General features: G+C 40.3%; 9 protein-coding genes, 2 long non-coding RNA genes and 2 pseudogenes across 11 annotated transcripts in view; 6 read left to right on the top strand and 7 right to left on the bottom strand.

Moving 5' to 3' along the window:
• Positions 1-8,352: 8,352 nt before the first annotated feature.
• On the bottom strand, positions 8,353-17,966 carry LOC124284497 (tyramine beta-hydroxylase-like). Its single transcript, XM_046720569.1, has 10 exons — positions 17,868-17,966; positions 16,684-16,870; positions 15,337-15,466; positions 14,229-14,327; positions 13,471-13,662; positions 13,078-13,232; positions 12,674-12,917; positions 11,632-11,728; positions 9,848-10,133; positions 8,353-8,756 (listed from the first exon to the last, which is right to left on the bottom strand). Exons 1-10 carry the CDS (start codon positions 17,882-17,884, stop codon positions 8,472-8,474), a joined length of 1,692 nt encoding a protein of 563 aa, XP_046576525.1. The 5' UTR covers positions 17,885-17,966; the 3' UTR covers positions 8,353-8,471.
• Positions 17,967-23,742: 5,776 nt separating this feature from the next.
• Positions 23,743-27,333, top strand: LOC124284526 (annotated as a pseudogene).
• A 5,273-nt stretch (positions 27,334-32,606) lies between these two features.
• LOC124284525 (tubulin beta chain-like) lies at positions 32,607-36,353 on the top strand. Its single transcript, XM_046720607.1, has 4 exons — positions 32,607-32,663; positions 34,449-34,557; positions 34,828-35,183; positions 35,535-36,353. Exons 1-4 carry the CDS (start codon positions 32,607-32,609, stop codon positions 36,351-36,353), a joined length of 1,341 nt encoding a protein of 446 aa, XP_046576563.1.
• A 10,140-nt stretch (positions 36,354-46,493) lies between these two features.
• LOC124284524 lies at positions 46,494-48,964 on the top strand (annotated as a pseudogene).
• A 4,028-nt stretch (positions 48,965-52,992) lies between these two features.
• Positions 52,993-55,776, bottom strand: LOC124284521 (tubulin beta chain-like). The gene is made up of 4 exons (XM_046720606.1): positions 55,720-55,776; positions 55,077-55,185; positions 54,039-54,394; positions 52,993-53,811 (listed from the first exon to the last, which is right to left on the bottom strand). The coding sequence occupies exons 1-4, from the start codon at positions 55,774-55,776 to the stop codon at positions 52,993-52,995; spliced, it is 1,341 nt and encodes a 446-aa protein (XP_046576562.1).
• A 3,752-nt stretch (positions 55,777-59,528) lies between these two features.
• LOC124284520 (tubulin beta chain-like) lies at positions 59,529-63,808 on the top strand. Its single transcript, XM_046720605.1, has 4 exons — positions 59,529-59,661; positions 61,693-61,801; positions 62,092-62,447; positions 62,990-63,808. The coding sequence occupies exons 1-4, from the start codon at positions 59,605-59,607 to the stop codon at positions 63,806-63,808; spliced, it is 1,341 nt and encodes a 446-aa protein (XP_046576561.1). The 5' UTR covers positions 59,529-59,604.
• On the bottom strand, positions 60,365-73,652 carry LOC124284523. Its single transcript, XR_006900574.1, has 3 exons — positions 73,608-73,652; positions 68,158-68,163; positions 60,365-60,620 (listed from the first exon to the last, which is right to left on the bottom strand). It is a non-coding gene; the product is annotated as an uncharacterized LOC124284523 (long non-coding RNA).
• LOC124284518 (tubulin beta chain) lies at positions 70,939-72,319 on the top strand. Its single transcript, XM_046720602.1, has 2 exons — positions 70,939-71,356; positions 71,501-72,319. Exons 1-2 carry the CDS (start codon positions 71,051-71,053, stop codon positions 72,317-72,319), a joined length of 1,125 nt encoding a protein of 374 aa, XP_046576558.1. The 5' UTR covers positions 70,939-71,050.
• Positions 73,653-75,439: 1,787 nt separating the features above from the next.
• LOC124284519 (alpha-(1,3)-fucosyltransferase C-like) lies at positions 75,440-76,963 on the bottom strand. The gene has a single exon (XM_046720604.1). It carries the CDS (start codon positions 76,868-76,870, stop codon positions 75,806-75,808), a length of 1,065 nt encoding a protein of 354 aa, XP_046576560.1. The 5' UTR covers positions 76,871-76,963; the 3' UTR covers positions 75,440-75,805.
• Positions 76,964-76,974: 11 nt separating this feature from the next.
• LOC124284522 lies at positions 76,975-103,714 on the bottom strand. The gene is made up of 3 exons (XR_006900573.1): positions 103,646-103,714; positions 78,065-78,137; positions 76,975-77,349 (listed from the first exon to the last, which is right to left on the bottom strand). It is a non-coding gene; the product is annotated as an uncharacterized LOC124284522 (long non-coding RNA).
• Positions 103,715-113,616: 9,902 nt separating this feature from the next.
• On the top strand, positions 113,617-115,817 carry LOC124284516 (tubulin beta chain-like). Its single transcript, XM_046720600.1, has 4 exons — positions 113,617-113,673; positions 114,151-114,259; positions 114,401-114,756; positions 114,999-115,817. Exons 1-4 carry the CDS (start codon positions 113,617-113,619, stop codon positions 115,815-115,817), a joined length of 1,341 nt encoding a protein of 446 aa, XP_046576556.1.
• Positions 115,818-123,146: 7,329 nt separating this feature from the next.
• LOC124284517 (tubulin beta chain-like) lies at positions 123,147-125,928 on the bottom strand. Its single transcript, XM_046720601.1, has 4 exons — positions 125,872-125,928; positions 124,664-124,772; positions 124,167-124,522; positions 123,147-123,965 (listed from the first exon to the last, which is right to left on the bottom strand). The coding sequence occupies exons 1-4, from the start codon at positions 125,926-125,928 to the stop codon at positions 123,147-123,149; spliced, it is 1,341 nt and encodes a 446-aa protein (XP_046576557.1).
• A 4,693-nt stretch (positions 125,929-130,621) lies between these two features.
• The window catches only part of LOC124284487 (tubulin beta-4B chain-like), a 4,173-nt gene continuing 1,576 nt past the window's right edge, over positions 130,622-133,218 (bottom strand). The window contains exons 3-4 of the mRNA XM_046720561.1: positions 132,128-132,483; positions 130,622-131,476 (exon numbers count right to left, since the gene is read on the bottom strand). Of these exons, the coding sequence (XP_046576517.1) occupies positions 130,622-131,476; positions 132,128-132,483 (1,211 nt within the window). The remainder of the gene's footprint in view (positions 131,477-132,127; positions 132,484-133,218) is intronic.

The raw sequence follows: 133,218 nt of genomic DNA, 5'->3' as shown, positions 1-133,218 counted from the left end.
CCCAACTACACAAGTCAATGCTGATAATGTTGATCACTGGATTGTCTGGTCGGAACAGGCTTAAAATACAATGTATCTATCAATGTAAAGACATTTCAATCTCTGAAGATCCGGGTTAGAATATATTTTCTGCAACCCATGTTTGTTGAAAGAGGCAACAAACGGGGTCAATTGTTTTGGTTTGTATGCATGTCAGGACAGTGGAACAGCCTCATGGTGAAAGTGTTCGCTCGTTAGCCAAAGGACTGGGTTCGATTCGCATGATGGATGAAACCGAATGCTTGAGTCCAATGTGGTGATTTTGCTTAAAAATTGCTAAAATCGGCGTAAAATCTAACTCATTCACCAACTGCATTCAACTACAAGACATCAGTACATTGAAACTTCACTGCATGTCACGCCATATTTCCAGCTGACGTAATGGCGGTACGTCCGTGTATACAAATACACACGGATCTTCATGGGCCTGAACTCATTCCTTTTCGTTTGTTGATAACATTTAGCACCAATGTATAGAAACCATACCGACTTATGATACAGAATGTGTTCATACAGATGTAGAGAGGCGTTGGGGTAGCCTACTGGTTAAAGCGTTCGTTTGTCACGCTGATGACCTGGGTTCGATTCTCAACATGGGTACTATGTTTGAAGTCCATCTCTGGTTTCACCCGCCGTGATATTGCTGGAATATTGCCGTGATATTGCTGGAATATTGCCGTGATATTGCTGGAATATTGCCGTGATGTTGCTGGAATATTGCTGTGATATTGTTGGAATATTGCTGTGATATTGCTGGAATATTGCTGTGATATTGCTGGAATATTGCCGTGATATTGCTGGAATATTGCTGTGATATTGCTCACTATAGAGGTAGATTTAACCATAGCCCTCGATTGTTTCTGGTCATACCACGGTGAAGAGGAATACCTAGCTTGTGACCCATGTTTCGCAATATGCCACGAGAGGGGAGTGTTAACTCAGCTTAAGTGAACGGACTGACATGGACTGTGAGATGTTTACATGGGTACAGTCCGACCTAGTTACAGTAAGTAAAACCATAATATAGGCCTAGGTATATCGATATATCTTGAAGTGATAGCTCTCTTAAAATATATAGAGAATAATACACTCGGTCTCATAGCATACGAATTATACGAAACAAGTGTCCTTCCTATGGTATCTGACCGAGGGAAAGCGAGGTCAGAAACCATAGGAAGGTCACGAGTTTCGTATAATTCGTATGTTATGAGACCGAGTGTGGTATTTTATTTATTACCCACGTCTTACATGCTTTAAATTGACAAAATAGCGTATTTTTGTTATTTTTATGGTTTCAAACCGAAACCGGTTTCATAAAGAGGTTGCGGAAGAATGTTGTTTTGGAGTACACATTTTGCATGACGTCACACTGTAATGACGTCACTACGCCTTGCTCGTCTGGCCCCCTTGGTAACCGACGTCAAGATGCATGTCAGTTGTCATCGCCTCGTACAGCCACCTACGTTAAGATAAGATAATTCTTTATTGTCCCAAGGGAAATTTGTTTTGCGTCATACATAATCATGAAATATCAGATATAAATTTTCATTCATAAAGCAGCCATACATAGCATTGCAATTGGTAATCATGAAATAACCTGTTTGTTCTAAAAGTCGGCATACACAGCCTGCGTCCATAAGGTAATGATGAATATTCAGAAAAGAGTATGTGAGTGGGATCACTTAAAATCTTGTTTGCCTATTTTGAAATTTGCTGCTCATAACAACTGCCGATACTTTCGATAGGAAGCCCAATAATTTTAGACGCAGTGTTTACGAGTTTTGAAAGTTTGTTTTTATTCTGAACAGACAGGTTCCCGAACCAACTCAAGAAATTAAAGTTTATGACACTTTGAATACAGGTTTTGTAAAATAACATCATGATAGTTTGGTCGATTTTAAAATGTTTCAACTTCCACAAAAAATGCAAGCGTTGCTGTCCTTTTTTTATATTTACTCAGTGTTTTCGTTCCAGGAGAGTTTCGAATCTAAGACAGTACCCAAATATTTGTATTCAGTTACTTATTCGATTTCGATCTTCAATAGTTACAGCATTTATTGTTGACTTAGCTTTTCTAAAATCTATGATCATTTCTTTGTTTTTTTGCACATTCAAAAATTAAAAAATTGATTTACACCATTCTACAAATTTAGAAATTTCAGCTCTGTAACTAAGTTCTGATTCCCTAATAAGGCCTACCAATGCAGCAGCATCCGCGAATTTGACTGTAAAACATGTTTCTGTGTTGGATACACAGTCATTGGTGTAAAATATAAACACATTTGGTGAATTAAACTACTCCGTAGCACCCCGTTTCTTAGTGTGCAGTTGCTTCACTCGGCTAACATCACTGGTGGAAACTTCGCGTTTATGTTTTTCGACGCATATATTGTCGACTCCCAATTAAACAGCGATACGGCAACGTTAGCAATGTTTACATTCCCACAATGCATTTAAGTTGTAGAATGAATGAATTCACGTGTTTGTTATGAATGAAAAAGTAGTTCCGTCACAACGTGACCTCATTCAGAGGTCATCGGTTATCCAATCAAATCGTTAGAATCTCAGGTAAAGTCGTTACGACACAGCTCAACGCGATACGACACTCGTGTGACGTACGAGATTAGTATGCAAATCCCCATACGTTGACCACGTGGGTAATAAACATCGATATGAACCCGTTTCGTTTGGTTGTTTTGTTTTTGCGTTTCTTTTTGTTGTTTTGAGTCAGTGAACATAGATTTCTCCATGCGGGTATATATTTGATAACCCGTTTCGTTCAGTTGTTTTTTTTTAGTTTTTTGTTGTTTAGAGTCAGTGAATATAGTTTTCTCCATGTGGGTATATATTTGATAACCCGTTTCGTTCAGTTGTTTTGTTTTAGCTTTTTGTTGTTTAGAGTCAGTGAATATGGTTATCTCCATGTGGGTATATATTTGATAACCCGTTTCGTTCAGTTGTTTTGTTTTTGCTTTTTGTTGTTTAGAGTCAGTGAATATGGTTATCTCCATGTGGGTATATATTTGATAACCCGTTTCGTTCAGTTGTTTTGTTTTTGCTTTTTGTTGTTTAGAGTCAGTGAATATGGTTATCTCCATGTGGGTATATATTTGATAACCCGTTTCGTTCAGTTGTTTTGTTTTTGCTTTTTGTTGTTAAGAGTCAGTGAATATGGTTATCTCCATGTGGGTATATATTTGATAACTCGTTTCGTTTGCTTGTTTTGTCTTCTTTCTTTTTGTTGCGTTGTGTCAGTGAATATAGTTTTCTCCACGTGGGTATATATTTGAGAAACATCGCGACGTCGCCACCAGAAAACGTCTTAAAAAGTTGTACCAAGGTGAGTGAGTGAGTCGGGTTTTACGCCGCTTTTAGCAATATTCCAGCAATATCACAGCCGGGGACACCAGAAATGGGCTTCACATATTGTACCCATGTTGGGAATCGAACCCGGGTCTCGAGCGTGGCGAGCGAACGCTTTAACCACTAGGCTACCCGTTTAAGACCTGGCAGTCAACAGACGTCATACTTGCCGACCGTCTAGGCGCGCGACGCGTTAACGCCTCAAAACCACGCCCTGTGATCGCCAAGCTGCAGGTCTCGGATGACAAGGTCAGAGCGCTAAAAGCTCGTAACGATCTCAAAGAAGCTGGTTATGGGATCTCGAGCGACCTAACTACGTGGCAACGCCGACAACTGCAGGATCTGAAAGGAACCGGAAAGTACGGATTCTTCAAGAACGGCCAACTGGCAACCGAGTAACGCACGGAGAATGACGCACCTGTGCAACGTGGAACAGCAAGAAAGCGAACCGTGGCAAGCATTAGACGCGAGAGACGTGAACGTGAAACGTCCAGTTAGGACACTGGCCGAAGCCCGGATACTTTACTACGGGGAACAGCCGAAGTTAGCACCGCCGAAACTAAAGTACATGTGAACAGTGTGGAGGAACAATCTTTTTCTTTCTTATGCGTGAATGTCAACGGACTGTTGAGTAAAATCAGTGACTTAACTTCACTCAATACCTTCGTCTATATAAGGTAATATATGTCTTGTTGAAACATTTGTCGTGTGTATCGTGTGTATTGGTTAGTAAACTATGACAATTTTTACAGTCCTGCCATTAAAGTATCCGACTACGGTCGTCTATGTGGTGGTGTGTGTGTGTGTTTTCACCAGTCTCACAGTAAATTCTGTAAACTGATTTCATCCACACACGATAACTTATTATGCTACAACTGTCAAGACAATTTTGTTTAAGTTGGATAGTCATGTGAATTTGTTATGTACCTATATTCCACCATTTGGCTCTTCTTTCTACGGTGGTTCCAGTACTAAGTGTATCTTAGACAATTCAGACAATTCATCAATTATTCTGGACTCTCACACTATAATTTGTGGCGACATGAATTCTAGAACGGGAGAAATGAATAACCCAAATTTAAAGTTCAAGAAAATGATGATGAAAATGATAATAATCATTTACCTTGGCCAGAGGAAGACGATACCATAGATAATGATCGTAAAAAAATTTCTTCAGGATAAAGTTATAAATAAGTTTGGACAGTACCTGATTGATTTTTGCTGCGCGTTTGGCCTGTTTATTGTAAATGGGAGAGTCAATTGGGATAGCGAAGGGTAATTTACCTACTGTGGTCATCAAGGCACAAGTGTAAATGATTACTTCATTTGTTCACCAAATTTCTTCAAGCACATTGATAAGTTCAATGTAGGAGACATGTCCACAAATAGACTTTAGTGCATAAATGTTTACATCAGTTGAGAAGAAGGTCATGTATATACAACCAAGTGGAAAATTTCGGTTAACGGAGACCTTGAGCGCCATGGCGACGACGTAGCACGGTCCCGACGTCGGGTCTCCTGGCTCTCAGTCCAATCTCTCTCAACCTGTTCCGTACAGTTTGACCGGATATCCTCCGAAGTCTAGGCACACTTGCTATTGTGCTCTCACCTGTGGCGGTATGATCACGTAAATGTAGTACCCGAATGTACCGAACTTTGGCGACAGTGGTGAATGGGGGTCTGCCTGTACAGGGACGGTCATTTGTTATTATAATACCTGTTTGGTTGTAACGAGCTGCAAGCCGTAATATCGTGCTAAGACTAACATTCAGACGCCTGGCAACAACAGATTGATAATTTCTGCGTGCATTCTTTCACTGGCGATGTTCCGTGTCACATCACCAAGACGTGGCGTAGTGATTTGACCTTGAAACTTCTTCAAAACGAATGTCGATTTCCGAAAGTAATCTGGAATTTTATAGCCAGACAGTGTATGCTCTTTGCTGCACAATTTCAACTTCAAGGTGATTTCTGTTGCGTTGTGGCGATGCCTTTTTAATTCTTGTAAGAAATGTCATCAAAATCAACATTTTCAGGTAAAATCGATTTTTGACTTGCACAATTGTGTAAAATCATGTTATGAACACTTTTGCTACATATTTTGACGATTGTTTGAACACAAAAGGTAAATAATAGATTTGTATAAATACAAAATGCCAATGCGTTTCTTTTTTTGGATAGTATATTATAATAGACTCCGCGGATTGTATGAAAATAGATTTTAATTAAATAGAACTAACTAATCCAGCATGCACAAATGCAAAACGAGCAGCGCGCAGAGCCTTAAAGGAGAATACGAGTGAATTGCAATAATTTACTGGGTGAAAGACAAAGTCATCAGAAACATATTCCCAAATTTTCAATTAAATATTATGTATAATTATGTTTTAATCGCGAAAACAGTTTCTGTAAATCTCAGCTTCGGCCATTATGCATATTTCGCTGGAACCCACGTGACCTTTCCTCTCGTGACGTCAAATGTGCCTGGAGTCCGCCATATTGCCAAAGACCAAGCGCTACAGTAGTACAAATCGTGCAGTTTAGAACTAAGAACACTGATTATCACCGCGCAATTTATTGTACACAGAGGACTTGTTGTAGAAAATAAAAATCTGATCTCGCTAAAGTACGACTAGATAATCTTTGTAAATCTTCAAAATCTCCTTCAAACTTTTGGAAACAACTACGATCGCTACGATTACTTGCACATTTTAATGCTTCTCTTCGCAGATGATGTGATTTTACTCTCAGACACAGTGGTGGGATTACACTCAATGAAACGCTGATCATAATCAAAACATCAGACCAACTCTGTGATTTGTGTGCAGAATTTATGTCCTAAAAGTAAAAAAAGTTGTTCAACAAACTATCATTAAAATATTGACACAGTTCACTACTTTGCACGAGGGAGGAGTGCAGAGTGAGGGACAGACAGATGTTAGAGAAGCACGTGCACAAGTGCCGACAAAGTTAAAGATTCATTAACCTATGCTGTGCCATCTCCATCCTTTCTCGCACACCCGGCTGTCCCTAAATCACAGAGTTGGTCTGATGTTTTGATTATGATCAGCGTTTCTTTGAGTATTATATGTTTAGTAGTTTTCGAGTAAGATTGCAATTCATAGGTCCGCTTTTGAGCTAAACGCACTATAAATGCAACGACTTAAGGTATAATTTAAAAAAAATTTAGACTAGGTTTGCTTTAAATTTGATGGTAAATGAAGGAAGAAAAATGTCCATGGAGAAGGAATCAAAGAATCTGTCCATTATGCAAAGAAGCTGTAGAAATCGAAATTCACTTCACTTTAATCTCTAAATCGTATGCTGAGATTAGACAGAAATATATACCAGAGTATTATCTGTCACACACACACACACACACACACGCACGCACGCACGCACGCACGCACGCACACACACACACACACACACACACACACACACACCACCCCCGATGTAGCTTTTAAATCACTATTATGTTCTTGCAATGAACAAATATCAGAGATGAAAAAAATTAGTTACAATTGACTTGTGTATAACTCTGTAAACTGTATGTGGGCCGGAGGCCTTGAATACAATACAATTCTTGTCTTGTCTTGTCTACCCCACCGCCCTTGTACTAATGTAAAGAACTGAATCCGATTATTCTGTGTAAAGAGAGAAAGCGTTGTCATAACCAACCTAACCCTACAGCGTAACTATGGTATATAAATAAACCTTGAAGACCGGGTAGAAACGGTCTTCAGCAGTTCAGAGGCGACTAACGGGATAGGGGAATCGTGTCAGACAGCGGTTTATTACTTTTAGCAATGAATTTACCGCCATTATGAATGATGTTTATATGTGTGAATTGTACTGTCTTATCATAACATGATTTGTTTGTTTGCTAGTTTGTTTTTTATCGCCGCATTCATCAATAGTCCCACTATATGAGTCTGTAAACAATCGAGTCTGGATAAGACAATCCTGTGATTAACATCATGCCATCAATCTTGGCAAATGGGATGTTATGAGATGTTTGAACAAAGTCAGCGAGCCTGACCACTCGATCCCGTTAGTCGCCTCTTACGACAAGCATACGTTACTGAAGGCCAATTCTAACCCGGATCTGTACGTGTTAATTGACCATGTGAACACAATGCGTTAATGTGCCGCACTCAGAAATATTCCAGCTATATGGCGGCGGTCTGTAAATAATCGAGTCTGGAACTAACAATCCAGTGATCAACAGCATGAGCATCGATCTACGCCATTGGGATACGATGACATGTGTCAGCCTAGCCAGCGAGTTATGACCACCCGATCCCGTTAGTCGCGTCTTTCGACAAGCATGGGTTACTGAAGACCAATTCTCTTCACGGGTTTTATCATACCAGAACGGCCGATTGGTTATCCCGAATCATGATTCCTGGTTTTCCAGTACCTTGGGTAAACGTTCACAGGTGTTCGTTTCGTTTGTGTCTTGTTTTACGCCGCACTCACCACAGTGCTAACTGATGGACAGTTCATTTACATGTTACAATGAACTAGGGCTGGCTATCGATAAAGATCATAGAGATCGATAATCGTTAACTAAATATAGTTCCATTATCGATACATATTGGAAACGTAACTTTGAGCAAAAATGCCTAAAATGTCTGAAAGAAATGAATATATTTCATATCATTGGTGAGTGGTGACATGTTTTAGCATGGATTATTAACAAAACAGCGTCCTGAACATCATTTGTATATTGTGTGAGCAAATTGATTTTTCTTTTCTAAGAAAAGTTATTGTACGATATTATCGATAACACAATGTTCATATCCATAATCATTACTATGTTTTTCTATCGACGGTATTTCCGATTATCGATCATTTTAGCCAGCCCCCAAAACTGGTCAACTTGCAGTTCATGTTCCAGTCAGTGTTTTAAAGATTTTACTGTACACACTTCCGAATTGTGCCAAGTATTTAAAAAATCAGCCTTTATTCAATATGCAATGTAAATAATTCATCACTACGAGTAACAGAAATATGTCAAAGTTAGGAGGCATTTAATCAAATTCCTATCTTTCCGCCCGGCGGACCTATAGACCTAAAGCAGTTATGACTGCTACGACTATGCCAGAGACGACGGAAGACGCTGCAGAGGCAGCTGATATAGGAAAATAGCCATACACTGGTTCTTCCGCCTTGTCACATGACCTCAGCGCATGCGCAAACTTAATCTTCTCGGAATCGTGTCCTCCAGCGAAGCCGTAAAGGAGGAGCTCCCCGAGTTCACCTTGCAGACAAGGATGTTTGTTGAGTCGGTCAAGAACAGCTGGACATTCCGGTCTGCAGGAGCCGTAGTGGTTGCAACTGTCCATCACCTGAAACCAAACACATGTGTAGAAAAAACTGTAACACGTAACAGTTTAATTCAAAAGTCCAGAATCTTTCCGCACTGTGGCCTGTCTCTGTCGGCCCATTTTAATCGCACTTATTAACATATTATTACTGCAGATTGGTTGAATGAAGTTAAGGTAAGTTGAATTATGTGTCATGATACTTGTATTTGTTCATTACATATTTTAAATATAAAGAAACATCATCTTTGAGCAAATGAAAATATGCTCGCCCACGGACGAACTATTTGAATAACGCCCTAATTTAGCCGAATTCAGATTTTGTGCCATGATACTTACAAACATACTTTCATTTATAGAACCTATAAAACATGAGTTTTGAGCTAAAGTAAACATTCTCGCCCATGGGCCAAATTTGTTCGTCCACAACTTAGCAATATCCCATCTATATGGCGGCGGTCTGCAAATAATCGAGTCTGGACCAGACAATCCAGTGAGTTGAGGTGAAATTGGGTTTTACGTCGTGCTTGAGAATATTTCGCTCATATGACGACGTGCATGCGTGTGTGTGTGTATGTGCGGCTGCTGGTACTAGCCCAGACTTAAGCTGGTTTTATAGTGCTAGCCCACTGAGATACCATGCCGCAGTGAAACATGAATACCCCACTCAGACACATTATACTGACTCCGAGCCGACCAGTCCTTGTACCTATTAATGCCGAGCGCCAGGCAGGGACCAACAAGTACCATATTTTAACGTCTTTTGGTATGACGCGGTCGGGGATCGAACCCGCGACCTTCCGCTCTCCGGGAGGACGCTCTAACCACTACACCACGGAGGCGGTCTAGACAATCCAGTGATCAAGGACATGAGCAACTGGCATACGATGGCATGTGTCAACCAAGCCAGACCACCAGATCATCGCCTCTTACGACAGACATGGGTTGCTGAAAACCAATTCTAACCCAGATCTTCACGGTTCACAACTACAGAGTGGCCACAATGAGTGTTTAGTGTGATATCTGTGTACATATACTGAAGACCAGTATACAGCAGGTATCATTGTAGATGCATTTTAAATGGTTAGGTTCATCTCATCATTTTGGTTGCTAACCTCATTCACGATGGCACGCATTTCAGGACTTGTCAGGTTCTCGAACATGGGAATGTCACAGCCGTTGATTATGTGGTCCTCGTTTTCGAATTGACAGAGGTCGAAGTTCTTCCATGTTGTGCAACTTCCGCTCATGTTTTGTTTGGGGAAGTAGGAGAAGAGGCCGTAACACATCTCATCGTAGGATCCTTCTCCGTACATGGTTGTGCGGGTTTTGGACACAGATCTGTACACGCACGTGGTCTTCAAACTGTCACCCTGCCTCATCTCAATGGGGTTGGAGTACCTGGAACGTGACATTGTAATGCTTTAGCTGAGGATGAGTTCATGGATGCTGTCCCTTAAAGGATTGCCTTTTTTGAACCCACAGATTAAATATTTTAATGGACCGTCCCAAACTTCTGAAAAGCAATGAAGTAACCGACTGAACTAATGTTTGGTTCATCATTTGAAGAGAACATTGTTTTCTTTAAGCGCAGATTGGAATTATAAACGGTCTCAAAGTAATGCACCTATATCCGTTACCCCACAGCCTGACAAGAAGACCCTCTCAGACTCGGGGTAAAGCAAGGTTAATCACCCCACTCGTAGACGTTCACATCCACAAACTCGGACTTGGCTATAATTCGTAAATACTCATTCCGTTTGAATGGAATTTAAAGAGAACATAGATGTCTGTTGTCTTCAAGCACTGATTAGAAATATAAACTTGGAAATACGAAGGACTCAGGGTTGTCCGGGTTGTGATTTTTATAAAGCTTCGTCTCACATTTTAACATCATGAATGTTTCCTTTCATAATAGGCAGTAAAATGTATTTTATTACAATTTACCGCAGTGGTTATTACAATTTACCGCAGTTTTTATTACAATTTACTGCGGTGCAGTTATTACAATTTACCCCGTTTTGTATTAAAATTTACCGCTGTATTAAAATTTACCGCAGAGGTATTACAATTTGCCGCAGTTTATTACATTTTACCGCGTTATTACAATTTACGTCGTAACTAATGGACCCGTATCCCTAACCCCAACTCCCCACAGCCTGACGAGAATTACCTGTGAGATCATGTTATACCATCCTCGTTTATCAAGCGTGTTTTTATGCGTCCATTCTGTAATGGTACACAAATCAAAAACCCATATTAGGGCTGGCTATCGATATACATCATACAGATCGATAACCGTTAACTAAATATCGATCGATTGTCGATAAATATCGGAAACGTAACTTTGAGCAAAAATGCCAAATGTATCTGAAAGACATGAATATGATATTTCACATCACTCGTGAGTGGTGAACTCAACGAAACAGAACCCTGAACATTAGTTAGTCCTAAATGTGTATATTGTGTGTCTTCAACAACCAATGCTTGTCGTAAGAGCCAACTATCGGAATCAGGTAGTCAGGCTCGCTGACACATGTCATGGTATCCCAATTGCGCAGGTCGATGCTCATGCTGTTGATCACTGGATTGTCTCGATTGTTTACAGACCGCCACCATATAGCTGGAATATTGCTGAGAGCGGCGTAAAACTCACTCACTTAAATTCGCGATACGAGGTTTTCTTTACGTACCATGGGACACAACTCTGCACGAATTGAGTCACCTCAGATCTACAGACTGTTCAAGAACGAATTATACTCCGTACCAATCGGGTTTCGAACCCCAGGTCAACGGATCTTTATACGGATAAATAAGATACCTCACTGTTACCTAGACGTCTTAGTATGTCGTGCCTCCTACATATGAAAAGCGTGATTTTCTCAACCTTAATACGTACACTTTCAGCTGAGGGTTGTCATAGGAGTAAGTGGGATCATCGATAACTTTCCTCATGCTCTGGCCATTACGGAACAACTCAACCTGCTCGTTGAACCCTGGAAGAAATATGTTTAAGGGAAAATGAATCCATTTTAGGCATGATCCATTATACCTATTTCCTAAATCGATTCACATTAGTAATGACCCGTGAGAATCAAGAATTCGTCTTCAGGATAGCATGTCCTAGGTGGCAACTAACGGGATCGTTCGGTCAGGATTGCTGACGAGTCATCGTATTCAATTGACCAATGGTCATGTTGCCAATCACTGGGTTTTCTGGTCCAGATTAATAACTGGCCGTCGTCACATTCCTCGAGCATTGCAGTAATCCTACATGTACCTTGAAAATGAATATGACTGGGAGCAGACATGCGTCTCAAGTAATCTTATCCAGAAAATGCATAAGACTGAGATGACACAGACCACTCAAGTAGTTTTACAAAGATGGTATATATATGACTGAGTGGAAAGAGATGTCTCACGTTACCTTACCTAGATAATGCATATGACTGGTCGGAGACAGATGTCCCAAGTTACCTTACCTAGGTCATGTATATGACTCAGTGGAGATAAATGTCTCACGTCACCTTACCCAGATAATGGATATGACTGGAGCGGTTACCTTTACCCAGATAATGCATATGACTGGACAGAGAGATGTCTCACGTACAGATACGGAGACAGATGTCTCACGTTACCTTACCCAGATAATGCATATGACTGAGTGGAGAGATGTCTCACGTTACCTTACCCAGATAATGCATATGACTGGACGGAGACAGATGTCTCACGTTACCTTACCCAGATAATGCATATGACTGGACGGAGACAGATGTCTCACGTTACCTTACCCAGATAATGCATATGACTGGACGGAGACAGATGTCTCACGTTACCTTACCCAGATAATGCATATGACTGGACGGAGACAGATGTCTCACGTTACCTTACCAAGATAATGCATATGACTGGACGGAGACAGATGTCTCACGTTACCTTACCTAGATAATGCATATGACTGAGACCCGATGTAATGTAGATATTCCCCGTCATCAGTTTGTTGGTGCACTCTTCTGTGCAGGTGGACTCAAAGGTCGACCGCTTGACACCTGGGGGAATCTCCAGATATACTTGGCCAGTAAACAGGAACCCGGCATCGTACTTTCTTAGTTTCGGAGTGTAATATAAGGTGAGACCAGAACTGTCAACATAGTCACTCCTCAACTCGGGGTTGGTCCAATGGAACTGGAACAAAATGTTTTATAGCTACAATTTGAAGGTCTTCACCTGGATCATCTGAACTGTTATTTTTGGGAAAGTCCACGATTCGCATTGTGAAGATTACGAAACAGTATTAAGCTCAAATCTATTGTGTTTGTGTACAGTTTTGACAAGGACTATTTACCTGCATGACCATCTTCTTTGAGCCAGTGCGACCTATGCGATATCCAGCATCTTTATATTCGCATGTTCCATCAAGACCAAGGGTCCACAGACCAAGAACCTCGGAGCATCCTTTCTGGGACATATAACACGGCGTGGCGTGGTCAGACATCGGAGCTGTCAAGATAAAAAAATATAAGCAACTGTCCGTGCTGTTTCTGGTTATCGTTGGTTTAAGAAATCGATGAATGTATGTTTGCTAGATTTCGAACAGCGAGACCATGTGATTGCGGTTCCATTTAATAGACGCACAATTTTACTTGCGTTTGCTTCTGTCTGTATGCTACGATTTGGAGGGACTAAGATAATGTGAACAGACATATACGCTAAGATGTGAACGGAAACCGAAATTTACCGTCGTCGCTGCATCCGTAGAGGACGATGTGGTGCATGACGTTGGAGTTGTTGATTTCTGGCTTAGTTGCAATCATGTGGTAGTCCTTTGACATGTCGATGTAGTCGCTGACGTCGAAGGGCATGCAGTAGTAGTTGGTCTCCGTCGGAGGCACCCTCGTGGGAGGATATCTCAGAGTGAAGCTCTTCACATCTGGAAAACAGACGTACTGTTACATCACTTTGGAACTCGCGTACATTTTTCAAGGACTACAACGTTTGTGGACACTTCCTCTAGTCCATTTCCTTTCCGTTCCAAAAATCCGTGAAGATCCGGGTTAGAATTGATCTTCAGTAATCTGTGCTTGTCGCAAGAAACGAGATCGGGTGGTCAAGCTCGATGACTTGGTTGATACATGTCATCATATCCCAATTGCATAGATCAATGTTCATGCTGTTGATCACTGGATTGTCTGGTCCAGACTCTATCATTTACAGACCGCCGCCATGCAGCTGGAATATTGCTGAGTGCGGCGTAAAAACTAAACTCACTCACTCCTTTAAAAAACACCCATCTATTTTCACTCTTTTTACTTATGACCTATAAATTTATCATGCCGTCGCATGATTAAGACAGAAGGATGGTCAGTGGTCATCCATTAGACGATTCCTGAAAATGTCTGCAGCAATTCAGTGACATGGGGCCAAAAGGGCCACCGGTCCTTCTTCATCAATGGTCAAGGTGAGGGTCAATATATATCTGATTTAGATTAAACTTACCAGGTTCTTTTGTGGCGTTGCATATAAACTCGCCGGCTGTACAAGACACCCAGTCGTTCTTGGCCGTGCACTGAGGACTTCCCCAGGGGTCACAAATACCTGAAGTGATAGGTAAAGCCGGATGCTGATAATTAGGTACAAAGTCATAAGCATGTAATTACTATTTCACTAAATGAGAAGGGGTGATGACAGCACCTTGAACGATACTTCACCCTAGCTTGATATGAGTGGAAAGCACCAATAGTAATTACTGTGGTGATAGAGCACGAGTCCAATACAACCCGATCATGGATTATTCTGGTTGCAGACACAAGGTCATAGAACGTTATGTACCATTGGAAGGATGGTTATACATGTAGAATTGGCTTAATTGAAGAGGCATTGCTGCTTACTCTTAACAAAACATCGGTAAGGTGCATCATTATCTGCCTGTAATGTACTTGTATTTGACAAGCACGTGTCGGTGTTTTTTGGAAAGCTGCGGTCAACTATCGCAGGAGGTAAGTTAGTGCCACTGAAGTATTTATTTGGTGCAGTTGAAGTAGTTCGCTGTAGGATGTCAGCAGTTACAAATGTGCATTCACTGCGGCTTAAAATGTTGTGGAGTATATTGGAAGTACTAGTAGTTGAGGCCCGTGCAGATCCGGGATAGAATAGGTCTTCAGCAACCCATGTGCTTGCCATAAAAGGCGACTATGCTTGTCGTAAGAGGCGACTAACGGGATCGGGTGGTCAGTTTCGCTGACTTGGTTGACACATGTCATCAATTCCCAATTGCGCAGATCGTTGCTCATGCTGTTGATCACTGGATTGTCTGGTCCAGACTTGATTATTTACAGACCGCCGCCAGATAGCTGGGATATTGCGGAGTGCGGCGTAAAACTAAACTCACTCCCTCACTCACTAGTAGTTGAACGACACATGCTAGGATAAACTACCATACAGCTGAGAAGTAAGGATGAATCAAATCGTCAGATATATAACGAAGCACGTCCAACAAATCCCTTCTCTAATGGCTGAAGTGACTGGAAGTAGAACAACAATGCACTCAAACAATGGCATGGTTGTTACGAAACACGACAGAGTGAGACGTAGTAGGTGACTATACCTGGGTGGGTGATGTTCTTGATCCTCGAGGGGAAATTGCCTGGATGCCACACACAGTCTGGATCTCCTAACTCCTGACCATTGGTCATCCCATCCCCATCAGAGTCTTTCTGGCACAGCTCCTTTGTCCACTTTAATACAATACAGATAGTTTTTAAAATAAATAAATAAATAAATAAATAAATAAATAAATAAATAAATAAATAAATAAATAAATAAATAAATAAATAAATAAATAAATAAATAAATAAATAAATAAATAAATAAATAAATAAATAAATAAATATTACACGTGAAGATCCGGGTTAAAGTAGGTCTTCCGTAGCACATGCTTGTCGTAAGAGGCGACTAAGCTGATCGGTGGTCAGTTTTGCTGACCTGGTTGACACATGTCATTGTATCCCAATTGCGTAGTTCCATGCTCATGATATCAATCACTGGACTGTCTCAGCCAGGACTTGACTGGCCATTCACATGCATTACAAACAGGTAAACCTAACGACACTACATGTCATCGTGCAATTATAGCAATATTATACTTCAATTATCGCATCCGGAAGCTGATGACTCGTGAATTGGTCTTCAGCGCCCAAGATTGATGTTCATGCTGTTAATCACTGGATTGTCTGGTCCAGACTCGATTATTTACAGACCGCTGCCATATCGCTGGAATATTGCTGATTGCGGCGTAAAAGTAAATTCACTCACTCAAGTACTTTGCGGCTGCATTTGCACCAAACACACAAGTCAGAATCAATGGCCATACAGTATCTCCGAACCACGCGTTGACGCCAATACTCTCATAAGGTTTCGTGCCATTTTAAGATGTAAAGTAAGTTATGTATTCTGACTGCACACTTCCCTGCCTATTTTAACTGACAAGTATATTGAGATTTGTTCATCAATCTCTCATGTTTATTTTTTGTAGCAAATATGAATCAAATAACAAAAATACATTCTAACTATCACAATCTCACAAATACACACACCCATACTTTCACTCACGCGGTTACATATTTACTCAATTTTCTCATTTACCCAGCCACCCAGTTTTAAAACACCCACCCACTGGCAAACCTTAGCAACTAAACATCAAACAAATATTTCCTTTTCCCCTGTGTGAACGTTGACCCAGACAGAGTGATTACTAGCATTGAAGTCTCCGTTTGTAGGGATAATAATAATAATAATAATAATAATAATAATAATAATGGAAATTTAAATCCAACCACTAAGTGGGTGCTCACAGCGCTATATATATATATATATATATATATATATCGACATATCAATGGTTCACATGACTTCGAGTTATCGGGATGTTACACACAACGAAAAATCACTTTACCTGTTTCACCTGCTGGAAATCGAGACCAAATGGATTTCTGTCTCCCCCACCCTGGGGATTCTTGTGTCCCACCCCCCGCCATAAGAAGTTGGTCTTGCAGGGATGAGGCACAGCGTCGCCGTTGGGTAGGTCGTCTTGGTAATGTCGGTATCCGTGTGAAACACCGATGATGAAACAGGCAAGTAATCTGAAACAGATACCCAGATAAATCTCTCCAGGTCATGAACAGTACATTATTCAAGGACGACAACATTGTCGACACTTCCTCTGGGCTTGATCATAAGTCCATTTCCTTTCCTTTCCGAAAAGTCCTCGACGATCCGCTTTAGAATTCATCTTCAGCAACCCATGCTTGTCGTAAGAGGCGACTAACGGGATCGGGTGGTTAGGCTCGCTGACTTGGTTGACACATGTCATCGTATCTTAATTGCGTAGATCGATGCCCTTGCTGTTGATCACTGGATTGTCGTGTCCTAACTCGATTACTTACAGACGGCCACCATATAGTACTGCGTTAGACAACAACCAAACCAAAAAGAAATCACAGCATTGACATCTTTATCAGAATGCCCGTCAGCTTCAACCACCATCCAGCATGAGTGTTGAACAACGGGGAATGTTCTACGAATATACAACTTCTTTATTATCAATGTGTCGGTGTAGAAGCAAACACCTTTATCAAGCAAATGATGTACAATACTGCAGAAAACGCACACCGACATCGTATCCCAACTACCTAGATCTATGTTCATGCTGTTGATCACTGGATTGTCTGGTCCAGACTCTATTATTTACATACCGCCGCCATTTAGCTGGAATATTGCTGAGTGCGGCGTAAAGCTAAACTCTCTCACTTTCACCAAAACGTCGCATACATCAATGACAAAGAAGTTGTATATCCATAGAACTGTCCCCGTCGTTCATCACAACAACTTCTAAATGCCACTGTGACTCAAAGAAGTCAAGGGCAATGTGTATGGATACACATATTCTATCACAATATATGAGACGTTTCGGTGTAAGGGCAAACACTTGATAACGGTGTTATTAATGGCAATGTAGTCAGACTGATGTCAGAAAGACACAACAATTAAAACGTTCCATGTTTTGCAATAATACAAATGAATTGTCAGGTAAATATAAGAAATGGCATCATGACACGCAGACAAATGTAAAATACTTACATCGTTGAACGTTCCATGTTTATGTCAGCGATACGTCTCAGAAATGAGCGAGAATTCGTAATGCCCCGCTTTTATCTGACCACAAGCCCCTCCCAAACGTGAAACAGAACTGATAAACAACCACGTGAGGATGACTGTAGAGATAAGAGTGTATGACTGACGACAAAATGATCCTCATGCCCATGTTTTTAACCCCATGATGCCAACAAGCTTACCAGGGTGGTTCCAGTATTTTCAAGTTCAGCATCTTTGGGAGGCATCAAAACCAAATTCCTTAATAATGAAAGGTAAATGCATAAGTTCAAATAAGCCTTTTGACCATCATTTGAAAAGGGCGAGATGTATGTGTTGTTGCTAATGACTCAATGGATTCCTCAAACGTCAACAGCAACTTGGTGAAGCCAGAATGTCGTTGAGCGGGAACCTCGACCGGCAACACGTTTTCTATATTTCGCAATATCTACACTAGTGACCCGCTCACCTGAGAGTTTTAGGGCAAGGAGTACAATGGATTGTCAACAATGTTAAGATATTGTTGTGTGTAAAAGGACCATGGAACAAGAATAGACTATTCACTATGCACAGGTACAAGGAATCATTATTAATTGTATTTCGTTAGTACTTGTACTGTTTCGTTTGGTTGCTGTTTATCGCTGACCCAGCACATTTGCAGCACTTTGTATGTTGGTCAACACCACACTCAGGACCGCCTCCGTGATGTAGTGGTTAGAGCGTCCGCCCGGAGAGCGGAAGGTCGCGGGTTCGATCCCCGACCGCGTCATACCAAAAGAGTCAGTATAATGTGTCTGAGTGGGGTATTCATGCTTCACTGCGGCATGGTATCTCTGGACAAGACAATCCGGTGATCAACAGCATGAGCATCGATGTCATATGTCAACCAAGACAGTGAGTCTGACCATCTCATCCCGAGTCTGACCATCTCATCCCGTTAGTCTCCTCTTACAACAAGCATTGGTTACGGAAGACCATTTCTAACCCGGATCTTCACGGGTTCTAACAGTAAGAGATCAACAACAAATTCATAGATTTGATAAGAAAGGATGCACACATATTGGCATAACCTCATAGAAATGATCATAATGATCTCCTGCTCTACACCTCCAGTATGAACTGGTACAAGCAAATTCTCGGGCAAAATAAATGATGCTCCAATATTAGGCAGTGGCTATGAAATGTTATTCGGTGGTGATGCACAGTATACCCTGGTTATAAAGCCACCGGTTGTCCAGGAGAAAATATGGTATTACATCCATGGTGGCATTATAACCAGGTAGGACAGTCAGCGGGCCTGTACAATCAACAAGGTGATTGAGTTGATGTCTCCTGTAATGAATCTTGAATGACTGGGCGTCCCAGCATCTAGGGTGCAGGTGACTTGCTGTAGTTGGCAGGAAGTGTATTGTCACATAAGTTATCCTATCTGGGATGACAAGGCTAGTTAAAGCATTACTGAGTTTGGTCAATCATTTTTTAGTCATGTCAATTAAGCAATTAAGGTATGAATACTACAGGCAGCCAGTGCAATTGGTATTATAACCAGTGGAAAATTACTTTTGTTCCAAAAACCATTGGCAAATGGCATTATATCCATTTTGGCATTATAACCAGGGTGTTCTGTATTTGATACGGGTATTATAATGCTTTTGACCCGACGGGTGTAGTGTTTCCGTGACTGTTTTCAGCGGAGTAGCATATTATTCCGGCTTGTAGCAGTTTGGTCAAATCCAGTTGTCAAGCGTATACCATATTTTCCTCAGCAGTTTAGGTTGCCTCAAAACATAAATAAAACGCGCTTTAAAGTGAGAATTATTACTTTGTTGGAGACATCATTGACGTCGCCATAAGCATTTTCTACATCGACATCGTCGTCAATATCAACGTCGACAAGTACATACACCAGTGTGTTGGTCAGTACTGTGACAGTTATTTCTGTGTTGTATTGTTGAATAGATTTTGAAGCAAACAAATATTTCTAACATTACGTGTTTACCAAACCTACGTGTACGTTCACGGGGCATCGGCGGCCTTAACGGCTAAGATGCTACAATGCGCATTATAGCGCCCCTTGGTTGGAGCAGGATCCAGTGTGACGTATAGTGTTTTCATGTAGACTGGTTGAATTTCCTTTTTAAAAAATATTACGATGATCCTATGTCGATATCAGACTCGATTGTTTACCAGTTTTCATCCTCTAGTGAAACAGATTTCACCAATCGTTAGCAGGGAGAAATTATGAAAGGATCACTGAAACTCACTGATGACACCGGTGTCCGCGAAACTGATAAGCATTCGTACATTGGGGCGGCGGGGTAGCCTAGTGATTAAAGCGTTCGCTCCTCACGCCGAAGACCCGGGTTCGATTCCCCACATGGGTGCCGGGACAATGTGTGAAGCCCATTTCGGGTGTATTGATATTGCTGCAACATTGCTGAAAGTGGCGTGAAACTCACTCACTCACTTACTCATTCGTACCCTACAGATAGCACCAGAATTAATACATTTGCATTAAACGTATGACACCACACATCAGTACTCGAACCAGGAGACAGTGACGTGTAAACAAAACAAAACGTGTATTTGTGTACAGCTTACGAACTGAAGACGTGTGTACATAGTCATTACACCCTCCTTAACAACCAAGAATTTCGCGAAGAGTGAATCACATCAGTCATAATCCCTGATGAATGTTCCTCGATGTTCGGGGATAAAAACAATCTTTTGACGGCCTTTCATACCTCGTCGTTCGATTCAGACCTGGGTGCCGTTGTACAAAGCGATCTTAGCGCTAAAGTGACCGTAACTCCCGTACCTTTACATAGACGTGAGGTAGTTTTAGCGCTCAGGCTGTTTTGTACAACGGCACCGTGACAACTCAATAACAAAACTGTTGGGGTCATTCTCACTTACCCACCACCCTAAAGTTATGATAAGGGATTAAAGAGGATTAGTGTACACGGGTTAGTGATTACACTGCTCACCGTGAAATTTGGTCCTGGTGGGTGACACTAATTAGTCTCATCCAGGTGAACGGTGTTCACCGTTCATGAACTGAGGTTATTGATATTTTGTAGATGCTGATTTTTGAAACAAATTTAGTGAACACGATGCACGATTGTGTAATCTTAAACAGCAGTTTTTGGCTGGCAACATGAATGTTTATGCATATTGTGACGCAGTTTCCCATTTAACTGGGTATTGAATTGTGTAATTATTGTCAAGTAGTGATGATGACCGACAGTGGCTATCATACATATAAGATGTAAAGTTTGAATGACAGTAATGTTGTATTATCTGCGAGAATGTCCATTTTGATTGATGTTGTATCATCTGAGAGAATATGTCTATTTGGAACGGTAGCAGAGAATATGTAACGTGTCGAAACATGTTGTTTGTACAGCATTGAACAAGCGAATAAATGGATAATTGTCACCCCTTATGGGAATCACAGTTATGGGGGGATCTTATTTCACGGGGAGCAAAATTTAAGAGACATCTATTGTCTAGCGGATTATTCCGCTTCAGTGATTTGTCCACCTAGAACAATAGGTGGTGGGTAAACGAGAAGACCCCAACTGTTTATGGCAGCGTTAAGTTGTTAGAACTGTAATTGGTTTTCATCATTTCCTTGAGTGCCATTTAGACTGGTTTATTTGTTGTTTAACGCCGCATACATCAATATTTCAGCGGTCTGTGTAGACCTAACGCCGTTATCAAGCAAGTCATAACACTTAGTAGCAACACCGAAATGTCGCTTATTTTGAGGGAATTTGTATATCCATAGAATTTTCCCCTTTGTTCATCACACCAATTTCTAAATGCAACTCAAAGAAGTTAAGGGCGATAAATGTATGGATATGCAGATTATATTTTATATATGTGTGACGTTTCGGTGTAAATGCTAACACTACATGCATGATAACGGTGTCGGCATCTACACCGAACGTCGAATACATTGTCGTAAAGAGACTGCATATCTGTAGAACTATCGCCTAATAACGGGATCGGGTGGTCAGGCTCGTTGACTTGTTTGACGCATGCCAGCAGCGTAGATCGAAAACATGTTGTCAATCACTTGACTATCTAGTGCAGACCCGATTATGTACAGGCGCCGTCATATTACCAAGTGCGAGGTTAACCGACAAACAAGTAACAAAAATACAATGATATTGGTACTGTACTTTTACATTTCACAACAAACGGCAAAATACAGTCTGAAAATTTGTGCTCATCCTACTGACCCATCATTCCAACAAAATAATATTCAACAGTTGAGTGAGTGAATTTAATTTTACGCCGCTTTTAGCAATATTCCAGCAATATCACGGCAGGGAACACCAGAAATGGGCTTCACACATTATACCCACGTGGGGAATCGAACAAGGGTCTTCGGCGTGACGAGCGAACGCTGTAACCACTAGGCTACCCACCGCCCCCTTAAACACTGAGCCAATTACCTGAGCCCCGCAATAGACTGTAGACTCTTCCATACATTAAGGACCTACCATTTGAGGAGCTATCGAATGAAATATATTGTCACGAAAGCCTGAAAAGATTTTTATTGGCTTCAAATTCTTGAAAACAAACAAACAATTGTTTGCCACCAAAAGTGTGCCATAACAGAGTTGTTGAACACTATTGAATTTTTAATTAATGTTTTCCGGAAGAACATTCAGAAACCAACTAATTGAAATGGAATGCCGCCACAATTTTTACAACACTATCCATCTTAATGAAATGAGCAACTTGTCCAAGCAAACTAACTCTCTTGACACTAAAGTGGCTGAAGTTGCTCCAGTTATCAGGAATTGAATGTTGAAGGCTGAATGCCCCGTATAGAAATCACTACAAGTATCTCATTATCCATTCTTTATTAGGGCTCGAGGCTAATTATCGAGACAAATATATTGTTAAATATATCTAAAGGCAACGCAGAAATGTCTTGAACAAGTTGTTCAGTAGACAATGGTGTCATTAAGTATCATTCTCTCAAGGTAATTGGTACTATGGATTACATATCGACTTATTTGACACTCGAGACATTCGGGGCGACAATAATGAACTTAATGCTATATCGTCTTAAATGTCAAATCGGTTTAATGTACTCACGCTAACGCTGTTTATTTGAAAATAGTACCCCCCCCCCCCCAAAAAATACACAAAACCAACACACAACCCCAAAAAATCCAAAACAACAAAAAATCAAAAACAAACAAACAAACACAAAACAAACAAACAAAAAATACCAAAACAAACAAAATTCATAAAACCAACGAACCAACATGAAGACAACGAAAAGAACATAAATTGTTAATGAGTACACATGCATCTTCATTTTTATCTTGAACATATTGGTAAAGTCAATAATTACAGCATTGATGAAATAATGCTTGGAATGAGATAATAATACATGATAATTTTAAAGACACTGACACTATTCCGAATGTATTATTACACAAATAATGTTTGTTAGTTTCCAAACATTCCAGATAGATATTTCTTTAAACGTTCAAACATTTATAATAATCACAAACATTTTGAATCATTTAATGAATTACTTCATATTGCGATAGAATCGTAGCACAAACTGATCCTCAAGTAGCATTGGCTTCTCAGACGAACTGTGACGAAAGCGATTAAGTAGATTACCTAAATCTGTTGTAGGGATCAGGATTAGCTGAATATCAGCAGTCATTAACGATTTGCTAATCTGCAGTAAGAATGAGCACTGTTGCTAGACAACGTCAACATAACATTCCCCGGGAAGTATAAAAGCAAAGGACTCATTCTGTCAAACACCATTCACTCAAACAAGTAAAAGGATCTCTTTCCTCACCTCCCAACTTACAACTTCAACATGCGAGAGATCGTCCACATGCAAGCTGGCCAGTGCGGCAACCAGATCGGAGCTAAGGTGGGTTCACATTGATAGAATGGTCTTTCTTCACTAAATGCGTGAAGACATTGAGACTATATTTCGTGATGTCAAATATTTGGCTTGCAGCATTACTTATCTACCAATATAACTCGAATATACTACTAATTTTATACTCTGAAAAAGGCAGGGCAACCTGAACTTTCAATTTGGATACGAAGCATAAGCATTAACGTTTTCATATACAGGCATCTTATGAACGCACAACCATTTCTGTTGATCACCACCTTTAAACACAGCTCGTGGGATGCACGTGCACAACGCCACATGCACGTGTATGGGTCGTCATACTTGATTTTCACTGTAGACAATTACTTTTGACAATCATCTTGCATCTTGTTAGTGTTTGTTTCCATCCGTTTTGTTGTAAAAATGAAATCGTACACATGCAAATTTCACGCCATACACCAATCATCTTTCACAAGCGATTACTGTACAAACAACTATGGTCATAAGGAAGTGCAAGTGGTGATGCACTCTCAAAACATTTATTATTATTATTTCAACATTGATTGACTCCGATATATCTCCCAATTGTTTCAATCGTAAATTATAAACGAAGTCCCCCTACTTTTTAAGAGTATATAATCGAGAATGTATGCTTACAATTCATCATATGGGTAGATATTCCAAGAGACTTGGTCAAAATCTTTGTTAATCACGTCATCGTTATCCGTCAATTGGTTAACTTCACAATTATGATTTTGTAATTCTGTAAATATAAGCGACAAAACTCTTTTTAGTGGTTAAAGCGTTCGCTCGTCACGCCGAAGACCCGGGTTCGATTCCCCAAATGGGTACAATGTGTGAAGCCCATTTCTGGTGTTCTTCGCCGTGATATTGCTGGAATATTGCTAAAGGCGCCGTAAAACCACTCACTCACTCATCCACTCTCTGTAAGATTCAGACTATATCACAGACATGTATATGTGTTCATAAAGTATTACGACATAGTGATGACACCATCACACCAACGTATGCGTATCCTGTCCTAACGTGGATACCCGTTACAAACACATGCAAAGACAAGTGAAGTTGGCACCCCAAAAAGCAAGAACACGGGATTAAATGACACAAGTCAAAACGGGCAATCGCATCAGACTGATCAAATTTGAAATTGTCTTCCATATACATGTCGTAAGTTTCAATGATGCTTTGGCTAAAAAGCTTGAAAAGAACGGTTTTCTTTAACATCCAATTCCCCAATACAGTTCCTGTCAAAGTAGCCTGGAACATAACTTTAACAGTCGACTCTGCTCTTAGCAGATATTCGCACGAATATGAAATAAATATTGTCGCTATCGTTTTGTTTCGATCGACGTAAATACGTAAATACGACAGCCCTGTCAAAACAGATACCCTCTCATTTTGTCATAATTCACGTTATTGTGTTATGTTTTAGTTCTGGGAGGTGATCTCTGATGAGCACGGCATTGACCCCACCGGCACCTACCACGGTGACTCCGACCTGCAACTGGAGAGAATCAACGTGTATTACAATGAAGCTACAGGTGTGTATCTTTGCTTTGTTTGTACATTGCGTTCATAGAATAAAACAACATACCACCAATTTGCTGAAATCAGAATGGTTCGAGCATACAACCGTGGAGCACGAGAGTAGCAATATTATACAAAGCACGATATTCTAAGTTATTTTTGGAGATCAGAGACATCCGATAGTTATAAAAAAACCATCCATGGATATTGAACGCACGAATTCGTTTTTCCAGGAGGAAAATATGTTCCCCGAGCTGTCCTCGTGGATCTGGAGCCCGGTACCATGGACTCTGTCCGATCTGGTCCCTTCGGTCAAATCTTCCGTCCAGACAACTTTGTCTTCGGTCAGAGTGGTGCTGGCAACAACTGGGCCAAGGGACACTACACAGAGGGCGCCGAGCTGGTAGACTCCGTGTTGGATGTTGTCCGGAAGGAGGCGGAGAGCTGTGACTGTCTGCAAGGCTTCCAGCTGACCCACTCCCTTGGTGGCGGCACCGGGTCTGGCATGGGCACCCTCCTCATCAGCAAGATCAGGGAGGAGTACCCCGACAGGATCATGAACACTTTCTCCGTTGTGCCATCACCAAAGGTATTTACAAACGAATCGCATGCTGCCGATATAACCAGATTGCACTGTGAATGCAGTGTTATCTCTCTAGCCTGTTAACCATGACATACGAACACCCTGATATTAGCCTCAGAAATATAGTCTTTTGTAATGGACCACTTTACGGTTTAATATTTCCTTCGTCTCTTGGTTATTCTGTCATAAAACAAAGTGACGTTGAGGTTCTGCGTTATTTGTACAATACATGATCTTTGCGCTTCATGAAAGAAGGGGGCGGTGGGGTAGCCTAATGGTTAAAGCGTTGGCTCGTCACGCCGAAGACCCGGGTTCGAAACCCCACATGGGTACAACTTGTGAAGCCCATTTCTGGTGTCCCCCGCCGTGAAGTTGCTGGAATATTGCTAAAAGCGGCGTAAAACCAAACTCTGTCAGTCAGTCACGAAAGAAGCGATAGATTCATGGATGGGGAAGTCAATGATTTAGCTTACTGCATTTCAAAGTAACCTGACTGCTTGAGGCGTTGGATTATCAAACGCTGGATTACCTTGCAAGATTTGATTGTCGACAGGTCGTTGCAGAATATAAGCTTTGCATGGTGATGTTTAAATTTATCAATCTTCTTTCTCTAGGTGTCGGATACAGTTGTTGAGCCCTACAACGCCACCTTGTCTGTACATCAACTTGTTGAAAACACTGACGAGTCCTACTGTATTGACAACGAAGCCCTCTACGACATCTGCTTCAGGACACTGAAGCTGACCACACCCACCTACGGTGACCTCAACCATCTGGTGTCTGCCACCATGTCCGGAGTAACAACATGTCTTCGATTCCCTGGACAGTTGAACGCCGATCTCCGAAAACTGGCTGTTAACATGGTGCCCTTCCCTCGTCTCCACTTCTTCATGCCTGGATTCGCTCCACTCACATCCAGAGGAAGCCAACAGTACCGTGCCCTGACTGTGCCCGAACTCACCCAACAAATGTTCGATGCCAAGAACATGATGGCTGCCTGTGATCCTCGTCACGGTCGCTACCTGACCGTGGCTGCCATGTTCCGAGGTCGCATGTCCATGAAGGAGGTTGACGAACAGATGCTCAACGTCCAAAATAAAACAGCAGCTACTTTGTGGAATGGATCCCCAACAACGTTAAAACCGCCGTCTGTGACATCCCACCACGTGGTCTCAAGATGTCAGGCACCTTCATTGGTAACAGCACAGCCATCCAGGAGATCTTCAAACGTATCTCAGAGCAGTTCACAGCCATGTTCCGTCGCAAGGCCTTCCTTCACTGGTACACTGGCGAGGGTATGGATGAGATGGAGTTCACTGAGGCCGAGTCCAACATGAACGACTTGGTGTCGGAGTACCAGCAGTACCAGGACGCCACCGCCGAGGAAGAAGGAGAGTTTGACGAGGAAGAAGGAGAAGCTGATGAAGCCTAGATCTGCGATGCATATTTTGTATACTCAGAAATAAATTTGGTCCTGGTGAATACATCTTATGTTTTGCAAAACAATACCATTGCGTTGAAGGTACACTGTAGGAATAGAGAAGCAATACCAAGGAAAATACCCAATCCTCTGTCAGTATCTACGCTGTTCATTGTCGAAAGTACAGCACGTTGTCGATACTCTAGGCCAGTAATAAAATATTTGACGAGGAATGAGATTATAAGCTGAAGAATACTAGATAAATATTCATCTTCCCGACCAGATTAAACACATCTGAATCTATCAATATTATTGTTTATTTTATTATTGTTTTTATTTTATGGGATGTGGGGTGTGTGTGCTTGTTGTACTCCAGCCTATGTGTAGCATGAAGATAAACTGTCCCTGATTATACAAAATACATAATGTTATATGTGCCCCTCTGATACTAGTAGATTGTGCCACAGGAATTCGTAACTATTTACAAACAAATACCCTTTTTGTCATGTGCGTGGGCTATTTCATCTACTTAATGTTGTTATTTACTTAACACCTTTAGAGATCGAGAGCCAGAAAGTCAAAATTAGGGTAATCAGTGGTTGGAACACATTATTCATTGATTGTAAGATGCAATAATTCAAAACTTATTTGTTTACAACAACAAGAACAAACAACCAAAGCAAAAAACAAAAATATAAACAACAACACATCATCTTTCGGTCTGGCATCTATCATCTAACAATCTAACACGCGAGAACTGACCAATTAAACCCGAGAGAAAGAAATATCGGTATCTACTTGTTGCCTCATCTAATAAGAGAAAATAGAGGAGGTTATAACATCGCCAGCTTGCAGACAATCCCGGTGTTAAGTAACGACGCACTCTTGGGTGAAAAAACGGTCGGTTTTTCCCCCAGATCTCATACACGAATACAACAATAGTTTTTAATCTGTATCGTCTGACGTACATCTACATTTATCACACATGTAAAGTATACAGTCCTATTCTCCTCGTTGGTTTGGGGATATTATCTTAATATTTTTCTTAAGTGATGGATAAACTCTTCAGTTCATTTGTCTTCTGTAGATTCTTCTGTCCTGGGTCGGGTTTTGTAAAATTAAGAGGAATAGTAAACATTCTATAGCTTTTCATGAGGACAATGCCAAGTATTTTGTTTAGTTTTCCACATTTATGAATTTAAGTGTCAGCGGGTCATTAATAAACCTTTCAAAAATACTAAGTGGAGTTCCACACAAACAGTTTCTAAATATTCCTAAGGATGAATTTGACAAATGGTTATAAAATGCATTATAAGCTTGTGAAGGTAGGAAAGAACACAACAAATCGGCTCTTTTTCGTAGGAATCATTTGTACGATGCAAAACACAAAGTTCCTCTTATCCTCCTAATGCACAAGTATCAGTCTACATATTACTTAAAAACATTTCCTTAAAGAGATTCTCTAAAAAAAACCCCATTTCCAGCGCGTCAGAGCTGGCTACATATCTGCGCTAAATCTGAAGCTCTCTGTTGAAATACACTCGCTTAGTCGAATTCTGTAGTGTGGCTTGCCCAAAATGTATTGTCACACATACTTTGAATACTCAAATTACGAAAGCGCCGTCTTTTATAACATATACGTGTATGTAAGTCCCAAAACATTTGAAGTCAATTTAAGTGTACCAGATTTTTAATCGTAGTATTGTTGTGTTTTTAATGTATGGCTTAATGTCAGCATCAACGCCAATGGCTGAAGGGATGGTGTAAATCCAGGTAGGGTCCATGCAGGTAGCAAAAGTAATATAAGTCCCCATGGTCCCTAGTATGGTGATCTCCCTTCAGTTGTTGGCGATCTCTAGCCACATTTTTTATATTGTATTGTCCAATTAGTGCTATTTGTTTTAACTTTCTACGCTAGTTTTACTTCAAATTGCGATATTCTAGTTGTTTTACTGTCCTTCGTCGGCAGGTTTTTATAATATCTATATATATTTTATTTCCATGTCAAATGTTCTCGTCACGATATGGCTGCAATATTGCCGATGTGACGTTAAATAATAACTCACTCACTCACTCACTATAACATATACGTAAGTACAGTAAACTTTGGTTACAATGAACTCAATGGTACCGCTAATTTTGATCGTTACAACAGTAGCTCTTTACAAGCCCATCTAATAGAATATACGGTAAGTGCGCTGGACCAAGGAACAGTACGTTATAAGCATGTTCAGTATAAACGCAGTTTACGATACATCATAACTTCTAATTAACTGGGCCGGAGAGCGGAAGGTCGCGGGTTCGATCCCCGACTGCGTCGTACCAAAAGACGTTAAAATATGGTACTTGTTGGTCACTGCCTGGCGCTCGGCATTATTGGGTACAACAAGGACTGGTCGGCCCGGAGTCAGTATAATGGGTGGGGTATTCATGCTTCACTGCGGCATGGTATCTCAGTGGGCTAGCACTATAAAAACAGCTACAGTCTGGGCTAGTACAAGCAGCCGCACATACCCATACACACGCATGCATGTCGTCATGTGAGCGAAATATTCTCAAGCACGACGTAAAACCCCAATTTCACCTCACCTCTAATTAACTGGGGCGCTTTCGATTCCCCACATGGGTACAATGCGTGAGGCCCATTTTGGGTGTCGCCCGCCGTGATATAGCTGGAATATTGCTAAAGGTGGCGTAAAACTAAACTCACTCACTCATTCTAATTAACTACAGACAATGATAAGAAACGAAGTAGGCTTCTTGTAATGTTAGCTCAGTGCAGCCGCTGTCAAATCAACAGTTTCAGACTGGCTAGTGTGATTTGAAACCTCTCACTGCCCAATCGGGAATTTCAAAATCCATGGTATAATATATTTACTTTCACACAAAAACGACATTTGTTCGTGAGTTAGGTGCAGCACTACTTTGAACAGGATTCATTTCCTATCATGGCGTGTGACAAAACGTAGGAGTGAGGCCCAAGTAATCAGGCGTGGAGCGCAATAGTGCAGTGGTAAGGCGTCCGCCTATCACGCTGAAGGCCCGGGTTCGATCCCCAGTGGAGGCACCTAGGTTCGGGTCCCGAGGTGGGCACATTTGCGTAGTATCCTTGGACAACATACTTAGACCCACATTGTCTCAGTTCACCCAGCTGAAAAATGGGTACCCGTGAGGATGTCCTGGCAATGTGAGTGATTAGTTCATTGCGCCTAACAGGCAGCATGACTATGATCCCAGGGAGTTGAAAAAGTATCGGATAGTATGATGGTGTCCTATGACAGGGGATAGTAATGTAGGTAGCGCAGTGAGCAGATAACGTGCCTGGATATGAGCGCCATATAAGCGGACTTTTATTACCAAGTTGGTGAAAGTCTCACACGTATACTGCTTTGATGAAACACTAGATCACGTTTCCTTCTTCCTTAAGCGGCATTTAGAAGCAGCTGTTACTGCAACAAAGAAGTTGTCTATCCATGTTCCACTTCACTAGATCACGGGCATAGTGCTGACACATCTAGAAAAGTAATCAGTCCACAATTAGGAGGTAAACATACTGTGTTGGAAAATCAGAGGTATAAAACGACATTATATTATATACCTCGTTATATACCTCTGATTTTCCAACACAGTTTATTTAACTCCATTCTACCATAACCGCGTTGTTAAGATTTCCGATCCGATCCGATCCGATCCGATCTATATAAACTGATTATATACCTCTGAATGACTGTAATTAACCAGTCACAATTCAGTATTTACTGAAGTCATGGTAGAATGATTACTTAGTATTTGAAATCATGGGCCATTGAAGACGAATTCTTACCCAATTATATATGGTCTATATACATCTGCGCCCGATGTTTAGTTAATGACGTCAATACCCTCATTACAATATTGTCGGCCCTGCCATTATAATTAATTAATTATTCAATTACATGTCAGCAACACAACGACTAATCACCTATTGTCAATGGTAATACGCATATTATACTTGACAAGAGAGACCCATACTGTAGACAAGCAACATTTAACAAGGTTTAGCGAAGAGGCCATATTAGCCAACTTAATTCATGTCATGTTTTAATACTGCCTATTGTGCATGTTGTAATCCATATAAGCATGTTAATCAAATGTCTAATTGACCGTAACCTTTATATTAATATTTCTTTATAACGGTTTCTATCGCTTAAAAGGCACTATATCACACTGCACTTAGATATTGCATTTCTCTCAATAATACTAACTATCAGCCCTCAGGGAAGCTAGCATATAATTTATAACCCGAAAAATTACGTATTTGGGTTACAATATCGAATTAAAAAGTTCGAATGAATTAATGCAACGTTGCATTAAATCAGAATAGTACGTGTTTGTAAATCCTCTGTTATCAAGCACAAACAGTGATACTTAAGGTGAAAACTTTTAATAACACTTGAAACCAAAATATACATGAAATACATCCAGCCATAATCTCGCGCTACAGATCAACACAAAGTATCGTTATATGAACCTATATAGCTGTAAGGGACCGTTCATAATTTATGGCTAGGGTGGGTCGGTTGGGGTGGGGTGATAATGATTTTCATGGAGAAGCATGTACAATATGAATGCCCCCCTCTAATATTTATGGACAAAGTGACTCCACCCTGCATGTTATGTACAAAATCAATGACCACCACCCCCCTTACTTTCCCATAATTTTTAAGCATATTTTAAAAATATCTCTATGTACAAAATTGCTGACCCCCTAGTACATTTATACAAAATTGCTGACCCCCACTGCCTCCCCAGATGAAAATGGGTGACCCCCCTTAAAATCATCATCACCCCCACTAGTCATAAATTATGAACGGTCCCTAAACCTTATAATGAACTGTGACCTAAAGTGACAGAAGTAACAGACACAGCAGGAGTGATTATGTTTAGTTTCGTACTTTTAATTTCGTACCACTACTGTTCACGCTCATGTATATGCACATCAAATAACCATATTAGGTGCAAATAATTATATTCTTGCCTTGCAAAACAGCACAGTATATGTGCGAGTCAACGATAAAATAACCCTTTAGGGCTTCTGTAGCCAATAGAATAATCAGCTGAGGATTGGGATTAATTTTGTGTTGTAGTTACATGCAGGGAAACCGTCAACCAATCAGGAAAAAGAACACAACACTGGTATTACATATAAACAGCTTCTGCCTTAGTGAGATCAGTCACAACTCAAGTGCAACCTTGAAGTCAAGTGTAGTAAGGCTTTGCGCTTCCTTTCCTCCCACAACATTCAACATGCGAGAGATCGTCCATATGCAAGCTGGCCAGTGCGGCAACCAGATCGGTGCTAAGGTAAATTGGTAGTCACTTTACGTCCTATATAAATATGATACTGCCTGCCTAATTCGGTGGAAAATGTGTGATGAAGAATGATAATTTAAAACAACAAACGACACATAAACAATATTATTATATTTAAGAACATTTTAGCCTATACTTGTACCTTTGTTCACGTATTGTTATCGTAAAAATCTTGTTTTAATTTCTTTGAGGTTTGACACATATTACTTAAAATAGCTTACTTAGAGTATTTGCCGAGTGTAGTGAAGCGAATCATGAAATTCAATCAAAGATTTATCAGTATAAAGGCCTTAGGCCCACGTACATGAAATGTCAATTTGTAAACAAGAAACAAAAACAAGACTTGCAACATAAATAGCAATGATACTATAGAAAGGAACTGCGTAAACCTAAAGCATCCCTAATAAAGACAATAAGCGAGAGAGATTACTGCATTGTAAGGAATGAATTACGTAATTATTATTGATGTGCAAAGGTATATTTCTCAAATGTTTTGGCGAAGATCATAATATACTGGACATTTATAAAGAAAGTGAAATTGTTTTATTTACATACTTTACAAAAACGTGGAATACCGTCACGTCCACCAATGTTCTTCTAAATATGTAGGTCGCCAATCCTTGGTAAAGGAAATCTTCGCCGTACGTATTTTGGTTTTATATTTAGCAGGTAAGGTTCTATGCAAAACGATTGTTTAATTTCAAAGTAAATATATAAGTATGAACAATTACGAATATCTGAGAGTAGAGATTGCACATATGAACTTTTTATCCGAGTTTCAAATTAAAATACAAACTTCTCTTTATTGTCTACCCCCTGTGCTTCCCAAATAGAACTATATATATATCTAAATAAATTGTTCTTATATGATATATCCACGTTTTGCGTACTACCTTGTCCAGGTTGTATAACATAAAGTAACACTGTTTAGGATATCTGTTTTCTGGTAATACAAGAAAGTCGAAGCCATTATCTACCAATAAAGAATCAAGAATAATATTATGTCTTCCACATTCAGCTAATACAGCCATGTTAGTACAATTATAACTAACATCTAAGACATACATGTTTGTATTTGCCAAACCTTACATGAAAGTTTACGATAACAAACCTCTTTTGGAATCTCCATGTCTCAGATGCAAACACACTAATTGGTTTTATCTGAACATCGAAACTTTTAATTAGAACTGTAGGGATATATTTTTCAACCTGTTAACAAGTAGATTTACAGAAAACAGTGCTTACTTTGCTTTATTCACAAGATTTTGAACAGAATTTGACCATGAAAACTTACTTGAAAATTTACACTTTCTCAGTAAAGTACATATTCTAGCACTTTTTGGGTTGAGTCTAGTACTAGAATCTGTACTTGACCACTTTCTAAAATGGCATTGTGTATTGAAAATAATAGTCCCAAAAAATTATAATAGGTTGAACTCTTCAACTTATTACCGCCAATAAACGAAACTTCACTTTTCCTAAGTTATCCACCATTTCTATAAACTAAAAACCTCAGTCTTCTCAAAATTGATAGTATTCCCCATTGATAACAAAATTGTTGTAACAAGTATATTTTTCTATGTAAACCAATTACAGTGTCAGAAAATTAACACAAGACATCCGCTGAAATGTATCACATAGCAGTGTTGGTACACACAATTCCCAATACCTCGACAGCTAAAATATAGTATTTGTTCAACGAGTTTCTGCTGGCATGACGATAAATTTTGAAGAGTTATTTGTCAACGAAATATCATATTTTGTCATTTAATCCAGTTCTGGGAGGTGATCTCTGATGAGCACGGCATTGACCCCACCGGCACCTACCACGGTGACTCCGACCTGCAACTGGAGAGAATCAACGTCTACTACAACGAGGCAACAGGTGTGTTTAGTGTTGAAATATACTTACGAGAAAAGAAAATATACACTCGTGTTTGGTAATTACAATGATGATGATGACCTTTCATACCATGATAGTTATATTCCTAATTCAAACAACTGTATTTTAACATTGATGAGAAAACCTTTCTTACCATTAATTAGTCAAACATATCTCATGCTTCAGCAGTAACTACTGAAGTTCTAAGTTATACCTAGAGAATAGAGACATCAGGTTGTACAAAAATATTAACGTACGAATTTCTTCTTCAAGGAGGAAAATATGTTCCCCGTGCTGTTCTCGTGGATCTTGAACCCGGTACCATGGACTCTGTCCGATCGGGTCCCTTCGGTCAAATCTTCCGTCCAGACAACTTTGTCTTCGGTCAGAGTGGTGCTGGCAACAACTGGGCCAAGGGGCACTACACAGAGGGCGCCGAGCTGGTAGACTCCGTGTTGGATGTTGTCCGGAAGGAGGCGGAGAGTTGTGACTGTCTGCAAGGCTTCCAGCTGACCCACTCCCTCGGTGGAGGCACCGGGTCTGGCATGGGCACCCTCCTCATCAGCAAAATCAGGGAGGAGTACCCCGACAGGATCATGAACACTTTCTCCGTTGTGCCATCACCAAAGGTATGTTGACAGGACACATTTATGGGAACCTTCCAGAATGTACATAATTAATTCGGTTTAGCTTTTTGACGCCAGTTTATTATTACAGTTAAAGGCTTGAATACACAAGTTCGATTTCTTCATTTAAACAACTAACATTTCTTTACTTGCACTCCGTTCAATAAATGTAAATAAAACAGGAGAAATATAATATGACACTCTGGCAACCTCTGTGGGACCCTGCACTACCATTGTTATTAAAGGTCCATCGACATTAATGGGTTACAACTTGACTAACTTATGCCGTTTGAAAAAGTCCATGTCACAGCGAACCAATATAAGTCAAATCATTTGATGTTTTCTCTCCTCCAGGTATCGGACACAGTTGTTGAGCCCTACAACGCCACCTTGTCTGTACATCAGCTTGTTGAGAACACTGACGAGTCCTACTGTATTGACAACGAGGCCCTCTACGACATCTGCTTCAGGACACTGAAGCTGACCACACCCACCTACGGTGACCTCAACCATCTGGTGTCTGCCACCATGTCCGGAGTAACAACATGTCTTCGATTCCCTGGACAGTTGAACGCCGATCTCCGAAAACTGGCTGTTAACATGGTGCCCTTCCCTCGTCTCCACTTCTTCATGCCTGGATTCGCTCCACTCACATCCAGAGGAAGCCAACAGTACCGTGCCCTGACTGTGCCCGAACTCACCCAACAAATGTTCGATGCCAAGAACATGATGGCTGCCTGTGATCCTCGTCACGGTCGCTACCTGACCGTGGCTGCCATGTTCCGAGGTCGCATGTCCATGAAGGAGGTTGACGAACAGATGCTCAACGTCCAAAATAAAAACAGCAGCTATTTTGTGGAATGGATCCCCAACAACGTTAAAACCGCCGTCTGTGACATCCCACCACGTGGTCTCAAGATGTCGTCTACCTTCATTGGTAACAGCACAGCCATCCAGGAGATCTTCAAACGTATCTCGGAGCAGTTCACAGCCATGTTCCGCCGCAAGGCCTTCCTTCACTGGTACACTGGCGAGGGTATGGATGAGATGGAGTTCACTGAGGCCGAGTCCAACATGAACGACTTGGTGTCGGAGTACCAGCAGTACCAGGACGCCACCGCTGAGGAAGAAGGAGAGTTTGACGAGGAAGAAGGAGAAGCTGAAGACGCCTAAACTTCGTTTTTCTTTTCTATGTACACTCAGAAATAAACCTGAACCGATCAAAGATATTATTTTATTTTCACATTTTCAATATTTTGCAAAATATGCAAAACGATCCCTAACCCTTGTCCTGTTCCAGTATTGCAAGATTGCAAGTCAATTTGCAAATTCGTATTCTATAGGCGTACCATAAAACAATGATCATGGACTCGAATCCCAGGATATGTATCTTTTGCACCATTACATTTAACGAAATAACGATCTTATTTACCCAATGAATCAGGCATTGCACATATTTTCTAAAAAAAATCAGAAATTATGCATATTTCAATTCTGTAACGTCCACATGCACGAATGCCTCTCTTCATTGAAATATTACATTTATAATTACAATGTACACTGCCAGGATATTACATAGCTGGTATTTTAGCTCACCTTCCTTCTTCAATGCTCAGGTGGTTCATGTAGCTGGAAACCGCAGCACATTTATTGCGAAGCGAAATTGTGGCAATTTTAAATAACATTATATTTCAAATTCAGATGTCATAACAGAGTGTCTAGTTTTGATTTATTTGCAAACAAATACCACTATCTAGATCTGATGCATTCAAGTATGGTTAATTGTTTACAAACAGGTGAATTAAGTTCAGTTATTTATAAGGGGCGTGTTGACAAACTGAGAAGACTCGCTGAGCCAATAAGCAATCACTTGAAAGAGCAATAATTTATTACTACATGTTGTCATGGTCAAACAAAGTTAAGATGTAATGAGGCATTAATGACGCCATATATACAGCAAGGATATTACAAATGTTAAATAATTGATTGGTTATTAAATTAAAATAGCTGAACAAGCTAATTAGATAGTGTCAAACAATTGAAGGCGTTAATACCCTTCATCTCTGTTAATTACAGTTTTTCATTAGCATTCTAGGAATTGGTCAGTCAATAACAACGGTTACAACTTTTTTGGATAACAACAAATTGTTTATTGCATATAGTGGCGTTTAGGGGTAGATTCTTACACCATTATCAAGCTAAAGGTGTCTATAACTAAACGGTGAGAGGTATAATCCATAGGATGTTGTGACAGAGAGCAGAATAACATTAAATCAATGAATCAGTCTATATTCACTCAAAAAGTACCTACAGTGGTACAAGAGCAAAACACCAAACAGATATATTACACATACTGCATGCGTCTTAGGAACTATTACTTAACAAGATTTGTGAAATGTTTATGAATTTAGACAGGCATTTCAGTTCGTGTATGCATATAGGTGTCAATATTTTACAAAACTTACATACATTTGGGTATTGATAATATAGTTTGGGAATATACAATGGTCTGGTTGAGAGAAGAGCTTCACATCTAAAGATGTAATGAAACTCATCTCCATTACATTTTGGTTGCATAGTCTACATAAAAGAACTTCCCTCGCAATGCTCTGTCACCGGCCAGTCTCTATCGGTAAGTTATGTGTCTCTATGGGTAAGTTTCAAGTGCGGAATCTTAAAATAGGGATAGAGACAGATTTAGGTACTAATAAGTATTGTTCAAATTGTATTGCATGTTTAAAATGTTTATAAAAAATGCCCTTAGAACTAGGTTCAATATTTTTTCTCCATTTTTGGTAGAACTGATCGGAAAGAGGTGAGATGAGGTGAAATTTGGCTTAACTTCGTGCTTGAGAATATTTCGCTCATATGACGACGTGCATGTGTGTGTATGTGTATGTGCGGCTGCTTGTACGAGCTCAGACTTAAGCTGGTTTTATAGTGCTAGCCCACTGAGATACCATGCCGCAGTGAAACATGAATACCCCACTCAGACACATTACACATTATACTGACTCCGAGCCGACCAGTCCTTGTTGTACCCATTAATGCCGAGCGCCAGGCAGGGACCAACAAGTACCATATTTTAACGTCTTTTTGTATGACGCGGTCGGGGATCGAACCCGCGACTTTCCGCTCTCCGGACAGACGCTCTAACCACTACACCACGGAGGCGGTCTGATCGGAAAAAATTTGTCCCGCTCCAGAGATTAGCCAGGAAGCAGAACAAAACGAGGGATCGACACATATTTCACTTAGTCAGATATTGTTAAGCATAGTTTGAATAAAGTGTATCCGGGGATAGCCATTTCGACACTGTTGATATTTGATCAAAATACAATTATACGCGTTTTGTGACAGTTTTAAGTTTTCGGTACAGGGATAGGTTTATTCCAAAATGATAGCATGCGCTGGATATCTTTATACAAAGTGGGGTTCTGCCGAGTCCACCATAGATCATAAAATTTGGTGTAGATTTACGAAGTCCAGTAGCCATTTTAACAAATTGTAAATGTAGGTTTACAATCAGGTTTCAATTTCGTATCCTCAGATTTCTGAACCGTACATTCAAAAAGACAGTCAAGTGGTAAATTGATGTTGCGTGATCTGTAAGCTGTACATAGCCTTTGTAGCGATTTCAACAATGGATTTAATACATGTAACCGTCCTTTTATTTCGATTAAGTTTTATAAAATATATGTATCATCTATTTCAACATTACTCTCTCCATAGTTAAGGAACAATTTTGTTTTATTCGCCGGACCTCCACCAGATATTACAACTTTAGTCTTAGCAATATTGGCTTGTAATTTCCATAGTCTACAGTAGTTTTCAAACGCGTCAAGTGATTTCTGTACATCACGTGGGGTCTTGGCAAACAAAACTAGTCAACGGCAGAGTTGCTTTTAAGAGAGGATTAAGATTCTGTCAAACGCTGGGGAATTTGATGGAGGTCGAAATTTCCCAGCGCACGAACGCATGCACATACCGAGTGTTCCCGTAGAAAAGGCACTCCTTTGATGTCTTTGTCTATGTCTATGTGTATCTATGAATGTTTCTTACTGTCGATAGATTTTGACGATTGACGTCCTGGGCAGGAAATGATAGTGTTTTGACGCCACAAAGTCGTATTCAAGTAGATATAATGCTACCTATGGATTAAAACTCAATTGAGGATACACCTGTGAATTTTATGTAGCGTACCGAGCCGGACAAAAACACTTTGATTGAGGCTAAGTTGGTAATATAGGGGGAAAAAGGATTCACTTTAACGAACCAGTTATCTTAACACTACTCTTGGGTATAATGCAATTATTTCCATGAAAATACATTTCAATCCTGATTCGTTTAGCGATTCCACTTTTACACGTAGCCTTGCTCAGCCAAGCCTTCCCGAGTTAAAGGCGATTTACTAATAGGAACGTTATTATGCTGCATGTATAGTGTAGGCGTGGTCCTCGATCAAGGTGAAGTCAGGCAATCATAGCGTTGGCCTACATTGACCACAGATGGCCTGGCCTGTGTGCAATCCTTAACATGTATCAGAGTGACTGAACACTGTGTGATCGGCGTCCTCCCATTTGTTAGAACTCCCAGTTGTGAGACACATTAATTAATGGTTCAGTGCACATAGGTGGTGTTTCCACATCCCTACAATGAAAGTGGGATCAGCCCAGCCCAGTACCCACAGGAGGCATAGTTCATTGATGAGTTGATTAATGAAATAGATTATCAAAGATTATATTTACACAGAAGAAATAGTTCATTGAATATTTTATTTATTCAGAAGAATATGTAATCACGAGAAGGTTGTTGAGTTAATTTAAATATTTCCCTGTGAAAATTTGAAGGTTGTGTCTTGATGATATAATCGTGGACGGATTCAACTATTTTCTGGTTTAGACAAGGAGTAAATTCTTTGTTTCCGTTCAAAAAATTATCCAGGTTATAACGGGTAGTTGATATCCACAAGAGCAACATGTACTGTGTATAAAATGCCTGTTATACTTATCGATCAATATAAATCTTGTTTTCGGTTTTTGTAATTAGGTTTTAAAATTCTTTGAGAATTTGGTAGGGCATTCCATAAATTTATTGTGTCGGGTAGAAGGGGTTTGGCATAAGGGGCATTTTGACTGTAAATTTCAGAGTTATTTCAGAGTTACTTCTTAAACTATAGCTTGTAGTTTCGGAGACGGAGTAAACCTGAGTAGGTAAATTAATTTCACCTTGATCACGAAGTTACCTACACAAAGTGTTTAATTATTAAAGACATTTACCTGAGTATGTTAATCAATTTATCTTATAAAGTTTCATTAAGTTACCTCCACAAGATTCAGTTACATAGCAAGTCAGTAATTACCTAGGGTGAATCCATTCTATCAGGTAGGGTAGTATGGTGTGTTTTCATTGTTAATTACCTACTCCACTGTTTCATAACTGGGAAGCTCACAACTGGGAGTTCTCACAAATGAGAGTAGACCGTGTGATCATAATTCTAATCTATCAGGACAAAATGAACAGGGTACATGTCTAATGGAGATGGGGCGGCGGGGTAGCCTAGTGGTCAAGAATTCGCTCGTCACGCCGAAGACCCGGGTTCGATTCCCCACATGGGTACACATGTGTGAAGCCCTTTTCTGGTGTCTCCTGTCGTGAAATTGCTGGATTATTGCTCAAAGCGGCGTGAAACTAAACTCTCTTTGTTGCCTCTTTGTCATTCCAGTCTAAATGTCAATTAAATACGTGATATTCCCTTTTGGTTAGAAGGTATACACAATGATAAATTCATCCTGGTTTGTGCCGCAGTTCTTGCTAATTACTGATTGTGTCATCAACAAAGTAAGTTCCCCACACAATGCAGGTGTGCACAATCTGGCTTAATGAGCGGGTGTTGGTATACTCAGGTGTTTTTGGTGAGAAGGCAATCCAGGCATACACAAATAGGAAGGCGATAAACAAACTAAGTACACCTCTGTAACGCATTGTGTATTCAACGTATACCTTCTACACTTCTATAACGCATTATGTATTCAACGTATACCTTTGTGAAGAAAAGTCCATTGGTTTTGATTGGAAGAAATTCCAAATTCTTTTGACAGAACACGTGTCACGTGGTGTAGAATACAGCAATGTTTCTATTTCCATTTACATCTCAGTAGAAATATTGGATCATAACCGTATACCTTTGTGCAGAAAAGATTAAGAAGTGTTCCTTGGGAGAAGAAAATCCAAGCATCCACTAACTAAATAAGATTTTCAGCTTTGTGCAGATCAGTCTGTTTAGTGTTGGTGGTGAAAGGTTAGTCCACGCATACACAAACTAAAAGAAGATAGTTAACGTACGCATTTGTGCAGAGCAGTCTATTTAGTGTTGGTGGTGAGGGACAGTCCACACATACACACAATGGAAGAAGATAATTAACGTACACATTTGTGCAGAACAGTCTATTTAGTGTTGGCGGTGAAAGGATAGTCCGCCCACAAATACATGTACTGGAAGAAGACAATTAACGTAAAAATCGGTGCAGAACAGTCTATTTAGTGTATGTTGTAGGAGTGAGTGAGTGAGTTCAGTTTTACGTCGCTTTTAACAATATTCCAGCTATATCACGGCGGGGGACACCAGAAATGGGCTTCACACATTGTACCCATGTTGGGAATGTATGTGGTAGGAGGATAGTCGACACATACATACACTGGAAGAAGATAATTAACGTACACACACATTTGAAGAAGGCAATTAACGTACACCTTTGTGCAGAACAGTCTATTTAGGGTTGGTGGTGAGAGGATAGTCCGCACATACATACACTGGAAGAGAACACCTTTGTGCAGAACAGTCTATTTAGTGAGAGGATAGTCGACACATACACACACTGGAAGAAGATTATCAACGTACACCTTTGTGCAGTGCAGTCTATTTAGTGTTGGTGGTGAGAGCATAGTCCGCGCTTACATACATTGGAAGAAGATAATTTACGTACACTTTGGGGCAGAACAGTCTATTTAGTGAGAGGATAGTCGACACATACACACACTGGAAGAAGATTATCAACGTACACCTTTGTGCAGTGCAGTCTATTTAGTGTTGGTGGTGAGAGGATAGTCCGCGCTTACATACATTGGAAGAAGATAATTTACGTACACTTTGGGGCAGAACAGTCTATTTAGTGTTGTTGGTGAGAGGATAAACGACACATACACACACTGGAAGAAGGTAATTAACGTACGCCTTTGTGAAGAGCAGCCTATTTAGTGTTGGTGTTGTTTGTTTGTTTGTTTGTTTGTTTTGAGGATATTTTACACACATAAACAAATAATGAGATAAAAAAGCCACACTCACGTCAGAATATTCGAATTAGGACCATTCATTAGTTACAGCTGAGGGAATCGACTTCAACAATTCCTTGCCTTCAAACTAGATTCTTACTACTGGATGCCCAACTTATTGCAGGTTTGACGACTAGATTCCAACGTGTGTGCAATATACACTTGTATCTATTGCCGATTCTGTGTGACTGAATTAATGTCATGTAGATGTGTGAATGGAATATACGCGCACAACTGCATTTTCATTTAGTTTTACTTTATATGTTATCTACTGGGTTTATTCAAAAAAATAAATGCAGTGTTTTAACGAGAATTGATGTCACGTAGAACCGCAAGGCCGATTGTTGTCCACCTACACAAATGTGCTGAAAAACAAGTACCATTTGTAACAAAGTCTTCTTCTTCCTGACCTGAGATATATGTGACAGTTTGTAGATTTGGAATTATTTTTTTCTCACTGTAAGTATAAATCTTAGTACTATTCGAGATTCGAAACCTTACACTCAGAAATATTACGTAATCTCTTGGCAGGACTCTACTTCAGAACGGTTCCAGCATTTGTACTTAAATGAGAAAAGGTAATCCCAAATATCACATTTGTTACATCTGCTCACTTTCTGAGAGGTATTGTGCACTGATACTGCGATATAACCGATTTAGGATTAGGTACATGTATTGAAGTATGAATAATTCGAATGTTCCCTAACATTATCGAGTCAAATCCTGCCTTTATAGACACTAATAATAACATTAATGAGTAATGCCATATAATGTGTACATTTAGCTGGTGCCCCCGAAAGCGCTCTATAGATACAACAGCTATCATGATCGTGATTAAATAAATATAGTTTAAACAGCAAGATCCACCATGATGTAACACAATAACAAAGCTGCGGTTTCAATATAACATAAAACATGTTCAATATAACATAGAACGTCAATGCCAGAGAATAACCAGTCTCGATTGTCGTTCGCAAGAGAGTTCTTTTGAGCAAATCATTCAGACTCTCTAATGTCTGTAACATAGTCAACAATGTTTTAAATATTGTTGTCCCGAAACATTACAAATTCTTTCTATTGTAACCTGACATACCATGTAGGGAGGGGCTTTAAAAGAATTTATCACGAATCGTAATTTGTAATCGGCATTGTCATGTGTTATGAGCAAAGGTAAATAATCTGGGAAATGGGCGAAATTTCTTAATAACGCTCTAATTTAGTCAAATTAAGTCAAATTTATTTAATTTTTTTGTCATGATACACATAAACATACTTTCATTCATTTACGGCCTCCAAACCATGAAAGAAAGCATGTATTTGGAGCAAAAGTAATTATTCTGCCAAAAGCGAGGTAGTTTAAATTTTCATTTGTTCATTCTAAGACAATTTTCGCCTTGGATAGCTGCCATCTGGGACCGTTGCCATCCAGTTATGTTTACTATGATAGTGAGGACAGTTCGGGTGGCAATTGGCCAGGTTGCAAGTGTCCATATATTAATGATAACTATAGGTTCAATTTAGTCAAATCCTTTCTGGACATTTAGGTTTCCAGAATTAAATTGTGACGTGTTTTATGTACACACGTAACATATCAAAGAATGTACAATCTACAAACTGTCTACATGTTTTAATGCATCAAAATTGCTTCTTAATAGAAATCTGTTGGGCAAGACCTCCATACACACGTGCACATACCCGTTTGAGTGAGTGAGTAATGCACATTCCCGTTTGAGTGAGTGAGTGAGTGTGGTTTTAGCAATATTTCAGCAATATCACTGCGGGGGACACCAGAAATGGGCTTCACGCATTGTACCCATGTGGGGAATCGAACCCGGGCCTTCGGCGTGACGAGCGAACGCTTCAAAGGAACGCTGATCCAGAGTAATTCCCTGGGACTGGTTGCTGCTTTTATTATTGTTTTTCCCCTGAATGATTTCCATCTTCTTTATTATGATAACAAAAGAAACCATTTTGAAGTTAACTTTATCTTTCTGTACGTATATATATTTTGTCTTATTACCCTAATTAATTTAATATTTCAGAATTTCATAAAAATGACACGATCTGTTGTAAATGAAGTTATAACATGACTGTAATATCTAGACACTTTACAGATTGCCTTCGTGAATCATATTTCCACCATGTGCCACCATAAGTGCCACCATGTGTATGTTGTCTGTCTCATCGAACTTTATGGCGAACAAAATGAAGTGGAATGATTCTGTTGGAAGTTACAAGAAATGATTAAAAAAAATTACAAATAGCAAAATTAAAACCGACTTAACTTAGAGCAAACACATCTGGCCATTAACTTGTTCTAGGATTGTATCCATCAATATCCGCATAAAGGAACAATATGCCATTCATCTGCAGCTGACAAAATTAAAGAAACCTGTTCCATGTGAACAGTCTAATATGCAAAAATATATAAATCGTTACAGCTCGTGACGAACAGAAACGTTTTTTTTATGCATACACAGTATCGTTATTGCAATCGATGCGACGTTTCTGTGTACATGAACATCTACACCGAAACGTCTTACGAATTTTTATGGGCAGATACGGTGTAGCATCGATTGCAATAAAGAATCTGTCTATCCATAACAAAATCGTTTATCATACCAGCTTCCAAATGCCACTCAAAAAAGTAATAACTAGTGACAGTTTCTCAATTGATCACATGACTGTTTCAGGTTTTTCATATTGGTGTATGGTCTCATTGGTCACCCAAGATAGCACACCTGACAACTATTTGCCTGATGTCCACAATTCTTTTGAAAGTAATTTAGTTAGACAACAATGAGCAATCAATTAACGCATTCCGGGTAATCCTTTGAAGGAAGAACGTTGTTTTTTCACAGGCACTTTACGACAAAGTGTTTTCAGTATACGTTAGTAAATTTACATGGATAAACACTACCTTTTGACAAATCCACTGCAAGATAAGAGTAATTAAACAATCAGCGTGTTATGGGTTATTCCTTTGATCAACCCTTTTTTTTGTAACTCAGCTGATGATTTCTCTTGCTGCACTTCCATGCGGATATTACATAACATGCAATATACTGGTCACATCAGACTTTAATTCATAATGTTGAGTATTTACTCCAGACACGAGAAATGGTAAATGGGAACCTTTGTCGGGTGATCTGAGTTGAGTTACCACTAATTATACCTGCTATAATTCATTAACTGATCGTCAAGTGAATGATGACAAATAACATGTGTAGGTTTATACCACCAAACATGGGTTAAAGCAAGTAGTTATCGCTGTATTGCATGCAATTTGAATTACCTACAAAAAATAGGGGTCGTCGCTGTTTAGAGGATACGAACGGAACTTCGTTGCTGCGTAAGAAATACGTGTAAGCATTTACTGTGCACTGAAGTTAAAAGCTGTATCTACCTATTTACCTCAGAAAATCTTCACATTTATCTAGCAATAGCAAAGTGAGGTTGATGTAGTTTACAGATTCAAATAAATCACATTTGTGCGTTTTTAATATCATAGGTCAATAGACATTACAGTGTTACATGCCATGATTAACATCGAGGTAAGAAAAAAAAGTAGAATCAGTCATCATACCATCCACGTATCTGAAAACATTAATCGCTCTGGATTAGTGTCCCTTTAACCACCACCGTTCCTACTCGATAGAGAGCTGTAGGAATATTAAACATGACCTGACAAAAACATATGCATAGATCTTGAGAGAAACCAGCGTCACAATAACTTATTGTAATAGCATTAATTGATTGAGGCTAATGCGGTCTCTATGGGGCTTAACCAATGACGATATCAAGTATGTTGGTAGTTACATACCGGACAACCGCCAGCCAATCAGCAACAAGCTTGCAGCACGAGATCATATATAGAGAACCTCCGTCTTGTTTTGGTCAGTAACACCTCAAGTGCCCAGCTTGTATCATTCAGTTCAAAGGACATACCCTCTCCTCTCCTTCCTCCCTCCAACCTTCAACATGCGTGAGATCGTCCACATGCAAACTGGCCAGTGCGGCAACCAGATCGGAGCTAAGGTAAACTAATATTCTGTAAAAATGTCAATATGAAAATATATTTGAAGTGCGTCATGAAAATATAATAGATTTATTGATATGAAAATAGCACGAAAAATAGGGAAAACAAATGAATACAGAAAAAGAAAACAACAAAAATATTACGTTGTCAGTTTCGGCATAAGCTAAAATAAATATCCAATAATTGGACAAACTCGATATTACATAAATATACTGATGGTCATTGCCACAACAATGACGGTGAAAAAACAAACAAGATAGGAACCCGTTAAAGCAAGCCATGGTGTTAACATTTTAAGACACGAATAAACACACTGAGCTTCCTCATATGGATTTATTTGCCACAGCAAAGTTACGTTCAATAACTTACTTAAAGCGTGTATAACATAAACGGCATTCTTTAATTTCAGTTCTGGGAGGTGATCTCTGATGAGCACGGCATTGACCCCACCGGCACCTACCACGGTGACTCCGACCTCCAACTGGAGAGAATCAACGTCTACTACAACGAGGCTACAGGTGTGTATGATGTTTAGATAGAGAAGACATGAGGATATATAAAGAGTGTCTTGGCATCCGATGTTTGTCGTCAAAATGACAGCTACCACTTCAGTACTGAATTGTCTAATTGTCTAATTATTGTCTGAATTACCGTCGTTCTGTTGAAATAGCGAATGAGGGTTTTCTCAAGTCAAATACAAGAAACAATCCCTTTGAATTTCTTATTCGTTGTTATTTTTCTGAAACAGAAAGACAGTGTACATAGCTACATACCTTAAAATCCAGAAGAAAATCCTGAAGATCCAGAGAGATCATTGCCATCTTTGTAATATTTTACACACATATTGCAAACATTAAAACCTCTGTTGCATTTCCCGGATGGAAAATATGTTCCATGTACTATGCTGATCATGAATGACAGGCAACGAGTGGGCATCACACGCTGTTATACACATGTATTTATTATTTGCACAAAGGTTATTTAAGACACAACAAATCTAAGCATGTTAAGTTGTTATTCGTAATTATGATAACACATCAAACTTATCATACTTATATAATTTTCCAGGAGGAAAATATGTTCCCCGTGCTGTTCTCGTGGATCTGGAACCCGGAACCATGGATTCTGTCCGATCTGGTCCCTTCGGCCAAATCTTCCGTCCAGACAACTTTGTCTTCGGTCAGAGTGGTGCTGGCAACAACTGGGCCAAGGGGCACTACACAGAGGGCGCCGAGCTGGTAGACTCCGTATTGGATGTTGTCCGGAAGGAGGCGGAGAGCTGTGACTGTCTGCAAGGCTTCCAGCTGACCCACTCCCTTGGAGGTGGCACCGGGTCTGGCATGGGCACCCTCCTCATCAGCAAGATCAGGGAGGAGTACCCCGACAGGATCATGAACACCTTCTCCGTTGTACCATCACCAAAGGTATGATGATAGAACATATGTCTATGAATTTTCCAAAATGTACTGTTTTGGTGAAGATTTTAGACCCAAGGTTAACACATTTACCAAAAGGTAACGTTAATTTGTACAATTCACAATTCATATATGCCACTGCCAGTGAGTCTTAATAATGTGATGTCTTCGTTTTAACAGGTGTCGGATACAGTTGTTGAGCCCTACAACGCCACCTTGTCTGTACATCAACTCGTGGAAAACACTGACGAGTCCTACTGTATTGACAACGAGGCCCTCTACGACATCTGCTTCAGGACACTGAAGCTGACCACACCCACCTACGGTGACCTCAACCATCTGGTTTCCGCCACCATGTCCGGAGTAACAACATGTCTTCGATTCCCTGGACAGTTGAACGCCGATCTCCGAAAACTGGCTGTCAACATGGTGCCCTTCCCTCGTCTCCACTTCTTCATGCCTGGATTCGCTCCACTCACATCCAGAGGAAGCCAACAGTACCGTGCCCTGACTGTGCCCGAACTCACCCAACAAATGTTCGATGCCAAGAACATGATGGCTGCCTGTGATCCTCGTCACGGCCGCTACCTGACCGTGGCTGCCATGTTCCGAGGTCGCATGTCCATGAAGGAGGTTGACGAACAGATGCTCAACGTCCAAAACAAAACAGTAGTTACTTTGTGGAATGGATCCCCAACAACGTTAAAACCGCCGTCTGTGACATTCCACCACGTGGTCTCAAGATGTCGTCTACCTTCATTGGTAACACCACAGCCATCCAGGAGATCTTCAAACGTATCTCGGAGCAGTTCACAGCCATGTTCCGTCGCAAGGCCTTCCTTCACTGGTACACTGGCGAGGGTATGGATGAGATGGAGTTCACTGAGGCCGAGTCCAACATGAACGACTTGGTGTCGGAGTACCAGCAGTACCAGGACGCCACCGCCGAAGAAGAGGGGGAGTTTGACGAGGAAGAAGGAGAAGGTGAAGAAGCTTAAATACATTTTCCTTTTCTATGTACACTCAGAAATAAATCTGAACCGATCAAAAATGCTTTTGTGTTTCACAATGTTATGCCAAATACGTATTGTTGCCTGGTATTTAATAGGATCATGATGTTTGATATATAACAATAAGAAACATATTTTCGATGTACACACATGACTGAGTGATTTAGGCTAAACGAAATTATAAGAACAAAAAGCAACGCAACCAGATCGTGTAATGGTTTTCCTTGAGGTAAATCGTTTACTTGATTTTCAAAAAAATATTCAGAACGTGTATTTAAATATTGGGAAAGAGTTCCTTCCGTTCCACCAACTCTAAACCTGACCCTAAACCTAACTTCAATTTTGGACTTTTAGGCATTTTTGTGAAATATTAATTTATAAATATTATTTGGGATGGGGGAACGGGAGGTATTCTTACCAAAGTTTGTTTAAATGTTTAGAAGTATTTGGCCAAAAGTACATGCAGACTATGAAATTGATAACACTTTAATGGTATTGCATTGGTTGTGATTGTAGCCAGATGTCAGAAACGCTTGTATCAATAATGGATCATGGTTTATGCAAACCCTTATGTTAACTGAGTCACAAAGGGGCATGTGAAGCTCAGTTCTAGCTGAGTCTGACCAGACAATCCAGTGATCAACTGTATGGGCATAGAGCTACACAATTTAGATGCAATGCCATGTGTCAAACCAAATCAGCGTGCCTGCCCACCCAATACTGTCAGTCGCCTCTTACGACAAGCGTTGGTTGCTAAAGACCAGTTCTAACCCGGATCTTCAAGGGTGTTTGTCATGTAAAGACGAAGGGACAGAGAGTTGTCCTGAAATGTCACAAGGATCAAAGAAGCTGCTATACATAAAACATTATTCACCTGACGAAAGGCCAAAGTGAGTGAGTGAGTTTAGTTGTACGCTGCAGTCAGCAATATTCCAGCTATATGGCGGCGAAAGGGCAAAGAGAAGCCACCCTTAACCATTTTTGAGAAAGACTAAGCTGTTATCCAGAAAACGAGTCATGTCCTCGTGCATTAAATGTATGAGTGTGCTAAATATCATAAGTTTCGCCGAACTATTTTCAAAAAAGATTCTTACGGATTAAGAAGCATTGCTCTGTAGATGTCGTGGAAAGATGTATGACAAGGAAGTAAAGACTGATTCAGTGATACTGAGTATTGAGTATTTGTCTCAGGTAAACTGAAATTCGAATTAAAAGTTGATATGACCTTATACTAGTCCTCAGTACAATCCCAATAAAACGAAAGTAAAAGCAGGAAATGGCAATTTTATAAAACATAAACTCAACGAAGTCGACGTACGTCTTTGAACCGTACACACAGTTAAAATACTAATTATGGACTTATTACCATTCCACGTGCTCAAACTCTTGATCATTGGAACTTCAGGTCGATGTAGATTCTGAAAGCCTCTGTTTACTTAATGGAAATTATGTCCTTGCAGTAAAATAACGAACCATTAAAGATAAAAAAAACTCAAACTTTTAGTCGTCCAGCCGTCGCCGTAATAAGCCCGCGTTATCACCGGTTGCCAATAAGCGTCAGCCACTCAACAAACTGGGTTTCGGACGAGCAAGGGAACTGAAAACCAGTGGAATCCCGTTGAATGAGCATAGTCTGATAATGCTTCTTAAAACCTGTCACTTCGCAAATTCATATATGTGCGTAAATGTACATGTACAACTATGTATGTCAGTTTACAGCAATCACGTGTAGGTATTATTTTGCTTCAGTGAAATTCAAGCATAATACTAAAACCAGCGACACACTATGACAAATACCACTCCCTTCCTGCCATAGGTGTTCTCTGCCCTACACCTCTGTATATGTCTGTTTATAAATTTGCATTTCGCGAAGAAACAACCGATTCCATATTTCGGCGCTTCCAAATTTGGAGTTTTGGTTCCCTTTTAAACTCTAATTCTTGTCCAACAGTGTTATTGTTATCTGTACAAAATCATAGCTGAACACGAATACGTGGGATCTGGTGAGCTATCGAGTTAGAAGAAAAAATATGGAAAGCTGAATTGTCATACGAGACGTCATTCTCTTCCCACAGAGGCTACTTGTCATAACTTCCTACGAACCTCTGTTCTAATACGGCCATATTTCCCGGTTCTCGTAAAATCCCCTAGCGGCTAAAGATCGCAACACGAATGATCTCCCTTCTTTCTATCCAATCAGAACACGTGTTACATCGACTTAGATTCAACTTGACTAACACAAGCAAATGTGGGGCCACAAATATCCCTCTTCTGCCGTGGACTTGTGTTGATGTTACACACAAGACGTTTAATGGCTAGCGTGTCCGTTGTCAACGAGGGCGATGGAGACGCCATTGATCCGCCATAACAAGATTGAGTTCTGTCTAGAAGAAACGTTTGCGCATCGCGCAGGGGAAGAGGTTCAGTTTTCTCGAAACATACGGAAATTACCGAGGCCTTCCGAATGATCACTTTTGAAACAACGTCGCTCATTGCACAACTAAATCTGATTGCAACCAGTCACGAATCCTAAACACTCGCACCATGAAAGGGCCGTATTAGAACAGAGGTTCGTAGGAAGATATGACAAGTAACCTATGTGGGAAGAGAATGACGAGACGTGAGTGAATATGATTTTACGCCGCTTTTAGCAATATTCCAGCAATATCACGGCGGGGGACAACCGAAATGGGCTTCTCACATTGTACCCACGTGGGGAATCAAAACCGGGTCTTCGGTGTGCATGACAACCGAAAGCTTTAACCACTAGGCTATCCCATCGCCCAGTACATCTATAAACAAACGACCACATCCACATGCTCAGCATCCAAAATATTGTGATGCAAGTGGCAGTTGGAATCGGGTGGCCCAGTCAATTGGCAAAAGCAATTCCACTTATAACATCAGCGTGTGTACATGAATATGGTAAACAATGGATACTTTGCAAACTTGAATTGGAATACATCTATTTAGTTATTTCAAAATACATGGCGACTGTGACGTTGGCTGAATCAGTTGTTATTACACCCTTGAGGATCCCAGGCAAAGACACAGATGATTGACTGATTGATTGATTGATTTAAATTTTATTGCATGCCATTTCTAATATCTAATGTGACGAAAATGTGACCCAAACCTGAGTTCTCTTGTCCCTTTCATTGTTATATGGGATTGTCGAGATACATATGTAACGTTTTGTCGAAACTAAATTAGAATTAGAATCAATAATTTCATTAAATGAAACCTAGAGCATAACGAACGGAGCCTTGATGTCTCACAGTTAGGACCTTTGAAAAACTGGAACACCAATACATGCCTTCGTTCACACAGGATAGCCTGATATTATTCGTTGAGTAATTAAAGGCTTCAAGAGAAGAATGTTCGACCGCATTAAAAAACTTATTCTAGAGTATATATTTTAGGGTAACACGTTTATGTGAGCACAATATATTTACTTCTGTAGTTAGTGGGAAACATTACGACAAAAGCATAGCACACAATCTTGATCTTCACGGGTCTATTTTTTTTAATGTCTTGTTTTTTTGAAGGCCATAAAGATATATTTAATTTGTACGTGTGAAGATGTAATGTTCCCACATGCCGTTTATAAATGAAACTTGAAATATTTCTAACCATACATATTCGTATTGTTGTTAGTTTTGATTTTGTTTTTTTGTAGTACAGCTGTTCGACTTTTTTTTCTCTCTCACTTATAAATATGGGGCGGTGCCATAGCCAAGTGGGTAAAGCGTTTGCTTGTTACGCCGAAGACCCGGGTTCGATTCCCGATATGGGTGCAATGTGAAGCCCATTTCTGGTGTCCCCCTCCGTGATATTGCTGGATAAGCTAAAAGCGGCGTGGAACCAACCTCACTCTCTCTCCCCCTTATACATTCGCCGTGAAAAGCTTTTATGTTTCATTTCTGATGAATAATGTGTGTTTAAAAGAAAACAAAATAAATATCTCGATTCGGTTCAGATGTATTTCAGAGTATACAAATATATATAAAACAGATCTAGGCTTCATCAGCTTCTCCTTCTTCCTCGTCAAACTCTCCCTCTTCCTCGGCGGTGGCGTCCTGGTACTGCTGGTACTCCGACACCAAGTCGTTCATGTTGGACTCGGCCTCAGTGAACTCCATCTCATCCATACCCTCGCCAGTGTACCAGTGAAGGAAGGCCTTGCGACGGAACATGGCTGTGAACTGCTCCGAGATACGTTTGAAGATCTCCTGGATGGCTGTGGTGTTACCGATGAAGGTGCCTGACATCTTGAGACCACGTGGTGGGATGTCACAGACGGCGGTTTTAACGTTGTTGGGGATCCATTCCACAAAGTAGCTACTGTTTTTGTTTTGGACGTTGAGCATCTGTTCGTCAACCTCCTTCATGGACATGCGACCTCTGAACATGGCAGCCACGGTCAGGTAGCGGCCATGACGAGGATCACAGGCAGCCATCATGTTCTTGGCATCGAACATTTGTTGGGTGAGTTCGGGCACAGTCAGGGCACGGTACTGTTGGCTTCCTCTGGATGTGAGTGGAGCGAATCCAGGCATGAAGAAGTGGAGACGAGGGAAGGGCACCATGTTGACAGCCAGTTTTCGGAGATCGGCGTTCAACTGTCCAGGGAATCGAAGACATGTTGTCACTCCGGACATGGTGGCGGACACCAGATGGTTGAGGTCACCGTAGGTGGGTGTGGTCAGCTTCAGTGTCCTGAAGCAGATGTCGTAGAGGGCCTCGTTGTCAATACAGTAGGACTCGTCAGTGTTTTCCACGAGTTGATGTACAGACAAGGTGGCGTTGTAGGGCTCAACAACTGTATCCGACACCTGGTAAAACGATGACATCACATTATTAAGACTCACTGGCAATGAAATGGATGAAATTTGAACTGTACAAATTAACGTTGCTTTTTGGTAATTGTAATAATACAACAAGAAACACAAATTGTAATAATCAATTTAAATGGCGTTACTGAAATAAAAGCTGGCGAAGCTGAACCGAACCAATTATGTACCTTCTGGAAGGTTCCCATAAATGTGTCCTGTCAACATACCTTTGGCGATGGCACAACGGAGAAGGTGTTCATGATCCTGTCGGGGTACTCCTCCCTGATCTTGCTGATGAGGAGGGTGCCCATGCCAGACCCGGTGCCGCCACCAAGGGAGTGGGTCAGCTGGAAGCCTTGCAGACAATCACAACTCTCCGCCTCCTTCCGGACAACATCCAACACGGAGTCTACCAGCTCGGCGCCCTCTGTGTAGTGCCCCTTGGCCCAGTTGTTGCCAGCACCACTCTGACCGAAGACAAAGTTGTCTGGACGGAAGATTTGACCGAAGGGACCAGAACGGACAGAATCCATGGTTCCGGGCTCGAGATCCACGAGAACAGCACGGGGAACATATTTTCCTCCTTGAAGGTATATACATATGATAAAATTAGATTTGTTTTAAATAACCTTTTTGTCAATGATAAACAGTTTTGTATAATGGCTTGTGATTCCCACCCGTTTCCTGCCATTCATGATGAACATAGTACGGGGAACATATTTTTCTATCCGGAAAATGCAACAGGGATTTTTATGTTTTTAATATGAGTAAAATATTACAACGATGACATTATGCTCTCCCTGGATCTTCATTTGATTTTAAGCGAATGGGTGTTTATCGTCATTCTGTTTCAGAAAAAATAAGAGAGTCCTTGGTTCCGGGCTGGAGATCCACGAGAACAGCACGGGGAACATAATTTCCTACTAGAAAATTGAGCATGGTGATGTTTCTATATGTTGTGTGTTATTTACGTAAGTTACAATAATATTGCTGTCGTTTAACCTTATTGCATTGCAAATTATATGATAAGATCTCATGTATTTCGCATAATTATACATAGAGTTTGCCAAATTTTGGAGTTGAAGTTGAAGTGAAATTGATTAAGAGCAACTAATATGTACTTTATCACGGTAATTATCTATGGTATGCGAAAAAGTGTTGTATTAATTTGATGTCTGTTTAAGAGAATTAACCAAGATTAGCATATTTATAATTTACACATTTGTTTGTTTGTGTTTGATGATATCATTGTTGCAAATGCCCACCTGTTGCCTCGTTGTAGTAGACGTTGATTCGTTCCAGTTGCAGGTCGGAGTCACCGTGGTAGGTGCCGGTGGGGTCAATGCCGTGCTCATCAGAGATCACCTCCCAGAACTAGAAGTAGGGAATAAAGTTCAGTTTTCACCCATGTTACGACAAAGGGACAAACCAAATGAAACGTAATAATTATTACCAAATAACGCATTGGACTAATAGCTTAATATCGTTTAATATCTCTCCAAGTTACATTTTTACGATGTGGTGTTTAAAAAAAATAATTTAGTCAGCAAAGCAATATGTTGATTTGTTTCGTTGAACCACAAACCAAATTTCCATACACTCATGGAAACAAATAGGGGAACACATGAAAGTACATGTATACAAGTGTTCCTTTATTCTTTTTCCGGTTTCTTCACAAGGTATGTATTGCACTGTGGGTGAAACTTTGGAAATAAATAAAGGAACACTTGTACTTTCATGTGTTCCCTTATTTGTTTCGATGAGTATATATAGCTTTTTACTTGGCGAATATCTTTAACATGAAATAACAATTTTCACATAATTTTCAACATAAATTATATTTCTACTTTACACATGCAAAGGTATGTTCTTTGTTAAGTTTGTAAAATCTCATGTACGACAATTTACCTTAGCTCCGATCTGGTTGCCACATTGGCCAGTTTGCATATGGACGATCTCTCGCATGTTGAAGGTTGGCGGAAGGACGGAGATGATAAATCCTTATTTCTGCAAGGGTCAAGCTGGACACTTGAGTTGTTACTGACCTCAACAAGACCGACACTGTTTATATATGGACTCGCATCGAGTGCTTGTTTCCGATTGGCTGGTGGTTGCCGTGCAGCTAATTACCAACACGATTAGGCTAAATCTGTCCATAATCTGAAAGTTAAGCGCATTGTGACAATATGTTTGTTTCCTCATTTGACGAAGACAGCTGTCTACATTCAGTTGTGATAATACTGGGGGCGGTGGGGTAGCCTAGTGGCTAGCGTTCGCTCGTCACGCCGTAGACCCGGTTTCAATTTCCCATATTGGTACAATGTGTGAAGCCAATTTCTGATGTCCTCCGCAATGATATTGCTGGAATATTGCTAAAAGCGGCGTAAAATTTAACCCACTCACTCATCACTTTAATAATGTTGCTTTTTATATACCCGTATGGAGACGGGTAAATGTGACCTTCAACAAAGCATACTTATCGTAAAAGGTTGGTCAGACTCGCTGACTTACAAGGTTAGTCAGACTCGCTGACTTGACTGGTGCACGTTATCGTATCCAAATTACGCAGATCGGTACCATGATTCTAATCATCGCGGTGTAGTGGTTAGATTGCATTGTCTGGATTATTTCCAGGCCTTTGTCATACAAGCTGGGATAATGATCGGTACGGCGTAAAACCAAGTCTGGGCAAAACAAGCAAAAAGTCATATGAGCGAAAAGCACGAAGAAAAAAAGTTGACTCAATTTCGCAGTGATGGAATAATAATTCCCCATATACATGTCGGTGTACTCTATACATAGCGCTCAGACATCATAATTCCTGTCACAGAATCCACGACATTCATACTCAAGTCGTTAGTTTACGATACATATAATGTAGTTTGTGTGTGTGTATTTTGCTATTTGGTGTTTGCCTGCTTTGCCTGCTTGCCTGTTATCGACGTTGCTTGCCTTGCCTTGCTTTGCTTGCTTGCTTGCTTGCTTGATTGATTGATTGAATGAATGGTTGGTTGGTTGATTAAATTGATTGATTGATTGACGCCGCACTCAATATCATTACAGCTGTATGGCGGCGGTCTGTAAATCATCGATTCTTTACCAGACAATCCAGTGATCAACAGCATGAGCATCGACATACGCAACTGAGTTACGATGACATGTGTCAAGTAAGCGAGCCTGACCACCCAATCCCTTTAGTCGCCTCCTGCGACAAGTATGGGTTACGGAAGACCAATTCTAATCCGGATCTTCAATGGTCGTTGAAACGTAATGTGACACGTTCGACGTTTTGTAAAGGGGACAACGCGACAATGTCCCTTCTGGGATTCCATATTAAAGCGTTTGCTGTCACGCTCCATTCGTCAAAATGGCGAATCCCATATTTGCACCCTACCCCACATGATTTACTATAGTTTGAAGTTTATTTCTTAATTTTATGTCTAGGTCTATCACTCAGATTGAACAGCCAGATATTTGGACACTATGAAACTTAGTTGTTTCTTTTTTTGTAAACAAAGTATCTGCACATTCAAAACATTACCCATGAAATGAGAAACGGGACTATCTTCATGTACGAAAGATTCACCATGAACACTGTACATTAAGTATTTTGAATATAAGCTGAACAAAAGAAAAGAACATTTTGGACAAAGTCACAGTTGGACAGGGACAGACCCGAGTTGTTAGTTTGCTGTTAAACGCCGCAAACAGACAACCCAGTGATCAACAGCATGATCATCGATCTACGCAAATTGGGATAGGATGACATGGATCAACCAAGCCTGACCACCCGGTCCTGTTAGTCGCCTTTTACGACAAGCGCGGGTTACTGAAGATCAATTCTAACCGGATCTTCAAGGGTCTCTGTGTCAGGGATACAGTGTGCCAGGTATAGAACATTGGGAAATGGGGATAGAGATTGGTCTGGGACATAGATAGAGCAATGTAGGAATAAAAGGAATAGAGACGGACCTAAGACAGGAATGGAGAGTACCTGGTATAGAGCGATGGGATACAGGCGGATCTGGGGCAAGGATAAAGCAGTAATATATAACATATCTTATATTTGGGATTACACTTTCTTAGTAAAGTACAGATTCTAGAACTTTTGTTGGGTTGAGTCCCATCCGGGATTCGAACCCACACCCTCAGAGTCGACAGCACGCAAAGTCAGCCGCCTGACCCGCTCAGCCACCGCGACTCCCACAAAAATATGGAAGTCGGACAATTAGTAGTCTAGGCTGCGGACTTTGTGTACCCATCTGATAAGTTAAAATTGGCTAGGCTCCCACAGACTCAACCCAACAAAAGTACAGTACTAGAATTTGTATTTTACTAAGAACGTGCAATCCCAAATATAACATATGTTACATTTTATCACTTTCTAAAAGGCATTGTGTAATCACAATAATATATAGAGGGTTGAGATGGATCTGATGCAGGAATAGAGTGAGTGAGTTTAGGTTTACGCCGCTTTTAGCGGTATTCCAGGAATGGGGGAACACCAGAAGTTAATGGGTTTCACACATTGTACCCATGTGGTGAATCGAACCCGGGTCTCTGGTGGTATGACGAACGAATGCTTTAACCACTAGGCTACCCCAGCGCCCTGTTTAAAAGCATAAATGTGTATATTTTAGGACACGCTCAGCGTATGCGGAGATTGCTCACGAAAACGATAACAATTTTGAAAATAAATCTTAGCCATAATTTTTCGAGGAAAGACTCCAAACATGTATTCTTGTCTTTCTGATTTTGTTGTTTTGTCAAACATGTGTATTTTTATTGCATAAAGTGTCAGGCAAAAGCAAAAATATATCCAAGTTTGTTGGTAGCTCGAGAGAAACAAACAAAAAATTTGCATTCGATGGTGCACACACAGTCAGCCATCTAACCCACTCAGCCATCGAGGCTACAACAAATATAGAACTCTGACAACTGGTAGTCATAGTCTATGTACGTCTGGTTAAGGGGTACATCTCAAAAGGCGAAAGGTTTCCCTCAGCCAAATCCAACTTTACAATGCATACTTCTTTCTGTCCAGTAGTTTATATCAAATCCGGCGTTTAGAACCCGTGAAGATCCGGGTTAGAATTGATCTTCAGTAGCCCATGCTTGTCGTAAAAGGCGACCAACGGGATCGGCTGGTCAGGCTCGCTGACTTGGTTGACACATGTTATCATATCCCGATTTCGTAAATCGATGCTCATGATATTGATCAATGGATTGTTTGGTCCAGACTTGATTATTTACATATAGCTGGAGTATTGTTGATTGCGGCGTAAACTAAGCTCTCTCACTCCAAAGTTCAGAACATATTTGGCCTTGTCTTCCGGCGGGAGTGATCAGCGAAGTGAGACAGAAGATTTACATTTACAGAGGATTATTCGACTCCGATAATGTTGTATTGGCACAGGAATGCTTGAAGCGTGAGAACCATGTAATTAGGTAGGGCGTTAATAACCTACTTCAAGAGATTCATAGAAATGCTAATCACATATTATCAAGTACATTATTTCACGTCACCAAAGGATCAAATCAATTCAAGTGTTAGAGGGGAAACAATTGTACATTCGTGTTCTCAATGAGGATTATCAGGATTATCCGATGACCGTAACAAGGTATTAAGATAAGATGTTAGTAGTTACTCGCATGGTAACCACAAGCCAATCAGCAATACGAGCACAATACTGAGCTACTTAAACCACCTCCGATCACTTACAACTCCAGTGCCAAGCTTGTGTTCAACTGTAATAACGCTCTACCGTCTCAGTCCTTCCTTCAACCTTCAACATGAGAGAGATCGTCCACATGCAAACTGGCCAGTGCGGCAACCAGATCGGAGCTAAGGTAGATAAACGTGCACTTGTTTTGATGTGTGTGAATTTGTCAACGGCAAAACGTAAACACGTAGATCTAACAAACGTGATTCAAACGTCTTACTTCGCCTTTTGAGAATCGAGGTGAAAACAGTTTGTTTCTTCATATCCCAGTATCATTTGTTACCCACTTATGTTATTCCGGGGCAAGCGACTCGTGCCTCTCTAGAATCTCGATTCTACGGCTCGATGATTTTATTACCTCCCTTGGTTGGCTTTTGATCCAATCAGGTGTCTACGCTGGGAAGTTGAGCGTATCAATCACAACTTACTTTCAATTTTTAAATTATCTAGCCGATTAAACTTGTCAACACAATAATATATTGTTGAAGATACTCTGAAAGAAGGTGAGGTGAGGTGAAATTGGGTTTTACGTCGTGCTTGAGAATATTTCGCTCATATGACGACGTGCATGTGTGTGTATGTGTATGTGCAGCTGCTTGTACTAGCCCAGACTGAAGCTGTTTTTATAGTGCTAGCCCACTGAGATACCATGCCGCAGTAAAGCATGAATACCCCACTCACACACAGTATACTGACTCCGAGCCCACCAGTCCTTGTTGTACCCATTAATGCCGAGCGCCAAGCAGGGACCAACAAGTACAATATTTTAACGTCTTTTGGTATGACGCGGTCTGCAAAGAAGGTGTGCTTGCATATATTTTCTTAAGATTTCAGACCTGTCAATTTGTCTGCATGTTTTTCCCAAACATCTGAGTCGCACTGCGAACAAACTTTGGCGGCTGCGACCGCTATTTTTGTTGACACTGGCAAGGTCGGTTGTAACGGCGGTTTATCAGACTGGCTACTGTGAGAATGCGGAGCCAGCAAATGGAGGTAATAAAATCATCGGGCAGAGCCGTAGATGCATCCAGAGTATAGTGGAGAGTAATCGTAACGTATACTCTGGAGATTATCGAGGATGCATTTCTGTTTAATTCCAATGATGTTAAATTACACCGAAGCACTCGTATATTGTATCATGCTTTCTAAAGAATTAAACCTCTTTGATACAACTTAGAGAAGACGAAAAACTATTTATTGAAAACTTCTTCTTACGTCAGCTGTCTGACCAACGTCAGATTAAAATATCCCACCGTGTTTAGGGTTAAAGTTGTTTAGTTATAGATACATATATTGTATAGAAACTCGTACCTGTTAATAATTGCATTAATGAAAAACGTCGGAATGCGCACGTAAAATCTACAAAGCAAGCCCGGAAGATCGTCCGGGAAAACCTTCTGTTATGAGAGGCGTTATGTAAACAAACTCACGTGTGTACTAGTATTTGAATCTCTCACTGTGTATTTGAAACCCTTTCCTCATTAACAAGTTCAAATCATCCAACACAATTATCTTCAGTTAGCTATCTTCGTTATAATGACAAAATGATGATATTATTTTTAACGAATTTAAAAAAAAATTACACATTGCCATATCTTGGTAACTTAATCTTTACGCGCATTCTGATTGGTTTGTCGTATTTTCGCACATAACATTCGGTGTGGGCGAGTCTTCTTGGAGGTTACGGAACATGACGAGTTGTGATGAATGATTCCAGTACGTTCTCACATTAACGTGAAATAGAATAGGAGATTTGAGAATATGTCTTGAAGCACTGACAAGCCAGAAACTTTGGTCATATTGGGTGAAGACCGCCGCCATAGGTAAGATGTACTAAACTCACTCATGGACACGAATAAGGGAACACCTGAAAGTACATGTGTTCCTTTATTCTCTTCCAGACCTTCACCAACGGTGAAATACAAAGCTTGTGGAGAAACCCGGAAAAGAATAAAAGAACACCTGTACTTTGAGGTGTTTCTTATTCGTTTCAATGAGTATATTAATGGATGTGAAATGATTTCAATCAGCTAGAGCGATCCAACTTATACTATTATAATACAACAGTAACATAATGGGCAGTTGACAAGTTTGCAATTTATGGTTTGGTCCATTGTCGTAACATGGGTGAAAACTGAACTTTATTCTCTACTTCTAGTTCTGGGAGGTGATCTCTGATGAGCACGGCATCGACCCCACCGGCACCTACCACGGTGACTCCGACCTGCAACTGGAGAGAATCAACGTCTACTACAATGAGGCTACAGGTGCGCATAATGTGCTACTTACATCTTAAATGAAAGTTTTAAAAAATATTAAATGATGATGTTCAATTTAGTGTTTGGATTCGAATCCGATCACAAATATTTGTCTCGAAGAATAAAATGCAGAAATGTGCATATCATGGATTGTAGGAAATAACTGCGCATTACAATTAATTATTAATTTCTAATTAATTCATAAAGAGCTTATATAGGACGAAATAATTATATCAAGTAAGATGGTTATGCGTTATTAGGTTAAACATATCAAGTTTACTATGTTTGCTATTTTCCAGGAGGCAAATATGTTCCCCGGGCTGTTCTCGTGGATCTCGAGCCCGGAACCATGGACTCTGTCCGATCTGGTCCCTTCGGCCAAATCTTCCGTCCAGACAACTTTGTCTTCGGTCAGAGTGGTGCTGGCAACAACTGGGCCAAGGGGCACTACACAGAGGGCGCCGAGCTGGTAGACTCCGTGTTGGATGTTGTCCGGAAGGAGGCGGAGAGCTGTGACTGTCTGCAAGGCTTCCAGCTGACCCACTCCCTTGGAGGTGGCACCGGGTCTGGCATGGGCACCCTCCTCATCAGCAAGATCAGGGAGGAGTACCCCGATAGGATCATGAACACCTTCTCCGTTGTGCCATCACCAAAGGTATACTACCACATATCTCAACAGTATTTATGCTATTCTCAGCAACAACTACAGCTTGAAAATATGTTTATAATCACCATCTGTCGTTTTGTCCATCTCAGTTTCCTTGTTGTCATATATATCGGACCAGAGAAGTTGAGGGATAAAGTATGTTGCCATTCCACGGTATATCGATATTTTCTAGATTTTAAGTAAGAGTGAGTGAGTAAGGTTAGTTTTACGCCGCACTCAGCAATATTCAAGCTGTATGGCGGCGGTCTGTAAATAATCGAGTCTGGACCAGACAATCCAGTGATCAACAGCATGAGCATCGATCTGCGCAATTGGGAACCGATGACATGTGTCAACCAAGTCAGCGAGCCTGACCACCCGATCCCGTTAGTCGCCTTTTACGACAAGCAAAGCCTTTTATGACAAGAATGGGTTGCTGAAGACCTATTCTACCCCGGATCTTCACGGGTCTTTTAAGTAGGACATTTTTGTTGTTATTTGAACAAATAGTACACAAGCTGTCCCTAATAAAATATGTTTTCCCTTTCCAGGTGTCGGATACAGTTGTTGAGCCCTACAACGCCACCTTGTCTGTACATCAACTCGTGGAAAACACTGACGAGTCCTACTGTATTGACAACGAGGCCCTCTACGACATCTGCTTCAGGACACTGAAGCTGACCACACCCACCTACGGTGACCTCAACCATCTGGTGTCCGCCACCATGTCCGGAGTGACAACATGTCTTCGATTCCCTGGACAGTTGAACGCCGATCTCCGAAAACTGGCTGTCAACATGGTGCCCTTCCCTCGTCTCCACTTCTTCATGCCTGGATTCGCTCCACTCACATCCAGAGGAAGCCAACAGTACCGTGCCCTGACTGTGCCCGAACTCACCCAACAAATGTTCGATGCCAAGAACATGATGGCTGCCTGTGATCCTCGTCATGGCCGCTACCTGACCGTGGCTGCCATGTTCCGAGGTCGCATGTCCATGAAGGAGGTTGACGAACAGATGCTCAACGTCCAAAACAAAAACAGCAGCTACTTTGTGGAATGGATCCCCAACAACGTTAAAACCGCCGTCTGTGACATCCCACCACGTGGTCTCAAGATGTCATCTACCTTCATTGGTAACAGCACAGCCATCCAAGAGATCTTCAAACGTATCTCGGAACAGTTCACAGCCATGTTCCGTCGCAAGGCCTTCCTTCACTGGTACACTGGCGAGGGTATGGATGAGATGGAGTTCACTGAGGCCGAGTCCAACATGAACGACTTGGTGTCGGAGTACCAACAGTACCAGGACGCCACCGCCGAGGAAGAGGGAGAGTTTGACGAGGAAGAAGGAGAAGCTGATGAAGCCTAGATCTGTAATACTTTTGTAAACACAGAAATAAATCTGAACCCGACTAATTTGTTTCTGTTTGTGTTTGAGTATTAAAAGTAGAACTGAGAGAGAACAGACTGCAATGTTCTTTAAGCCTACTAACACATATACGCTTTGGGGGCGGTGGGGTAGCCTAGTGGTTGAAGCGTTCACTCGTCCCGCTGAAGACCCGGGTTCGATTCCCCACATGGGTACAATGTGTGAAGCCCATTTCTGGTGTCCCCCGCCGTGATGTTGCTGGAATATTGCTAAAAGTGGCGTAACATCATACTCACTCACTCATTTACGCTTTGGATCCATGATTGCCATGTGCTTGTTTCACCTTTTTTGCTTATCCATTCTAGCGTCGATATGATCGAATGAGTGAGTCAATATGAATACACAATGCCTTTTAGAAAGTGGTCAAAAATAACATATGTCTAACCGTACAGATTCAAGTACTTTTTTTAGGTTGAGTACCTTGCAGGATTCGCACCAACACTCTCAGAGTAGGACACCTGTGCAGTCAGCGATCAGCACAAAAAGTCAGAGGTCGGGCCCAAACAGTCACGGTGGTTTCCGAAAAATACAAGTCTGAAAACTGGTTTCTTTACACAAGCTCGGTGTGTTCCCCTCTCACAGTGTAAATGTAAAGTGGCACGGCTCCCACGGCCGAAATGCCGTTTATAAAGTGGTCAAATGTAAAATGTGCTTTGATAGATATTTGGAGGCATTGAAATAGCGGGTTCATTGGGTTCAGAATGGAGTGAATGAGAGAGTTTGGTTTTACACTGCTTTTAGCACTATTCCAGCAATACTACGGCGGGGTACACCAGAAATGGGTTTCACACATTTTACCCATGTCGGGAATCGAACCCTGGTCTTCGACGTGACGTGCGAACGCTTTAACCACTAGGCTACCCCATCACCCCAGTTAGAGTGGAAACTGTGAAACGTGTTGAGGGTAGGCAGAAACAGGGATTGAGCCTTAGCACACAGTCAAACAGCTTCACCTCATAATTGGCTATGCTAGGGCGCCACACGACGTATGTTTCAGCACAGATAAGGATTATGAAATACTGGATAAAATACTTCATATGAATTGTTCTTGATATCCAATCCAATGCTCTGTAATGTTAAAAAACTAACATGATGCCGGAAAACAAAACTGGGTGTCAAACCTCAGACATTTACTACTTTACACACGTTTTACCCTCGTTAGGTTATCACAAAGTGTGGGTGATCCTATCATGTTTACAGCTAAACTAGTGATCATCAGAAACTATTCACAGCAAAATATTACACGGAAATTCACACAAAAAATAAAAACGAAGTGATAAAGCCATATTGAGACATGTCACACACTTACAGACCCATCCTTTCCGGGAACACATAAGTTAACGAATCGCCTATATGTCGCAGAAATTCAAAAGGCCTTTTCTGATATAACATGAAATGTACGTGCACACTGTCGGTATAAACAGCTTACGCGACACGTGAGCAACACAGTTATTAGTAAAAAGAACACAAAAAATAGGCCACGTTTGAGGCAAATCGGAAGAGAGAGAGCTGTCAGAATGGCCCAACAAGGAACTAACCACATCGTCTTTACCGGAACCTTCGGCTGCACCCGAGCAACTGTCATCAGGCTGATGCAACGACTAAGACAAACTGGCAGTACGTCAGACAGGCCTAGGGGTGGTCGACCACGTGTGACATCACCCGGTGATGATCGCCACAATTCATATGAGAAATCGTTTTGTATCGGCGACGTCAACGGCAACGACGACACTAGGACACCATGTCAGTCGACATACAGTGTACCGGTGGCTGTGAACATGGTAATCGAGCACGTCGACCCTACCGTGGAGTGCTTCTGACTCTTCACACCCGACGTTGTCCATTGACATGGGCTAGTGAATTCTTGCTTTGGCAGATGCGTGATTGGCGATGTGTGATGTTCACCGACGAGGGATGATATTTCCTTCGGTTGAAGAATGAATGAGAAGGAAATTACTTTCTCCAGGGTATGTAACTCTTGACAGGGTACGTGTACATGTTGATAGGTGGCGTTGCATAAGGGTATATAAAGGTAGTGTAAGCCATGTACGTCATTCTCGCATCACGTGCAACTATAGTCCGTTTGGCTCAAAAGCGGACCGATGAATTGCAATCTAACTAGAAAACTAATAAACATAAAATACTCAATGAAACGCTGATCATAATCAAAACATCATACCCACTCTGTGATGTTTTTTGCAGAATTGTTGTCCTAAAAATAAAAAAGTTGTTTAACAATCTATCATTAAAATATTGACACAGTTCACTATTTGTTACGAGGGAGGAGTGCAGAGAAAGGGACAGCCAGGTGTTCGAGAACGGATGGAGACGGCACAGCACAGGTTAATGAAGAAATACGAAATGAAATTCTCGAACACCTGCCTGTCCCTTTCTCTGCACTCCTCCCTCGTAACAAACAGGAACTGTGTCAATATTTTAATGATAGTTTGTTAAACAACTTTATTTTATTTATCTCTACACTTTATGTCTACCTTTATCCCTGCCTCTATTTTACCTCTATCTCTCTCTACCACTTTTATGTCTATCTTTATCTCTATCTCTATTTTACCTCTATCTCTACCACTCTATTTCTACCTTTATCTCTATCTCTACCTCTATTTTACCTCTATCTCTACCACTCTATTTCTACCTTTATCTCTATCTCTACCTCTATTTTACATCTATCTCTACACCACTCTTTTTCTACCATATCCCTACCTCTATTTTACCTCTATCTCTACCAATCTCTATTTCTTCCCTTTATCTCTATCTCTACCCCTATTGTACCTCTATCTCTACCACTCTTTTTCTACCATATCCCTACCTCTATTTTACCTCTATCTCTACCACTCTATTTCTACCTTTATCTCTATCTCTACCTCTATTGTACCTCTATCTCTACCACTCTATTTCTGTTTCTATCCTTATCCCTACCTCTATTTTACCTCTATCCCTACCACTCTATTTCTACCTTTTATCTCTATCTCTACATCTATTGTAACCTCTATCTCTACCACTCTATTTCTACCTTTATCTCTATCTTTGGTTTACCTCTATCTCTACCACTCTATTTCTACCTTTATCTCTAACTCCTCTACCTCTATTTTATTTTACCTCTATCTCTATCACTCTATTTCTACCTTTATCTCTATCTTTAGTTTTACCTCTATCTCTACTCACTCTATTTCTTCCCTTTATCTCTATCTCTACCTCTATTTTTTGCCTTTATCTCACTACCACTTTATGTCTATCTTTATCTCTATCTCTATCTCTATTTTTAACCTCTATCTCTACCACTCTATTTCTACCTTTATCTTTATCTCTACCTCTATTTTACCTCTATCTCTACCACTCTCTATTTTCTACCTTTATCTCTATCTCTACCTCTATTTTTACCTCTATCTCTACCCACTCTTTACCAATTCTATTTCTACCCTACCTCTATCCCTCTATTCTCACTATTTTCCTATTTATCTCTACCTCACTCTATTTCTTCCCTTTATCTCACCTTTATCTCTATCTCTAATTCTATTTTACCTCTATCTCTACCACTCTATTTCTACCTACCATATCCCCACCTCTATTTTAATTCTCTATCTCTGCACCAATCTATTTCTACCTTTATCTACCTCTATCTCTAACCTCTCTGTTCCACCTTATTTCTACCTCTATCTCTATCCTATACTCTATCCTTACTCTATTTCTCTTTATCTCTTTCTCTCTATTTTAATTCTATCTCACCTCCTATTTTAACCTTTATCTCTATCCTACCTCTATTTTACCTCTATCTCTACCACTCTATTTCTACCTTTATCTCTATCTTTTTTTATTTTCCTCTATCTCAACCACTCTATTTCTACCTTTTATCTCTATCTCTACCTCTATTTTAACCTCTATCTCTACCAATTCTATTTCTACCTTTATCTCTATCTTTAGCTTTTACTCCTCTATCTCTACCCACTCTATTTCACCTTTTCTCTCTATCTCTACCTCTATTTTACCTTTTGATTATAGAAATATGCAAAATATAAAGATTGTATTATCCATGTACACAGTGATTGGGTACCCGGTAGGAACGCAATCTTCTGTCACTGTCGAAATCACGGAAGGACGATGGTTGTGAATAAATACACAGATATCAGTCATAAATCATTCATTTTAAGAAGACCTTGGACCAATCACTTGACAGTCGTTTCAAAATGTAATTTTGTCACTCATTCAATGTCATTTCCCCACTCATATTTTATTGCATAAATGCATATATGTCCACCTACAATCACTACCAAAACTATTCTCTACTGTTCAGCTTATACTTCTGTTTGTTTGTGAAACTGTAGGTCCTTGTAGCATTCCCCAAATGGTTGTAATATTTGAAGCTCATTTCATGGTGTCCCTCGACGTAATACCGGTTGACTGTTGCTACAAGGGAAACATACAACATTCACAGATCACCAAACAAAAGTCAATAATCTCTTTTGAAATGTTGTGCGCAGTGGCCAACAACGTAAGTTCCGACGTTTTTTCCATTGTTTGAGTGACACGGTATAAACACAAAATGCATCGACTAAGTACCACTCAACTCTCTGCTTACTAGTCACAATATGTCGGAAATATTGCCGATGTGATGATAAATCTTAACTCACTCACTCACTACCTCATTACTAAAGTGCATCGTTCGAACCCGTCTACATCATAAATCACTATGTTTGAAAGCTTTGCTGCGGCTTGAATATTATGTCCTTGATTGAACAGGACAAGAACCGAATGGCGCTCTTAGAAATCTTCATAGAATGGTATACGTGACATGTTTTAGAAATCAAATCTGCATAAATATATAAATCCACCCGTAAAGATGAACTAAAGGGATTATCACGGATGAGTAATGAAACCCACAAATAGGATTAACCGTGTTTGTAGCGACTAAGACCCCAGCAACAGGCAGCCAATCGTCTGTAAGAGGCCCAAAGACCACAACATATAAGACAGCCTACGTCCAGTCATGGTCAGTCACGAGTGTCCAGCTTGTATTTTACACCCACAAGGACTTACCCTTCCCTCCAGCCTTAAACATGCGAGAGATCGTCCACATGCAAACTGGCCAGTGCGGCAACCAGATCGGAGCTAAGGTAACACCGTTATCTTGTTTTAATAGGGATGGCTACAGATAAAGAACGTAGAGATCGATAATGGTTAATTAAATATCGATTCATTATCGATAAATATCGGAAATGTAACTTTGAGCAAAAATGACAATTCCGAAAGAAATGAATACATTTCACATCACTAGTGAGTGGTAATATATTTTTGGATGGATCATTAACGACAGCGTCCTGAACAGAAGCAGACCATGAATTATAAATTCCTAAATTTGTATATTGTGTGAGAAAATTCAAACTCTATCTCTATCACGAAAGAGTGAGTGAGTTAAAATTTATCGTCACATCGGCAATATTCTATCACAAACGATAATGTACGATATTATCGATAACACAATTTTCATATCGATAATGGTTAATAATTTTTCCTATCCACGATATTTCCGATTATCGATCATTTTAGTCAGCCCTATATTTCACACTGCATCCAATAGGTGTTCATATCAGAGATAATATCGTTATTAGGCTGTGTATTTGGAAATAATTGTATTGCAAAGTATTGCAATATATATATTGCAATATATATATTGCAATACAATGTTTGTACGAACAAATCCTATATATGGCCTTAACTATAACTCAATTCTTGTTTTTTTAAATTTCGTATCTCGAGCCCAGTGATGGTATTACCTGTTTCTGAACCCTGTAACTACCGTCATTACAAATCAAAAAGAAATAGTAAAACACTTCTGTATAGTCACACCTTGTGCGACCTAGGTTAAAATAGGTTGGATAGTCAGACTCAGTTATGCTAATGGCGTGGCATCGTCACCCGAGGGCGTGGATTGTAGCTTACAATTTAGGGATTGTCTGGTCCATTATTTTGTCCTACGGCTGAAATAATGCCGAGCATGGTGCCACACCAGCATAGTCACATCCCAAACACAAGGCAGTTATGTGTGAAAAGACTACGACATACGAAACGGTCTTACCTTGCTAAAATCGGAGTTAAATTCAAACTCACTCGGATCATGCGTTTTTGACTTGGATCATGCGTATTGAAGTATTGTTATATTGTTGTCGCCAAAGACCTGGGTCACCCCTTCGGTGTTTATGTCAATCGAATTGAGTCTTTCAAACTATTAGCCATACTCCATTTGCACGAGTGATCTGCAAACTCAAACAGCAGTCAAGCTGTCACCGCAGAATCTGAAAACACACTAAAGGCATATTGTCGAGCGGATCACATTCACTGTAATTAGTATCATGTATATTGACTTTGCAGTATGTGAAAACACACTAAAGGCATATTGTCGAGCGGATCACGCCCACTGTAATTAGTATCATGTATATTCGGGTCGCCATGTCGAAATACATGTTTTGCAAATAACGAAATTCATTCGTCCCGTGCTTGTCTACATAATTTTTTGTTTCGAATCCAATAAACTACTCTTCTCGTGTCAATCAGATTAGGACCACACTCACCTTGCGGTAAAGAATTTGTAAAGAACGTAATACTGAGATATGTTTCCAGTTCTGGGAGGTTATCTCGGATGAGCACGGCATTGACCCCACCGGCACCTACCACGGTGACTCCGACCTCCAGCTTGAGAGAATCAACGTCTACTACAACGAGGCTACAGGTTTGGAAACGAGATATAAAATTAAAATAGATAATGATGAGTATTGCCTAACGCCGGATCATCAGTTTAGCAGCTATTCGCGACGACTGTAAATAAATAAGTCTGTGTAACTATCATTCAGATTATAAGTCAAAATATCGTTTGACATGCATGGAGGTGTTTTCGTTGATTGTCTTTGCAAAATAAACACCGTTGTACTGAACAGAATCTGAGCGCCTTGGACATAATGACACGACCTAAGCTGAATGAGAGCCGCAACGTCCAGTTTTAAGTCCTCACTGTCATATACAGAAAAACGAATGCTGATTTTCAAGGAAGAACTTATGTCCCCACCTTTGTACACAAGTTAAATTATATAAAAAAATATTTCATGCATTGGTGATTCCTTTCCAGGAGGAAAATATGTTCCCCGTGCTGTTCTCGTGGATCTCGAGCCCGGAACCATGGACTCTGTCCGATCTGGTCCCTTCGGTCAAATCTTCCGTCCAGACAACTTTGTCTTCGGTCAGAGTGGTGCTGGCAACAACTGGGCCAAGGGGCACTACACAGAGGGCGCCGAGCTGGTAGACTCCGTGTTGGATGTTGTCCGGAAGGAGGCGGAGAGCTGTGACTGTCTGCAAGGCTTCCAGCTGACCCACTCCCTTGGTGGAGGCACCGGGTCTGGCTTGGGCACCCTCCTCATCAGCAAGATCAGAGAGGAGTACCCCGACAGGATCATGAACACTTTCTCCGTTGTGCCATCACCTAAGGTATGTTGAATCTATCGAAAAATGAATCTGTAAACTCAGTGCAATTATTTTCGAGACATTGCTGGGTTATTTCAGTGTAATATTTTACCATATATTGTGACACAAAGTGAAGTAATTCAGTGATGACATATTTTCCCTTTCCAGGTGTCGGATACAGTTGTTGAGCCCTACAACGCCACCTTGTCTGTACATCAACTCGTGGAAAACACTGACGAGTCCTACTGTATTGACAACGAGGCCCTCTACGACATCTGCTTCAGGACACTGAAGCTGACCACACCCACCTACGGTGACCTAAACCACCTGGTGTCCGCCACCATGTCCGGAGTAACAACATGTCTTCGATTCCCTGGACAGTTGAACGCCGATCTCCGCAAACTGGCTGTCAACATGGTGCCCTTCCCTCGTCTCCACTTCTTCATGCCTGGATTCGCTCCACTCACATCCAGAGGAAGCCAACAGTACCGTGCCCTGACTGTGCCCGAACTCACCCAACAAATGTTCGATGCCAAGAACATGATGGCTGCCTGTGATCCTCGTCACGGCCGCTACCTGACCGTGGCCACCATGTTCCGAGGTCGCATGTCCATGAAGGAGGTTGACGAACAGATGCTCAACGTGCAAAACAAAAACAGCAGCTACTTTGTGGAATGGATCCCCAACAATGTTAAAACCGCCGTCTGTGACATCCCACCACGTGGTCTCAAGATGTCTGCCACCTTCATTGGTAACAGCACAGCCATCCAGGAGATCTTCAAACGTATCTCGGAGCAGTTCACAGCCATGTTCCGTCGCAAGGCCTTCCTTCACTGGTACACTGGCGAGGGTATGGATGAGATGGAGTTCACTGAGGCCGAGTCCAACATGAACGACTTGGTGTCGGAGTACCAGCAGTACCAGGACGCCACCGCCGAGGAAGAGGGAGAGTTTGACGAGGAAGAAGGAGAAGCTGATGAAGCCTAGATATGCAGTGGAGATGTTTGTAGACTCAGAAATAAATCTGAACCCGATCACTAAATTAAGAATAGCAGTCTTTTATATCATGGCCAGTATACATTTGCAATGTATGGTAAGTAGAATCAGCTTCACTGTTTCAGAGAATGACTACAGTACTCGAACATGACATGCTACAACGTAAGGAATAAAAATTGTCTAAAATTGTTATACCTGGCTCAATTTACCACCTTGTGGTAAGGCGAAATGGGGTTTAACGTCGTAATTGAGAATATTTCGCTCATATGACGACGCATGTGTGCGTATGTGTGGCTGCTTGTACTAGCCCAGACTTATGCCCAGACTTATGATCCACTATAGTGCCAGCTCACTGGGATACCATGCCGTAGTTAAGCATGAATACCCCACTCAGACACATTATACTCCGAGCCCACCAGTCCTTGTTGTACCCATTAATGCCGAGCGCCAGGCAGGGACCAACGAGTACCATATTTTAACGTCTTTTGGTATGAAGCGGCCGGGGATCGAACCCGCGACCTTCCGCTCTCCGGGCGGACGCTCTAACCACTACACCACGGAGGCGGTCTTATCACCTAGTACGAATTTCCGAAAACCAAGTTGGTTCAATATAATTATGCACTTAAACTATAACAAAAATCAGAAAGTCACGAGTAACACAATCAATCAATCAAAGTTTATTCAATATACAGCCATAGGTACAAAACTCAACAAAATAATAACGAAAGTGACAAAATGGTTAGGTACACCTTTTACTTCTTAACCTTAAAGGTTCCTGTACAAATCTTGCTATGTTAATTAAGATATTTATTATTTATCACAGCTTAATCGTACATTGCATTTATAAATAAAGGATGTTTCCAGATGTATTCAGGAATATACTTATCTCTTAAAATTTAATAAACTTTACATATTAACAGAAAATGGTATTCATTTTCTGTACATCCATTCATACATAAATAGTAAAATCTTACATTGCGAACAATACCGCAAGGTCTACCAACTTTTACCATTAAAGTCAATTCCCAAGATCTTAACAAACATAAAGCCTTTTATATTCACGATCCTTGAGAGTAGATAAATAACATTCAACTGTAAGCAGAGATTAATATTCTTGATAGAAACATAACTTATTTGATTCACAAACTTTAGAAAACCAATCTTGCTGATGACAATCTTTAACTCTTTGCACAAACTTACTAAGAAATAGAGAACTATTACCAATTTCCTGAGAGATCCGAACAAATCCAAAACCATAGGAGAAAAGATACATTTTAACCTTTGAGTGAGTGAGTGAGTTTGGTTTTACGCCGCTTTTAGCAATGTTCCAGCAATATTACGACGGGGGCCACCAGAAATGGGCTTCACACATTGTACCCATATGGGAAATCGAACCCGGGTCTTCGGCGTGGCGAGCGAACGATTTTAACCACTAGGCTACCCCACCGCCCCTTTTAGCCTGTGAAGCCCATGTAACACGAATACAGTCATCTAAAGATTTACAAAGGAGATAGCTTTGCGTACCTTAAGCGCCTTGTGTATATTTACGCGTGCATATTTCTTGAAACAGAATTTAGCTGTGATAGCAAATCATCATTTTGTGAGTGGCAAGCCTATTAAAGTTTCATGCTGATTCATATAATGTCGTCCCTATGATGACAGCGCTATGATGATCGTGGTTTCTGTCGACTATACTATTTCTGAGATAACTTCAAAGGAACGTGTCACATGAGCAAAGGGTCATATTATTTCATACAGGATCAAGGTTGACAACTAGCTGAGATCTGGTTCACATAGGGCTACAGTGCTCACTTTTGTGTGATCTCGTGTGACTCAACACTTTCTTTAATTTGTCTGAAACTTAAGATCCTTCAGTGGGATGACCATGTTGCTTTATTCCCGACCTATTTTGTTGTAAATGGTGCGGGGTGTGTGTATTGAGGTGGGGTATTGAGTCTTGACACACATACATGTATATACGTCACCAACAAGTCAGTGCTTTATCATCTGACAGGTCATCACCAAGTAACTCTAAAGTCATATCCAGTCACCATTTTGTAACCACCGATTGATCGCCAACTTACCAATTGACCTCAGAATCAACAGTATTTGATCGCCAATTTACCCAAAAGCCACGGTGAGTTGATCGCCAATATACCACAAAATCTCAGTATTTGATCGCCAATTTACCCAAAAGCGACGGTGAATTGATCGCCAATATACCTAAAAGTCATCAGTATTTGATCGCTAATTTACCCAAAAGCAACCATGAATTGATCGACAATTTACCTCAAAGTCATCAGTATTTGATCGCCAGTTTACTCAAAAGTCACCATGAATTGATCGCCAATTTACCTAAAATTTACCTCAATTTACCCAAAAGCAACCATGAATTGATCACAATTTACCTCAAAGTCATGAGTATTTGATCGCCAATTTACCCAAAAGTCACCATGAACTGATCGCCAATATACCACAAGGTCATCAGTAATTGATCGCCAATTCCCCACCAAGCCAACATATTATGCCATCATGTTATCAACTTATAATCATCAAGTAACCTAAGGTAACCATCAAGTACAAAGTCACCTTAAGTCACAAGCACAACGTTACGTGACATCCAAATTACCATCATGTCACTAAAACGTCATTGCAAAGTCAACAAACATAACAAAGGCCCCATCATATCCCACACAAGACAGCGTTGTGTCCTTATCAAGTCCTATCAAGTCACCGCCAGATCACCATCATACTGCCACGGAGTGACCATCAATTGACCACACTCAGTGTGTGTTGTTGACTAACATCTGATTCGTTATTTTCAGTGAGGACGTAGTAGACTCGTCGGGCGAGTCTCTCTCTCTCTCTCTCTCTCTCTCTCTCCAAGAACCTCCCTTTCAGACGGTCTGGTTGTGGCGAGAGATGGAACGGCAATAAGACAAACGAGGAGAGTTATTGGAGGAGGGGGGTTTTGACACACACATATACTTCACAAGCAAGGTACTTTTCAACTGACAGGTCATCATCAAGTAATTATAAAGTCACATCCAGTCCATCTCGATTGATCACCAATACACCGATATACCTCTCTCTCTCTCTCTCTCTCTCTCTCTCTCTCTCTCTCTCTCTCTCTCTCTCTCTCTCTCTCTTTCTCGCTCTCTCTCCAGGAACCTCCCTTTCAGACGGACTTCTGGTTGTGGCGAGAGGTGGAACGGCAATAAGACAAACGAGGAACGAGAGTTACTTTTACCCAACTTTATACAGTCATGAATAGCACTTTGAGCATTCGAAAGAAATTTGCAGCAAATAAACGTGGAAAGCAATGATTAAAGTAGAAGAATCAACCAACGAAATGAAATGGTTACAGCTTTGACAACTGTACAGAACAATCATTTGGTGTTTGCGATTTCGACAAACGGTTCTATAACATTCTTGGGGTGGTGGTAGAAATCTGTCCTATATCAGAAAACCAAGGAACTAAACATGGCATGTTTCTTGTGTCAGCCATTTACCGATGTCATAGTATTGCTGATGAAATAGATCCAAATTTTGAATTTTGACACAAAAATCACAGTACGCCGATTCAAGTTGATCCTCACGAGTTTGTATATATCTGGATTTTCTTTCTAGTATCTCAGCATAAGCTGTAACATTTTGTTCCAGGTATTTAAGATGCTTCGCCAGCTCTTGTGGACTTGAAAAGTCCGCTGCGTTGATATACGTTCCTGGTGGTATTAAAAGACTATAATCAGCACCTCCCCGAACGACTGGAACAATATGGTGAGAATATACTTTAAACAGCTTCTCTGTGAAATAGTCAAAGCAAGGGGAATTTTCAAAGGATAAATAAAACCTATATTCGTTGTACATACCATCACAATGTGGGCCTCTACATTTCAATGGACCACAATTTCCATACATGTCAACTGATATATTATGCTTACGTAGTTCTTTTACATACTGTTGTCGTTTTGAGGGAGTGTTGCAGTTACTGACAAACCACAAAACCGACTTAGTTTTATTCAGAGCAATTTTGGAGAAATCAGCTTTAAGTGGTGGCTGCCGATGATAAAAGACGCCGTAGGGGTAGATGATATCAGAGTCAAGGCGATACGTCATAGTCCAGTTAAATACACCGCGCCATGCCTCTGTCTTGTACAAGTGACTTGAGTAGTAAAACGGACACTCTATTCCAAACATAGCCCATACTTGGTTGGGTTTTCTAACAGGAGGTTTCTTTAAGTTCAGTTCAGTAAGATCGAAGATCACAACATCTGCTTTATCGATGTGACTTGGACCCAGTAGACATTCACAGTTTTTCTGTGGACATTTTTTTAAGCCTCGTCGACAATGGTCCTGGGAGTTTCTATACCAACCGGGGGGTTTATAAAACAGTATACGCTTGGTCTTGGTGCTGTTTACTGGACGGTATCCGTCACTGAAATTCACGCTGTAGGACATCTTCTGTCTGTTCTTGTCCGAAGAATGGTATGTAATTGGTTTATAGAAATAGGGATAAGGACTATCTTTGTTGAAAACCATGTGATAGCCAGATTTTGAAACTCTCTCCTTTTTGTTGGTTTCGCCTCCTTTTTGTTGGTTTCTGTTTGTTGTGCTATCAATATTTCGTTTCAAATCGATTGGGAAGAGTTGTCTGTTTGTTGTGCTATCAATATTTCAGTCGGTTTAAAATTGATACTGGTTTTCTTTCCATCTTTATCGGAAGATTTGTCTGTTTGTTGTGCTATCAATATATTAGTCGGTTTAAAATTGTTATTGGTTTTCCTTCCATCTTTATTGCCAGAGTTGTCTGTCTGTGGTGCTATCAATATTTCAGGCGGTTTAAAATTGTTATTGGTGTTCATTCGTTCTTTATTTGAAAAGCTGTCTGGTTGTGGTGCTATCCACATTTTAGTCGCCATAAGACTAAACTTATTGTAGTGTAGCAATATCATTCCGCAGAAAGCTGTGGCGATTAGCATAAACAGGAAGTACTTTAATTTCTGTCCTGACGGCAGAATCTGAAAACAAAAGAAAGACAGGTATTTACAGGCCATGTAATAGATAAAGGTGACACGTATGCAAACACATATAAATATAGATCAGTACATGTAGATTGTTAATATTCATTGAGAACTGCAATGAAGAACACATCGCAGGCTATGTATCAGTATCACTGCACAGTATCATCTTCATCACCAACCCCCTACACAGTCCCTATAGTGCACGGTACTAATGGTTCCAACACCGGGGCGGTGGTGTAGCCTAGTGGTTAAAGCATTCGGTCGTCAAGCCGAAGACCTGGGTTCGATTTCCAGAAGGGTACAGTACATTTATATATGTAAATGCTTAAAGTTCTTTTTATCAAAAATGTTTGAGTGAAGTAAGAAATTATCTGTGAAGTGGAAACAGATTGCATCTATATATCCTGCGAGAACAATCATGGCGGGACATCTCTTACTAGAAATAGAAGTGAAACGGATGAAAACGGTTCCGAAAAACAAAAAACCACCAAAATGGTACATGTGATACACGTCCATTTGCCATGTAGGATGGGATGGTACGTCTTATGGAAATACGGATTGAGCCGGGTCGTACGATCCTATACCACCTGGCAAATACCCGTAATAATTGTGTACTTCCTGTAGCCAGCATGAAGTGCCTAGTATAGTTTTCGATTGCTTTAGGTACTGGAGCCCTCTCACATTTCAGAATATATTTTTAAGGTGACCTGACCTGCGTCATTTTCTCGTAAAGGTGTTTGGTCAGAAAACTGTCTTCCTCCGGCTGTTTGGTCTCAGCTTAGAATCTGAAAATGAAAACAAAATACTTATAACTTTACATTACATTTGTGTTGGAAACTGGCGATATAATGCGGGCCGGACAACTTCGGGATTCCTCTGCTCCATGTTACAATATTTATGCATGACAATTGGGGTCAGAAAATATATTCCAGCTAATTCCACAACTTTCTTCACAAATATCACTTCATTGCTACTGCTGTCAGTAGTCATTTTGTATTTAACAATTATTTTGCATTTGTGTTTAAAAGATAGATTCTGTTGTCATCGGGGCGTAAGACAAGGCTCTTCATAGTCTATTGACCATAACGCCTTCTCCGTTCCGCCCCACTTCCCCGTTCCACCCCATTTGTCCTCTAACAGTTTAGCAGGTTTATGGACAAGAAGTCGACCTATTCAAATTTCGCTATCGACACGAAGTCGACTTAGAAGTCATGATAATCTTTGGTGATGAAGGTGTTGCTCGAGTCACGCAAAACGGCTAGTAGGTGTTGTAATATTTTCGATAACGTGAGCATCGTTTAAGGTGTGAACACTGTTCATTCACGTAGTTCATACAAAATGTCATCAATGTCATCATATGGGAGTGAATTTTACAAGGATGAACATATTTCATTCAAGCTATGATTACACAATGCCATTTAGAAAGTGGTCAGATGTAACATATGTTATATTTGGGATTACACTTTCTTAGTAAAGTACAAATTCTAGTACTTCTGGGGTTAATCCCATCCGGGATTCGAACCCACACCCTCAGAGTCAGACACCTAATCGCCAGCACACAAACTCAGACGCCTAATCCGCTCAGCCACCGCGACAAAAATGGAAGTGGGACAACTTGTAGCCTAGACAGCGGACTTTGTGTACCACTTTGATAAGTGTTAATTGGCACGGCTCCCACGGCCGAATTAAACCTATGATTACACAATGCTACTTTAGAACGTGGTCAGATGTAACATATGTTATATTTGGGATTACACTGTCTTATTAAAGTACAAATTCTAGTACTTCTGGGGTTAATCCCATCCGGGATTCGAACCCACCCCCACAGAATCAGGCACCAAATCGTCAGGACGGCAAAGTCAACACCAAAAGTACTAGAATTTGTATTTTACTAAGAAAGTGTAATCCCAAATATAACATATGCTGCATTTCATTCAATTTAGATGTATATAAGGAAAGAACTCGCGGTAGATTGCATTCAGTTTCGAAATGGCAAAGTCCACAGTCAAATCAGCGATTTCTTCCTGCGTCACGTTGGTGGATTTACGTACCGAGTGAATAAGAGGAAGCGAGATTGGATATCCTGGAATTGCACAGAAAAGAACTATAACTCCACTGTGATAACTGTCAATGACACTGTGTCGTCCAAAGATCCCAGTGGAACAACCACGATTCCGACGGCCCCCGCACCAACAACCATCTGGAAGGGAGGCACTCTCGTCTGAAGAGGCTGGCGGTAAAGGCCCGCCCCCAAATGTTTGCAATAATCAAATTTCTTGCTAAGGAGCAGACTCACACTGAAGTCTGCCTGTTCGGCGGTGGACGGAAACGTCCATTGAAGAAAAAGAAATACAGGAACTATGAACATCGCCTTGCCATCCCATGACATCATCTTAGGAGTGGAGTGAGTGAGTTTAGTTTTTCCAAAACTATGAACATCGCCTTGCCATCCCATGACATCATCTTAGGATTGGAGTGAGTGAGTTTAGTTTTACGCCGCACTCAACAATATTCCAGCTTTATGGCGGCGATCTGTAAATAATCGAGTCTGAACCAGACAATCCAGTGATGAAGAGCATGAGCATCGATCTACGCAACTGAGATGCGATGGCATGCGTCAACCAAGTCAGCAAGCCTGACCACCCCATCCCGTTACGACAAGCATGGGTTACTGAGGATCAATTCTAACCCTGATCTTCACGGGTATCATGTTGGATGATTTCGTATATCATTCATTATAGAATGTTTTGATATAGGTTATCTCATTGTGTAGGCAAGCTTATCAACACAAAGGTCATTTAGGAACTTAGACTTTAATGTTATCTGGTAATATCTCATTTATTGGACTAAAATTAACTCTTGCCCTGAATTACCTCTTCGAATGAATGATGTTCTTATACCTTTAGTAAGTGATCATAAACACCCAGGACATGTCTTTCAGGAATATGGAAAATGGCAAAAACATATCGTTTAAACATATAAGCAGAAACCTGGATAGGCTAACAAGCTGGCTCATTCCCACGTACACTACTTAGGGAGGGGATGGGGTGGGGTGTGGGGGGTGTGTGATTAGGAGAGATTAACAGTTATGTGTCAGTGATTGTGCAGGGTGAATTTGTTACCCCTGCTTTAGCCGTAACATAACTTCACCCAGCACTCCAATTAGGGCCAATCAGAGCATTCTCACGACCACCGGTGAACATATTTCACAACATAAATTGATAACCATGCCACTTGCTAACAATTGAATTTGATCTGAGTGAACCATATTCATATCATTTTATACAAATTGAATTTTAATTGAGTGAACTATTCCAGCGACAAGTATTATAAAGTATGAAGATTTCCTTGTTTCTCCATTGCACTGTGGCAAACGTTCAAGTAAACACTCGTTTCTTTCCCAATAGACTCGGCGGTCAGTACTTGGTCTACAGGGGCTGTACGTTTAGTATCAAGACCAGACGAAATACTTGCATCCATTGGAAGTGTTGTGTAAAAGACTGTGGATCAACACTAACGATGGCCTTCTGGCATCTTACAAGGATGTACACAACCACCAGCCTAGACTAACGCTTAGTCTCTGAAAATATATAATGTTGACAGTAACAAGTAAACCCATTTAAATTGAAAAGAAGCCCCAGGGAGACCAGAGATTAGACTTGCTTCATTTAGGGCTTTAGCATTGCAGATAGGGAAAGGGAGTAGTGAAAATAATGTGGTTCAGGGACTGTGAGACAGACTACCACCAGCCAGACGAGACCAAGAGATCAGACCTTCCTTCAATCCCTCAAAGACATGGTGAAATATTGATGTTTTATTCATCAAATATGTGATATGATTTCGTTAGTTGTTTTTCAAAGTATTGATGTTGTATTAACTTGTATAATTGGATAACCTGTATATATATTATATAATCAATAAATAAGGATAAACATTGAATCAAAAGTAGTTGATATTTTATCACATTTGGTCCCGGACACTATTTCAAAGGGAAAAGAATAAGGGATTAAGTGGGATTATTACGCCCCAGAGATTTCTTATATTAAAACAAAAGGAGTTGGGTAAGTGGGAAGACCCAAACAAGCCTTGTGGCTTATATAACGCCGCTCCAATACATTGTTTCAATAGCTGGATACATAATTGAAATTATTTGACAACAAAAGGATAATGCTGAGAAAAAATATCAGATATATGATTGAACAATGAATATGTTCGTTACGGCGTTGGTTATGACTTACAACGAAATCAGCTCGAGCTGCCGCAGAAAATCAAGTTATATAAAACTTGTCTTACATTGAATTAATATGTAGAGACGATAATCACTGGGAGCGGTTACTTTTAGAAATGAACTGGAGTAATGAGTTGAATATGTCACTATTGGTTGAGATAATCAATGCGCCGTTACCGTATGAAGTAGTTTGATATCGTATCCTTGAATATTAAAATACACAGTTGTTCTTAAATTTGTATAGTTTCAACATGCAATAAGGTAGTGAATAACGTCCTTGTCATAATGACCACATGAACACTATATCTGTCTGCGTTTAGATCACTACAGCCGTTCTTGAGGCAACAATGGATGATTTGACAAAATCTATTCCCAATATTTAAATCAAAGTAATTGTGAGTTTCTGTTGGGTTGATCATGGTTTTAAATTGATTCAGGGAAATAGCGTTAACATCTCCATCGGGCAACAAATTCCACGACATAATCGCGCTCAGCAAAAATGATTGAGAATGTCTTAGCGTTCTACAGTTAATAGTTTGAATGGAAGTACTATTTCTATGATTATAGTTGCTTTACTAAAATATTCTACCTGGTACAAGATCGTTCAGATAATCAGTAGTCAGACGATGATAAAGTTTATAGAAACTTTCAGTGCGGTATTAATTGACTGGTGCCACGAACCGCACCGCATCTACAATGTCATTAATATAAATGATGAACTGAAGCGATCCTGAAACGGAACCCTGAGGCACACCAGCTTCCACAGATTAAAAACATGAACTTAGCCATAAATTAACCCTTTCTACATTCTACTATCTAAATAACTCTTAAACCACCCCAAAGGTTCTCCCCGTATACCATAAGTGTGAAGTTTATGAGTAATGCCTTTGTGCCAAACTTTGTCAAAGGCTTTGCTTACATCACAGAATACGGCTCTGTTTTCCTTTCCTTGGTCTACTGAACTTATAAAAAATAAGGATAAGTAAGTTGATTTACTGTAGAATCACCAGGCATAAATCCAGATTGTACGTCTGATGAAACATTGTTACCCCTGAAGAAGTTGAAGACGCATTTACAAATGCACTTTTCAAAAACTTTAGCGACACAGCTTCTTAATTCTACAGGTCTATAGATTGAACAATCATCACCTTTCTTATGTAGCAGGATCACCGAAGCTAGTTTCCAAGATGAAAGCCCATATGACTAAGAATGAGGCCCTTTCCACATTTTTTCACGGCCAATTTGACTTTTTCCAACGGCCCATTTGACTTGGCACGTCTCGGCCCTTTTTTTGACTAGATTCCGATGACGGGTACATTTTATTACGAAGGGAGATGTCTAACAACTTTGCTAACAATGGGGTTAGAGAGGTTGAAGTTAGTTTCAGTATGACGTTTCCAATGCCATCGGGCCCTGAGACTTTCGATGTATCTAGACTCAGAAGAATATCGTGAACATCTTCATTGTTCTAAGAGAAATGGGTTGAGTACATCAGCAATAAGTTGTTCATTGTCATATACTGATGGAAACTAATTTTAGTACCAAGAGTGCTATTTATAGATTCATCATCTCTTGCATCAAAAGCACGTTTTGCATTTTACTGTTGATATTACTTTGGTCCGGAGTGTTCGGAACTTAGTCCAGGACGTAAGGAGGGTTTCTGTTTTTCAAATCTTATGTACACGATTCCGTTTTCAAGATCTTTGGTTCTGATTGTTACGCTTTTATTTGCAATATATTCATGCTATTCAATATCAAGGATGTTAGGTTTTCAGTGATATCTCCCGAAGAGAAAAATATATTTCAGTCTATCTCTTTGATAGTTTCATTCATGCCATTGAAGAATAATCATAGATTTCCCTTGTGAATGCATTATTGTTCTGCATAATTTCTGCTATGTTAACAAACACGGGGTCAGTGATCGCTGCATATAGGATCTAATACACCAGAATATTTAACAACGTCGACGCGAGAAACAAATATCACATCGAACAAAGGTTTGCTTCTTGCGGTTCTTCTAGTAGCATCCATGATTATTTGTCGAAGGCTGTAGTAACTTTATTATTGCCATGAAGAATATCAATATTGAAATCACTGGTTATAATTGTCTGCATATGAAGATCAACTGCGTTACCAACTGATTCATCAATAAAATTCCAATATCCGGAGCTCTTGTCGGCGCGATAAACAGTTCCAATCAAGTAGTTTCCTGGGTGCCGTTCCACTAACCGATCTTAGCCCTATGCCAATCGTAAACGCCTAAAATCCCAATCTTAGCATGACGTTACGATCGGCATACCGTTCCACTAACCAATCTTACCCAAGTCAATCATAAAGTTAAGATTCAAAGTCTAAGTTGCTCATGACCAACTTAGGATAGCTAAAATCAATCGTAGAGAAACCAAAATGGTGGCTTTCCTATTCTATGTGAAAAATAAGAGCGAGCATTTCACCGTGAGCGTCCCCTAAAATCCCCCATGAAAACAACAATATTGCAACGTCATGGTTAAGAATAACGACAGCCGTGAAGTAAACAATGTTCTGAACAAAAAGATACAAATATGTTTGATTTCACGTGCGCTTATTTGGTGGGGATTCTAAATACAGGCCGCGTGTTATTCAAGACCACTGACAGATTCTACATACGTTATAGAGGGATGCCTCGTCACGCCTTGTTTATTCTGATTGACAAGGTTCAGGCACATATTAAAAGCTCTGACATAATTGACATTTCGTAAAGTCCAGACTTAAAACCTGTTCCTCAGTATATTACTTATAATCTCGGCTGTAAATACTCTCGTGTAAATTATCTGTACATAGCGCTTTGAGCATGCCCCCAGGATGTGGAATAGGCGCACTATAAATATGCATTTATTATTATTATATTATGCCTGATACCCAGCGTTCACGCACTTGCACCTGAAACCAAGGTGCTCACTGCCCTAATATTTTTGCTCTAGGTTTTTCCTCCACGTTTACACTTGGTTTGGAAGGTTGACATGTCATCTGTTCCCAACTGCGCAGATCGATGCTCATGCATCATAGTGCTCAAGTACTAGAATTTTTGCTTTATTAACAAAGTGTTGTCCCAAATAAAACATTTATTAAACTCGCCTGAAAGCTGTAATATTTCTGAGAGCTGCTATACACTGCAAACAAACAAAAAATAAACGAATTATGTAAGGCTTGACACTTTCAAAGTGAACGTGTACATTTTCACAATAATCATATACAACGAAACCTGATTTATCTAGGCCCGTCTGTCCAGGCATAAAGTCTTACCTCGATTACTAGCTTTGTAATTTGGATTCTTGAACTGTTAAATTGTCTGGGACCGGACTGATTAAACGGTTTTGTGGAATCTGCATGTCATCTGTTCCCAACTGCGCAGATCGATGCTCATGCATCATAGTGCTCAAGTACTAGAATATTTGCTTTATTAACAAAGTGTTGTCCCAAATAAAACATTTATTAAACTCGCCCGAAAGCTGTAATATTTCTGAGAGCTGCTATACACTGCAAACAAACAACAAATAAACGAATTATGTAAGGCTTGACACTGTCAAAGTGAACATGTACATTTTCACAATATTCATATAAACGAAACCTGATTTATCTAGACCCGTCTATCCAGGCATAAAGTCTTACCTTATCTTAATTTGGATTCTTGAACTGTTAAATTGTCTGGGACCGGACGGATTAAACGGTTTTGTTGAATCTGCCAGGAGTAAACACACTGGAGCGTATACATGTAATTGAACTTTGTTGGACGAAACTCCGAACAGTGTTCACACGTGAAGATCCGGGTTAGAATTGATCTTCAGTAACCCATGCTTGTCGTAAGCGGCCACTAACGGGATCGGGTAGCCAGGCTCGCTGACTTGGTTGACACATGTCATCTGTTCCCAACTGCGCAGATCGATGCTCATGCTATTGATCACTGGATTGTTTGGTCCAGACTCGATTATTTATAGCTAAGATACATGGCGTTCACTAACATGAACGCTCATGTTAGTGAACGCTATGCATCTTAGCTAGATTATTTACAGACCGCCGCCATATAGCTGGACTATTGCTGAGTGCGGCGTAAATCTAAACTCACTCACTCACTCACTCAGTTGGTTCGTAAACTACTTCCATCATTTGCTAGATTATGCAAAGGGAGATAACTCGTGCCTTGCATTCCTCTGTCTCTCGCACGAAAGAGTCTCGATCTAAGCTTGGATCGGATCATAAGATCGGAACCGGCTACGATCGGCCAAAGATCGGGTAGTGGAACGGGTGTAACCTTTAGCTAAGACGACTGTAAAATTGGCGTAACTTGCTAAGATTGATCTTAGGTAAGATTGGTTAGTGGAACGGCACCCTGTATTACATTTAATCTGTATCCATATTGCCATATAAACTTGGGGGCGGTGGGGTAGCCTAGTGGTTAAAGCGTTGGCTCGTCACGCCGAAGACCCGGGTTCGAATCCCCACAAGGGTACAATGTGTGAAGCCCATTTCTGGTGTTCCCCGCCTTGCAGTTGCTGGAATATTGCTAAAAGCGGCGTAAAACCAAACTCAGTCAGTCAGTCACTTGATATAAATTGGATCAAAATATATTAATTCTTTCCTGAGTCCGCGGCTACCAAGCTTGGCATGTGCAAAACTGTTACACCTTCGCTGTGACCTTTAAAATTATCCCAAGGTCACTAAATTCAAGTGGTGTCGATAAATCTCGTCAATAAACCTTGGTACCAAATTTAAACAAAATCCAGCATTTCTTTCTCGAGTTCATTCAGTAAACAGAAGGAGGAGTCATTTGAACAAGCGATTGTAGTTTCAAATTGCTTTTTGTGCAGTTTAATATCTAAGTTTGTTTCTAGCCGACTTCTACCATTCTCAAACATACAAAAATGTTTCTTGCATATTTTGTTTCCTGAAGTTTGTGATGCATTTTAGTGCAGATTTTACGGGTTTTTTGGGAGTACCGAGCCATGATAGAAAGTCACACAAAATGGGGATCGTGATGCTGCAACATAGCAAAACCAATTTGCTTGAGGCTGACAGACAATATGTAGATAACTAAAACATAAAAACAGCTGCATTTGAATCATATTCTAGGTGAGGCTGACTACTTTTTGAACGTCCCTCGTAGATATACCCGTTAGAACACCCACCCACCCCTCCGACTCTACATGCAAGTAAGTGTGTTAGATATGCCCATTCCACTCACTTTGAAACTCTACAGTTACGTCTTGGAGTCACTGGCGATGCGTTATCACGGTTTCAGTCGTATCTCACAGGACGCAAGTAATCAGTTATCATCGATGGGGTAAGGTCTGAGAGCAGAGAATTAAGGTTTGGAGTGCCACAAGCTTCAGTCCTAGGCCCAATCCTGTTCACTGTATATACCATACCCGTTGGTGATATAGGCCAAGCCCACAATCTTAGTTATTATCTCCATGCTGATGACACTCAGCTATATCTTGGGTTCAAGCCACAAACTGCATCTTCTGTACAGAATGCCCTGCAGACAATAACAAATTGCATAGCTGAGATCAAATGTTGGATGAACAGTAATTTTCTGAAACTGAACGATGACAAAACTGAGATTCTCATCATCAGCTCCAAATAAACAAAATCAAAGGTCAAGGTACCTGGAGTTCAAATTGGAGACACGTTTGTTCAACCAGAAAGCCATGCTCGAAATCTAGGTGTCATCTTTGACTCAACATTAAGCATGGAAAATCACATCAGTAACATCTGGAAATCTGCATATTATTACCTAAGCAACATCAGACAGATTAGCAGGTACATGGACAGACCATCAGTAAAATGCATTTGTGACATCACGTCTGGACTACTGCAACAGTCTACTCTATGGAATACAGCAGCAGTACATGGACAAGTTGCAGCGTGTTCAAAACACAACTGCCAGGCTCATAACACGCACACATATGTATGTGCACATAACACCAGTCCTGAAGGACTTACACTGGCTCCCTGTAAAAGACAGAGTTGTATTCAAACTTCAAAGTCGATTAAAGGGCTTGCTCCATTCTATCTCCAGGAACTAGTCAACCTCCACAAGCCTGGAAGGTCACTCAGATCAGCTAGTCAGCAAAGCTTAGATATTCCATTTGTCCGAACCACAACATACGGGGACAGATCATTTAGCAGAGCGGGTGCTATACTCTGGAATGGATTACCTGAAAATGTCTGAAAATGTCAGGTCGGAAAATATCAACAGTTTCCGATCTTGTCTCAAAACCATCCTCTTCAAACGAGCATTCGACTAAGCGCACATGAGCAGGACTCTGGATATGTAGCGCTATACAAATGTCTAATTTGATTTGATTTGATTTGATATACCCGTTAGAAACCCACCCCCACTCCACCCCCACTGTATATGTATGCATATCAAAACCTCAACAGATATTTGCGAAAAGACATGATACAGCGGACAGTTAGAGATTTTATATCGATTATATATCAGGACGAATATCATTTTCGTCATTTAGCTAAGATTTGTTAATTCTTTCTTGGGTTATCTTGCTAACAATCTTTATATTGGCAAAACCCTCAGAATTTTGCTGTGACCTTGCAAATTATCTTAAGGTCACTCAATTTCACTTGTGTCGGTGAATCTCGCCAATATACCTTGGTACCAAATTTGAACAAAATCCATTATTTCTTTCTTGAGTTATCGGCCTAACAAGCTTATATGATGTATGAAATGCAACGAAAAACAAACACACGCGTTGTTACGACGTAAATTGTAATAAAACGTAAATTGTAATACTTGCAGCAAATTGTAATAACCCTTGGCGTAAATTGTAATAAAAACGTAAATTGTAATAAAAATTGACGTAAATTGTAATAATTTTTGTTGCGGTATAATGTAATAAATATTTACGTAAATTGTAATAACAGTTTTATTCATTCGTAAATACGCGTGTGTTCTTTTTACGTTGCATTTCATACATCATATAAGCTTGTAAGGGCGACAGCTCAAGAAAGAATTGACAAATTTTGCTTAAAAGTAGTACCCAGGTGCCTTGGGAGGATGTGCGGACACCAATTGAATTGGGCGACCTTCAGATTGATAAATATACTTATGGAAAATATAATAATAATATTCGTCCAGATATAGATTCGATATAAAATCTCCAACTGTTCTCTCGATCATGCTTTTGGGGCAAATATCTGTTGAGGTTTTGATATGTAAACATATAGAGAGGGGGTATTCTAACGGGTATATCTAACACACTCGAATGCATGTGGAGTTGTGGTGTGTGTGTGTGTGTGTGTGTGTGTGTGTGTGTGTGTGTGTGTGTGTGTGTGTGTGTGTGTGTGTGTGTGTGTGTGTGTGTGTGTGTGTGTGTTCTGACGGGTATATCTACGAGGGGCGTTCAAAATGTAGTCAGCCTCACCTAGAATATGATACAAATGCAGCTGTTGTTATGTTTTATTTTTCTACATATTATCTGTCAACCTCAAGCATATTTGTTTTGCTATGTTCCAGCCTCACGATCCCTATTTGGTTGACTTTTTATCTTGGTACTCCCAAAAACGCAAAATCTGCAATTCATGCATCACAAACTTCAGGAAGCAAAATGTGCAAGAGAGCGAGTGAGTTAGAATTTTAAGTCACATCGGCAATATTTCAGCCATATCGTGACGTCAAAAATGGTATATGTACTAAGTAGAAGACTATTATATATAGGACAAAGGACAGTATAACGACTAGATTATCATACATTAATAAAAACTACTTTGAGTTCAGTGTAAAATGCTAAATCGTTTCAAAATTAACAATCTAAAATTGGGCTCTAGATCGCACCAACTGAAGGTAGATCACCATCCTAGGGACCATGGGGGCTTACGTTACTTTGCTACGTGCATGGTCCCTAGCTGGATTTATATCATGTCCTCAGCTGTTGGCGAATTTTGAGCAATTAAGCCATAAATTAAAACTACAAACCCTCCACGATTAACATTCTGGCAATGATCAACAAACATTGAACGATGTGTTCTTAAAGGTCACATGCAACGTAAAACACAACTTTGCAGATTCTGATACCTTTCGGTAAGAAACAAATCGTCAAAAATGCAAATTCAACTTATAAAGTTGAAAAATAACGCGATGAAAAAAACCGCGCGAAATCGGAGTTCAAACGTTTCACTAATTTTTCCCAGACTTTTCGGGGGAAAACTGGTTTCAACAGGTGGGCTGCGCTCATAGCACGTGCACAGTGAAATAGGTTCGCGCAGCTTGGAAGCGGGTTGTCCGGTGAATACTCGGTGAAGGCTTTGGTGTGAGCTATTTTTCTAATGTTTTGTTGATATCTCAGAGGCGCGAGCTTTTTATATGTTATGAAAGTAAATTAACTGTTTATATAATTTCATTTGTCTATTTCACCACACGTTCTTCTTACCGAGTCACTCTCAGTTCGATACTTGAAAGCAGTGCCATTATTTAGCGTTGACAGAATTTCTAACTGTGATATAGATATGTCGTTGTCACAGACAAAACTCAATGTCTTGTTTTATTGACACCTGTGTGTCTGCCTGCCTGTCTGCTAATGACAATACTCAATACACAGCTGCTATCACTGACCACATGCAATTTGAACTTATATCAGGCTATACACCATAAACAAAATGCATTGATTTATGGCCCGAGTTCGGTCTCTGTCACATTATGTAATTACACAGACAGGCAGGTTTGATACTTGAACACATGACATGTTATGATGTCTGTTGATTGTAAAATGTTATACACAAAAAATGAGCATGTATTTACAAAACCCAACATCTCTATATATACACACACAATGAGCCGTGAGGGAATCTGCAAATGAACCAGCCGTTACACTTGAGTGCACACCCACCCTCTCTGACTGGGTTCGGTATACCGGATGCTTCGTTTCTTGGGAAGTAAACCGAAGTACACAATATTGCACTTTTGATTTGCGATTGTACGCTTATAATTTTGTTTATATGTTTTTTCATAACCAGCAATGTATATTATATGTCATGAATAAGTGATAATTGTGTTTTAATTATGTTTGATTTTTTGGTTGCATGTGACCTCTTCGGAGGACAGGGGCGGTGGGGTAGCCTAGTGGTTAAAGCGTTGGCTCGTCACGCCGAAGACCCGGGTTCGATTCCCCACATGAGCACAATGTGTGAAGCCCATTTCTGGTGTCCCCCGCCGTGATATTACTGGAATATTGCTAAAAGCGGCGTAAAACTAAACTCAGTCAGTCAGTCTTCGGAGGACAATATCGATATCGAGTTGAGAGAGAATGGTTGTTGCATGAAGTCACTCGCCATTGTCGCACTTTGCTGTTTTCTCTATAGACTTAACCACACTTATTGTTATATCAGCTACATATTTAAAAAATGTTCATCAAAATGAAATACATATCTGCTCTCTTTGACCGTAATATAGTAATATTTCAGTTACACTATGTATATAACAATTTATAACTTTCCATAGCTCGCGCTTTGAAACCTGCCCTTTGTTTGTTTATGTACAGTAAATTTACAGTTTGCACCATTCTCAGGCACTTTATACGGTTAATCACAATCTGGATACTTGTCACCCACGTCCTCATACCGGGGTAAAATATGTCTTCAGCAACCCATGCTTGCCACAAAAGGCGACTATGCTTGTATTAAGATGCGACTAAAGGGATCGGGTGGTCAGGCTCGCTGACTTGGTTGACACATGTCATCGGTTCCCAATTGCGCAGATCGATGCCCATGCTGTTGATTACTGGATTGTCTGGTCCAGACTCGATTATTTACAAACCGCCGCCATATAGCTGGAATATTGCTGAGTGCGGCGTAGAAAACTAAACTCACTCACACTCACTCACCTTGTATGTTGTCAGTAACCTGGACATTCTGTGGCTAGTTCCAAGGCGACAAGATTTTCTGGAGGGTGGAAGGTGTCATACTGATTTTGTGGCTGACACTTTTACTGCTGCTGAGAGATTCTACACGATAGGCCCTGTTATTACTTTGGGCCAAGGACGAAGTTTGTTGCGTGTCCCACTGGTGAGGCGTGGTGACCTCAACTTTGTTAATTGCTGAACATTAAAGATAAAAGACTGCATTTCTAAGCTGAACTATTGTGGCGATCCATTACGGTTCCGCCTCATGAGCCTCAAGAAAAGCGACACAAACATTGCACAAATTGTATGTCTGATGTTTTCGAGTTACATAACCTAGCTCACATGATAAATAACAAAGTGTTGAGAGGTAGGCCAAGGCCGTTTAAGATAAGACAACACTTATAATATAAGTGATTGTGTAGGTATGCTTACGATACGTGTCATGTTAACCTAGCCGTCTCGGACGTCATAAATGACGAGGTAAAATAGACTGCATTTCTAACCGGAACTGGGGCGGTGGGGTAGCCTAGTGGTTAAAGCGTTGGCTCGTCACGCCGAGGACCCGGGTTCGATTCCCCACATGGGCACAATGTGTGAAGCCCACTTCTGGTGTCCCCCGCCGTGATATTGCTAGAATATTGCTAAAAGCGGCGTAAAACTCAACTCAGTCAGTCAGTCTAACCGGAACTATTGTGGCGATCCATTACGGTTCAGCCTCATGTGCATCAAGAAAAGCGACACAAACATTACCCGAATTTTCGATGTACATCCCCACCCGGGACCTCTTATTCATACTGACCTGAAAATAATTCATCTGAATGTTAGAAGTTCGAGAGAAAAAGTAGATATATTAGAAATTGAGTTGGGCACCTATGATGTAATATGTCTGACCCAATTACGGTTATATTAGGCGATAGATAACAAAGACATTAATATTCCGGGTTTTCATGCTCCATTTCGTAAAGATAGAGAAAGCCGAGGCGGCGGGGTTGCGTATGTTAAAGACAATATGTGTGCAATGCAAATAGATGAATTGGATATAACTGGGCTCGAGGCAATATGGATAAAACTTAAATGTAAGAAACAAACATATCTAATAGGTACATTCTATAGAGCAAACAGAAGTGAAGTATATTGGGATCTTATTGACAACAGCATTGCAAATGCCGTGGATTTAAATATGTATACTATCATTGTAGGAGATTTTAAGTTAGATCTATTGAGCGAAAATAAACAAAAAACTTATTACTTAAAAGCTGCATATTGACTCAAGCAACTAATATCTGAACCCATGCGGATCACTTCTCATTCTCGTACATTGATTGATTTGATATTTGTCACATGTTTGGATAAAGTACGGAATTCGGGGGTGCTAGTGTAGTGACCATTGTCCGGTGTATGTTAACATCGAATCAGATATACAGAAAGAAGTATGCTACAAGCGGAAAATCTATGATTACTCTCCAGCGAATATGGAACGCACGAAACCAGACATAACTGCTACTGGTAATAAGCTAACGGAAACTGAAAAACATCGATCTGATAGCATCCCAACTAACCGACGATTTACTCAACGTTTGCGACGCGAACATACCAAACCAAACCGTGCTGATTAGGCCAAGAGACCCGTTATGGATGAATAATGAAATATGCTCACTTATTAGAAAACGTAATAGGCAACACAAAATCGCTAGGAGAACTAACCGTCCGCTAGAATGGCAAAAATTCAGACCCGTTAGAAATAAGGTAATATCGTCTGTACGTAAAGCTAACAAGCAGCATACAAGCAAAATTGATATCGCAATAGGTGAATCAACTGGAACAAAAAGTTGGTGGAAACTAGTTAAGAATTATTGGCAAAATACATCGGCAAGAATTATTTGTTATACAATAATTGATGATGATGTTTTATACGATGATTTAAACGATATTACAGAAATTATGAATATCTATTTCACCAATTAATCTGAAGTTATAGACCCTGATGACGACCCCTTCCTCTTGATGAGCGTTGTGATAGTACTTTAACAGATATAATATTGGAGACTGGGGGAGTTAAGAAGATATTGCTATCTGTAGATACTACTAAAGCAACAGGTCCTGATAAAATCGGAAACAAAGTATTAAAAACGTGTGCCAACCCACTAGCTACTTTAAAGCTACCAAAATATACAAACGTAAAAAAGAATACACTCAAGTTCTCACTTACGAAAACACATCTTGTAATACTCAGGAAGGTATATGTGACCTATTTGCTAAATATTTCAGAGACCTATCTCTACCATGTACAGATGTTAATTTTGATTCAGATCTTACTGATTATGTAAATAACTTTGTATCTCAACTTGATAATACTCATGATGACTGTGATGATGTTTCTACACTGCTTCAGTGTCCTTTTACGTTTGATGAACTGTTATGCACTATTCGGCGACTTAAGAACGGCAAATCACCTGGACCTGATGGTATTGTTAATGAACACTTAAAGTACGCCGGTAGATCTGTTATTAATCACCTAGTAGCACTTTACAATGCTATTGTTCATTATGAATATCTACCTTGTGGTTTTAATGTTGGTACCATACTTCCCATACACAAAGGAAAAGGTAAAAGCACATGCGACCCTTCAAATTACCGGGGAATAACTTTAACTCCTATTGTCAGCAAATTATTCGAAAGAGTCATCTTAGAAAGAATAGAAAATTGGTGTTGCCACAGTAAACCTTTCCCGCACAAGTATCAATTTGGATTCCGTAAAGGTGCTGGCGCTGAAACAGCTGCATTAACACTGTTAGAAAGTATAGCTTATTACAGGGAAAGAAACTCACCAGTGTATTGTGTCTTTCTAGACAACGAGAAGGCCTTTGATAGAATATGGCTTAATGGATTATTTTATAAACTCCATCACTTTGGTATAAATGGTAAACTGTGGCGTATCTTACGTACTAAATATACTTCAATGCAGTCTTGTGTTAAAATAGGGGGGAGTTGCATCTGCTCCATTTCCTGTAAAACAAGGTGTTGGTCAAGGATGTGTTTTGTCAGCTTGGTTATTTTCATTGTATATTAATGACCTATTATACGCACTAGAATCATTACAACACGGTTTAAGTCTTCCATGGGGTAATGTGCCAGGTATCTTATTAGCAGATGACACAACTATTGTAAGTGGAGCCATAGATGGCCTACAGTGTGCACTAAATGTGTGTTTTGAGTACTCTTGCAAATGGCATCTTAAATATAATGCCGACAAAAGTGTATTCTTATTGTTTGGTAATACCCAAAAACATACATGTCCATCATTTTACATTGGGGAGAAGATTGTAACTCAAAAAGATCTTGTTGTGTATGCTGGCTTGTACATAACCACTGCATCTTCAACTTTAGTGCGTACTCAAAAATCATGTGATAAACTTAGAATGTTAGTCAACACAAATCGCTGCAATGGTTTGTTCTTTGGTGGTCTAAACCCCATGTCTGCTTGTGGAGTCTGGAACAGAGTTATGTTACCATGTGCCCTGTTTGCTTGTGAATTATGGTGTAAACTAACATCTAAAGAGTATGAAATACTTGAACGAGCTCAATCTTTCTTCTGTAAACACATCCAGGGGCTCTAAATGTTCTTCGACAGTTGTCGCACGAGACTGTTTAAATTTACTATCAGTCCAAGCATACATAGAAAAACGTTGTCTTATGTTCCTTGGCAAATTATGTAGAGGTAATTTAAACTTTGTATTCAAGAATGTCTTAAACTTTTAAACTTAGTCAATTCTTACTTGACTCATGTTATGAAAGAGAAGCTAAAAGTACAAAATCCCCTATCTACCATATGCTACTATTAACATATAAATACGACCTGACAGGTTATGTAAATACATACATTGTGTCTGCCAGCTTTCCTAATAAAGCACAATGGAATGTCCATGTTACGAAAACAATTCATGATGCTGAAAATATCCATATATGTAAAGAGTTAACGTCAAGGGAAAATCAACATAGATACTATTCAGTGCGAGACCAGAATATACATAGATTATGGCAAATGTCGATCCTACGACCTGATCTATTTCACTGTATTGCAAAATTGGTGCAAATTAGTACTCTGCGTATCCAATCAAAAGAGTGTATATGTGGCACATTTGCCTACGATATTGTCAAACATGTTTTTATGTACTGCGAGCTGACAAGCCGTCAGAGAGATCTTCTTATCGAATCAATTATTGACAGAGTAGATGTAAATACGTTTTCTAGCCTTTGGAACAATGATGAAGAATTGATTCTATGTTTCTTACTCGGAGGACTTCCAACGGAATATTGTCTATCCCTTGATGATAATGTATGGCTTGAATGTATGACCAATGTATGTACAACTGTTAACAACTGGAAACATTTCTTTGTAAACTGTTTGTAACTATCTGTATTCCCCTGTTTCTGATCTGCATGTCAATATATCATATCACATTGTATCTTCATTCACTGGAGGAAATAAAGAATATCTATCTATCTATCTCTATACGATTGTTCTTATTATAGAGCGGTAGCATTAACAAGTTGTATTGCTAAAGTATTTGAAAAGTGTATCTGTAGATATGTATATAATTTTCTGAGAGATAATAGCCTTCTGTCAAATCTCCAATCTGGTTTTTACTCCCGGCGACTCGACAACTAATCAGCTAACCTATCTATATGATTCCAAGGCTAAAGCACGAGACGATTGAAAAGAAGTAAGAGCGGTATTTTGCGATGTTAGCAGAGCGTTTGATAAAGTTTGGCAAAAAGGAATCCTACATAAATTGAAATCCTATGGAATTCAAGGTAACCTACTATAGTGGTTTGAAGGTTATTTGAATGGTAGAACCCAGCGAGTTGTAATTAATGGACACACATCAAATCCTTGACCAGTATGAGGGGCGCGGTGGGCGAGCTGGCTAAGGCGCCAGGCTAGTGATCCAGCGAGCTTCGAGGTGCCGGGATAACATGTCCACGGGTGTAGAAACCTTGGAGTCAACATTGTGTGTGCAGACTCTTTCAATGTTGTCACAACCCCTAGTGTACAGTACACAACCCTGTGCACTTAAAAGAACCCACGAATCCGTTGGTATATGACCAGATGGTGGCCACATGAATACGTGCAAACACCTAGTTGCGGGTACAGCAACGTGCAGTGAACTTTGACAAAGTACTGTGACTATGTGTCCCAGTCAACCCAGCTGTGAATGGGTACCTCGTTAGGTGAGAAAGCCACAATAATTCGGTGCGCCTAGTGGCAGCAAGAGTTGTATACTCCCCAGGGAGAAGTTGAGATTTATAATACGATGTACCGTTGAGATTGACACCCGATGATTGAGGGAAAAAATACCAGCGCCTTGAGCATGCACTAGTTGCGTGGATATGTGCGCTATATAAATATCCTAATAATAATAATTAGCAGGCGTCCCTCAATGATCAGTCTTAGGACCCTTAATGTTCATAATATATATTAATGATATTGTAGATGATATTGCTAGTAATATTAGACTTTTTGCAGAGACGACACGTCTCTATATGTTATAATTGATGATCCTGACATTGCTGCAGACTGTTTAAATAATGACTTATTAAGAATTTCAAATTGGGCCAAAGAATCGAAGGTTTCATTCAGTCCTAACAAAACAAAATCAATACACTTCAGTAGAAAACTAATTTATCAGTGCGATCAGTTAAATGTAGAATGATGACATATGCCAGATCATTTCTACCTGATACAATAAAACTATGGAATTCCCTAAGTTCTGAAATTCAAAATATTGATACTTTATCACGATTCAAAAACTCGATATTAAGACCAAATAACAAAACTATTATCTTTGACCTAATCTATGGACCAAGAAGATGCCAAATTATCCATTCTTGTCTCAGGCTCCGTTGTAGTGATTTGAATGCTGTTTGGTTTGATAGACACATCATCGACAGCCCCTCGTGCTCATGTGGTCATCCAGTCGAAAATGCTGTGCATTATTTCTTCACATGCAATAAATACACGGAATTGAGACAAAAATCATATTTCTATTTAAAGGGGTTTAGTATCAACACTGTACTATGGGGATGTACATCCCTCACTAGCAATGATCTACACAAATTATCAAAATCTATTCATGATTACATAATAAGATCTGATCGATTTTATGTTTCATAAATACTTTGATTTTGACTGCTAAACAAACGAATCGATATTCATGCATTATCCTTATCTTGATTGCTGGTAAGACTTGTAACAATGTGTCATCTGTTTCTAAATCTGCATTTACTTATACATGTATTTGTTTATGGGAGCGGCCTTCAAATAAGCTCCTCGGAGCTTGTTGGCCAATCCATTCATAATTTCATGAATAAAAATGTTTAAACCAAGAATAAACGTACTTTTCAAAGCGTAAACAAACAATATCCTGTTATTTTTGGATATGCCATGAAGAATTTCAAAATGTAATTAACATTTAAATATTGAAGGCTGTTGCTCGTAAACTATTTCCTTGCGTCAACAGTGAAAATAACTCCATAATAGAAAACAATTAACTTTAATATTCAAAACAAACACAAATAATCTCTGGTAGTTTTAAGACGTGTCACAAATAATTTCACAGCTGGTAGAATTAACATGAACTTATAGAAATCAATAGCTAACAAAATTTTGAAAATCTGTAATGTAAAGGTCTTTGTCACAAACACAGCGATTACTTCCGCCACATGTCAATATCTGCATATCGCAATAATCCTCTGCGTGACCCTGCAAATTATCTAAACGTTACCGAAACTGTAATCGGATGCCTTGATACAAAAAGCGAACAAATTCCATCCGTTAGTTTGGGGGATATCGCAAGCATACTCGCTGTGACCTTGAACATTATCCGAAGATCACTGAATTCGACTGGCGTTAGACTATACTCCCAGCACATTTTCCTAACATACTTTTAAGCAGAATATATTACTTCTTTCTTGTGTTTTCGCACTAGAAATGTGCAAAACAATACAATTTTGGCTGTAAAATCAAAATGAGCACAAGTTCCCCAATCAACTGGTGTAGGGGGAATCCCGCCAGTACACCTTGATATAAAATTGGATCAAAATCTATCAATTCTTTCTTGAGTTATCGCGCTAACAATCTTTCTACTGGAAAAACCCTCAGATTTTTGCTGTGACCTTGCAAATTATCTCAAGGTCACTAAATTCACCTGGTGTCGGTGAATCTCGCCACGACACCTTGGTACCAAATTTGAACAAAATCCATCATTTTTTTCTTGAGTTATCGCCCTCACAAGCTTATATGATGTTTGAAATGCAATGAAAAACGAACACACGCGTATTTACAAACGATTGAAACTGTTTACAAACGATTGAAACTGTCATTACAATTTACGTAAATATTTATTACAATTTACGCTTTTATTACAATTACGTCAAGGGTTATTACAATTCGCTGCAAGTATTACAATTTACGTTTTTACTACAATTTACGTCGTAACACGCGTATTTACGAGTGATTAAAACTGTTATTACAATTTACGTAAATATTTATTACATTTTACCGCAACGAAAATTATTACAGTTTACGTCAATTTTATTGCAATTTGCGTATTACAATTTACGTAAATATTTATTACATTTTACCGCAACGAAAATTATTACAATTTACGGTGGGATCTACACTTGAGATAACATTCAAAAACAATCATAACGTCATAATCATTCACACCTCAACTTTTGAGGACACAATGTTAGTTCATACAAAGTCACAGATCAATGTTACAGTCTTAAGTCTTAAGTGTATTGACACCTTAACACCAAGTTGTAATTTGACACCTCCACCTTTGGTAATATTCCACCATGGTATTGAATAGTGTACTACACATACATCAATATGCCAATTGTAATTTGACACTTCCACCGTTGGTAATATTCCACCATGGTATTGAATAGTGTACTACATACTGTACATCAATATGCCAATTGTAATTTGACACCTCCATCGTTGGTAATATTAACGGTTACCGTTACCCAGGTAGATTCCATCGTCTTCTATGTAGTGCAAGTGCCCCTTTTATCATATGTATTAACGATAGACAGCCTGGTCTATCTAAGAGTGAACAATTATAAACGTGATGAACGGATAGTTGTCATTGTATTTACAGTAACTGTTAGTGTAAGAAGACAAATATTCAGTTGGAGTTAGTGAGAGTCCTGGCTCAGCGAAATGACCATTTTCAGTCTAGTTTGATCATGGACTTCTTGTAAATGAGTCTTTGAAGCGACCCCTTTAGGATTTCCGTCCTTGAACTTCACCAGGATGACTCCCCACGTTACCCAGGTAGATTCCATCGTCCCTTCCTTCGCTAGGAGTCTGGCTTCTTTAGCTAGCAGAGCTTTGGTTTTGGTGAGGTCTTCATTAATGAAGATCAGATCGTTGTTTGGTCTTCAGCTTAGACCTACTTGCTAGAAGGTTACATTTGCTTGCATTGCTGACAAACAAAAACGATGATCGGTCTCGGTTGGGACTGGGGCGATGGAGGAAACCTTGGCTTTCGATGACTGATATCGATGTCTGAAGGGGACAGGTCAACACCGATATATTTTGCGATATTAAGAACCATCTCATCTGTGTCCTCCCCAGCTACCTCTGGGACACCAGTAATTCTGATGTTATTGCGGTGAATATTGTTCCATACTGTCAAGTTTGTCATTTAAAGTTTCTATGAGTTCATCGTGTTCACATTCTTTGACTTTAAGTTCCGTAACCTGCATTTCAAGCTGTTTATTTTGTTCGAATAGTTGAGATATTTCCTCTCTGAAGAAACATATTGATTACCTTGTCCGTAAAGAGAGTCCATTAATAAATTGTCTACGTTGTTTGAAATACAAGTTAAATTGAAGAACGCTTGAAATCATGTACAAATCTTTAGCATATCCATATTTGACTACTGCGATAACATTTGGGATAATTGTTATGATCAACAAGTAAAACTATTAGAAAAAACTTACTCTTAGATGCTCTTCGAACAATATGTGGAGCAGTACGAGGAACCAGTCATGAAAACCTTTACAGGGAAATGAGTTTTGCTCACGGTCAGACAGACGACATTGCCATTAATTATGTATATTTTATGAAATGGTCAAAGGGCTAACTCCTAAATACCTATCTTAAGAGGTCCCACCTAATATCTCCAGCATAACAGGATATAACATTGTAGCTCTAACGACTTTCAAACCAATGCAGGGTGCTTAGCCCAGGATAATCGATCTTTTCTGCCATCTGTTGTTGAAGCTTGGAATGCACTCAATATTAATTATATCAGAAATGTAGATTCCTTATCTAGGTTTAGCAATTGATTTCCACCGACATTAAGCTTTCTTTAAATTTACATCCATTGCTAGTTATGACCAGCGCCAATGACAAGTGATTCTATCTAGAATCAGGCCAGGTTGAACTGATTTAAAATCACATTTATTTGACAGAATGTTTATTGATGATCCCACTTGTTCATGTGGCCATAACAGAGAAGATGCTTCCCACTCCTTTCTATGTTATCCCCGCTATTCCCAGTTCAGAATTTATAGATACTTTGTCGTTATCCACCTTAGCATACATACTGTTCTCCACAGCAATGATGATTCATCTCCTTCAGACAATGAAAACATTATAAAATCAGTTCAAACTTACATAACTGAAACTAACCGCTTTACGGAATTTAAGTAAGTTAAGAATATAAATGCATTTGGTGTGTTGCTTTTTATTTTATATTTGATTTTGATTTTAAGTCAGTCATTAATGTGTGCTTCATAGAATTGATTATTATGTACTATAGAGGTTAAGTACTGAGGAGAAGCATTGATATAGGCCTTTTTGTCTGTTTGCTTATCCTATTTCCATTTTGTTATGTCATGTAACATGTAAAATGTGAACATTCATGGAAATACAATTTATTTGTGGTCATTTTTGCCACCTTGCGAATTGTATGTATCTGGTGGTATTTGTTTAACGGTATTTTGGTAATAAGTGAGTTCCGGCCCTTGATTTGGTTTTTACTATATCTCCCCTATTTCCTTATTTTAGAAGACACAATTCTGTTAATCACAAGCAATAAGGAAACCATGCAAACACATGCGGCTTTTTCTGACGTCCGTGTGCAGGTGAACGAACCTCGGCACTTTCAAGCGTGAGTGAGTTAGTGAGTGAGTTCAGTTTTACGCCGCTTTTATCAATATTCCAGCAATATCACGACGGGGGAACCAGAAATGGGCTTGACACATTGTACCCATGTTATGTGGGGAATTGAACCCGGGTCTTCGGCGTGAATAGCGAACGCTTTAACCACTAAGCTACCCCACCGACCCACTTTCAAGCTTATCCAACACCATTGCTGGACCGTTGAGGGTTCTACTGTTACTTTGACAGTTGCTGATGACGGGTGCCATCGGTGAGAGAGGGTATACGCTCAACTATTCTATTCCGACCAGAATTGACAACCTTCATCTGAACCCAACTAAAAACCTTTAGGATTACCTTTGTTGCAGAGTTTTTGCATCATTTCAAATTTGTATTAGAAAATAGGAATCAACGACATTTTTCTCGTCACTTTGATTATTTTCTCAAGTTCCTTTCATATATCAGAAATTTCGAGTATGTTTTAAAATTGTGATCATCTTCTTATAATTTCAATTATTACCGAAAATAATCGAACTTACGAAAAAACAATTCAATGTAACTAGAAAAATCTCACATACAGTAAAATAGGCTTATAACGAACTCGCTTACAGCGAAGTGTCTCAGGGATCCCGGCCCCTAGCTTTGTATCAGTATGATCCCCAGGGAGTTGAGATTGACAATACGATGTGCCGTTGAGATTGACATCCAGTGAACGAGGGAAAAACAAAGCGCCTTTGAGCAGCTGAGCTGAGCTGGATATCGGCGCTATATAAATGTTAGTATGTATGTAGTATGTATATGTATGCATATTTTGGTATATGTATATAGCTGTATATTTCAGCATTACCAACTCCGGTTATATCGAACCTAAGTTAGTGTACCCTTTGATAACCGAAGTTTACTGTCCATGTACCATTAATCAATGTTTCACATATGCTACCTAGCAATCTCTCATTCCAACTATAAGCAAGTCAACCCTTATGCAAGTGTACCTAGCTGGACTGACACTGTCATTCATCGACTAACGACAGGTCTCTAAAAACATACATCAATATTAATATAGATATATTATATTAATATAATATAACCAATAACTGAAGAGAAGCCCAGCTGAATCCGTGAAAACGGAAACTTGGTTCATTTGAAATTTGAGACAGACATAGTCTAACGTTATATTTATTTCAAACCAATTGACAATTTCAAATATTTGACGGAGTCAGTATCATGATGTTGTTTCCGAAAGAGTGTTGTCGTTCGACCAAAAAAAACATACCATAAAGTGATATTGTGTTCATTTGAAATAGAATTACCAAACTAATAAGATATACAGTAATAATAATTCGGAATTATTCGGAAAATTGCTTTTTCTCAAGCACTTTCCATTTTATAGCCAGTTTAAACGAATTTCTGGATATGTGAAATCTTGTCAGTAAAATCCGCTACCCAAATGGTAGGTCTGCGTAAAAATAATGATAACAATTAAAATAACATTTGATTATACAAATAGGAGCGACAAAACCCTTTCCACATCCATAAGAAATCTCTACTAAAGCCAGGGTCGGTTGTACAATTGCGCAGTATAATGCAAAGATTAACCGATTATAATGCTAAATGTAAAACATTATCTTAATTATAATTACTATATAACTATAATTCTATAATTACTGGGGATAACTTAAAACACGTGTATTTCCGATATACAAATCAATATATAATTATCATTAAAATAAGTAGAGGATATTCCATTTTGCCAATGCATATGCCAAAGAGTAATATATATCCATACAGATGAAACATTTCCAAAGGAATGGAATAAATTGTCACATTTTCCCCTTAATTTCTATCCATCATCTGTTTTCTCCTTGGCTTCATCATTTGCATTTTATCAATCTTGTCAATCCAATATCCCCTACCTTTTTTGAATAGTATATATCAAGATTTACCTTTATATTGCATGTCCTGTACCGCTAGGTATTGTTTTGTATTCCAAAAGTTTACCTTGTTTATCGTTTCCTGAACCAGCGGGACACACGTGTTTCCAAGTCTGGTGGTTATGTACAAGTACACACTTTGAAACGTGCGGTAGCAGTGTATATTCGATCTCATGCGACACATTGGAGCTATGACAATAAGCCGGCAATAGGCCACATGACGACTAACAGCTTCTACATTTCTGTCATTCAAATTTAGGGACGTTGCACATAAGATAAGATAAAATTTTATTTAAGTGTCACATGATATACGTATCTAAAAGGTGTCACACAGAAAACAAAAAACAGTTAAAAAGTACATCACCCGGCCAAATGGCCCATGAGACACTATCATACTTTGTATCACAGACATAATCATGAATAGCGGTGAAACACATGTATGAAGCACTGGACCCGGTTGTTCAATACTCGGTTATCTTCGGTTAACTCATATAAATCCTTAACCGGCCGTTAGAGTTAACCGGCGGTTAAGATAACCGAGTATTGAACAACCGGGTCCGGATTTAACCGGCCGTTAGGAGTTAACCGACGGTTAAGATAACCGAGTATTGAACAACCGGGTCCAGTGCTTGGTTAAATCCTTAACCGGCCGTTAGGTAACCGAACGTGAAATATGCGTTGTTCAAAACATGGTTAGTCATGCCGTTAGCTAACGTCGCCGTCAAAGTTTAATAGTGTGGTTAACGTCACTGGTTAGCTTTCATATATCCCACAATTTCGTTTTCTGTTTACTTCCGGATTACCAATGGAATCGCGAAATGTCGCCTGCACCCCAAGGAAAAAGAGAAGTCGAAATTTCTCTGCTGACGATGAGAATGTAATCCAGTCAATGTTTGAGACCAACTCTATAGTTTATCATAGGCATGCGAATGTCGCAGCGCTACGAACGCTTGTATTGGAACACAAGGTTCCAGACGTTTGCATATATATTTCAAAGATATATGATCCCAGCTCTGTGTAGGACTTACTTCAATTCCGACAACAGGTCTGAACGACAACGGTAATAATCGGCATTTCTGGCCGCTTCTTCTCTTTCTTAAAATGAAAACGATAAAAACATGTAACAATACACAGATAGTCAGAATCATTCTGATTACTTACATCTCATATTTATGTACAAACGATCCCTGAATCAAGAGAAGGGTCCTCGCAAAACCCATGTCAGCCGCCATTTTTTAAGAAATCTCAACGGTAGTGATGTCATACGTCAACATTGTTGTACATATTCGGCAATTTCTCTGAGGTGAAGGTCGGTAGAATAAGAGTATACACAATCACCATATTCCGCCGATTACACTTTCAGTATCATAATGTAATCATTCGGATATTTTTTCATGAAACTAATTTAATTATCTACCTTTTTTTAGTCTTGTTCAATATCATATCATACGTGGGTATATAAATCCATAGATTAGTATTATATCTACCTTAATATCACTTTGTAAGTTACAACATGTCACATTAAATATAACTGGTCCGTTAAAGTTAAGCCCTTTTCCAGCTCCATTCCCAACATTGCCTCAATCAAAAGTGTTTGAATGCCATCGAGAATGTCAAGTTTTTCAAATTCTGATTGTCAAAACACACGATGTGAAAACATCCATCAATATACCGATTATATGACGTGACGAAAACGTTTATATATGATTGCATTTGTATCGAGAATAATCAGTTTTTGCAAGTAGCAGCCGGCTCTTTGTCAAGAATAGAGCATCTCAATATATGGTAAGGACATCCTTTCAATATCATGGAAAACCGAAAATATATTTGACACCATTCAAACTATTGCCTGCCAAGACTAACAAAGGAAGGGCAGTATTGTCACAATTAGAATATTGACACATCTGAAATGATAAAGCGACTAATTATACTGACACCGCATGTTATGTGTTCGAGCAGGGAGTGGTCGCTGTATGCACCTGGTGTAATATCGATGTAATTGTACTAAAATTGACCGTTTTGCCTCGTTGTTTACTAACTTAGTGGCGAGATTGAAAGGCAGTATGCATAACAGCCACGTAGTCAAGAAAAAAGCTCAGCAACACGAACGAACTTGTGGTCCCAGCTTGCAGTAATAAACATCTCGGGCCAGCAATTCATTCGCGAGCTTGTATATGTTATGACACTAGATTACCGATTTAACTGTTTATATAATTTCATTTGACTATTTCACCACACGTTCTTCTTACCGAGTCACTTTCTCAGTTCGATACTTAAAAGAACGTCATTATTTAGCATTGTCAGAATTTCTAACTGTGATAAAGATATGCCTATATCACATACAAAACTCAATGTCTGTTTTATTGACACCTATGTGTCTGCCTGCCTGTCTGCTAATGACAATATGCAATACACAACTTCGATCACTGACCACATGCAATTTGAACTTAACACCTATCAGGCTATACACCATAAACAAAACGCATTGATTTATGGCTCGTGCACCCGAGTTCTTTTTCTGTCACATTATGTAATTACACAGGCAGTCAGGGGTGATACTTGAACACATGACATGTTATGATGTCTGTTGATTGCAAATTGTTATACACAAAAAATGAGCATGTATTTACAAAACCCAACATCCCTATACACACACACAAAGAGCCCTAGTATATTGGCAAATGAAGAAGCCAATGAAAGCCTTCGTTACACTTAAGTGCACGCCCATCCGCTCTGACTGGGTTCGGTATACCGGATGCTTCGTTTCGAGGGAAGTAAACACAAGTACAAAATATGGCACTTTTGATTTGCGATTGTACGCTTATAATTTTGTTTATTTGTTTTTTCATAATCATCAATGTAGAATCCGTTGGTATATGACCAGATGGTGGCCACATGAATACGTGCAAACACCCAGTTGCGGGTACAGCAACGTGCAGTAAACATGGACAAAGTACTGTGACTATGTGTCCCAGTCCACCCAGCTGTAAATGGGTACCTCGTAAGGATGGGAATGCCACAATAACTCGGTGCGCCTAGTGGCTGCAAGAGTTGTATGATCCCCAGGGAGTTGAGATTGACAATACGATGTGCCGTTGAGATTGACATCCATGTATGTATGTATGTATGTATGTATGTATGTATGTATGTATGTATGTATGTATGTATGTATGTATGTATGTATGTATGTATGTATGTATGTATGTATGTATGTATGTATGTATGTATGTATGTATGTATGTATGTGTGTGTGTGTGTGTGTGTGTGTGTGTGTGTGTGTGTGTGTGTGTGTATGTATGTATGTATGTATGTATATTATATGTCATGAGTAAGTGATAATTGTGTTTTAATTTTATTTTATTTTTTTTGCTGCATGTGACCTTTAAGTAGAGCATTAATAGCTTTAAGACCTTTGCCTGCTAGGGTTCTATAAGCTTGTGTAAAGGAGCACGTGTATGTAAGCACTATACCTAGATAATTAAACTGGTCAACAACTTCAAGCTGAAGAAGAAGAAGAAGAAGAAGAAGAAGAAGAAGAAGAAGAAGAAGAAGAAGAAGAAGAAGAAGAAGAAGAAGTTTATTCAGTATTTGAGGCCACATGGCAATTAGTACAAACATATAAGAACAATGTTGTGCGGTTGGACAGACAAAAACAATGTAATTAGTTCATTTTCATACAGGCAAGTTATGCTTTAAAAATAATGCTATTGACTTCAATAGATGTGCATTTGTTGTTGTTAAAAGTTGTTTAACTTTTAATCTTGATGGAAACGTGTGGTAATAACTAGGTAAGTACAGTTTTCTTTGTACAGAATAGAATGGACACACAAGTAAAACATGAAATTCATCCAGTGTAACATTAAAATCACATTTGTCACATATCAATACATTGGAATTTATATTATTATTATAACGTTGTTGTTGAACATTTAACTTATGGCTTAAACAGCGGATTTTGCATCAAATGCGTATAAGGTCCTTGCTGAGATTCCTTGTAAAACCATATTTCCTCCGGTCGAATCGTCCCTCCTTTACGAAAAACCATACTTTTACTTTTGTCTACATTAACGTTAAGGCTCGAGTCTGTGCAATAACTGGAAAGCGTATTAAGGCATAGCTGTAAACCTCCAGGGGATTCGGATATGAGAACCATCGTCCGCAAATAGTAGAACAAAAAGGTTAATATAGTCAAGCAGCAATCCCGCGTCGATATTTTCCTGTAGTGCTACTACAATATATTCATGATATAGGGAGAAAATAATCGGTGACATTACTTCCCCTTGTTTAATACTCAGGGAGCATAGAAAAAAGCCAGATAAGTCACCATTGTGTTTAACACATGATTTCACAGTGTCATACGATAATTTTCCATAGTCTGTACATGTATCATGCATATAAACATATCGATACTCTCGTTTCGGTTATCAATAACAGGAAATCGGTCAAGTCTTCTACATTTATCTTCTTACATAGATGCAATGAAAACATTCGATCGTGTCAACAGAGACTGTTTAAGGTATAAACTACTGACACTCGGCATTCGTGGTAAATATATCTTAGCTGTGAAGAATTCGAATCCCGGATGGGACTCAACTAAAAAAGTACTAGAATTTGTCCTTTACAAAGAAAGTGTAATCCCAAGTATGACATATGTTACATTTGACCACTTTCTAAAGTGGCATTGTTTATTTCATAACCCACAACTGTTCCACAGCCTGAACCGCAATCTGTCCCCTTGAGGGGCTGTCACAAGCCGTCTAACTTTGAACTTCAGCTGTTTGTCTTTTCCTACCTCTTTGATCAGTTTGTGCATATTTGTCCGAATGATCAGACATGACATCATCAATGTAAATGTCCTTAAACGCAAACGTTTCTTTCAGTTTCTTTTTGTTTTTCCACAGCTTGGCCTTCTGCTCGGTTGTTTCGAGAGTAGCAGTGATAACACCTGGTTTGTTGTCCTTTCGTCGCCTCCGCTCAGCACCCACTGCATGGACATCTGTAAGTTGCAGGACCCTCAAATAACTTCATTTGTGGTTACTGTCATGTATTACCAATCCTTTTCCGAATATGAATCCTAATGTCACATGTAACCAGGGGAGATAACTCTCATTAAAACGTATGGCTGGAGCACATGGCCAGAACTGAGTATTGTGTCATGTATTGGATTGAATTCCCGAAAGCTATAAGCTGTAACTGACAAAGTGATCACAGTTATGTTTACTTATTTGTGCGTCAAACTCGAGTTCAGTTTCTCTGTCTCTTCCCTCAAAACTGTCCTCATTTGTTTCAACATAATCTCTTCGTTTTCCGCGAACTTAGCACTGAAAAAAACCGACTTCATTTCACCCTGTGCTCGCAGAATCACATCCCAGAGTTTGTACTGGTCGTCGCAACAATCGGATTGTTACTACCACAGTTTTCGGAAACACGTTCTAGGTTTTTTCGACACAGACGGTCCAAATTGCTCATCATTACGTTGAATTACAGGAGCCATCACGACCTCGACGTAAATTTCGGCAGCCACATATGCTTGGACCATGCTTGGACCATGCTTGGGTCATTCTTGGGCCATGCTTGGGCCATGCTTGGGACCACGTTTTCACGACCAAGTCCAAATTTCATATTTCGAGAACCATTATACTACGATCTAAGGGACCTGCCGATAGTGCGTCACATTGGGATACCATATGCGTACAAATACAGTGATGTTTATTGAAATACAGTGAAACGCGATACGGTGTTCAATGACAGTTGAAAGGGAGTCAAGAGAATTCAGTGTTCAATGGTTATACCGTACCGATACAAATATGATCCATGATGAGGAATCTTCTGATGAAACAGGTTGATCAGGATTCACTACTGTTCTTGGATGTTGCGTATTGTCACGATTACTCGTGAGAATTTACCATTACCTAATATTTAAGGCCGTCCACATTGTCAGGGGAGATAGTAGCTCAAGCTGTCCACTCTCCTGGTCCGGTTGCAGGATGCTAAGTTCAGGAGAACTGAGGGGATAACCTCATCACGTGATATAGGGGCTTCAAGACTGCTAATGTGAACTGGAGGGATGTCCATAGTTTTATTATTTAACTCTTCACTAATTTGCTGTTGAAAGGGATCATCAAAAAGACCGGAAGGATCAGAATTATATAACGAACTATAGTCAGATTTCCACTGTTCCAAAACAGGACTATCGTGAATTACCTCCATGGAATGGCGGGACTCTTTTACCGATGTACTTCCAAAAGTCCCTACTATTGCCCTGTTTATATTTTTCTGACCTTCTAATTAGGACCGTTCCACGTTGTCAGGGTAGATGGCAGATCAGGCTCTTCACTCACTTGGTCCGTTGCAGGATGCTAAGTACAGGAGCTAGGGATTGGATGACCACGACTCCTAACTAACCACATTACATTCATGTACTGGCACACATACATCCAAATATTAACGCAACACCAAGTTCTATACTCACATAGGTTTACCCTGTCTCACTCGATCTCGTTAGGTACAACTTCAACATATGACCAGGTACCTTGAATTCATGTGTGGCGTACCACACTCGAAAATGAGTGACGTGGATTGGATAATGAAAACAACTGCTAATGAAAATGTAGAGCTCGCTCTACTCGCACTGCTCTCCCAGTGTTAAACATGTCTTTTTAAATGGTTCGAACCTGTCCTTATCTTGGTCACATGTTCGTTTTGATTAGTTTATTTAACAACTGTATCTGACCTTAAATTTATGTGTGGCGTAAGTCGAAAAATACCGGACAGCAGTGATCGGTTACTCGCTCCTTTTATCTTATCGATTGCTTCAATGTGGAATCAATACATTCTGTCCTTCATGCTTAGTGCCTTTTCCTTGTAACTCGGGACGTTCTGTCACCATTGCTCACATCTCTCTATTGGTCTGCCTTATGTCGCGACATTATTTTACCCTAGTTTTCCCAACCTTTAAGTACTTATGTGAATAATCAGAAATCTAAATAAGGAATTTGATGTAATTTGCTAATGACTTGGGATGCATTTTCAGTTTGTAACAATATTTACAAAAAAATAGAACTGTAAAGATGATATTTACAACGCTTGCATTCTGTTTTTGTAAATTTAGGAGGGATTGAACCACTACTTCTTTCAGTTTCTTCTTTCCCCAAGGATACCCTGTTTTAATGTTTCTGACCCGTGAAGGTCCGGGTTAGAATGTTGATATTCAGTAACCCATGCTTGTCGTAAGAGGCGACTAACGGGATCGGGTGGTCAGGTTCGCTGACTTGGTTGACTTGGTTGTCATTGTGCAGATCGATGCTCGTGCTGTTGATCACTGGATTGTCTAGTCCAGACTCGATTATTTACAGACCGCCGCCATACAGCTAGAATATTGCTGAGTGCGGCATTAAACTAAACTTACTCACTCACTTTAATGTTTCTACGATGTCAGTGTCAGGAGGAGTGTATAGACTCGCTGACTTGGTTGACAGATGTCATCGGTTCCCAATTGCTTAGATGGACGTTCATGCTGTTCATCACTGGATTGTCTGGTTCAGACTCGATTATTCACAGACAACCGCCATGTAGCTGGAATACTGCTTTGTGCGGCATAAAACTAAACGCACTCACTTATAAAGGACGAGGAGAAGGTATCATCTAGTACCAAGTTTTCGACTTGGTAACCATATATGTACAATGTATTATCTCGGGTAATCGACAATATTTCCGTGTCTGTTCATGTAGTCTTGAGACAATTTTGTTTTTTTGTTTTTTATCTTGATGAGTCTTTATTGAGGTACCGTTAGAACATTCAATGTCGTTATTCTTCTCGAACATTTGTTAACCTAGTTGTAAGTATGATCTAGGCAGGTGAAACCAGCTTCTATGTAGACGATGAAAATGTATTTTAGACTGTTGCTCTACAGCTTCAGAAACAGTGAAATGTTTCTTAAAGACAACTCACAAATCATACATACAGCCAACACACATATGTTGCATATTTTCTAATATTGTCAAAAAGAGAATGTTTTTGTCATTATTTGGACCGCCTCCGTGGTGTAGTGGTTAGAGCGTCCGCCCGGAGAGCGGAAGGTCGCGGGTTCGATCCCCAACCGCGTCATACCAAAAGACTAAACATATGTTACTTGTTGGTCCCTGCCTGGCGCTCGGCATTAATGGGTACAACAAGGACTGGTCGGCTTGGAGTCAGTATAATGTGTCAGATTGGGGTATTCATGCTTCACTGCGGCATGGTATCTCAGTGGGCTAGCACTATAAAACCAGCTTCAGTCTGGGCTAGTACAAGCAGCCGCACATACACATACACACACATGCACGTCGTCATATGAGCGAAATATTCTCAAGAACGACGTTAAACCCACTTTCACCTCACCTCACCTCAGTCAAAAGTAGGCTGTCGTCACAAAGACAAACTTAACGACCTTTCCTTTACATTGTATTAAAAATATATATCAGAACCGGCCTCTTGATATTTTCCCCATCCTCGTCCTGCAGTCCCGGAAGTTCGGCTTCATCAGAAAACACATGAACATAATGGAATAAAGTCGTATCCACGCGACATGATCCGCATTATTTGATAGTCGAGATTTCCTGTAAAAATATTGTTCATTAACTAGGTTCTAAAGTACACTTCCAACAAGCCAAGTCTCCTGTACACCCAATAAGATCCATTCAAGGCGCACTACAGGAAACATCAGCTCAATCACCTTGTTGATTGCATAGGCCTCTAACTGCCCTACCTGGTTATAATGCCACCCTGGATATAATGCCATATTTTCTCCTGGACAAACGGTGGCATTATAACCAGGGTATATTGTAAATCCTTCACTCCTCTGATCTAATCAATACAGGGCCGTAACCTAAATTCGTGGAAAACCTTAATTTGTGGATCACGGTACTTATCATGCTATCTCATAAATTAAGTCTCGCATGACGTCACGGAGCGGTACTTTTGATGTACACTCAGTGCCACGCCTCGTTGACAAAAATGTTCCGAATCTCTGCATTACATGTAAATACAATAAATCCAATGTGTCCAGCACTGAGATAAATAGCCCGAGATCACCAATGCCAATAATACCAAGTTTTATTTTTCCAAAATGTCAAGTGACCGCCTCCGTGGTGTAGTGGTTAGAGCGTCCGTCCGGAGTGCGGAAGGTTGCGGGTTCGATCCCCGACCGCGTCATCAGAAAAGACGTTAAAATATGGTACTTGTTGGTCCCTGCCTGGCGCTCGGCATTAATGGATACAACAAGGACTGGTCGGCTCGGAGTCAGTATAATGGGTCTGAGTGGGGTATTCATGCTTCACGGCGGCATGGTATCTCAGTGCTCTAGCACTATAAAAACCAGCTTCAGTCTGGGCTAGTACAAGCAGCCGCACATACACATACACACGCATACACGTCGTCATATGAGCGAAATATTCTCAAGCACGACGTTAAACCCAATTCAATCCACCACCACAACCAAAATGTCAAGTAAAAAAACCCAACCTTCTCACATCTCAATGTCTGCTTTCCAAGTGTCGATACTTACTGCAATGGGATGTCGTACATAGTGATAAAAGTAACCAACTACGTAATCCACGAAACAAAGTGACATCACATTTTGTTTGCACACGAATTGGTGATGACTGCAAATGGCTTCGGTAAACAAACGTTTCATTCACGAGTGGAATATTAGGGATTTTCAATTTGTTGAACCAGTGAATAAAATAATCAGTGAGTATATAAAATGAAATCGTGCATTTAAAATATGATTTGGGCCGCACTTCCCTTATATCCACGAATCAAGGTTACGCTGGGCCAAAGCAGGCAGATCTGGTAGTACTCGCTAATCTGGTGATAATCCGGAGGCGATTAAAACGGATTAACATGCCATTTGTTGGTAGTTACCCGCAACACAAACGTCAGCCAATCACCAGGTAACACTACAGCATGGTTGCCTATATAAACAGCATCCTTCTTGTTTTAGTCAGTTACAACTCAAGTGCAATAGTGCAAGTGCAATTAATCTACCAAATTTCAACATGAGAGAGATCGTCCATATGCAAGCTGGCCAGTGCGGCAACCAGATCGGTGCTAAGGTGGGTTTGAGTAGAGGTTCTTCGACTTTGTAATGAACATGATATATGGTATATATTGTCTCAGTAGAACACAAATTCTAGGTCTTATAGTTGGATAAACAATACTTTGTTACAAAAGGTTCACATGTTTGTTAGAGTTTTAAATCTAGTGTAAATTAGGGTTGATATTGATGTCTCGTTTTTAGGAGTTCCATCTTTAAAAAAACGTTTGAACGTTGCTACATTAATACCCTATCATTATGTTTGATGTCGACAAACGAAGTAAAACATGTCTCTATACATGTAATCGGTTTTGTACCAGCTAGACGTCTGTAAGTTCATGTAAGAATTACAATCGTTTTGTGGAGTGGGGCCACGTACCAATGCGTTAAACTAAATAGAAGATCGCTCACATGGGTAGATGTATGATATGTATGTACGTTTAAATTTGTCGTTATTTGGTGGCATACATGGTATAAATGAATTAATTCATTTCAGTTCTGGGAGGTGATCTCTGATGAGCACGGCATTGACCCCACCGGCACCTACCACGGTGACTCCGACCTGCAACTGGAGAGAATCAACGTCTACTACAACGAAGCTACAGGTGTGTATGGTGTTCAAGTAGAAAGGATGAATTGTTAGAGAGAAATATTTAACTGTAGAGGTAAAGTAAGAATTGTATCAATCTACATACATATCATTTTAGCATCAAAAGCTGATGCATTGAATGGTCAATCCTTTCCAGGTGGCAAGTATGTTCCCCGTGCTGTTCTCGTGGACCTGGAGCCCGGAACCATGGATTCTGTCCGATCCGGTCCCTTCGGTCAAATCTTCCGTCCAGACAACTTTGTCTTCGGTCAGAGTGGTGCTGGCAACAACTGGGCCAAGGGGCACTACACAGAGGGCGCCGAGCTGGTAGACTCCGTGTTGGATGTTGTCCGGAAGGAGGCGGAGAGCTGTGACTGTCTGCAAGGCTTCCAGCTGACCCACTCCCTTGGTGGAGGCACCGGGTCTGGCATGGGCACCCTCCTCATCAGCAAGATCAGGGAGGAGTACCCCGACAGGATCATGAACACTTTCTCAGTTGTGCCATCGCCAAAGGTATGTTGAAACTATCGGATAATACCAGCCACGATGTTGCTGGAATATTGCAAAAAGCGACGTAAAGCTTAAGTCACTCTCTCACTCGCTCGAATATTGAATCCGTAAATCAATTGTAAATTATTTCCTTGACATTGCTTGGTCATTTCAGAATAATATCTTTAACATGTATGTTGCTGTTGAAGATGGGACACAAAGATCCAGCTGAAGTAATTCAATAAAGTCATGTTTTTCCTTTCTAGGTGTCCGATACAGTTGTTGAGCCCTACAACGCCACCTTGTCTGTACATCAACTGGTGGAGAACACTGACGAGTCCTACTGTATTGACAACGAAGCCCTCTACGACATCTGCTTCAGGACACTGAAGCTGACCACACCCACCTACGGTGACCTCAACCATCTGGTGTCCGCCACCATGTCCGGAGTAACAACATGTCTTCGCTTCCCTGGACAGTTGAACGCCGATCTCCGAAAACTGGCTGTTAACATGGTGCCCTTCCCTCGTCTCCACTTCTTCATGCCTGGATTCGCTCCACTCACATCCAGAGGAAGCCAACAGTACCGTGCCTTGACTGTGCCCGAACTAACTCAACAAATGTTCGATGCCAAGAACATGATGGCAGCCTGTGATCCTCGTCACGGTCGCTACCTGACCGTGGCCACCATGTTCCGAGGTCGCATGTCCATGAAAGAGGTTGACGAACAGATGCTCAACGTCCAAAACAAAAACAGCAGCTACTTTGTGGAATGGATCCCCAACAACATTAAAACCGCCGTCTGTGACATCCCACCACGTGGTCTCAAGATGTCTGCCACCTTCATTGGTAACAGCACAGCCATCCAAGAGATCTTCAAACGTATCTCGGAGCAGTTCACAGCCATGTTCCGTCGCAAGGCCTTCCTTCACTGGTACACTGGCGAGGGTATGGATGAGATGGAGTTCACTGAGGCCGAGTCCAACATGAACGACTTGGTGTCGGAGTACCAGCAGTACCAGGACGCCACCGCCGAGGAAGAGGGAGAGTTTGACGAGGAAGAAGGAGAAGCTGAGGAAGTATAGGTCTTCCAATGTACAGCTGGAAATAAACCTTATCCCCAATGTCTTCTTCAACGCATTATTCTTTAATTCCATTTTGCAATGCATCAGACTAGACACTCATAAAACGACACAATTGGAATCTTTGTGAACAAGATGTCAAGATGATGCAGGTCTTGTTCAGTATTTTCTGAGGGACTGTTGTATATTTACCTGTACTCCCACTATCTGTAACATATTCTTAGCCACACACACCTTCTTCATCCCCTTCATTACTGGTTTAGTCGTGACACTTCAAAAATTACAACCGACATGGATACTGTGCTTTCATACTGAGGAGTAATTTGTGTGTGTTAAATTGCTAAATGAAATATATCGGTCACGTGGCCTGTCAGAGAGTAATCAAGACACCATACGTCACTGTTCGCAAACAGTCGTGTGAATATAAGCCTTTCACCTGCCATAAAGATATCAATGGAATGATTTCAACTGTAACATGAGAATGTTTCTGTGTGTGCTTGTTTGTGCGCGCTCGTGTGTATGAGAGAATCACTGCCACATATAGATGACACCAGGTGTTCTCGTAAATGTGAACGTGTCCTAACACACCACCAGTGCCCACCATAACACATGCAAATGCTAGTCAACTGTCAACCTTAAAGTGAATGAATGTGTGAGTGAGTGAGTTTAGTTTTACGCCACTTTTAGCAATATTCCAGCAACATCACGGCGGGGGACACCAGAAATGCCATCACACATTGTACCCATGTGGGGAATCGAACCCGGGTCTTCGGCGTGACAAACGAACGCTTTCACCACTAGGCTACCCACCGTCCCCGTCCACCTTAAAACATCCATTGGTCTCCAGTGAGGACGGAAGCACGGATAGTGCCCTGGGCTCCACACCTTCTGCGTAAATGTTCCATATCTTAATATTTCAAGTAATGTCGATGTTGTACTTGAAGTAGTCTAGTAAAGTACTTATGTTTTCTCCGACATAATGTCCACATGACATTAAACAATGCGAGAATGGCCGACAGCATCAACCAGTGTGCGAAATAGCCACTGGTCCGCTAGCCAGTGGCTAGTAAAATTCCAGTCGGGCCAGAAAATCTCCACAGTTACTGGCCCGACTGGCTAGAGAGTTTTCATGGGGTCATTTTGCAAGTATATCACTCTCTCCGACTTCCTACTTTATAATATACGTTTAAATCATGCAAGGCCTGATAAATATATTCATCATATTAGCAGCTTAATGTTGAAACCCGTGTCGTGCCGACACTGTATCTTATTCTCATGTGTATTTCTAATCTTTTGCTTAGTTTCTACATTCAAATTTCGGGCTTACATCAACGCAACTCGGGATATGTCAAACGTGTTGTCACTGGTAACATCATTACTGATATGTGTAAAGTAATTGAACATTCAAATCTTAGATTTTTATTCAACTTATGAAAAAAGTTGTTTAACAAACGATCATAGTTTCAAATCGCTTATTGGTTCGTATTACAAGGGGGTAAGCGCAGTAGTTGGAACAGTGAAACAAATGCACGTGCGGTACGTGATGAGCGTTAACTTAGACCAATCCTACTTGATCTCGTTGTTTCATTTTATGTGCATACCCCCTTGTAATACAAACCAATATAACCGATTTGAAACTATGATCGTTTGTTAAACAACTTTCATCCCAAGTTGAATAAAATTCCGAGATTAAATTTCCAAATGGCAAGGTAAAATTATGAGGATTCGCAATCTTGATTTCACTTTATTTGATTTACTTTTTTGTTTAAACTGAAATTCATCGGTACGTTTTCACCGCAAATAGACTATAGTACATCTTTGAAGTAAACGTAAATACTGTAGGAAGTACATGCTATGTCCAGATTTACGTACGTTTCCCGAGATTTCCAAACTTTGGGTTCTTATTTCTGGTGTCCCCCGCCGTGATAGTGCTGGAATATTGCTAAAAGCGGCGTAAAACCAAACTCACTCACTCACTCTTATTTCATCTGAAGCTGCACCTTTAAATCAGCTTATCGTACATGTATATTGCCGTACATGTATATTGCCGTACATGTATATTGCCGTACATGTATATTGCCGTACACACAGGCACCTTTTTCATGCATGCTATGACCGGATTCTCAGTATTGCCATTACATTCCTTTCAATTGTAAAATGTGATGAAATTTCCAGATATTTGGAAACATGAATATTACCTTAGGTGGGTAATATTTGTAAATCTTTAAATTTTCAAAGGTTTTCAGGATTTAGAAACCTTGTGCGTCATTCCGGATACGAGGCCATTTAGGGTTGGGTGATTTGACCTAAACATATGGCAACCAAAAGGGGACGTTATGGTTGCATAATTAGATTTGGAAATTTGCCAGATGTTGTAGAGGGAATGAGCTACGGTATGTTCTGCTTGGTATTTGTTTTGTTTGTTTTTGAGTGCTTTCACGACTATCAATTCGCTACGCTTTCGGTTTGAAATGAAATTTAGAGACTATGATTTCGGTCTTACATTTGTCTAATTTTACAACACAGTACATGTACGTTTATCTCCATTATATCATCCGTGGGCTAGCCTAATGGTTAAAGCGTTGGCTCGTCACGCCGAAGACCCGGGTTCGATTCCCCACATGGGTACAATGTGTGAAGCCCATTTCTGGTGTCCCCCGCCGTGATGTTGCTGATATATTCCTAAAAGCGGCGTAAAACCAAACTCAGTCAGTCCAGGCCTGAGAGAGAGAGAGAGAGAGAGAGACAGAGAGAGAGAGAGAGAGAGAGAGAGAGAGAGAGAGAGAGAGAGAGAGAGAGAGAGAGACAGACAGAGAGAGACAGAGAGAGAGAGACAGAGAGAGAGAGAGAGGCGCTATTCACAAATGAATTCACATATATTCACATATATGAAAAGAAATATTATAAAATTACAAATTATATTCAACCACACACATTGAGTGGGGTCAATGGATAGTCACTTGGATGTAGTATGATGGTGACCTCGCTGGTGACTTACGGACATGACGCTGATTTGTGTGGGATATAATGGTGTCTTTGTGATGCTTGTTGTTGAAATTGAGAGGGCTTGAGAATTAAGTTAAATAATCGGAAATATCGTTGATAAGACAAAATATTAATTTAAATGATTATCGATATAAAAATGAGATGTCTTATGGATAATGTCGTACGTTAACTTTTGTGATAAAATGTTTTCATTTTCTCACACAATTTACAAATTTAGGACCTTATTCATGTGCAATGGTCCTCTTCTAAATTATGTTCAGGATGCTGTTTTGTTAATAATCAAATGAATGCACAAGCATGTCACCACTCACTAGTGATGTGAAATATAATATTCATTTCTGTCAAATAGATTGGGCATTTTTGCTCAAAGATACGTTTTTGATATCTATCGATAATCGATCGATGTTTAGTTAACGATTATCGATATCTTTGATCGATATCGATAGTCAGCCCGACGGTTCAGTTACATGATGGTAAATGGGTTGTTACGGAACGTTGTTGAGATATGTGTACTAACTTGGTGGCTAGTTGATGATTATAAGGTGATAACACGATGGCATGATATGTGATTATAAGGTGATAACATGATGGCATGATATGTGATTATAAGGTGATAACACGATGGCATGATATGTGATTATAAGGTGATAACACGATGGCATGATATGTGATTTTGAGGTAAATTGGCGATCAATTACTGGTGATTTTGAGGTAAATTGACGATCAATTACTGGTGACTTTGAGATAAAATAGCAGATCAATTACATGTGACTTTTGGGTAAGTTGATACATTGCCGATCAATTCATGGTGCCTTTTGGGTAAATTGGCGATCAAATACCGGTGACTTTGTGGTAAATTGGCGATCAATTACAGGTGACTTTGGGGTAAATTGGCGATCAATTACTGGTGACTATGTGGTAAATTGACGATCAATTACTGGCGATTTTGAGGTAAATTGGAAATCAATTACTGGTGATTTTGAGGTCAACTGGCGATCAATTACTGGTGACTTTGAGGTAAATTAGCAGATCAATTACATGTGACTTTTGGGTAAGTTGATACATTGCCGATCAATTCATGGTGCCTTTTGGGTAAATTGGCGTTCAAATACCGGTGACTTTGTGGTAAATTGGCGATCAATTACTGGTGACTTTGTGGTAAATTGACAATCGATCAATTACAGGTGACTTTGGGGTAAATTGGCGATCGATCAATTACAGGTGACTTTGGGGTAAGTTGATACATTGACGATCAGTTCATGGTGACTTTGGGGTAAATTGGCAGATCAATTCCTGGTTATTTTGAGATAAGTTGATACATTGACGATCAATTCATGGTGACTTTGGGGTAAATTGGCAGATCAATTACCGGTGGCCTTGTGGTAAATTTGTAAGTTGGCGATCAATTGATGGTGACTGGATATGACTTGATAGTTACTTGGTGATGACCTGTCAGAAGACAAACTACTGACTTGTTGGTGATGTATATGTGTGTGTCAAAACTCAATACCCCCCTCCTCCACAGACAAACCCCGCCCCACTAGTCTACATCGTCCCCACTATCCATGATTCCTGAAACAACAAAATACAGTCAGCTCTCGTTAATCCGACACTCATTAATCCGACAATCACGTTAATCCGACAAAAAATTAGGGAACCATTTAAAACAGTGATAATTACTCTCGTTAATCCGACATTCTCGCATTCCGACTCCGACACACCAATCTAGCAACCGATCATTGTAAATACATTGTAAAAACATTCGTTAATCCGACAATCAACACAGCCGGTCGGATGATCCGACCGTATGCAAACATCACACATGAAAGGTGATTAGCGCGTGCCTTACTGGCTGCTTAACATCAACGTCAGTGAACATCACACTTGTTAATTAGGAACACAGGATAAGAACACAGGATAATTAATTGAGGCGATTTAATCAAGAAATAACGGTAGAGCGAGCTGTATAAAATGTTTACAACCGACATGAGTTTCATCACAAGATGTCTGTCACGAGTACACCAGCTGCTAAGCGACCCCTTGTAGAAGTCACGCCATTGATCAAGAAAGAAATCTCCTTTTGAAGAAAGACAAACCCCAGACAGCACAACAAGAAGTCATCACTTTTGCTGAGCAGAAGTTTGATGTGAAGATTGGACGATCAACCGTATCTGACATCCTGAAGCAGTCTGCTTAGTGGTTGAGCGTCAGGAAAAGGGCAATATGGTTATCCAACTGAAGGATCATAAGTTTCAGAGAAAGTGAAGGAGGTATTAGTTTGTTTGCTTAACGCCGCACTCAGCAATATTCCTATTATATGACTGCAGTATGTAAATAATGGTGTCTTGACCGGACAATCCAGTGACCAACAGAAAGACCATCGATCTACGCAAATGGCATATGATGACATATGTCAACAACCAGGTCAGCGAGCCTGACCACCCGAAGGTGGCTGAAGACCCGGGTCCTCACGGGTGAAAGAAGTGTTGAGTGACATGAGATCACACAACATGAGTACTGTAACCCGACGTGCACCAGGTGTACATGTCAGTTGTCAACTTTGATCCTGCATGATAACATGACCCTTTGCACACAATGTGACACGTTCCTTTAAAGTTATCTCAGATATAGCATAGTCGACTGAAACCACGATCATCATAGCGCTGTCATCATAGGGCCGACATTATATGAATCAGCATGAAACTTTAATAGGCTTGTACTTGAAGTAGTCTAGTAAAGTACTTATGTTTCTCCGACATAATTTCCACATTACATTAAACAATGCGAGAATGGCCGACACCATCAACCAGTGTGCGAAATAGCCACTGGCCCGCTAGCCAGTGGCTAGTAAAAATCCAGTCGGGCCAGTAAATCTCCACAGTTACTGGCCCGACTGGCTAGAGAATTTTCATGGGGTCATTTTGCAAGTATATCACTCTCTCCGACTTGCTACTTTATAATATACGTTTAAATCATGCAAGGCCTGATAAAAATGTTCATCATATTAGCAGCTTAATGTTGAAACCCGTGTCGTGCCGACAATGTATCTTATTCTCATGTATATTTCTAATCTTTTGCTTAGTTTCTACATTCAAATTTCGGGCTTATGAATTATTTTGTGGGCTACTAATTTCAGGCATAGCTAGCCTGAAGACCCGGATCCTCACGGGCGAAAGAAGTGTTGAGTGACATGAGATGACACAACGTGAGTACTGTAACCCGACGTGCACCAGGTGTACATGTCTGTTGTCAACTTTGATCCTGCATGATAACATGACCCTTTGCACACAATGTGACACGTTCCTTTAAAGTTATCTCAGATATAGCATAGTCGACAGAAACCACGATCACCATAGCGCTGTCATCATAGGGCCGACATTATATGAATCAGCATGAAACTTTAATAGGCTTGCCACTCACAAAATGATGATTTGCTATCTCAGCTAAATTCTGTTTCAAGAAATATTCACGATTAGATATGCAAGACGCTTAAAGATCAAATATACTCTAGACCCATTTTGCACGAACTGAGGGGTCCTGTGGAAATCTGTGTATGGCGACACCATCGCCCGACCTCTAGGAGCAATTGACGACAACGCAACGATTTGGCATGTCTTCGTTGATGTCGAGAAATCATCAAACCGACGAGCTTGCTACACACTTTCTATACGACTAACTGAAAATCCATCCTCATATGACGTCACTGCAGTGCTCTGGCGACAGAGTTACGTAACCTGTCTGTGGTTTCGTTGGCGGGCAAGAGTGAAGCAGGCGACTTTTTGGCAACGTTTAATCGCTCGGTACTAATTAACCACAAGTTTTTAAAGAATAAATTTGGTGTTCCGCATAAGACTGACCACAGATCTTTCATATGTAATAGTTAAAAGAGTAAAAAACAAAGTTTATTTGTTCTTTAAGGTAAGCAAAGCTATCTTTGTAAAAGCGATCTCAGAAACCGCAATCATCATAGCACTGTGATCAAACAGCGAGGCCAAGACACAAGACACACTATGATGATGTACCATCATAGCTAAATTATGTCCCATGTAACGTCAGACCTTGTTCACTCGCTCAAAAATATACTCAGTTAAATATACACGAGACGCTTAAGGTCTTATGTTATTCATGACTTCATTATTCTTGCCATAGTTTCAATGCGTAATTTTATTGAACCAACTTTTTTCTCTGCTGTTTTTCTTCTTTTCCTGGTCAGCATTTGAAACTCAAAACATATGCTTAATGACCATTTGTATTGTAAAACAAAAAGGAAAAAAATTAATCGGGGTCAGATTTATTTCTGAGTCTACAAACATAGCCACTGCAGGTCTAGGCGTCTTCAGCTTCTCCTTCTTCCTCGTCAAACTCTCCCTCTTCCTCGGCGGTGGCGTCCTGGTACTGTTGGTACTCCGACACCAAGTCGTTCATGTTGGACTCGGCCTCAGTGAACTCCATCTCATCCATACCCTCGCCAGTATACCAGTGAAGGAAGGCCTTGCGACGGAACATGGCTGTGAACTGCTCCGAGATACGTTTGAAGATCTCTTGGATGGCTGTGCTGTTACCAATGAAGGTGGCAGACATCTTGAGACCACGTGGTGGGATGTCACAGACGGCGGTTTTAACGTTGTTGGGGATCCATTCGACAAAGTAGCTGCTGTTTTTGTTTTGGACGTTGAGCATCTGTTCGTCAACCTCTTTCATGGACATGCGACCTCGGAACATGGTGGCCACGGTCAGGTAGCGACCGTGACGAGGATCACAGGCAGCCATCATGTTCTTGGCATCGAACATTTGTTGGGTGAGTTCGGGCACAGTCAGGGCACGGTACTGTTGGCTTCCTCTGGATGTGAGTGGAGCGAATCCAGGCATGAAGAAGTGGAGACGAGGGAAGGGCACCATGTTGACAGCCAGTTTTCGGAGGTCAGCGTTCAACTGTCCTGGGAAGCGAAGACATGTTGTTACTCCGGACATGGTGGCGGACACCAGGTGGTTGAGATCACCGTAGGTGGGTGTGGTCAGCTTCAGTGTCCTGAAGCAGATGTCGTAGAGGGCTTCGTTGTCAATACAGTAGGACTCGTCAGTGTTCTCAACCAGCTGATGTACAGACAAGGTGGCGTTGTAGGGCTCAACAACTGTATCGGACACCTAGAAAGGGAAAACATGACCTTATTGAATTACTTCAGCCGGTCATTTGTGTCACATCTTCAACAGCACAATATATGGTAAAATATTACGCAGAAATTAACACACGAGTCTTATTTGGTAAGACAGTATTCTGAAATTTGCTAGCAAAGGAGCTAATTCACACTAGGTTTGCGGATTTATTATTGGATAGTTTCAACACACCTTTGGTGATGGCACAACGGAGAAGGTGTTCATGATCCTGTCGGGGTACTCCTCCCTGATCTTGCTGATGAGGAGGGTGCCCAAGCCAGACCCGGTGCCTCCACCGAGGGAGTGGGTCAGCTGGAAGCCTTGCAGACAGTCACAGCTCTCCGCCTCCTTCCGGACAACATCCAACACGGAGTCTACCAGCTCGGCGCCCTCTGTGTAGTGCCCCTTGGCCCAGTTGTTGCCAGCACCACTCTGCCCGAAGACAAAGTTGTCTGGACGGAAGATTTGACCGAAGGGACCAGATCGGACAGAGTCCATGGTTCCGGGCTCCAGATCCACGAGAACAGCGCGGGGAACATACTTGCCACCTGGAAAGGATTGACCATTCAATGCATCAGCTTTTGATGCTAAAATGATATGTATGTAGATTGATACAATTCTTACTTTACCTCTACAGTTAAATATTTCTCTCTAACAATTCATCCTTTCTACTTGAACACCATACACACCTGTAGCTTCGTTGTAGTAGACGTTGATTCTCTCCAGTTGCAGGTCGGAGTCACCGTGGTAGGTGCCGGTGGGGTCAATGCCGTGCTCATCAGAGATCACCTCCCAGAACTGGAAATATATATCAGCGTTACTGTCTGAATGGTTAGGGAATGTAATAAAAATAAACATTACGAGTCGCCATAAAGATCACTTTGCCTGGTCACCCTACATTGATAACCTATTTTAACTTAATAAATTATTCACACCAGGTGTGACAAGCACAGATGTTTTACTATTTCCTAGGAATTATAATGACGGTAGTGAGACGGCCCGAGAAACTGATGGGTTGGCAGGCAGCCCAGTGGTTAAAGCGTTCGTTCGTTACGCTGGAAGCCCGGGTTCGATTCCCCACTTGGGTACAATGTGTGAAGCCCATTTCTGGTGTCTCACGCCGTGGTATTTCTGGAATATTGCTCATTCATACTTTGTAAAACCAGGGTCTTCAGCGTGACGGGCGAACGCTTTAACCACTAAGCCACTACACTGTCCCTATACCGCAATACGCTTCTCAAACGATACGTATTGCAGTGCATTCCTTGAGAACCGGTATCCCGGGTGACAATTATATGAAGTTTATGATTATCTCAGTGGTTTATGTTCAATTCTACACAGACTAATGTTTCCTTTCGTCATTGATTGACAAAACGCCATAGGATACATACTATCATTTGTATAAAAAAGGAAAATACATTCCCAACAATGAAACCTAATTTTGAGATGACCCCTTATCAGAACCAAAGCATATATTTTGGGGATTACATAGGAGTTGTTTCCACAATCAGTGCCAACCACAATCAATCACTTTTGATCCCATCATATCCCAATACGGGTACCTGAATCGCAATAAATTCCATTACAATTAGTTTGCCAATACACAGCCCAAACAACGATATTATTTCAGGAACGAACGCCTGTTACATCCAGTATTAAACAATTTAGGAATTCATGGTCTGCTTCTGTTCAAGACGCTGTCGTTAATGATCCATCCAAAAATATATTACCACTCACTAGTGATGTGAAATGTATTCATTTCTTTCGGAATTGTCATTTTTGCTCAAAGTTACATTTCCGATATTTATCGATAATGAATCGATATTTAATTAACCATTATCGATCTCTACGTTCTTTATCTGTAGCCATCCCTATTAAAACAAGATAACGGTGTTACCTTAGCTCCGATCTGGTTGCCGCACTGGCCAGTTTGCATGTGGACGATCTCTCGCATGTTGAAGGCTGGAGGGAAGAGTAAGTCCTTGTGGGTGTAAAATACAAGCTGGACACTCGTGACTGACCATGACTGGACGTAGGATGTCTTATATGTTGTGGTCTTTGGGCCACTTACAGACGATTGGCTGCCTGTTGCTGGGGTCTTAGTCGCTACAAACACGGTTAATCCTAATTGTGGGTAACATTACTCATCCGTGATAATCCCTTTAGTTCATCTTTACGGGTGGATTTATATATTTATGCAGATTTGATTTCTAAAACGTTTCAGGCATAACCAAGTATACCCTCTATATAAGACTTCTAAGAGCGCCATTCGGTTCTTGTCCAATAGCTGTTCAATCAAGAACACAATGTTCAAGCCGCAGCAAATCTTTCAAACATAGTGATTTATGATGTAGGCGGATTCTAACAATGCGCTTTTGTAATGAGATAGTGAGTGAGTGGGTTAAGATTTATAATAACATCGGCAATATTTCAGCCATATTGAATTTGAATTTATTTCTGTATAGGCCAGAGGCCAATTTACAGGTTACAATTCAGATTGCAATAATGCACATGCAATAGGCACATCTCCAATGGTACTTGGAAATGAAAGCTAAATAAACAATATTGTCTGGTGAAAGCTAAATAAACAATATTGTCTGGTGAAAGCTAAATAAACAATATTGTCTGGTGAAAGCTAAATAAACAATATTGTCTGGTGAAAGCTAAATAAACAATATTGTCTGATGAAAGCTAAATAAACAATATTGTCTGGTGAAAGCTAAATAAACAATATTGTCTGGTGAAAGCTAAATAAACAATATTGTCTGATGCTAAATAAACAATAAAGCTAAATAAACAATATTGTCTGGTGAAAGCTAAATAAACAATATTGTCTGGTGAAAGCTAAATTAACAATATTGTCTGATGAAAGCTAAATTAACAATATTGTCTGGTGAAAGCTAAATATACAATATTGTCTGGTGAAAGCTAAATAAACAATATTGTCTGGTGACAGTATGTTATTAAGAAACAAGGATGTAAGAATATGTGGTTAGCAACTTGGTTATTTTGAAAAGACTGTTTACACTTACGTTTACGAACTATAGCCCTACAAATGTGTATGTAATCGGATGTTGGTACAGATTACAAGTCAACATCATGGTAGCGAATGCAATAATACTATAGGCATAATATTATAGGTGTTTCTCACAAAATTGTTGCCTGGTGACAGTATATTAAAAACAGAATATCTAGTTTTTCTTAGCAAACATTTCATAATTACCTCTTTCTTTAAGGATATGATAGACAAACTTGGCTATCTTCAGAATATTATTTTCAGACTTATTGTGACAGGTAAGCAGAGAATTGAGTGGTGCTGTGTCGATGCATTTTGTTTTCATACCGTGTTACTCAAAGAAAGGAACACACGCTTGGAACTTACGGTCTTTGTCACCGCACACAGACGTTAAAAAGAGATTATTGACATTTGTTTGGTGATCTGTGAATGTTGTATGTCCCCCTTGTAGCAACACTAAAAGCGGCGTAAAACCCAACTCACTCACTCACTCACTTGCAGCAACACTCAACGGTATTACGTCGAGGGACACCATGAAATGAGCTTCAAATATTACAACCATTTGAGGAATCCTACAAGGACCTACAGTTTCACAAACAAACAGAAGGTCCTGTTGTATAAGTCGAACAGTAGAGAATAGTTTTGGTGGGCATTACGGATGGATATATATGCATTTATACAATCGAATATGAGTGGGGAAATGACATTGAATGAGTGACAAACTTAAATTTTGAAAGAACTGTCAAGTGATTGGTCCAAGGTCCTCTTAAAAGGTATGATGTATGACTCATATCTGTGTATTTATTCACAACCATCGTCCTTGTGTGTGTGTTTCCGTGATTTCGACAGTGACAGAAGATTGCGTTCCTACCGGGTACCCAATCACTGTGTACATGGATATTACAACCTTTATATTTTGCATATTTCTATGATCAAACCATGACCCTCAGCAAAATGTTTGTAGGGTACATGCAACAGCATCAACAGTTCCCTTTCAGGAACTCACACCACGAGAGGGCGGTGGGGTAGCCTAGTAGTTAAAGTGTCCGCTCGTCACGCTACAGACCCGGATTCGATTTCCCACATGGGTACAATGTGTAAAGCCCTGGTGTCCCCCCGACGTGATGCTGCTAAAAGCAGCGTAAAACCATACACAACCAAATCAGCGAGCTTGACTATACTATCTGGTTGGTTTCTTCTTCTTCTAATAATAATAATAATAATAATAATAGTTCATTTATAAAGCGCATATTTCCATGCACAAGTATGAATTACACAAGTATGAATTACTCAAAGTCTATTCCAATCAGGAAACGAAAACAATGTACAAAAACACGTGTCATTGTTTCACCAGCATTATCCCTCATCTCATTAAGAACAGTTATTATGCTTTCAAAGCGGTAATGCAATTAGCGGATATATCTAACAATGCAAGCATTAATTAGATTTCAGGGAAGCAGTCTCCCCCCAAAACACTACTATTAACCATGTAGGGATTAATATATTTTAGTTCGTTGCAGTTAAAGTATATCGTCTCATGGTCAAAAGGCTGACCAATCGATTATCCTGGTGGCTAATGTATGCATAATAATCGTTCATACATGCAGTGCAGCCATGGAGTGCATCCATGCAGTGCAACCATGCAGTGCAGCCATGGAGTGCAACCGCAGTGCAGCCATGGAGCGCAGCCATGCAGTGCAACCATGCAGTGCAGCCATGGAGTGCAGCCGCAGTGCAACCATGGAGTGCAGCCGCAGTGCAGCCACGGAGCGCAGCCATGGAGTGCAGCCATGCAGTGCAGCCATGGAGTGCATCCATGCAGTGCAGCCATGCAGTGCAGCCACGGATAAGGGCAATGGTTCATACCAATGACGATTTGAACAGCATCAGCACAGTACTACGTTCTCAACTGCCAATGTTCAGACGAAGATGAATTCGTATTTTATAATAACGAGTAATTGCAAATATATGTTTCAGCATCTATGTAGAAAGTACGGATATAATTAGAGAACATGCTGAATACATGCAATTACTGTTTAAAAGTATCTGTCTTGAAAATAACTCGCATAAATTACTTCTTTGGGAGGCAGTTAAAAGATGGGGCACTAAGGAAGGATAACGACATGTGAACGAACAGCGTCTTCATTACATTGAGAGCGACGTTTCGGTGTAGGTTCTAACTACGTTGTCAAGCAAGTGATGAACAGAGTAAGGGCTGACAGGAATATATACAAGTGTGAAGAAATGTTATTGTGATTGCTGCGTCTCCAGTAGCTTCTTTCAGACGCACAAGTTGGAGCACTAAGAAAGGATAACAATATATGACGAACAACTTCTTTTTTACAGTTGGAAGTATACACCGAAACATTCCTCCCACTGTACTAAAGAAGTTGTTCATTCATATATCGTGACCCGTGAAGATCCGGGTTAGAATTTAGCTTCAGTAACCCATGCTTCTCGTAAGAGGCGATTGACGGGAACGTCACATGGTTGACACATGTCATCGCATCCCAATTGCGTAGATCGATGCTCATGCTGTTGATCACTGGATTGTCTGGTCAAGACTCGATTATTTACAGACCGCCGCCACAGAAATGGAATATTGCTGAGTGCGGCGTAAAACTAAACTCACTCACTCACTCATATATCGTTATCCTTCCTTACTGTCCCAACTCTAAATGCCTCTCAAAGAAGTTTTTTCAAGACAAATACTTTTATACATTTGAATTGTACGGTGATTGTTTGATTGCATGTGGAGGCTGTTTGATTGTACTGTGAAGCTGTTTGTTTGTGCAGTGATGCTGTTTGTGAGATGAAGCCATTTGATCGTGTGGTGAAGCCGTTTGATTGTGAGGAGATGCTGTCCGATTGTGCAGTGATGCTGATCGTGTCGTGAAGCTGTTTGATTATGAGGTGAAAGTGTTTGACTGTGCAGTGACGATGTTCGAGCATGTGGTCAAACTGACTGTGCAGTGAGGATGTTCGAGCATGTGGTAAAACTGTTTGACTGTGAAGTGAGGATGTTCGAGTGTTAGGTGAAACTGTTTGACTAAGCAGTGAGGATGTTAAATTGTGCATTGGTGGTGTCTGTGTGGTGATGCTGTTTGATCATACAGTGAAACATTTAATTGTGTCGTGAGGCTGTTTGTGTGGTGAAGCTGGTTGATTGGGAGCTCAGTCTGTTTGATTGAGCGGAGAGACTGTGTAATTGAGATAAGCATATGTTGATGGGGTCCCTTCTTTCTTTCCCGGATTTCCCAAGGGATAAACGCTCAAATGAAAATAACATTATTTAAATCAGCACAAACCCTTGACCCAAATAATGCATCTGAAACTGACATTTACATGAAATGACACGCTGCAGTACTCTACACTAAATGAAAGTGTAGTTGATTGGAAGGGTATGTCACTGATACCAATTTGATCCCAACAATATATGAATGCCTTTAGTATGTCTAATCACGAAACAATTACCATTATATGTAATACAAGAAGATAAAACGTGTACGTTGTGCAGTTAATTCCCATTGGGGAATTCATATCTAAGGTAATTTGGATACGTATAAATAGAACACACCATATGAAGTATAAGTTCAGGTTTATTTCTGAAAATACACTTATCATCGCAGATCTAGGCTTCATCAAAAGAAAGCAAATTCTCGGGGTCAGATTTATTTCTGAGTCTACTTCTTCCCTCGTCAAACTCTCCCTCTTCCTCGGCGGTGGCGTCCTGGTACTGTTGGTACTCCGACACCAAGTCGTTCATGTTGGACTCGGCCTCAGTGAACTCCATCTCATCCATACCCTCGCCAGTATACCAGTGAAGGAAGGCCTTGCGACGGAACATGGCTGTGAACTGTTCCGAGATACGTTTGAAGATCTCTTGGATGGCTGTGCTGTTACCAATGAAGGTGGCAGACATCTTGAGACCACGTGGTGGGATGTCACAGACGGCGGTTTTAACGTTGTTGGGGATCCATTCGACAAAGTAGCTGCTGTTTTTGTTTTGGACGTTGAGCATCTGTTCGTCAACCTCCTTCATGGACATGCGACCTCTGAACATGGCAGCCACGGTCAGGTAGCGACCGTGACGAGGATCACAGGCAGCCATCATGTTCTTGGCATCGAACATTTGTTGGGTGAGTTCGGGCACAGTCAGGGCACGGTACTGTTGGCTTCCTCTGGATGTGAGTGGAGCGAATCCAGGCATGAAGAAGTGGAGACGAGGGAAGGGCACCATGTTGACAGCCAGTTTTCGGAGATCGGCGTTCAACTGTCCAGGGAAACGAAGACATGTTGTAACTCCGGACATGGTGGCGGACACCAGATGGTTGAGGTCACCGTAGGTGGGTGTGGTCAGCTTCAGTGTCCTGAAGCAGATGTCGTAGAGGGCTTCGTTGTCAATACAGTAGGACTCGTCAGTGTTTTCAACGAGTTGATGTACAGACAAGGTGGCGTTGTAGGGCTCAACAACTGTATCCGACACCTGAAAGCGAAAAAACATATTTGATTGACTGATGTCAAGGACTCTCCCCACTTTACCCTTCCGGAACTCTTCAGTTGAGCTTTAATGCATTTGTACCTTACAGACAACGAGAACAAAAGTTGATTGGTTCTGCATTATTCTGTAGTCTCTGCAACACATGCCCATTCTTAAACATGTCATAGTAAACTCCTGAAAACTGACTGAACAGTTTCTCAAACTCATCAAGTTGTTCTTTGTCTTATTGCGGATGTGTGATCTTTCGTATGCACGTGTGTTTTGGAAGCTGTAGTACAGTTTTATCATTTTACGCAGAGTGAGTGAGTGAGTATGGATTTGATTTACACCACCCTTCGCAATATTCCAGCAATAAAACGGGCGGGGGACACCAGAAATGGGCTTCAAGCATTGTACTCATGTGGGGTATCGAACTCGGGTCTTCGACTTGGCTAGCCAACGCTTCAACCACTAGGCTATCCACCGCCCACTTTATGAAGATCAAAAGCAACAAATTATACACTTGTTATATGCATATGTTAACCTCTTTGACATTTAGGATTCGCTGAGTGGTTGCTAATCTGCTCAACAAATTGCCATGATTTTGTCACATGTTGATTGGCGACAAATCAATCTGCTGCTCTAATGTTTCCATACCTTTGGTGATGGCACAACGGAGAAGGTGTTCATGATCCTGTCGGGGTACTCCTCCCTGATCTTGCTGATGAGGAGGGTGCCCATGCCAGACCCGGTGCCGCCACCAAGAGAGTGGGTCAGCTGGAAGCCTTGCAGACAGTCACAACTCTCCGCCTCCTTCCGGACAACATCCAACACGGAGTCTACCAGCTCGGCGCCCTCTGTGTAGTGCCCCTTGGCCCAGTTGTTGCCAGCACCACTCTGCCCGAAGACAAAGTTGTCTGGACGGAAGATTTGACCGAAGGGACCAGATCGGACAGAGTCCATGGTTCCGGGCTCCAGATCCACGAGAACAGCACGGGGAACATATTTTCCTCCTGGAAAGGATTGACCATTCAATGCATCAGCGTTATATGTTAAAATGATTTGTGTGTAGATTGATGTAATTCTGTCTTTACCTTTTCAGTTAAATAAACTCTGTCAAAAAAGAAACGCAACCCCTGTATTTTAGAGATTTTGATCTGAAGTTTTAAGACGACACAGCATTGTTATTATTTAAGACAGAAGTCTGAAATTTGGCAGAATAATAACCAAGATGGGCATGTTTAAAATTGTCATTTCAAAAGTCATCTCACAGACACCAGTTTGTCACCAGGGGGGCGTCTTTCTCAGTATCTCGTATGAGCACCACGAGCTGCAATCACTGCACGGCATCTCCTTGGACAAGAACGGATAAGACGCCGGATTCTTTCCTGGGGAATGGCTCTCCACTCCTCCTGCAGTGCAACGCCGAGCTGTTGCAGCGTCTGTGGCGGCGGCTGACGTTGACGTACGCGTCGACCCAGAGTATCCACAGGTGTTCAATAGGGTTGAGGTCTGGTGATTTAGAGGGCTATGGCAAGACATTGACGTTGGAATTCTGCAGAAAGTTCATTGTTGCACGTGCAGTATGAGGCCGGGCGTTGTCTGGTTGAAAAATCTGTGTCTGTTGGTCAATAATCGGGAGAAGGTGAGGCTGTAATACGTGGTTGATGTAACGTTGGGCTGTCAGGTTCCTTCAACGATCACCAAGTCGATTTCTGGTTGTATGAGATGGATCCCCAAACCATAAC

Source organism: Haliotis rubra, unplaced genomic scaffold (assembly GCF_003918875.1).
Source record: "Haliotis rubra isolate DU_JTF1 unplaced genomic scaffold, ASM391887v1 Scf338, whole genome shotgun sequence".
In the NCBI taxonomy this organism is placed as follows: Eukaryota; Metazoa; Mollusca; class Gastropoda; order Lepetellida; family Haliotidae; genus Haliotis; species Haliotis rubra.
The sequence above is the reverse complement of the archived record's forward strand: the minus strand, read 5'-3'. Positions and strand labels throughout refer to the sequence as shown.

Coding starts and splice junctions, on each gene's coding strand:
- LOC124284497 (XM_046720569.1), bottom strand. Junction 14,328..15,336: donor CAAGAACATCACCCACCCAG/GTATAGTCACCT, acceptor CTATCACTTCAG/GTATTTGTGACCCCTGGGGA. Junction 11,729..12,673: donor CAGTCATATGCATTATCTAG/GTAAGGTAACGT, acceptor TATTTCTTCCAG/GGTTCAACGAGCAGGTTGAG.
- LOC124284519 (XM_046720604.1), bottom strand. CDS start 76,870: ATGGTTTTCAACAAAGATAGTCCTTATCCCTATTTCTATAAACCAATT.
- LOC124284516 (XM_046720600.1), top strand. CDS start 113,617: ATGAGAGAGATCGTCCATATGCAAGCTGGCCAGTGCGGCAACCAGATC. Junction 113,674..114,150: donor GCAACCAGATCGGTGCTAAG/GTGGGTTTGAGT, acceptor AATTCATTTCAG/TTCTGGGAGGTGATCTCTGA. Junction 114,260..114,400: donor CTACTACAACGAAGCTACAG/GTGTGTATGGTG, acceptor AATCCTTTCCAG/GTGGCAAGTATGTTCCCCGT.
- LOC124284518 (XM_046720602.1), top strand. CDS start 71,051: ATGGACTCTGTCCGATCTGGTCCCTTCGGTCAAATCTTCCGTCCAGAC. Junction 71,357..71,500: donor CCGTTGTGCCATCACCTAAG/GTATGTTGAATC, acceptor TTCCCTTTCCAG/GTGTCGGATACAGTTGTTGA.
- LOC124284525 (XM_046720607.1), top strand. CDS start 32,607: ATGCGAGAGATCGTCCATATGCAAGCTGGCCAGTGCGGCAACCAGATC. Junction 32,664..34,448: donor GCAACCAGATCGGTGCTAAG/GTAAATTGGTAG, acceptor CATTTAATCCAG/TTCTGGGAGGTGATCTCTGA. Junction 35,184..35,534: donor CCGTTGTGCCATCACCAAAG/GTATGTTGACAG, acceptor TCTCTCCTCCAG/GTATCGGACACAGTTGTTGA.
- LOC124284517 (XM_046720601.1), bottom strand. CDS start 125,928: ATGCGAGAGATCGTCCACATGCAAACTGGCCAGTGCGGCAACCAGATC. Junction 124,773..125,871: donor GCAACCAGATCGGAGCTAAG/GTAACACCGTTA, acceptor ATATATTTCCAG/TTCTGGGAGGTGATCTCTGA. Junction 123,966..124,166: donor CCGTTGTGCCATCACCAAAG/GTGTGTTGAAAC, acceptor TTCCCTTTCTAG/GTGTCCGATACAGTTGTTGA.
- LOC124284521 (XM_046720606.1), bottom strand. CDS start 55,776: ATGCGAGAGATCGTCCATATGCAAACTGGCCAATGTGGCAACCAGATC. Junction 55,186..55,719: donor GCAACCAGATCGGAGCTAAG/GTAAATTGTCGT, acceptor CCCTACTTCTAG/TTCTGGGAGGTGATCTCTGA. Junction 53,812..54,038: donor CCGTTGTGCCATCGCCAAAG/GTATGTTGACAG, acceptor TCGTTTTACCAG/GTGTCGGATACAGTTGTTGA.
- LOC124284520 (XM_046720605.1), top strand. CDS start 59,605: ATGAGAGAGATCGTCCACATGCAAACTGGCCAGTGCGGCAACCAGATC. Junction 59,662..61,692: donor GCAACCAGATCGGAGCTAAG/GTAGATAAACGT, acceptor CTCTACTTCTAG/TTCTGGGAGGTGATCTCTGA. Junction 61,802..62,091: donor CTACTACAATGAGGCTACAG/GTGCGCATAATG, acceptor GCTATTTTCCAG/GAGGCAAATATGTTCCCCGG.